The sequence below is a fragment of the Rhamphochromis longiceps genome, linkage group LG7, assembly GCF_057381845.1.
Source record: "Rhamphochromis longiceps isolate RC_006_pf linkage group LG7, R_longiceps_female_GT1.1, whole genome shotgun sequence".
In the NCBI taxonomy this organism is placed as follows: domain Eukaryota; kingdom Metazoa; phylum Chordata; class Actinopteri; order Cichliformes; family Cichlidae; genus Rhamphochromis; species Rhamphochromis longiceps.
The window spans coordinates 64,710,758-64,815,908 of NC_140563.1; the positions used below are offsets into that span (position 1 = coordinate 64,710,758).

Sequence of the window (105,151 nt, forward strand, 5' to 3'; positions counted from 1 at the left end):
AGATAAGAGACTGTTTACCTGGGCGATTTTAGGCCTAGTGAGACTTATTTGGGGGATTTGCAGTGTGACAGATGCTGAGGTTAAAACAGGGTAATTGTTTCAATGCAGGGGAGCTGGCAGACAACCTGGCAGGTGCCTTCATGTCTACAGAGTCGCGCTGTCCAGTGATTCCTGTCTCTCTATGAGTATAAAAACTAATGAACTGACATGTAAATGGTATTTCATTGTTTTAAAAGACGTAAACTTTTGCAAATGCATGCGCCTCGATATTTACTACGCTATTAACTATATGAATGAGGAAATGAAACAGAGTATCAGACAGCTGGTTCAGGTGTTCAAGAGGGGAGGAGTCAGAGTTTATTGAAGAAGCTTGAAGACCTGCCAGGATAGCAAGTTAGGTTCAGAGTCTGTTATCACGGTAACCGGCTCTGGGTTCAAGTTAACCTTCCTATTGGAACAGAAAAGCCAAAGTCTCTTTCATCTGAGAAACATAACAATACATTTTCTGCTCTGGGAAAAAGAAAACAATCCTTACAATTTGTTCATATTATACCCAAAAGTACAGTAGATTGAAAAAACCAAAACTTGTCCTAAAAGAGATACGATAAGCTTTGTATGCTTTGATCACAAAATAAGTTATTTAACAGAACAAATCGAATCTTTTTAAAAAAGGCAGATTGAACTTTTATTAATCTTTAAACCGATGCATTGTATCCACCAGTGTGTGAATGCCAGAGTGAATGAATAGTGGCATTGTAAAGCGCTTTGGGTGCCTTGAAAAGCGCTATATAAATCCAATCCATTATTATTATTATTTTTATTATTATTAATGGTTCTATTTTTCACTCAAATCCTTAAATCTGCACAAAAATATAGAAAATCTAAAGAGTAAAGATAAAAACATCCATCTGTAAATTCAATGGAGCCCAACATAATTCCATCATTCTGTAAAAGCCTTCAAATCACTCGCTGCTTTGAAACACCTTTGGACACTTATTTGTGCAGCTGTTTTCGTGGAGTACCTAAATTAACTGATTTCAATGGTCACCAGGACATAACACCAAACACCGAAATACAAAATCAGCACCACCAGCGGTTTAACCAGCAAAAGATTAAATCTTATTTTCTTTCCTTGTTTTTATGGAAATTCATATATGACTCTTTTAGAAGGAAATCGGGCTACTGTCTGAAGCAAATTTACATTTCCACTGGTCAGCACTAACAGCCGCATAAAACTGTGTGATTTTTACGGTCATTGGTCACAGCTAAGACCTTTGGACTTTATCTGTTGAAAAATGCTATGTATATATATATATATATATATATATATATATATATATATATATATATATATATATACACACACACACACACACAGTGGGGCAAAAAAGTATTTAGTCAGCCACCGATTGTGCAAGTTCCCCCACTTAAAATGATGACAGAGGTCAGTAATTTGCACCAGAGGTACACTTCAACTGTGAGAGACAGAATGTGAAAAAAAAATCCATGAATCCACATGGTAGGATTTGTAAAGAATTTATCCGTAAATCAGGGTGGCAAATAAGTATTTGGTCACCTCAAACAAGGAAAATCTCTGGCTCTCACAGACCTGTAACGTCTTCTGTAAGAAGCTTTTCTGTCCCCCACTCGTTACCTGTATGAATGGCACCTGTTTGAACTCATCATCTGTATAAAAGACACCTGTCCACAGCCTCAAACAGTCAGACTCCAAACTCCGCCATGGCCAAGACCAAAGAGCTTTCGAAGGACACCAGGAAAAGTATTGTAGACCTGCACCAGACTGGGAAGAGTGAATCTACAATAGGCAAGCAGCTTGGTGTGAAAAAATCAACTGTGGGAGCAATCATCAGAAAATGGAAGACATACAAGACCACTGATAATCTCCCTCGATCTGGGGCTCCACGCAAGATCTCATCCCGTGGGGTCAAAATGATCATGAGAACGGTAAGCAAAGATCCCAGAACCACACGGGGGGACCTGGTGAATGACCTGCAGAGAGCTGGGACCAAAGTAACAAAGGTCACCATCAGTAACACACTACAACGGCAGGGAATCAAATCCCGCAGTGCCAGACGTGTTCCGCTGCTGAAGCCAGTGCATGTCCAGGCCCGTCTGAAGTTTGCCAGAGAGCACATGGATGATACAGCAGAGGATTGGGAGAATGTCATGTGGTCAGATGAAACCAAAGTAGAACTTTTTGGTACAAACTCAACTCGTCGTGTTTGGAGGAAGAAGAATACCGAGTTGCATCCCAAGAACACCATACCTACTGTGAAGCATGGGGGTGGAAACATCATGCTATGGGGCTGTTTTTCTGCCAAGGGGACAGGACGACTGATCCGTGTTAAGGACAGAATGAATGGGGCCATGTATCGTGAGATTTTGAGCCAAAACCTCCTTCCATCAGTGAGAACTTTGAAGATGAAACGAGGCTGGGTCTTCCAACATGACAATGATCCAAAACACACCGCCCGGGCAACAAAGGAGTGGCTCCGTAAGAAGCATTTGAAAGTCCTGGAGTGGCCTAGCCAGTCTCCAGACCTCAACCCCATAGAAAATCTGTGGCGGGAGTTGAAAGTCCGTGTTGCTCGGCGACAGCCCCAAAACATCACTGCTCTCGAGAAGATCTGCATGGAGGAATGGGCCAAAATACCAGCTACTGTGTGTGCAAACCTGGTAAAGACCTATAGTAAACGTTTGACCTCTGTTATTGCCAACAAAGGTTATGTTACAAAGTATTGAGTTGTATTTTTGTTATTGACCAAATACTTATTTTCCACCCTGATTTACGAATAAATTCTTTACAAATCCTACCATGTGGATTCATGGATTTTTTTTTCACATTCTGTCTCTCACAGTTGAAGTGTACCTCTGGTGCAAATTACTGACCTCTGTCATCATTTTAGGTGGGGGAACTTGCACAATCGGTGGCTGACTAAATACTTTTTTGCCCCACTGTATACACAGTGTTTTTACATATAAACAAATAAGATGTTCTTATGTAAAGAAGAAAAGTGTGGCACACCACTGGTCAGTGTCTACGGTCAGTGTTACATTTTATTATGATGTTTTTGCAGATGTGTTAGAATATCCAGAATCACAGTGCAATTTTTTCTATAGAGAGCCTCAGATGCAAAGCAGAATATGCATGTATCTGTGCAGGTATAAGAGCACAAGCATGTATATGATCAAAGGGAGAAGGAAGTTGATAATCCTCTTTGCATGTTTTGTGCAGATCTGGAACCGAACCATAAAAACATGTTCACCGATCCTGGTGCACGAGTTGTTGGCTTATTGAATACTAAACCCTATAGCCGTGTTTTCACATCAAAAGCTGTGCTTGCCTGACATTGCACTTATTAGAAGAGGACTTAATCAAGGAGTTTTCTGCTTTTTGTGTTTCCATATGAATTAGGTTGCAAATATTTTTGGAACTTAAATGTGATTAAAGCCCTAACTTTGGCCTTGACATGTTCCCATTACTGAAGCATGCCAATCTGAATGGAGAAGAAATAAAAGTAACACTTGAGTGCAAAAATTAATCAAATGTTCAACTGATGGAATTTATTCTATTGCACTAGATGAGCCTCAAACATAAAAAGATGCATAAAGTGCAGTAGCATTCATTACTATACAGCGACTTTTTCCTGCACTGAACTGCAGCCTTGAGCCTTCAGACTGTCACTCACCTGCACATTAGCAGCTATGATCCAAGGGGAGGGGTGTAGGTTTGGATTCAACCTTCACTAAAGTGTGTGTGCGTGCACTTTACAAGCCTTCTCAGACAAAGACCACGGTGAATACATCCACAGGCTCCAAGGCTTTATAGGATGAGAATTTCTATATGGAATGTCACTACTTTTTACATTTCTTCTGGCAGCATAAAAATTCCACAAATGTCTGAAAAGCAGTTCATTTAAGCTTTTCTTTTTGTTTTTTATGTATGTATTGCTTTTTAAAACGAGTTATTTCATCAGTAACAGCCTTGAAGCAGTCTGACAAGCTAAGACCACAAAGTTATCGCCAATAAATAATAGCGTTTTAAAGCTGCCTCACCGCACAGGCCACGCTGTCCTAAACACTAAGTAAGAGTGTAGATAGTGTTAATGTTGTCAAATTTAGCTGCTGGGTTTCCTGCCATTTCCAGATTTATGTTTTGAAACTTGGTAATCGTGTCGAATAGAATAAAAATGACAATATCAAGGGAGCTGGGACACAATGAGCGCAAACCTGTTTTACCTTAGTGACACTATTTTACTCAACAAGGAAAATCAGCCTAATCAAGCCAGCGGTAATGATCAAATGACGGCCTTGGAAAATGATTAGCTGGTCCTGCCCATTGGCTATCAGAGCTGTTCTCAGTCCACGTATAGATCTGAAGCATATAGATAATGCAATCCTATAAGCCTGCTGTCTACACTTTGAATTTTTAAAAAGTTTTTGTTTAATATGTATAAAAGTCGCTACTAGTCCGTGTAGTGAGTGTGTTGTGTTGATCACACATTTTTCATTTGGTTTACATTAAAATTGTAAACTGCACCTTTCAATCATTTTATATTAATAGCTGTATAACAATGTATAATATGAAAACAGGTGCTCACGTTGTTCTGTCATTTATGAAGCTTCAGAAATATTAAACTTCTTAAACATCTTAAACCAACACAAATAAAGCACATTTTTGTGTTTTTAGCACAACTAATCAGTCCAAATGACTCACAGAAAAACTGTAATGACATGCACTGCATGCCACCCACAACATGCTGATATCCTTCATTTTCCTTTCATTTCCTTCATCCGCCCCTCCCTGAGCCTGGTTCTGCTGGAGGTGTCTTCCTGTTAAAAGGGAGTTTTTCCTTCCCACTGTCGCCACAGTGGTTGCTCATAGGGGGTCATATGATTGTTGGGTTTTTCTCTGTATGTATTATTGTAGGGTCTACCTTACAATATAAAGCACCTTGAGGCGACTGTTGTTGGGATTTGGCGCTGTATAAATAAAATTGAATTGAATCTCAATCTAAATGCTTCTTTTAGTCTGCAGACGGAGACTCTTGTGGTTTAACAATAAAAGTTGAACTGTACAAAACGACCCTACATCTTACTTTGTTCTGTGACCTCAATAAACACTTTTCTAATGATTTTATGGGCTAAATCACTAGTTTAGTGATTATTGATTGATTACTGATTTGATTATTGATTTCAACATGATGGTCATTTAATAAATTATGGTCCACATTAGCTTCACAAAGGAGAATAAACGGGTTTACTCATTAAGTCCTGCTGCAAAATGCAAAAAGCACAGCTTAGGTTCCATCTCAACAAAACAAAAGACTTCTAGAACAATGTCCTTTGTACAGGAAGTCTGTATGACATGAGGTGAAGCTTTCTGTTTTCTCCGCAGGGCTCGGTTTTAATCGGATCTACTTTCTGAGGGCCAAGGTGACTCTTCCTTATGGGAAGCTGGCCAGGCTCCACTTTTTTTTTTTACTTGAACACAATAAATTCACAATGAACCCTCAACAGAGTGTCCTGCAGTAAAAAAGAGAAAATGGCAGATGGATTGTGCCAGTGGAACATTGGGATTCAGGTAGACCGAGCCTCCTCTCCTTTTGTGTTTTTAAACGCTCCTTTTTATACAAAGGGGGTGCAGAGCAGCCTCCTTTTGAATTTTTGACATTTATTTGATGCGTGGATAGCGAGAGCCATGCAGACATGAAAGATAGCAGTTACAGGATCGAGGTTTATGGGGCTCAATTTCCATGATCGGCATTGATCAGGCTGCTCGGAGAGGGACAGAGGATGAATGAACGAGTCAGAGGAGGTCCCAAGCGCCTTTGCTCTTCTGCTGATCTAATCAGTTTACCTTTTGTGTCATTATGTGCATGATAAGTGGTCAGGGACAACATTTCAAATAGAAACCAGCCTGTACTTTCCTGTCCTGGTGGGTTACAGCTGCAGGAGAGATGTTCCAGGGATGAACAACTGATTATTCACGAGATACTAGAAGGTTAACTATGATACAGCATATCTTACTTAGGATTTAATCTTTTAAGATAACAGACTGTCCAGCACGCTCATATCATGGTTATTGCTATCCCAGTCATACAGTGTATATATAGCTTGTTTAAACATCACAATATTGCATTGTTGCTGAAACCTGGACAACCTTATCTTTGCACTGAGGGAGCGAAATATGCTAGTAGGAGTACTTTGTTAGAAACATGGGTACTGTGGCATGTTAATAACGTATCTAGGCTTTTTTTAATTTGCTATTAGTGCGGCTCCATGGCAACACTAGCCTCTCGGCCCACTGTTTCAGAGCAAACTGAAATAGCTCAACAACTACTGGAAGCGTTGCCTTTAAATTTTATAGAGACATTCCTGGTCCTGAGAGGATGAATCCAGCTAGTGCTAGTTTTCAATATGAAGTCTCAACAGTGGGTCCAGAAAGCAGCAGTCAGTCGAGGGGCTTCTTCAGGAAAAATCAACTATGCTGACCAGTCAAGCCAAGAGAAGCTTGCAGTAACGTGTATCAAGAAGGCCATAATACAGATATTATACACTTTATGATGTCATCCATTGGTTTGAGGACCTCTTCTGAAGACATGAGTTTGACAGTTTGGTTGTTTGATCTGTTTTGTTTGGTGCTGGATGTGAATGTATTTGAGTAAAAAGCTTGAGAGGGGAAGTTATCAGTGATATTAAATAGGATGATAATTCTAGTTAGCAAACAACACTTTCCAATACAACCAAATGCTGAACATGACAAAATTGCCCTGACCTAATGGTGATTTTCTAAAAGCCATAGATCATTGACTGGGGCATTGTTTGATTCTCCTTAACATCAACTATACCAGTCCACACAGTCCACACACACCAAAAACTAAAGAAGCTTTTTTGATGGGAGGTGAGACGCTCTGAAGAACCTAAAAAAAAGTTCAGTTGCTATCAACTCGAGTGTATAAGATTAATGACCTGGTTCTCTTGGCAGCCATTAATTCTCTTCTGGTTTTCTTTTTTAGATGTTTTCTGACAAAGTCTAAATTGGAACTTCCTGCTTTTAATTGTAATCACTGGTTTGGTCATTTTTATTGTTGAGGTCCTTTTAGACCTCGACAATAAAAAGCCGACCTTGCCAAGAGTGTTCTTGTCTTGGTTAGATATTGTGTTGTTTTTCAAGGAAATAACTCTTCGATCATCCACTCATAATGTGGATCATAATAATCCACTTTATTCAGTTTACTTGTCTTCTTTTTAAAAATGTATCAGATTCTTGATTTGGCCATTTCTTAATTTGTTGTTATCTTTATAATAAGCTGATGTTGGGTGTTGATTTACTTGCTTAACATCTCCTTGGAGCTCATTATGAGATTTTCACTGAACAGGTTTTAAATCAAGTACAAATCTTTAAGTGGCTTCGTTTGATATGAAATAATGAGGGAATGCCTAGTCAGGTTACTGTCCAGTTACTTTTGACCCTCTGAAAAGGAGAGATTGTGTATAAAAATGGCTTTAATGCATAAATAGTTAATGCAGTTATTTTGTTAAAGTCCCTAAATAAAAGCTGCAAGTCTGCACTTTAATCACATCTTGATTGCATGATTTAAAATCCAGATTTAAAAATTTACAGAGGCAAAATTACCCCCCAAAAAAATATAATTATTCAAATACTTATGGACCTAGTTGTACAATCCCACCTCTCCAGTGCTGCAGTGCTTCATAGGTACTCTGTGTTTTATAACTCTTTGGAAATATAGATAATTTAGAGTGACCTACTTGCATTACATGTTAGTTCCCCATGTATAATAAGCAGCCTTTGTCTGCTGGCCTTTATCATGATATCCAAGAGCTCTTTCTGCGAGAGTACTTCACACTAGTACCAGGAACTGCATATACACACAAACACATAATGGGATATACTGTACTATAGGAGTGTCATCTGATAATCTCTGATCATCTCCTGTTTCTCTGCCTCTTCACTGTGATATTGTCAGACAGCTGCAGCCGACATTCGTCCAGAGGACTGGACGTGAGCCTCGAGGAAATAAGAAGGGAAGCCAAGTCAGGGCATGAACATATAACATCAATACATTTATTACTGATGAGGCAATCCTGCTCTGCTTTGTAACATTACCTAAGCGGTAATGTTTAGTGCCAGCAAAACATCATTGGACTATATGGCTGACCCTTTCATCTAATGTCACATAATATAATAATGTGATACTTTATTGATCCTCGCTAGCAAAATAGGCTCATGTCTTGACCCAGTTCATAAAAAGGTCAGACGTCAATGGCAGCTGCAGAGGATTGTGGTGCCTCACTTGATGACAAAAATATGTCATGGAAAATGTCAAAAACTGATAAGAAAACTGTTTTAAAAGATTTATGACAAGCTTCAATATGAATCATGCCGCTGTGCAGCACCTTGCATTGTGCATTATCAACATTACATGTTATACTCCAGCCAATGCAGAAGAAAAACACTTAACTGATGATATGAAAACGTAACTATGACAGATGTTCACGTATTACTAAAATATGACAACTTAACACCTGAAAAACGAATAAATTGTGACTGAAAGGTGTGGGGTGACTGACAAAGTACAAAAGAACTACAGAACTACAGCAATTCATGTTTGCAGCATTCAAACGTTTGTCAGAGAAACATTTTAAAACATTTGGATCCTTTTCATGGTCACTGTATCCAGACTCCAACATGTCTCAGAGAGAAGATCAAAAAAGGCAAGAAATTGACCTCAGCTCGCTTCCCTGGGATGAACCACAAGACCCTTTCCTCAGGTCTCTTCCTTGGGATGGACAAGTAGAACTAGAGGAGAAACGCTTGAAAGAAATGCAGAATGAGAGCAGAGAGAAGATTATGTTCTTGATGCAAGAAAATGAGAGAAAGAGCGCTGAATTTAAAAAAAATTGTCTGACCAGGTTCAAGAAAAGGAAGGTATTATTGAGGAGAAACAAAGGAATCTCCAAGGCATGGACAAAAAGAACCAGGAGCTCCAAGGAAAGCTTGATGAAGCTCTGGAAAAATCAAGAAATCCAAGAGAAGAAACAACAGGACATAAAACTGAGAGATTCAGGTGTGTCAGTACAAGGATGCATCTAAAAGCTGCAGGACAGTCGCTCACCTTGCTCCAGATCTTACTGTGTGACAGCAAAAAAAAAAAAAAAACAGGTCAAAAAATTAATTCAGGATCACAGAGCAGAATAGTTTAGAAATGTAAAATAAATGAATTAACAAGTTATACAAAGTTAAACTAAAAATGAGCATGTGCCTTTTTTCCTTCACTTGTCTCTTTGGATATTAAAAATTGAAAATAATTCAGGGTAAATTCATCCAACCTCAAAAAGCAAAGTGAAAACTACACACACACAAAGAAAAAGAATAAAACACAAGTCGGTGTAGCCATAGCCTGATATTAAATAAGCTTGCTAGCGAGCAGCCTCCTGATCAAACTGTGTAATAACACAGTTTAATTACATTCATGCTCCAACTCTCGTAACAAATTAAACTTTTTAAACCAACATTCTCATTTCAAGGACTCCCCTATTTCTCCATTACTGCGGTGCCTTCAATCAAAGGAATGCGTCCGTTGTCCCCATGTGACCCCCGCACAGAGCGACAATGTAACGATAATACAATAACAATAATGTAACTAGGTAATAACTAGAGCAGCTGAATTGTTCCCTGGGCGAGGCAGCGGGGAGGAAATGATTCTAACATGCTTTCAGATCCCTCAGGATCTGTTGCAGACAACATGAGAGCATCTGAGAGGGAAAGCATCACCGGATAATGTTACTTGTACCGAACGTCACGTCATGCTCGACGCACAATTACTTTATATGAGTCTGTAGCTTATTTTTCACGTCAATTACCAAAATGCAGAGGTTTTAAAAGCTTTTTGAAGGTGAAATACTATGCTCCATATAAAACAACAAAAACAACACACACATACAAAAAACAACAACATGCTGCTCAGGCTCTGTGTCAGAAGCCTTTTCTTACAAACTCTCAGCTGAGGATTAAATTAGAGCCAGCACAGGGCTCCCTCTAACAGTGTGCAAAAGGATTACTTGCGCAATGTTTTAGGGACTACACACAATCACACAGGAGCTCACAAAATACAGTTTGTGGTCCAAAGTCTACATACAGTATTCATAATAGACACGAATGTCATGGTAATTTTGGGCTTCTAATGATTTCTTTAAGAACAAGATTGGGATGTAGAGTTTGAACTTTCTCTAACCCACTCATACACACAAGCTCAAATATATAAATACACCTCTTAAATCTTTTAATAAGTATGCTGAAGGTTCTACGCTGTCTTTTAACTTGACAAGGCCAAGGCCTATTAACTTCCCGTTAGTGATCATGACTGACTATAACTGTTGCCACCATAAAAAGGATTTGTTATACAGTACACACTGGACAGACCAATACTTACAATGGGATAGTCCAGGGAACTCAGCGAAGGTCTAAAAAGAATTATAGAAGTTGTATATAGAAGTAGCAGTTGTGTAGAATTGGCTCCTGGAGCCATTTCTAAACAACTGCAGATCCCAAGATCATCAGTTCAAGCAGTTGTGCGTGAGTACACATTATTCAGGTGTGTCAACACTTTGCTAAAGTCTGGAAGAAGACCTTGGTAAAAAACTTTCCCCCCTCGGAGGAGAGGAAATTGGTCAGGATGTTCGGGAACAATAAACGAAACACCAAGGCTCAAGCTTGCCATGAACTGGAAATGTCACTGTCGAAATTGAAGCAACATCACCATGAGTCGCAACCAGTGTTCCAGCACTGACACCTTTAAATTCGGCTGAAATTTGCAGCTGAAAAGTTTTATGGTCAGACGAGAAAAGGATTGAGCTTTTTCGCCACAAAGACACGAGCTATGTTTGGTGCAATAAAGGTGAGGCTTTAAAACCTAAGAACTCTGTACCAAGTTTCAAGCATGGTAGTGGTAGCATCATTGCTATAGGGCTGTTTTGCTACCAGTGGTACTGATATGCTGCACAAAGTTAATGTAATAGTAAAAAAGGGTTAGATTAATTACAATTGGGTGTTCCCAGTGATCCCAAGTACATTAGAGGGTGTTGGAATGGATAAAACAGGCTAACTTTAAGCATTAACGAATGAACTGCCCACAGACCCAACCTCGTCTATGCTGCAGCGCCTGTGCCCAGAAACCAACCAGTTTAAATTTGCTCTAGCAATCCTGCCAAGAACAGCGGTTAAATATTCACCCAGAAACTTGCTGACGGCTATCAAGCAGTATTAGTAGGGCTGTGCGTATGTATACTTTTGATCCTGTGTGGATTAGACAAATCCAAACTTGTGCACACAATTCCTCTTTTCTAAAGTCATTAAATATGTAAGCTGTAAATAATTCCACCCTGTAAAAGGAACAGTTCAAAGAAATCAGTAAAAGCCCCAAAATACTGTGACGTTTGTGACCAAAATGAGTGTATTTGGACTTCTGATCACAACATAAACACAGAATAGTGAACCGAGATCGCCAGCAACACGTCTGCATCTACAGGATGAATACTGCAGTGCCTCAGTATTATCAATAATAACGTCAACACATACGTGGCATACACACACCCATCCCCACCCCCTGCCTTTCTTTTTAAAGGCTATTGTGGAATGTGTGAGGGAAAATGAACCTTTTCATCCATTCAGTAACTGTCCTATCTGTTTCAGTCTATGTTGGGGTCAGCCGCAATTCAGAAAGCTTTTACACAGCTTTTCTAACAGTCCATCTCAATTTAGAGGAAAGAAAATTGTTGTGCAGGTTCACTTGTCTTTCTGTGCGGACAAAATTGGAACCAATCTGACCCCAATTTTTGTTTTGTTGGAAAAGCTTTCCTTTTGCTTCCTTTGAGGGACATAAAAAAATGCCATTGCATTTAGGGATTGAAGTATTTATTGAATTTAATGCACTAAAAACATAAACAGATGCATTATAGAGAGCGTGTCTGCACAGATGTGACATTGGCTTGAAAGTAGAATACAACATACATTTAATATATTCAGTCAAATTTAACTGGTCTTATAGAAAGATGTGAAAACTTATAAAAAGTGTGATTAATGCATATGCAATTTATACTAAGATAAATTTAACAATATAAAATACAGTAAAGCGAGCAGCTGCTGAGCAAAACAGAGCTTTGGTCAAAATGTTTTGAAAGGAAATCTGGAGCATTAAGACCACTGCGTAGCTGGTTAGCACAGTATCAACGTATTAAGAGCTGACAGTGTTCGCATGTTTAAATAAAGGCACTTTCCACATTTCATAAAAAGCAATATGAATGAAATAACAAAAGAAAAAACTGGAAAACCAAGTAGTGTATCAAAATGTACAATAAATACAATTAAACATTTTATTTTCTGAATTAAAAACGTACAAATCCGCCTCACAGGATTACCTCTGTGTCGTAGTCAAACACCAACAACGGCTGTTATTTAGTTCAATGTTCAATTCATATTGTAGAGTCAGAAATTTCAAAAATAAACAAGACAGACTTGTGTTTGATTTACTATCCAACAAGCAAAATGTGAAGCATGCACTGAGTTAAAAATAGTTTTTCATAGCAATACAAGGAAAAAGGTATTAAGCTTCAGAACGTGGTCCATGTTATATAGTGTTCCCTGCTGATGCACGTCACGCTCAGTCTACGTTTCTGTACCTGGAGAAGAGGTTATAGAGGACGCGCAGTGTTGATTTGAGGTCACAGTTCACAATATCTGAAGGACAAAGGAAGGAGAGTTACACATGGGTACATATATTCAACAAGGGTTCAACCTTTTAAAAGCAGTCAGCAGTAGTGTGGCTGGATTTCAGTCGAGGTGTATGACTGTCCCTTTTTCTGCACAGCAGCAGCGTAATTAGAAGGAAAAGCAGCACTACGGATGATGGTTTAAGTGAGCTTAAGCCACTGGCACAGTTGGAGATGTTGTGGCACCACAAACTTATAAGTCACTACTTTGCACATGGGCAGCAACAGATACCTGGATGACATGATGATGATTTTCATCATTCTGGTCTGAAAGTATGGTTCAGTTATTGTGATTCATATGCGATTATAGACGAGGCACATACAATCCTTTATGAGGGATGCTCGAACTAACTTGGCTGTGTTTTAGCGACTCCCCTGCCAAACAACCACATCTCAAACAAGTATCATACGTGCACGTTGGGTTTAAGCTCAGTGACAAAAAGATCAAGTTAAGCTCGAGACATTTAATCTCAAAAAAGTCTCAACATTATTACTTTCTTGCCATCACCATCTTTTTCTGCTTTTATGATTTTTTTGGGTACTTTACTTTGTATTCTCATTATGATAATTCTGTGTTTTTGTTGTACTAAACAAATGATAAGACCTAAAAATGAATGACAACTGTTTATACTTTTTTTATAAACCGTTGTCATCCAAAATAAAAAAGCATAACAAATGTCAAGTGGAGGAAAAAATATCAATTAGCATGTTTGGAGCTACTTAGAGCTGTAAATGATATTTTGAGTCATGGGTTTGTGCAAACGAATGAAAAGTGGCCTACTTGAAAAATAAATTTAAAAATAGCAGTTTAGTAGCTTTACAAATGATAAAATATTGTAGAAAATATTTTAAAAATTTAGCAGCGGGTTTAGGATATGATGTACTTGTTTACACATTGTACACTCAGTAATGTAAAGAATTATAAAGACATAATAAATACAATTTAAATAATTAAAATTAAAATAAGACTTGTTCATATTTATTTATTTATTTTGGTCAAAGCCAAAGGAACATGGCAAAGGTTTGTAACCCCAACTCTAAGCTGGAGGGATCTTTATCTGCTTGTATGTCATTATAAGCAATCTGATCCTTGGCTAATAAAAGATGATTGATTACTAGTGGACCCTGGTGTGTCACCACATACAGCAGTGTATAAAGAAGCAAAGGTTCAAAAGCACAAATATGTTGAATGAACATCCTACCCTCAGGTCGGGGCTTTGGTCTCTCCAAACCTCCATCCTGCATCAGCTCAAAGGAGAAGGACACATTGTGAACCTGCAGACAGAGTGAGGAGGCTGCTGAAGGAAACACGTCGCATACACGCAGAAACACAAATCGTACAAACTGCACACAGGTCCTCGTTGATAAGGGAACATCCTCTGTGGGCCGACGCGGCAAACACAGCACGGCTCTGTTCTGTAAGATCATGAGCCTTCAGCAGCTGCACAAACAATCTGCTCCCTCATTTATCAGTGGATACATTACACCAGTGTCACTCAAAAAAACCCTCCTAATGCTGGGAAAGCGATACAGTCACATTCTTCATGCTATCAAAGGTGAATGAGTAACAAAGTATAACGATATATTTCAAATAGCTGCTTGGATTTCTTTCCTGTTTGTTTACTATGATTTTGTTCTTATTAACTCTTCTAGGTGCCCCAAAGGAAACAAAAGAATCTTTAATGGCGGCTTTAAAGTCCTTCAGCTCATCTTTACGCTGCCTTTGTACATTTACCGAGCAATGTATGCCAGTGCAAAGTGGAGACATGGGATTTCTCCAGAAAACTGATAATTATGACGCCGGGAAGCTGAGCTGATATTAATGTGGGTAGGACCGGACTTGTGTCCAGGTAAACTGCTTAAAGGCGGTTAAGATTTTTCACATATAGTGCATTTAGACGAGCAGATGTGCTCTCCTGTTGAGGAAAGACTTCTCAGCCAGTCTGACTCAAAAAAATGGGAATCCAATCACAGGGAAGAGGTTGAAAGAGGTTTTCCATTCCCCGCACATTGTGTCTGTCGGTGTATGCTCTCCCTGCTGTGAAGTACTAAAAGCTTTGCCCAACAAGGGCTTATTGTGTGAAAAGCGTGACCTTAGCCCATCTAATAGAAAAAAGAAAGGAAGAGCGTGGAGTAGAGATCCACTGAGCAGAAGCAGGAGTGCTTTCTTGATGCCTCGTGCTACTTTGCACAGCCCACCCCTGGTGTATCGCCCACAGGCCTCTGGGGCCTACACACACACACACACACACACACACACACACACACACACACACACACACACACACACACACACCGAGTAAGAGCTGAGCCCCTAAGCCACTCCAGTGTTTCCCTGTGCAATAGGAGATTACAGATGCTGTGGGGCTGGTGCCTGTTCTTCCGGGCCAGGAATGTCTGTGTGTGTGTGTGCGCGAACGAGCAGTTGTGTACATTGAAGCACCCGATGCCCATTTTGCTTCGCAGCTTGGCAAGGGCAGCTGGCCAAAACCCAAACAAAAGGCTACTGTGGTGTCTCCGCAGATTGCCTGCTCAGAATACCGTAGTACTACAGAGGCCAATGGAGAGGAGAGATGGCTCTGCAGTGAATGGGCTCCGGGGAAAACGGATGGCATTTATCAAGCTATTGAGAGGAGAGAGTCTTGGCTCCAAGTATGTGAGGCTCCTCAGAAATGGAGTATCGATTTAGGCGTGTTCCCTAAACTATAGGTCAGGACTAAAGATTGGTGTCGGCCATGTTTCTCACAGATCTCTGAAAGAAAAATATTAGACGGCGGAGCTCACAACAACAAGTTTACTATCCTGCTTCAAAAACAAGCTAACAGTGCTGCATTTGTGTATTCTGTGACGTCTGTGCTGTTTTACGGGTGAACGACTCATCAAATGTCACGACAGCCTTTTTATTCAGCAACAAATACAAAATAAGTGTGAACTGACCCCATACAGATATGCACGCACATCTCTAGACACTGCACTACAGGGGGCATCAACCATGCATACCTCTTCTAGTCTGACGCTTAAGCCCCGTACCTCTCTGCCTTATAGCTACAAAGGTAAAGTCCTTGGAAAATAGTGATCATATTGAGGTACTGTGTTTTTGGTGAGACATTTCTTTAACCTCTGTTTACCTTTTGGTCAAAATTCTCTGGTGTGAGAAAAAAGTTGTAGAGCGGCACAAAGTATCCTTCCAGCAGCCCCATCAGCAGCACCAGATAAACACCATCTGCAAACTGAAACAGCAGCACAATAGCGGGGGCGTGTAAGAGAATTGTTCAAACGAGTCGAACTGGTTTATAGACATGTGACATTGAGCACGGTGTTTACAGACTTAACAAAAGAGATGTGACATCATCAAATGGCTATTAAAACCTACAAATATCATTAAACAGTGAGCCTGCGTGTGTGTCAGCGTGACAGCTTTTAATCATCCAAACGGGGTAACAGTTGTCGTTGAAAATATCATCTGTCAACCTGAAAACCGATCACATCGTTTCTGTGTGTATTTAGGTGTGTGACGTACCTGCGTGTCCAGTTCAGACACCTCCAGGTTGAGCTTGTTCAGGTGTTTGTTCACAAATGTGATCAGTGTCTGAGAAGAGACAAAGGAAGGTGTCAGACACACAAAAAAAGTGCTTCAAAGATGAAGAGGAAATAGTCCAAAGAAACAACAAGACCCTGCAGGGTGTTCCAGACGGACTGGCAACAATACGCAAGGTTTTCACAACTGACACTAAAATATCCTCAAGCTTCCTAATTTTACAGCGTCTGAGCAAAAGATAGCTTTAGATATTACTATAGAATTTGTTGTCAAAGGAGCAAAAGCGTCTGGACTTCTTGAAGTTGCTAGAAGACGTTTCACCTCTCATCCGAGAAGCTTCTTCAGTTCTAAGGTCAAATGTCGGAGAGTCCATTTCACAATGAGCTCACCCGAAACCCTGGCTGATTGGGACCCACACCCGTTTTCACACCTTGGCTCATGTGATTAGAGGACTATCAGGGGGTCCTTTTGTCCCTCTTTGGGGGGATACTCCCACTGGGTTTAAATCTGGGACTCTCCGCCATTTGACCTTAGAGCTGAAGAAGCTTCTCGGATGAGAGGTGAAACGTCTTCTAGCAACTTAAAGAAGTCCAGACGCCTTTCTTTCCAAGCTCCTTTGACCACGATGACCTGGATGGTTGTGTCACGGTTTGCAGCTGCATTTCAACCAGCGGTGTTCACATCTGATCAGATTTGAACACAGAAAAGTACCGTCAGATTCTTAACCACCATGCAATACCATCTGGAAAGCATCTGATTGGCAACATCTTCATCGTTCAGCATGACAATGGTCAGAAACACACTGTCAATGCAGTTAAAACAAACAAAACTACCTGGATAGAAAAGCACATAATCATGGATTGGCCTGCCCAGAGGCAGTGTGGGATCACCTTAACATAGAATGTAACAAAAGGACACCGACATCCAAAGAGGAGCTTCGAATGTCCTTCATGAAGCCTTGAGAACTATGAAGACTACCTCAAGAAATTTCTAGAAAGCTTCCTGAGAGAGTTAAGACTGTGTTGAAGAATAAAGGCAGTCACTTTCAAGCTCGTATCTCCCCAGACTCAGTTTTTGCCTCATCTACCGTGTTTCTATCTATGTTTTGCATGTTTAAATAAATGACTGCCCTTTTCACCATTTTGCCAGGAAAACAGAAAAAGTAAAGGGGTGGCTCGAGACTTGCACAGTACTGTATTTAGATTTTTTTGTAAAAATTCAGTCTTCCATAGTCCCACATAGTACAATGCTACTGCAGAGTCTCAGTACCTTCTTCACAACACTCAGCTTATCAGGAGCGTGGTCAAACAGGGTGTCGAAAGCATCACGCTCTGTGGAGAATAAAAATAGATCACCGTGAATAAATCTGGGGAAAAAAGTGTTACATAAGTCACTTCTTTCAAGAAAACCTACCATGTCTGCCAGAGAAGGCCCTGAGAAAGAAAAAAGGGAAACAAAATGTGTCAGGTAAACTGATTTTTACATCATCAATTTTGCAATATTTACACCACACAAGAGGGAAAAAACAAAACGAAACACAAACGCTTCCAGTTCAATCGCAGAGGAATGCAAAAGGATTATGTCACAGACATAACAACACAATAATGTAGCTGCGGTCTCATAATTTGATTAACAATAGGCACATGTATACTTTGGGTATTCAAATAACCTGGGTATCATCAGTGGCATGGTCACACTGAGCACATACTGCAGCACAATACAATAATCTCAATAGGACAACAATGCAGGGAATTAATACAACGAATGAAGATGGTCAGGTTTTCTATGGGAATGGAGGGCCTCTTGTCTGTTATTACAATGTTAGCACTTTGGAGGACGTTGCTGTTGTTGGAAAGGGTCAGGTGGTTTTGGAGGGTAGGGAGCAAGTGCAGCACGAGTGTCCCGGAGGAAGAGATATCGCAGCGGGCAGACCAGCAAGAAATGGCAGACACACACACACACACACACACACACACACACACACACACACACACCCCCAGAAGCACTCCCACACACGTTTATGGTGTAATCTGTGATGGCAAAGGCAAGCAGGTCTGGGCAATGGTCCTGGTGGTGTGGTAATAACTGTATATCCACTGTGACCATGTGAGTGTGTGTAAGCCTCAGTGCATGTGTGAGTGCGTGTGTTTTATTAGCAGCCTCCATCTACCATGACAAAATGTGTGTGTTGGCCTGCCGTTATCACCCTCGTTGCTGCTGTCAGGCTGCAGGACAGCCTCGCAGGGAGACAAACAGTGTGTGTGTGTGACAGAGTGTATGTGTGCGATTTAAATCGTCTAATTCTTCGGCTAAGGGTGCCATCACATCTCTTGTTCAGATACAATGGTTGCCTGCTCACCAGTGCACAATATTTCTTCTGAAAGCCCTCATAAAACACAGGAGGCTACTCAGATTCTGGTTTTTGGGTCTACAGTGCTGTTATCATTGGGACCGGTGTGACAAAGATACACAAATTCATCCATTCGCAGTCTTGTTTACTTCTTTGTAATTATATTCGGACATCCAGTATATCCATGGTTACTAACCTGGCTAGACTATGACAATCGACCAAAAATAAACACGGGAAAGGATTTCTGTCGAGGTCTTTAGTCGGGCAGTGTGCTCCTTTTTATTAATGTGGATAATGTTTTAATGCAAAGAATCATATCGAGCTGGTTCCTTTTTATCACCAGCACTAACATGTGTCAGGCTGAGTGCAGCACATGTGTTGTGAGGTGTAAAAACTGAGTCACACAGTGGAGCATACTTACTCTGTGTTGCCTGTGATTTCCTCTTGAATTTGCCTTGATTGAAGGATGCCCTCTCTTTTCTGGAAAAGATAAAGGGAGGATAGTAAGTTCACGTGCAATACATTGTTTAGCTTGATACAAGTAGAACCTATTTTGAGCCGTTCACAAAGTGACACCACAGCAGGTAGCCCTACATGTTTGACTGATATGCGTCTCCTGCTGGGATCGAACCAGGAATCATTCACTTGTCAGCCTAATGTAAAAACCACAAGGATTACAATATACATCTTATGATGTACCTTTTTTTATTGTTTCTTAATCCAATTAATCTATTTTTATTTTTAATTGTTCTCAAATTTCAGTGGATGTGCCTCAGGGTTAATTTTATTTTAATTACTTTCCTTTGTTTTGTCTTTTTAATTGATTCGAAATTGGTTATTTGTTACTTTTTCTTTTATTACTTTGTGCTCCGTCTTATAATCTGCTTGTCAGTCATCTGTGTACATGAAAGGCGCTATGCAAGCTAGTTTCACTGACTGACTGATTGACAGATATTATGCTAACTAATGCTACCTCAATGCTGGGGATAATTTAAACTAAATAATCTATAAAAACCACTGTAGAGTCACGTATGTAAATGTCTCCATCGTGCAGGCTGTCTGATGCAGCAGGTTTTTAATATACGAGAAAATGCTGACAGCAACTGTTACCTCAGGAAGTCAGTCAATGTTTGTGGAGTTTATATAGTTCGATATAACGATATATATCGGATGACGATATAAAAACGTCTATCGTTTCATTTTACGCTACCGTTTGTTTCGTGGTGTCGCAAAATAAACTATTTACGGCGATATTTTTTCATTGTTTTGATGGTCACCATAGTGGCTATATTAATTTCTTAAAGTTCTCTTATATTTAATATAACCACACTACGGACAGACAAGCGCCTGTGTTTATGTGTTGTCGTTAGCAACAACGACAGTAAAACCATCGCGTGCCCGCTTGTTTATTTTCCACATAAACCTTTCACAATAAAGCTCAAGATCCTGTTGAGACTTTTCAAAATAAACTGAATCACGTGAAAAAGTGTGCAGAGTATTTACAAATGAGAAGCAAAAAAGAGCCGTCAGGTGCTAAAACAAACAAACAAACCTTAGACTCAAACAGAACAGGCTTTTCCCCGCAGCGCGCTGTGTAATAAATACTCACAAAGAAAACGGCGGCCGTTACAACCTATGTCTAAAAATGTGTAGTTTCATGCATCAGTTAAAACACTCGACTCCAGATACACGACACGCAGCTGGAAACACTTCAGCTACCCAAGAGTCACAGAATTTACAGGAAATGTTAAATGTGATTTATATCGTTATCGGGACGATATATGTTTTATATCAGGATATGAGATTTTGGTCATATCGCACAGCCCTATAAGATGCCATCTCTCCTTCTTTCTAATGATTTATTCCAAGTGTTGATTGGTTGTGGAAAGGATTAGTCCAGGAATATAAACCCAAAGGAGGCGGGGCATGTGATCGGGTCTTCGTCCTTCTCTCCTCCTACCTGATCTCCATAAGCACCAGCTTTATTCATTTATTGCTGCTATAGCTTTGTATATTAAGTACAGGCTGAGTGGGAGTTACTGGCAGTGTTGCTTATTTTTATTTTAGTTTTTCTGGACTAGGTTGAGGGAGAAGCTGGAATGTGACGGCCCATTATGTGGCTGGTTCATGGTCTTCTTCCTCTTTTGTTTGTTCTAGCGCCCGTGTTCTTTTGTTTCTTTCTGTCCTTTTGTGAGTAACTATGTTCCTGTTATTAAAAGCTTGATGAATGGCAGCAGCATCTCACATGTTGGGTTCCTTTGAGCCATAGATTTAGGGAGCGTAACATCAACAACCTAATTTCTACATCAATCTATCCTGTCACTGACTCCATCTTCATTGTGGTAAAGCCTTTATTGAAAAATTGTCTTCTACAGACATTTCAATCTTTACTAGATGTCAAATTTTACAGCTAAACTCAGTAAACATTAACGGTGCTGAGACTTTTGTGTGTCCCTGACAATTAATGGTGGAGAAAAAAAAATTGATGTTCAGACCTCGTCTGAACATCATCGAGGTCTGAACCTCGTTGATGTGTGTGCAGAACAAAGCCCAGAAAACACAATCACGTATTTTAAAGTGCTAACTCGCTCGTAAACATGCAGGAGAGACACAATACGCTGTGTCTTGTTAATGTGGCCGTATGCTGCATGCATTCAGACTTATCCAGTGTTTAAAATAATACACAAATACTGCTCAGTAAAACCTGGTGCTCGTGCCGAATTAAGGAGAACATGCCTGATTTTTTTATAAGCAGCAGATTTAAAAAAAAGAACGTTCACCAACCTGGACGACGACTACTTGAATCGAGACGTGATCCGGCAATCTGATCGGTGCTCTGAAGTGTTGTGACAGCGCCACCAGCAGGTGCAAGATGGCAACTATGCTCTTAGCATGAACCGCTAATGTAAGAAAACAGAAATAATAGTCAGAAACAATAACTAGCAGATCTGTGAGATCAGGATTTTGCTTCACACGGGGGTTTCTGATAACGGTGAGGTAAGTCTGTAAGCTGTAGCATAAAATGAGAACAATTAGTGTTTTATTTACATCATTATAGGTACATTATTATTATTTAAATGTTAAATATATCAAAAATCATCCCACAGATCATACTGTGGTGGCCCTGGAAGCAAGCACTCACGTAAAAAAATGTGAACCAGAATTAGCACCTTTATATTTCTATTACAAACTTTCTCTGTCATATCTTCTATTTTTGTGGCATTTGATAGAGTTAAGTATTAGTATTTACAGTACAAAAGAGTTTTGTATTTGTGTTGTGCGCTACCGATTTAGTCAACAATTTCAAATGTCACATAATGTCGTCATTCTTCAACTAATGTCACCGACACACAGCTCTTTCTACACCATTTCTTTCCCCAATCTTTAGCCTTTGTATTTTAACAAGGCACATATTTTCAATGGGTTTTTTTTTAATATCGTTCAAGGAATTTAGAATGAAAAGTTTTACGTGGCAAGGTCGTGTACATACAAACACAAGATGCCAAAAGTTGCCTTGAAGCGATATTATAAAAGCTACAAAATACGAGCTTCAGTGAGGAGGGAGAAAGCACAGAAAAACAGAGTGATAATGGCTGCAGTGATCAGTCAGAAACACTCAAGAGATGTGCAGTTAGCCATCCAAACAAAGATTTACCTTTGGATACATCAATCAATCAGGATCAATTAACTGTCTAAAGCAAGCCTTTGGTTGTTCCAAATGGTATTGGCAAATAAGAGAGGAAGCTAAAAGCATTCATAAAACCTTAGATCCCTGCTGCATGAGGACCTAAATAGGCAGCATCAGGAAGGGTTTTCTACGGCCTCTGGATGTGAGATGAAAGCAGGCACAAACAAAATTGATTAAAAGAAAGCTCCTCAAATAAAAGGACAGCCAAATCAATTACATTCTGTGCTATTAACTGTGCTCTTTAGCATATTTGAAGACATCTCGTACTTAATATCTTTTCAAGGACACAGTTTCTACAAGAGGCGCATTTAGGAAAACCTGATTTTTCAGTTTTAAAAGAACATAACAAAATCAGTTGTGTTCGTTATCCTAAAGATTTTCTCTGTGTGTTATTACATCATTTTTTAATCTTTCTTTTGTATTTTATACCACATAACTGCTTTCGGAGGTTTCTGGGTACTTAAGTACTCACTGGGTAACCCAAGAGCCTGAAACATTTTTACTGCTGCAGTCTCACATTTTTCTTTTAGTCTTGTTACAATTTGTTATAGTTCCTTTGTAGCATACTGGAAAGCCTGGACTCTGTGCGTCCTGTGGTGGACCAATCAATGTACACAGTTCATCTAAAGACTAGAAAGTACTCCATTGGCGACTCCATTGGTTGCAAAAGACACAGCTCTCAGTAATCCTATTCCTGATCATTTTATGGGCTCAATCTCTCGTTTCAGAACATACGAAATGAACCTCATTCAGTAAATTATTGTCATTATTAGGATCAGAAAGAAGTTTTACTCAGGGTATGCTCATGTTCGAACAACTAGCTATTAGCCAATGAGCCTGCGGTGTCCTCAGCTTCACAGTCAGATCCACATCTAGTTTCAAAACACCAAGTCTGATCTCAGTACTAGGGAGCCTCACCGTGCAAGTTCTCCTTGCTGCTTGGGGAAAACACAATCTGCCAAGTACCTTAAAAATCTGTAAGTATTCTTTGTTGCACTCGTGTGTGAAGTTAGCTGATGAACAGACTGTTGATGGCATTATTTCTGGGCTCATTCACACTTCATTGTCAACGTCCAACTTCCAGTACTATATGCTGCAGCTAATGACGAAAGTAAAAAGGCAGTGTGCAGGGAGCTCAACAGTAATTATTGTTACTCACTCTGTCAGATCAAAGAGTGCCATCAAAGGACAGATGGAGAGCTCTCTTAACATGCGCGGCTACACGGTTACATCTCAGCAGGAAGCATATTAATCCAATGGACAGATGAGTACATTCAGACACAAATCCTTCAAATACCGTTTTCCACACAGGAAGGAAACAATGAGGGTCATGACAAGCGCCAGATTTATACAGTTTTTCTGTATAAATAAATAATAATTCACAGAATAACAAAACCACCACTCCACCTTGTCAGTGGAGACAATGCGTGGTAGTGGCTGATCGATGGGTCAGTATTAGTTATCTGCTTATCTATCAACCCCAGCATTTATACTTGATGATGAAAATTTAAAAGTAAAGAAGAGACAGGAGAAACACCTTTCTCCTGCTATACGTGCTGATTTGACATAGTTTATCCAACACAGAGGACTCTGCAACTCGTGTTTGGAAAGTCACAAACACAACAACCAGAGGGGTGTACTACAAAGCCAGATTAACGATTTGTGTCGATGTTAAAGCCCAAACTTATCCTGAACACATGACCTGGTTGATAGCCGGTTATGTTACAGTTTCAGTTCAAAGCTAGAAGATGGAAGCGGCGTGTTTTCGCTGGTTCTTTTATTTGCAGCTTGTTCTAAACTGCAAATAAAACCCCTGGATCGAGTGCAAACTGTCGATGCACTGTAACTGTATTGTGCATGCATTTGTTTGGTGATGCAGAAAATAACAATATACTGTGAAATAACACAGTATATAGTACATTACAGTGCAGTATAGCATAGTAAAAAAATCTGTGTAAACCAGTGTGGTTGTTCTTTAAAAAAATAATAAAAAATTGCGTAATATTAGATTCTAGTAGAGTAACTTTGTATGTCACAGTTCAATATAAGCCTTATTTATCTGATATTGGGTCGTGTTGCAGCCCGTCAATTCAGCCTCTAATTGAAACAAGCTGCTTTAGCCGACCTCCCTTTAATTTGACTTTCTTCTGAAGAAACACGTCATTTTGGATTTGTTGGCAGTAACACGTCTTTTCCTCTTCTTTTAACAACAGTCTGTAAATGTCCATGAACTGAGGAGGACACAAGTCCTGGGACTTTTGGGAGAGAAATGCTGTCCCATTGTTGTCTGATATAAAATTCTATCACTCGACAATCCTGGGAATCTTTCGTCATATTTTACGTTTCATATGTTTTGCAGCCAGACTCTTCTACTGCAAACTCATGCTATTGGAATAGACGCAGTATGCCGTTTATCATTGTCTGCTGAAACTTGCAACACTTTTCCTGAAAAAGACGGCCTCGGGACACTGATGCGGAACTAAATTAGCGCTGATACCAAGCACGGCAGTCGATTTCCTGTTTAGTCTGTTTAGTTTAGTTGTTTTTTTAGACATGTTGCTGCAATCGAAAACAAAAAAGTACTGGCAGCGACCAGTGCTACCCCTCAGCCTCCTAGCAATTGCAGCTATGCTATCAATTTAAAACTGTCGAGTCGCCTCATTCTCAAGTTATCACATTCACAAACTCCGGTGTCCACTTCACCTCATTAAAACTTTGTTTGATATGAGCATTCACTATTATAATGGTATATACATGACAGAAGATAAGAAAAAGCAGAAAAGAGCCACAATCTATTTTTGTTAGTGTTGGGTCACTAGATGATGAATATGAGTGAAAGATTTCTACTATGCTGTATCTGCTGTGTGTGAAAATATTTAGTTTTTTAAATTTTATTTATTTTTTGCCATCTATCCTTCGACTGTTTTCCTCTTGTAGATGCAAACATCATTTTCCCCACAGGGATTCATTAGGTCCTGTCATATCATCGCAAGTGTTACATAACAGCATATTGTGTTTCACAACAGTCGTTCAAATGACTGGAGGACAGATGGCTCACCGTCTTAAAAGAAATTTCAATTTCATCAAATTAAACTAATACATGGAGATAGCGGTGCAAGGACTTCACACAGCACAAATACAAAATGCAGCGCATCTCACTGTAGTGTTTGCACTGCATTCTCAAGGCTAAATAACTGAAAGTGCACGAAAACCAAAAGCTGCCTTTGGCGAGACGACATTACTGTAGGAATTAATAAAGAAATAATGAAACTTTCTTACAGTCAACATTCCAGCGGATGTTTCTGGTGGAGAGTTTGAGAGACTCGTTGATCCGCTCTAAAACCGTCTGCAGCTTCTGTTTCTGGGCGATCTCTGATTGGGTCACCTCTGCCACGTTCAGTTTCTCGCCTTCAAGCTTTTCTAAAAGAAGAATTTACAGTAAATTTTAAACTCAGAATTTCAGCTATCAACTACTAATCTACTACTTATCAGATCGACCATCTGCCACCATCTTACTCTATCCCTAGCATGTTATCTTCATTATATCCAAGAATCTTTTATTTTCTCCTGACTGGCAGCATCGTCTACAACATCCTTTGTCCAGTATATCCCATCCCCTCCTCTGCGCATGTCACCCTTGACTGCTGTCTTCAAACCGCTCAACCTGAGCTGCCCCTCTGATGTACTAATCTTGTCCATTCTGGTCATTCCCAGTGGAAATCTAAGGATCTTCATCTCTGCCACCTCCAGTTTGGCCTCCTGTCCTTTTCTTAGAGGCACCATCTCCAAACCACACATCACAGGAGGAGTCACAACTAGGGCTGGGCCATATCATACCGTTCACAGTAACACCGGTATAATGTCAGGCAATGATAATGAAATATCGCAATAGAATATGGCATCCGCAGTGCCTTTGTTTTCATACGCACATGGCTGAAAAAACATGGCGGCGACGGAGAATGAGTAGGGCGAAAACGGATCGTTGAATGAAACAGATGAACCAGGATTGGTTTGTAAAAATGCTGCAACTTGAGTGGTGTGGAACTGGTTTAGCTTTCGTCCATCAGATACACACCAAAGCACATGCTAGCGGTAGAGCATGCTAGTGGGCCGTCGTTATTACCGTGTTTTTCAGAAAATACGGCACACTTAAAATCAGCCTTTGATTTTCTGAAAATCGACAGTGCCCCTTATTCCCGTGTGCCTTATGTATGAATTCTGGTTGTGTTTACTGACCTCGAAACGATTTTATGTACACGGCGCTCGAAAATCTGTCAAATGTTTCAGTGCGACTTTCGTAAGCTACGAAGCCGCACCGCTTGATGGATTATCGGAGGAGCATTACGGCTATCGTAGGCAGGAGCCTGGCGGAGTGATACGTGCTGTGCTTCAACATAATATTACCGTATTGTGTGTATAACCTCTTTTTAAGTTTTGTGGATATTATACATGGTTATGCTGAGGATATGTCGGCCAGTTTCCACTGGAAATGCCTTTTGGTTAAACTGCCAGCAAGGAATTTGCATTTGCACTTTTATATTTCTATATAACTTTAATGCACATAAAAAAAACAGCTGCTTGTTTAACCTCCTAAGACCCGAACTCTTTCATGACATGCATTTTTAATTTTTCTTTGTTATTTGGGTTGATTGGGACCTAAAGAATGTAAAAACCAGATTTTTTTTCTATCTAATTTTTGTTTTTGAGAAAAATGAGATCCACATAAGAGGACATTTGTTTCAAACAGTGGCAGAATAATGTCCTCGTAAGTGGATATTTGGTGGAGGATTTTTGCACTAATAAAGCTGTGGAGTTGTACAGTATTTTGTCTCGTGTCAGTTATATCGTTATCGCAAATTTTCAAATGTATATCGTGATAAATATTTTTGACCATATTGCCCTGCCCTAGTCACAACCATCATGTAAACCTTCCCCTTCAATCTCGTCACCATCCTTCTGTCACAAATCTCCACCAGCTCCACCCTCCCTGCACTCTCTTCTTCACCTCTCTTGAGCACCGTCCTCTGTTTTGAATGGTTGAGTGACCTACACTACCTTTACTCCCTGCATGTTCACCTTTCACCTGTCTCCCTGTTATTCACACACATGTATTCTTTCTTGTTTCTACTGACTTTCATTCTTCAGCTCTCTAGTTCATACCTCCACCTCTCAAGGTTCTTTTCCCACCTGCTTCCTGCTCTCATCTGCAAACTCCCATCTGCAAACTCTTTGTCAAACCACAACAATGTGCGAAGGTTAAGTTACCAAACAGCTTCTGCAGAACTTGACCATCATACAGATCCTCAGCCAGATCTTTAACAATGATCCTCTCGCCCACCAGAACGTCATTTATCCAGTCGATCAACACCTACGCAGGCAGAAGAAGAAACAGGTGCTTCATTGGGGGCTTACAATGTTATATTTTTTTATGATACAGCTCAGCTACCTTTAAATATACCTCAATATATCCTTTAAAGAAACACAAAAAACAAATAAAACGTAGAAATTATTTTCAAAGCTTTACTCGGGCCCTTAGTCTAAGTTGTTAGGAGATGTAGCAATATAGAAATTCTTAAATGGCAGGTCAAAAAGAAAAACCTTCATGAGCTCCTGCAGTTTGCGGTCATTCTTGGAGTTTGGGTCCACCATGGTGCGCACCTCGTTCTCCTCTGTTGGATGAGAAAAAGTTGGCAAAATAAACCAAACAACAGTACAAAGCAATGGAGCATTAAAGTATCTCAAACTGTAGATCCCAAAATGCTTTGGGTTAGCTAAAAATACGATTATATCCTTCATTTATCCAGGTACGAGTTGGAAAAATCTCTTTTCCAGGAGGCCCAGCCGAGAGGGCAGCAGAAATTACAACAAATATAACACGATTAAAGAAACAAATACAAGTGACATTCAGCACATTGAGTGATTTAAGCTGATTACCGAGCATGGTGTCCTCAGGGTCCAGCTCATAGTGTGAAGGGCTGAGAGGAAGGTTGATGGCATTTATCCCCTCCTCCTGAAGCTCAGACACTAGAACAAATAAGTTACAATCACACCATCAGAGTAAAACAATCACATAAACAATCAAGATATAAGACATGCTGAATTTTTGTTAGCCTGTTCTTTAAAAAACATGTATTTACATCTCATGTGTCAATAAACATCTAAACTATGAGAAGAGTGAAATTTTGTGGGTTTTTAAATGTTAGCCAATTGTAGAAGAATAACCAATAATTCAGAAGTGCTTCAGACTTTCACAAGCAGCTGAGCACTCTCATTTTAACAAATAATTATTTAGTAATAGAAAAATCATTTCCATTAACCATTTCTGCCATGAACAGACATACACGGACACAGATAGGCAGACACATACACACTGGTCTACAAAAAAAAAAGTTTTTGTTTCTAATCACTGACATTTTGACACTTTTGAATATCAATGTATCAACAAAATGTCTGGAATTTCAATTCTTGCCCACCAAAAGTGTTTTAATGTCATTCTAAAAACAGGCCAGAACGCAATATCAGAGACATGCAAAAGATGTGTAGGTCTGTCAATTTAGCTCAAAATAAAGCAAGCCCAGTATGCTCAAAAATCTTTGAGGCACCTGATTTTGTGCTTGTTCTGAACCAAAAACATTTACTCATCGTGCTCGGATTCAATTTTCTTTGATATCAGTTTTTCACTTTTATACCTTGATGAAATCTTGCCCTATGCTCATTGCTGTCATCCAGATTTAGTGGGAATACAATACATGAGGATACAAAAACTGCATCTTCAGTAACACTCTGATACACTTTCAGAAAGTTATCCCAACCCAAAAAAACCCCAAAACAAAACTGTTGACAACCTGCACGAATGCTGCTGATGTAGTTGGCTTCAGTTTTCCTTTGAACCCATCGTCAAGCATCAACGCCTTCCTTAATTTTAGCTCCACTTTTTTCTTAAATGCTGAAACGTGACCTCTTTTCTGTCCAGTCACACTAGCTGTCCAATACTTGGAACACCATAACTAAAAAAACCAGGACGTGCTAGACGAAAATAGTCACCAAGTGAAATTTATTAGAGGTGAAAGAATCCCAGCAGCACTGGCTTGTTGGCCAGTGTTATCAAAAGCACCAGGAGAAGAAATGAAACCAGCTTTACTTCAAAAAATAAACAGTAAAAAGCTGTGTGACACATCTTTGAAATGCCAATCAATCTGATAACTCTACATGCAAGGCACACCAGCTAAGACAAAGACCAGAATTATAATCATTTGAGGTGTTCAGCAGTAGTTCGGACGTCCCCCCGATTCCACGAATAAGTGTTGGGAGCCACTTGACGTCAACCAAACACAGAGCAGTGCTGCTTCCTGCTTCTCAGTGGGCTTTAAAGCAGCCCAGCATGCCCTCCTTCACAGCATGTCAGATACCTGAGGAGGTTTGATCGCTGCTGATCTGTATGTGTGTGTGTGTGTGCACGCAGTGGAGTGAACATCCCGTGCATTACTCTGCCTTCACTGGAAAAACATCCTCTTAATCAACACCATCCACAAGTGCCTGGATGTACACTGTGTCTCCATGAGCAGACATCACATCACACAGAGGTGTATGAGAATATTCCTACAGAGCAACACACACCTCACCCTTTTCAATCCGTAAATTACCACCAATTTACCCACTTTTGTTTCCCCTGGGACAACGTGTGAGTGTTGTGGAAAAACGTCAAGCTTCAATGAGAAGGTACAGTCAGTGATGCAAGTGGTAATACCCTCCACCTAATTCCCCTCAAGAAAGTATTCAAGATTGACAAGTCGTTTGCCAGCGAGCATATCTTGAATCTTATAATGACCAGAAGTCAAAATGACCCCAATTTTCTTTTCAGTATGACCCCAAACAAACGACTGATCCCATAAACACATCAATGTTACCCACAGACTCTTTTTGCAACCTTTGCAACTATATTTTGTAGATAAAAGTGGTTGGAAATCAGGTGACAACGAGCTAGTCACCAAGGCTGGTGAACTTTTTTCCAGTCCTAGAGACTCGGGATGGGATAACCTATAAGTAAGCTTGAAGTTACTTAATTTGAATGCAGTCCAGCTAATATCTGCTGCTTGATTTACAAGGTAACACAAAAGAAAATACCCCCAAACTGAAAAATGTTCTCAGTTTGCTCATCTACAATGATTTAACATGAAGTTATAGCAGGCATACACCGGCCTGTTTTAATAGATAACAAATAGCTGCATTGCTGAGGGGGGCATGCTGTTGCATGTATACACAAGATCTATCAGACAACCCCGTATGTATGCAGTGGTAAGACTACGAGAGAGGCTTTTTAGCCCTTTATCTCAGCCAGAATCATTTAAAATCATTTAAACCTTTGTAACCTGAAGTACACAGCAAGAGTACACTCACAAGGTATGCGTGCTTTCTTGTATTTTTCTGCCCACTGCAGATCTGCTGACAAAGACGCAGAAAGTCGAATGGTCATCAGGCCAATTAGGTCTGATTGTAATCTGGAAAACCCATCAGCTACTCTGCTCGCTAAGTCTCTGTGGAGAAAGGCCAATATTTCCGGGCTCTTGGTATAGCCGGCGGATATCCGGGCAAGTACTTCCTGTACCATGTCCTAATCATTGTTTACAAATATGGCCTTAATTTTAAAAAAGCTAACAAAGAGGAACGTCATTCCCAGATGTACAGCTACACCAGGGAACAGCTAAAGCACCCACCCATTATTGGCCTGAGTAAGTTGATTGTTTAGTGTTTTGTTTGCGTGATTTTTATTTCTTTTTTATGATGGCAGTTATTCTTATTTATATTTTCAATCCTCCAGGAAGAACAATGTTTCACTGTAAACCTATACAAAGAGACACTCATTCAAATTTATTTTAAGTTATCATAAAAGTGCGATATTACAATTTTTGGTCATACTGCCCAGTAGGTCTGCACAATAAATCGAAAATTTATTGTCATCACGATATCAGCCTGCGCGATGGGCCCATCGCAAAAGACGACGTAAACTGCGATAATTGGGTACCTTAAAATGTTTACACACGTGCTTTAAAGAATTTACCAATCAAAGAAACCCCTTTACACATTTGACCAGTCGAATAGAGCCCTTCACGGCATTAACCAATCAAATGGATTAGAGGCCCGCTTCCTACGCAGGTGGGGAGCGAACAACGCTGCAGCAACGAGTCACAGTTGTAAAGGCTGAGAGCGAGACGCATGACGAGAACGCTACTGACTATGAACTCGTGCCTAAAAATAAATAAATAAATAAATAAATAAATAAATAGTACCTCGCTTGTTTGGAGGTACACTTTGGATTTGATAAAGACGACGTTCTCCAAACACAGGTACTCTGCAAAACTTGCCGAACACTCGTGGCAACCACCAGAGGAAACACGACTAATCTCCACCATCATCTTCAATACAACCACAGAGAACTGTTTGAAGAGTTTCAGAAAGATAGGGCTAGCCAAACAAAGGTTGCTAATGTTAAGACAAAGAGCACAGCAGTCCAATAGCTGTCTCTGTATCAGAGTTTTTCAAGTGGAACAACTTATGAGAAAACGTCGAAGCGCTACAAAGAAATAACAGAGGCCATTACACATTTTTTTGACAAAGACATGATGCCTATAAATACAGTTAGCAGAGAGGGCTTCACCAGTCTGATACATAAAGTGGACCGGAGATCCCCTCATGAAACTACTTTTCCCATGTCGCCATTCCACAAATGTACGAAACATGCCGCAAGACCGTCACGTTTGAACTGAGCCAAGCTGAAAACTACGCAAGCACTACAGTAAAGTTTCCTCTCCAGTTTTGACTTGCATCATAAGTACTTGGTGAGTGGTAAAATGATGAACAACTGCATTGAGATAATTTGCAGTATAATTATGTTTATTTAAAACTAATTCTAGAGACCGGGAAGGATGTCTTTCAGAATTCAAGCCTCAGAAATCTTTTTATGGGGGCAATGTTTCAATGTTAAAGTGCACTTTGTTGTTACACTGCTAATACAGCAGCTTTCATTAAATAAAACTGTTGCAGTAAAACGGAAATTATGTATTCATTTTTGGGGGTTGTTTTGCTATTTATTTTATCGCAAGTCATATCGTTATCGCAGTATTGATCACAGTTTTCGCACATCGCAGGTTTTCCTAATATCGTGCAGCCCTACTTCCCAGTCCTACGACAAGCAATGCCTTTGGGACTCACAAATGCAAGATCTCTTTTGCTCTTTACATGGGCTCCTTACCTTTATACATTGAAAGCCTGCTCAAACGCTATTGGTCAGTATTGCTAAGAATACCAACAGATACCAGTACCAAAAAACTTGTCTCATGCCTTTGGGTTCTACATATTTATTAGAATTAGATAATTAGATAATTAGAAGAGATGACCACGTTTTGAATCAGGTTATCAAACCCACCTTCAAACCAGGTTTCTCTCACATTATTATTATTATTTTTTTTTGCAAAACAAAAGTGTATACTGGGTTAGTAACATGCGCCACTAGGCTACTAATCATCGCTGTCATCACTGGTTGGTACCAAATTTACTAGTCGTTTAATCTAATCATTTAACATTTTAACTAACGCTCAATGCCAGTAAATGATTGTGTCCTAAACATTACGCAGCCTTCTGCCACCAGGTGGCGCATTGTTGTTGAGAAACATTAAAAATCTGTTAATCTAGGCCTCGTCTTTTTGCTAACACTATTAGAATGAGATCGCGGATACAAGCAACAGAAATTAGCTTTCTCCAAAAGGCAGATGGGCTCTCGCTTAGCAATAGTGTGAGGAGTTCGGTCTGCCTTCTGAATAAGGCGTTCCAACGACCTCCTACCAGGAGTAGGCCCAGTTTATTCGTTTTTCATATGTTATTATTTCTTTTTGTAATATTTTAGTAATACGTGAACATCTTTTGTAGTAACAGGTCTTCATATAATATTTAACATCAGGTTGTTTTAAGTGTTTTTCTTCTTTGTTGCCTGTTTGGAGTATAACGTGTAACGTGGATAACGCAGGATACGAGGCGCTGCACATTTAAGTGGCATGATTCATTATTGAAGAATGTGATTAATGGTTTCAATTATCTTTATTACTTGTTTTTGACATTTCCTATTAAACAGTTCTTAAATTTAACTTAACACCTGAGTGATTCTTAGTTTTAGATTAGTCGGTTAGTCTAGTTTTATTTTCCTTATTTAGTCGACTGAGAAACTAGTCGCCAGGAACATCCCTAATGGGGCTAGTTCCTCTATTCTTCTATTTCAATCACAGTTCAACAAAGACACATATGGAAAAAGGGAATAATTTTTGCTTTCTGTGGTCTACTCTACATTTTGTAACTTACAAATAACCTGAAGACCTGTGAAAGCCACCCTCAGCGGCTGAAACTTCAGTGTCTCATGTGGGGGTACAGCTGCGGTACAATAACACCATACTAATTAGCACAATGTGATATTACTGTTAACCACCACTTGTGCTATTTAAGGTAGAGCGACTTTGTTTAACCCTGGCTAGGTGCTGAGGAAGTATGGCGGGTAGATTCATCTGAATATGGCATTAATTCACTCCCCTGCTGGGATTCTGCATCGAGCAAGATTTTGCTCACCCCTTTTTGCACAACAGATTTCATTTAGTGACATTACGAGCGCACTGAAAGGGATTAAAAGGCATCCCGAGTCTTCTCACCACACATCACTCCACTCCACCCCCTCCTCAGTCCACTGTCATAAAATGAGGATGCGTATCCATCCGCTTGGTTAAATAAGGGTAACACAATAAATAGCTGCATGCCTCCTGTCCAGTGCTACATATGGGGGAAAGATTGCATGCTGATGTCCTACCTGGAGGGCATAACGCTCCACAGCCCATGTCTGTCTGTCTCCGTCCCCCAGTCACAAGCATCCTCTCCTGGCTAGCAGGACCAGCTCTGTCCCCTGCGTCTCATTCTCCACAGGCTGAGCTCTCTAATAGCTTTAATACACCGACTGACCCCAAGATAAATATTAAAATTGTTTGATTTTTCACAGAGAATATAAAATTACCTCCCCTGATTCATGTATTGTATTTGCTCCATACTCAGTGTACACAGTTCTGCAGAGCCCTCGCTAATGCTCTGAAACCTCCTGACCTTCTCCTCTCTTTTCATACCACCTCGTCCACATCACATAGCTCTCCTTCCCTTCCTTCACATCCCCTCCAACCTGTTCCCTTTCTTCCTCTCATCCAGTCATTACTCCCGTTCCAGTCGGCGGCCCCTCTCTCTCCCCGGCACATGCAGAGACAGCCATAAATGTCACATGGACCTAAATTTATTCACTGATCAGTACGAGAGCGATCAGCCCACGTTTTCCATCAAATCATAGAACACACTGCAGACGTCCTACACACTGCTCTGTGCATATATACTCTGTGTGTGTGTCTGTGTGTGTGTAGGGGACATGAGCCCGTATTGATATAATGAGATTGCATGCATGTCCTATGGGCAAAGCAAACATAAAATGGGGCTCAGCTGTGCAACAGTATCCTGACTGACAGAAAGTAATCATCCGACTGAAGGGGACCTTTCTCATTCCATGATAAAACCTGGCCTTCAACAATGAATGTCATCTGTGGAGCCTGTTGTATTTCCAGTGCAAGCCGGCATGGTAATAAACTGAAATGAGCATTTAAAAGAAGCCTTTTGGAAGACATTTATTTAAAGCACGTTCCTGGTAGTTAAAATAGAGCGGGGTTAAAGAACTATTACAGAGGAAGATGAAGCGGGCAGAGGTGTCCATGAGAAGTCGAGTGAATCGCTATGAGCTCCACAGCTGCTATTCTGTACCTGATCCTGACCTCTGACCATGTGGAGCAAAGCGAGTAAGACCGAGTGCATTACAGATAACTGCTGGTCAACCAAATAATCAGTGTCTTCACCAGCTTTTATGACAAATGTTTCCAGAGATATGCTGATGGTACCGAGACATCATTCATCGCTCACAAGCTGACTGATCTTAGTGTTTTGAAACCAGACGTGCTCTGCTATCTATTAAACCATTGTAGGATTCTACTAGAGCATCTTTAAAGGATTCACAGTTCGAAACAAGCTGTTTTACCTCTCCTTCCTTCAAGCCAACTTTCATCTGTAGCCCCTCACAAACAAAACTTTGGCCAGCAGGAGGGTGGTGCTTCTGTGTAATAACAAGAGCTGAGTTCCTGGACCTTACCATATAAATAAGCTTGAATTCCTTGTACACACTCAATATTTGGAACTTTGCCCATGTTTAATATGATCATCCACAGCTGAAATAGTGCATATATGACAAAAAGGTTCACTTTAAATAAATACAGACTGAGGCAAATTAAAACAAGCAAATGACGCACACTCTGTTAGACTTTTGCAAAGTGTCCTGACATCATAAGGGCTTGCATGGCTCTCCAGTTTTTAGAAGAAGCGGTTTTTGGCAGCACCACTCGCACCACCCCTATAGATCTGGATTCCTTGGCCCAGTATATCAAGCCAACTATCACAAAGCTAGGGGTCAAAGTGGACGCTGACCTCTAGCTTGACGTCAGGGCAGCTGGCTAAAATAAAAGCCAATTCTTTCTAGGCAACACTTTGACACAGTAATCCACACCGTTGTCACCACTCGGCTGGAGTAATGTAATGCACTTTATATGGGCGTTAGTGGTTCCTCCATCGCTCGTCTCCAGATGGTACAAAATGCTACTGCCGGTCTTTTAATTGGCACATGTGAATATGAGCACGTCTCCCTCCATTGGCTGCCCATTCCTTTTAGAATGAATTTATTTGCTAATAAAGCCCTCAGTGGTCTTGCCTCACCCTCCTTCTCTGAGCTACTATGTCCTTATGTCTCTTATCTAGTCTTCTGTACAGCACTTTGGTTCCTTGTGGGTCGTTTTTAAAGTGGTTTACAAATAAAGCTAATATTGTATGGTAGTAAGGCATTACTCAGTCCTCCCTGGAAATAATTCTCCATGTTTTTGGAAATATACTGAAAGGAGAGTGGAGAGCTTGGCCTAATATATCAGACCAGAATGAATGAATGAATGAATGAATGAACTAGGTTGCCAAAGGGTCCACTGGACATGCAGAATTTTTAAAACGGAGGACAAAACTGACATTTTTGAACTTTCAGCACCAGGAAGCTTTAAGCTGCAAGTCATTGATAATGAGCCCATGAGAGTGGTAACACAACAGTTAATAATTTCATCCAAGCCAGAGGTCTGAACTACAGATGTTTCCAAAGTAAGCTGGTTATGCCAAGCAGCTCTGCTGGTCTGTTTCTTTGTAATGACAGTCGACTAACTGAATGTGGAAAAACTAAGATGAAGTGTTGAAACTGACCGTATTTTATATTAACATATCTCAGCCTGTTTATCGTCTATTTAGTAAACAAATGATTCATCAAATGTGAACGTTTTTGGGACATATTAATATTTCCCTTCAGTAAAAGAAAGGGATATATTATTTTTTTAAGTGTTTTCAGGATTCTACCTCTTTGTGACGAACTCAGCTGCCGCGTCCTTTCCACGGGCTATGTGTCTGTTTTCTTTATGAGTAATGCATGCCAACACATCTGTGTTTGTTACATAACAATCATCCTTTCCTCTGCATACCCAAAGACCAGGCGGACACAGACGTGAGGCTGTAAATTCCAATTTACACCAGACAGGTGGCCAATGACCTGCTGGATGTTAAGAGGTTAACACATCTCAATAGTTCAAATCAAAAGTTTTGTAAGTGGACGTTTGATTACATATAACAATAATCCAATAGTTTGGAAAAAAATTTTTTTGTTACTATTTAACTGTTTTTACTGTTCTTGCCCACCTGAGATCAAATTTAGTGTATGTCACCCACAAACTACAATGAGTTTGAACAAGTGGCCCCAATTTGTTACCGATCTGCATCTGTATGTAGCTTGTAATTATGCTGAAATAACTGCAGCCTGTATGTCTGATCCAAAGTAAATTTCTCTGTTGTTAAAGTGAAATGTTTCTTAGCTGCAACACAAAATGTTAAGCTGCTAAAAGCATGATCCATAAAACCAACCTCACATGAACTCTTTATTACCTAAATTAAATTAGTTGACCCGGTGGGAGCACTCTGGAAGGGGAAAAAAAGAGACTAATCCACATATAAATTGTCTCTGTATATGTATACCTCCTTTAACAACTAGTTTAACGCCCAATGTGTCTCCTTATTGCCTTCCAACTAAGTCAAACTAAAAAAATAAAAGCTGTTGTGAAAGCACGATGGGTGCTGCCTCTACAGTGGTTAGCGGGCCTGTGTTCCCTCTTGCCTCATTCCTCACTTATTACAGTAGTAGCGGATTCAATACCTTACATGGGTACAGACCACACAGCCTGCGGCCATGAAAGCACACACAGGACACCACACGTTGTAGTTAAAAAACTTCTTCTAAGCTTAAACATAACCAAGTGCTAAATATGTCGGCTCTCTGAAACTTCAGTGCGTAGTAGTAGTGACTTTTACTTTTTTGGAGGCTGTTCATAGAGTACAACGCTGTGTGCACATACTATAAAATGTGTCTGTAAGAGGGTTTAGTTCAGAAAACAGTGCATTCAGAGGAGCAGAAGAGTTGCTAGACTGTTAACTTTGTTAGCTGTTTACCTTCTTTGGCTTTTTTCCTTCTTACCAAAGTTCCACCAAGTTTCCCAAGGAAAGAGTCATCTTTCTTTCTGGAAGACGGAGATTTGGGCGTCGGAGACTTAGGAGACGAAGGGGACTTCTGAGGCGAAGAAGCCATGGCCGAAACGACAACTAAATCCGGGACAGTTAACTCAAAACTGTCCGAGTTGACGTGGAAATCAAAGTTTGTTAGAAAGTCAAAGTAAAAAAAAAAAAACAACTAAGGGAAAATCGCTGTCCACTCCCTAAAGCGGAAACGGAATTCCAGACATTTTCTCCCGAGGTTGGCTGGAGTGCGTGGCCCCTCCTCTGCGGAGGAGGGCTGGGAGCAGGCGGGAGGCTTCTGACCGCGGGAACAGGGTCCAACTCGGTCTAGAGCTGTCCTGGGAGCAGCAGGAGGTGAAAATAGGAGGCAACAGAAATAGATGCAAAGGACCCTAAAAGTGACCTCGTTATAATTAAAGCCCTTTAATTTTTACTTGGGTTTTTTCTAGCTTCTCAAAGTTACCCAATATTAAACAAACAGGGCCATACCTAGAGGGGTGGACATGGGGTGTTACCAGCCCCTCCTGAAATATGACCCCCTCCCCCACCCCCCATAAGGACCTTTTTCTAAACTCTTTTTGTCTGATTAATTATTTTTTAAAAATCTTTTTATTCCACTCACTTTATTCTTTTGTTCAAGCCTCCAATTAAAGTTTCTTAGCGATGTCAAGTCCACTTTCTTTAAGAGTTGTCCGCTATACTGGATGGGGTACAACCACTGGTTCCTGTGTAGTCTCTTACTGGCTGACAGTGGTTCCTGGAGGTTGCTGCACCAAAAACCACCGTTGCTCATAGTTTTTACTAAATGCTAACAAGAAAACTTCAATTGAGGGGACGTGGTTGACCTTGAAAATAAAAGTTGGGTCTCAGCAGTGCAACCAGTGTGTTCCAAGACTGTGTTGCACTTTTTTATAGTTTCACTACAGCTTGGAGAGTAGCCGGCCAGTGTTTGTAGAACATTTCCATTTAAAGCACAACCACAGCAATATGCTAGCACCCACACCAATCACAAGTATGTTTTGTTAATAATATCAAGTGGCTGCCAGAGGGTCTGTAAGCCTCTGTGACTGGGGCTTTAGCAATTATTTTCCCAGCAACTGCCATCAAGCTCCAGCAACCACTCACAACAGGTAGGGGAATACTAATTTTTCCCTCATGACCGGTTGGGGACCAGTCTCTAAGCCTGTGTGGCTGGGGCCTTAATCACTTGATCCTACATCGTCACATGTTCAAAATGGCAGACAAGTTAACATCATGTGGTTAGTGGTCATGTGTCTGTAAAACCACAACAGCATTCCAGAAAGTTGTAGCATCAATGCCAAAGAAAACTGAGGCCCAACAGCTTTTTAAGACTGTTTATATGTCTTTATGTTGTTAAGCAGTAAGAAATAGGTTGCTTTTATAATCAGAGGAAGACAGAATAAAACAGTACCAAAAATCCAAAAATTCATTTTTATTTAAGATAATTTCATTTAAAAACACTCAAAGCAGCATTAAAATAAAACAAGTTTTTTGCTAAAGAAAACCAAACTTACAGATATTTAATTTGCATTCATTTGTATTATAAACAAAATAACATTTAACGCCCGAGGACCGAGAGAATAGTATGGCAGTTTGCATCAGCATTAAAACTCATGTAAACACATTCATCTTTTCATGAGATGACAATTTGATGGCATTTTGACTCACAGCCCTTTACAGTGAATTGCAGACAGATTCACAGTTAACAAAATGATGAATCCACTTTGGGCACGCTGCTTTCAGGATGTCACAGCTAGTGGTATGCCTTACTGGAGCAAGGCCAGAGATATCTGCAAGTTTCAACAAAAGTACATGAGAACTCCCACTCTGTGGACTTCCAGTTTTCCTACACGGCGGTTCAAAGATAGTCCAGAATGAGTGAAACTTTAGACCAAAAATTAAATTTTGTGGAGTGAAGATTTTTCCTCTTGACATTTTCTTTATGCTTGTGATAAAGGGGATCAAGAAGTGAGTAAATTTTTAGAATAGTCCTGATTTCAAATTGTAATAAATTACCTCTGTGTAACACTTGGGGACAACAAACAACATTCCAGCACTGACATTTGAATTTCACAGATGAAGCGAGCAACAGCAGCCGTTTCTAGCAGCAGTTTTCTGATACCAGTCGTCTTCCTCAACCACGATAACCATTTGATTCTTAAACACACAGAAAGTGAATCCCATGTTAAAATGTACATTTTTACAGCAATAAAAAAACTAAACAAAAATATCCGGTTACAGCCTCCTGTTTTGGTCTTCATAGAAGTTTCTTTAATTTAATACTAGAGAAGGTTGCAGCTGCTTGCATTGCCAGGTGTCCCAACACAGGAAGCTGCCGCCCATCTGTGTTTGCTGGGCTTTACCTTCTTTAGTTTAAGTCTCGGAACTGGACCTCCACAGTGTTTGTGCTGTCGGTGCCTTGCTTACAGGGTGGTGTAGTCTGTCCAAGAAGTTGGTGCTTTAGTTTTGGTGAGTGAAATTCAACCGTTGTATTTGTCTGTTACTTAGCACTAATTAGCTTCAAGTCTGACAATATTAGGCTAATGAATTCCCACTCCAAACAAGATCACGATCATTTTGGTTCCAAAAATTTACACAGTGGTACCAAAATGCTGATTTTGAGAATTCAACACGAGGAGTAAGCGGCCCATCCATTTTTATATACAGTCTATGCTTTTACCATTCACTGTGGACTGTCTTGCTACTGCTGTTTGCTGCTTTTTTAGCTGAGCTCCAGCCAACTGTACAATGAGACAAATAGGAATGGAACAGCTCCCCTAGATATCTGTGGTTTCATTCTGTGCAGCAGCTCCATGGCAGATTCCATTTCTCTGGTGTTAATTAGTGCCTGAGCATACATAAATATATTTTATTTGATCCAAAGAAAAGTGAATAAATTTAAAATATGCACAAGAGTTTACAGTCACATAAAGTGACTCATAGTGAAATACTTAAAGCATTTTTCTGGTTTTATAACAACTCACGCTGTGCAAGAGTCTCCAGAAAAACTTGACTCCTTCCATGTGCTATCCAGTGAAGATACAGTGTTACAGTAATAACCAATCTGTCGCAACAAGTCCACTCTTATGGCTAGCAGCCACAAATAAGGCAGTTTGGTTTGTGATGAGTGCAGGCATTCAAGGCAGTGGCTCACATTATCAGAGGTGGTTAAGCATATCATACATCAAGTTTCAGGTCAGTATCAGCATGGGACATTGCAGTCACACTTCTGAGTGTTGAGAAAAGTTGGCAGAAAAGTTATTAACCCTCGTGGCTATACGGGAAGCCATTATCTAAGGGTCAATTTCTTTCTAACACGATCAAGTCTTACAATCTTCGTCAGTGTTTCAAGATTCCTTCAACATTTTTCAGACTTGTAGCTTTGCAAAAAAAAGCCAAAAGCAAACTATTGTGGGAACCTGTTTTCCTTCTAATCTGTCCTCTTCAGAGTGAGATCCTCGGTTTTCAGCCATCACTCCTGCTTCTCTTGGCCCCAGCTATCATCCATGCGGGCCCAGTGGAACTCATAGCCCTTGGAGAGCACAAGGCTCTCGAGGTCCCTGTCCTCAGCCCTCTCCTTGAGCCTCTGCTCCTCCAGAATAGAGACCAACATGTCTCGTTTCTCCACTGTTCTCATGATCTCTGCGAGGATCACCTGTTCCTCCTGCAGCTCTGAGGCACTCTTCTTTGTATCTAAAAAGAGTAGGAGGAAGACAGAAATAAGAGCAAGCTATATTATATCAGACTGCAGCGCTGTGTGCTCAAGGCCGTACCCTCTACTGCCATTTTGCGTCGCAGATCCTGCTGCAGCCGACTCTGTGTGTCCTCCAGCTCCAGCTCCTGAGCGCTGAACACAGGAGAAAATAGTGAGACCTCTACATGTGAGAAAAGGGAATTGCTTTCATAATGCATTCGCTTACAAGATCATGAGTTCAGACTCATAGCGTGCCAATCTGTTCTTCTCTAGGACGAGCTTAAACCAGGACTGATAGAGCTGGGCCTCGTCACTGTCGTCCGTCTGAGGAGATTCTGTAAAAAGGGAAAGAGGGAACGATGTAGGGAGGAAAAAAGAGGTTTGATAGGGATCAAAAAAGAAGACAGACATTTCAGAATTTATATCAATTATTTAAAAACCACTGCAAGAACTTCAATGACATACACATCATGTCACAGGGTCATATACTATTCACAGGAACACAAACAGAAGCTTGTATTGTAGAAAGATGAAGCAACAATAAAGTCCCTAGTGTCTATTGTGAGCACAGCCATTAACCGTATGTAGAGGCTTTTAACCAGACCAGGATTACAAGGCAGTGCTTTTCTCTAAATGGTCTGAGAAGTATGGGCAGTGCAATTAAACAGAACGAGAAGGAAAAAAAAGAATGAAGCTTTCACTGTGGAATTCCATTGAGCTGTAGAGTAGAGTGAATCAAGGTGTTATGGTACAGACTTCTGTCAAATAAAAGCAGCTACGCAATGCTGAGACTCACAGGTTTGTAAGGCACTGGTCTGAATGTACCTGTTTCTCCTCTTATGATCTTTTCTATGGCCACTCCTCTCTCCTCCAGGTCCCTCTGCTTTTCTCCGACTTCCTCCAACTGTCTCTGGATCACCTGTGCAACGCAACAACGTCGCCGTATGACACATGTAGTTAGATGTGATCAAAGGAGATTAATCAACGGAGAAATCGTTCTTTGAAATTTCTGCTTTCCCCTCCATACAAAGGATCTAAATTGATTTGTGGTGTTCACAAATAAAATTAGCCCTTCTTTCTCTGAAGTGTCCTTGTTATTCTGGGTAATTCTGAGAACTTGTAATGAACAAGTTTAAAGGCCCCATTTCTTTTATAGAAAACACTGACGTTCTTTTTTTTTTTTTTTTTTTTTTTTTTTTTAAAATGCAATTTTTCAATTCTGTGAGCACTACAAACAATGTTCCATTTGCCATCCTTGTAATGGGGTTTTCGAAGAAATCTCAGAGACTGATATCAGCAGGGACCGTCTGCAGGGAAAGGAATATTGTGACATTCTTTGGGAAATAAACAAGGATAACAAACTGAAGGAAAAACCTGAAGCACCGACTCTTACAGTGAGGAGTGCTTCTGTTTGTGAAAGGTCACTGCAAATAAACATTAAGCTGGTCATTTTTATCCTTTGATGAAACATTTCCGTCACGGTGGGAGTAGCCTTTTCCCGGGTGATGATGCCCTCATCCATAGGGCAAACAGACTCCCTGAAAGGTTTGATGGAGAATGGAAATGATGTTTGGGGGGGACGTGTTAGACAGCAGTCTTCCCCACTATAATAATAATAATAATAATAATAATAATAATAATAATAATAATAATAATAATAATAATAATAATGATGGATTGCATTTATGTAGCGCTTTTCTAGAAAAGCGCATCCGTGTGGTAGAGCTCAGGAGACGTGAAGAATCACTGCCAGCAAACATTGACGTCTGGTGTCACATGGTGGCCCACTACCTTATTAACATATGTTATATTGATTTTTTTTCCCCCAATTTGTTCATGCCTGAGTCCTTTTATATAATCAGATGCATATATATAAATACTCAAATAGCATCATTATTAAATTCCTTTAGAGCGGCTCCATTTGTTACTAGTCAAAGCATTTTTCCATAGCCTGCCCTGTTTTATTCCTTTTCATTCTTTATGGCCAAGAACCAGCTGGTGTCATATGTGAAATGAGAAAATCCTAATAAATACCACACCCAACCACCTGAAAACTGGTTGAATGCGAGCTCTAATTATTTCTTCTCATGGTTGGATTGATGGGGATTTTGTCACAACTGATTGGATTGTGAATGCAGAAAAGTGCCATCAAATTTTGATCCACCGTGCAATGCCATCTGAAAACATCTGATTAGCAACAGCTTTGGGTTTCAGCATGACAATGGTCCCAAACACACTGGCAAAGCAGTCAAAGCATGTTGGGACAGAAGAACATACAACAGAACACCACGAGTCATGGATGGGCCTCCCCACAGCCCGGATCTCAACACTATCAGAACCTAACATATTACTTATGTTAGGGGGAAACTGGCACGGGGTATTGCTGTCCTGGGGAAAACAAAGCAAATCTTGGATCAGAAAGCACTGCACATATTATACTGTGCTTTACTACTACCATATATGAGCTATTGTGTAGAGGTCTGGGGAAAACACATACAAAAGTAATACACAACCAATAACCATAACGCAGAAAAGAGTCATTAGATTAATAAATAATGCAGGGTACAGGGACCATACAAATGCACTCTTTATCAAAATGCAAGCCATAGAATTTCAGGACTTGGTGAAGTTTAAAACAGCACAAATAATATATAAAGCAAGAAACAAAATGCTTCCAAAAGAAATGCGTAAATTGTTTATAGAAAGACGAGGGGGGAGGAAATGGAATTTAAAAATACAAAGTGCTAGAACAACTTTAAAAAGTATGTCTATCTCAATAGTGAAGAAAGTAACAACATAAACCAGTTTAAAATAAAATATAAAAAAAAAAAACTCATATTAAACAAATATAAGAATGAAGAAAACGGGGTTGACCCAGGACAGTAACTGAAGTGATGTTTTGGTTTATTGTGAATCTGCTAATTTACATATTCTGTCTTTTATTATATGAAAGAAACTATATTGTGATGATTTGTGTTTTGTTTTTCTTTTGTTTCATTGTTTGTTTGATTTAAGACTAAAAGAAAACTAAATGAATGAGATGAAAAATTTGTGGGGGTAGGGACTAATAAGTGTATACTTCTGTTTACTCCTTTTCAAACAAAAGAATGGAATGATATCACGAAATGATGGTGAATGTACACGTTTGAAATAAAAATGAACTGAACTATTCAAGCAGTTCTAACGGTGAGGTCTGAATCCTCTGGACAGAAATTGGGACTGGGACTATACAATGAAGACTATAGAAAAAGCTGCCAAAGAGATTTAAGACTGTTTTTGATGATACAGGCAGTCATACCAAATATTGATTATCAAGCTCAAAAGAACTGCACAGAATCCGTTTTAGACTTTATATTTCTTTGTATGTTTTCACATGTTTAAATAAAATCAATGCACCTACTTATTATAAAATTAATAAGAAACGAGGGGTGGCTCAACATTTTTGCACAGCACTAAAGATATAAATGTGCTCATAGACATAAATTAACTTTTGACTACAGCAGAAAGTTGAAACATAATAACACCTCTCTGTTAAAGTCATAACTGCTAGATATTCAGTGTCATCAGTGTGGGCATACTCTCAGATAAAAACATCGTGGATCTTTTTGAGCGAGCAGCAAACCTTTGTACTGTAAAAGCATCAGGTAAATGTAAAATGTATAACTATGACTGGTAGCAAAAAGCTCTTCAGTCAGGGGTTTTTACATTTTTGTCAGGTCAGACCAATGCACAGCTTTCCAGCACAAATCTCTCTATTAACCACAGACTGAATTTAAAAGGAAATTACGATACCTGAGCTCTGTGAAGCCTCTTTAGCTGTTCTCGTTTAGCCTGTTGGGCCACTGTCTTTTCCTGCTTCCTCCTCAGTTTCTCTGAATGCAGCTGGGACAGGAAGCGTGGAACATTTCACAAAATGTACACATGGAAAAAACCAAAAAACAAACCCAGTACACGCGGGAATAACTGGAATGTGCCGTGTCTCACTCAACAGGAATGTACAAACCTTCTGACTGGATACCAGGTTTTCATTTTCATCATCACTTGAGGAGGGCTCCTCCAAATTCTGCTGACTGGATGCTGGATATGTAAGAGTGAAAAGTTAAAAAGTGAGGATAATTAGAAACTCTTAGCATTTTAGATTTGCAAGAGGAAAAAAAAGAGCCTTTTTGGATTATACAGATAAACTTTAAAAGTCAGCATGAAATTTTACTATGATAATCCCATGGATGAAAAATTCTTCTAGGTGTTCAGAAGCCTGCACTCCAAAACACAAAAAATTGGCTCCAAAAAGTATGGAAACCACACAAGCATGAAGCAAATAAGCAATAAAGGGGGCCAAAAACCTCTTCCTTCTTTTCAGCAGTGGATACTGAAATTAAACATGGCAAGACTTTTAAATAAGGAGGCTTGAGATTGCTCTAAACCCTCAATTTCAGATGGCTTTCTCTATTGCTGGAGCTGTACAACACAGAGCAGAGGAGCTTAACGTGGTCATCTCAGGCACACAGCTCTGAGTGTGGGCAGTAAACCCCACCCGCCCGCTGTTTGAGCCTTCTGTCTATGAGGGGCAGCCAATTACAAGAAAGCTAGCCTAAATGGAGGGTGGTATTAAAGGAAAAGGTGCTAAAGGCTTGTTTCACACAGTGGATGACCAGATGGGCTACACTAAGGGCTAGGGTGTGCAAATCATGCAAAACTACTTTTATTACACCCAGTAGAGAAATCAGAGACCTAAAAATGAGGAGAATAGATCCCCTTTAAACCTCAAAAACACACGTTTAGTAAAACAAGGTCCTTTGATTCTGTCTGGAGGGTTTTGTTTAGTTCACTTCTCTGATCATCAGACATTATTGCAGTTGCAGCTGCCCACTGACCTGAGTTAAAGTGCGGAACTTGTAAATTGGATCAAGCTAAAGGCAAAAAATCCAGAGGATTTAAAGCACTGTTACAAACAAGCTTCGGAGTCCCTACACTAACCTTTGTTTCTGAGGTTAGAGAGGATGTTTGTGATTTCCTTTTGAACCTCCTGGTCTTTCCCTTCACTCCCAGACAATTCCCTCTTCCTCAGCCTCAAGGAAGAGAACAAGTTGACCCTTTTGCGTGCAAATGGGCCAATGTCATCAGCGAACACCTCTCCAGAGTCTTTACGGCCCTTTAAGGACACCTGCTGCAACAGGGAAGGCAGGTCCTGCCCCACCCCCCATGGATCTGCCCAATGAGCTTCACGCATGCTGGCCTGGTCCTCTCGGGATGACTCTGGCGCTATGGCACTGAAGCGTGAGCTAAAGCTAAACGCTCCCTCGGACATGGGTCGCCGTTTGCGGGGACCGTCGTGTTTAGGTCTCCTGTTAAAGCAGAGGAAAAGTATCAGAATTTAATCTGATTTGAAGCCCATAGAGAGCAGTAGAGAAGACAGCTTGGTTTATATAACAGCAAACTATGAGCCAAGTATTTTATACATTATGACTGCAGTGTTGGAGCTGCTGAGTTGATTGGTCCCGCTAAATGTCCTCCTGAAGGCGTTGGCTATAGCCTGGAAGGCTGAGGGGGATGAAGCTGAAGTTTGGCTCGGGGAAGCCTCCCCGCTCTGGATCGAGTTTCTCCGAGGCTCATCTAGTTGTGCCTCTGCCTGTACCTGATAAAACATGAGAGGAGAGGATAAATGTATTCAATATAATGTAGGATTAATTCCTCTTATATCTCTCACATCACTGTCCGTGAGCCATTCTACATAGCATAGAAGGAAAAGATGAGAAAACTATCTTTCATATCCAGGCTCATCTTCTCTCAGGTTAATAAACAGATCAAATCTCCACCTGGTCCTTATGTTGTGGTGCGTTTTCGGTGGTTGTGCTAACGGGAGTTCCCTCTGGGTTGACCTCCACGTCCCAGTTCAGAAGCTTCTCTTTGGCAGAAAAGGACAAGGCCAAGCGTTTCCTTGGCGTAGATGTTCTGCAGACGGCCGAGCGCTCCTCACTCGTCTCATTTACCTCTGGAGGATTCAGGGTATCCACTGAGGTTTTGGAACTGCTGTCCGAGTGCTGAAAGAAGAGCAGAAAATAGTCTTTTTTGTTCACACTGTGCAACGTCAATAAATTACACAGACACCCTTGCTCTTAGTTATATTCCTTAAAAACAAGACCGTTCTGTATCCAGTGAATGTAAATTAGTCATAACATACAGGTTGTTTTTCTGCTGAAGTGATCTCCTCATAGTCAGAGTCGGCTTCAGGGACGGTATCAGGTCCGTCTTTGTCCAGCTGTGAGCTTTTGGGATAGCGCTTGATGAAAAGCAGAGGGAAGGCTACATAAAGAGACACAACAGGGAACATTTTACAACAAAAAAATATGCAAATACTGCAACCATTTTTCTGTTACCCAGCAACTATTAATTTACCTGAATATAATACAGGCACGAAACACTGTCTTTTTTCTTTTAGGTTCAGCATGCAAATGGAAAATGTGAAACACATCAGACATCAAAACTTCAGCTTCACATTACTTCTTACATCTTTAAAATGTGAATGATGCCACTGAAGTGACTGACACAATTCAACAGGGTTCTTACAGCTTAATGCAAGTTGTATGAATTTTAACACCAACTTTACAATATCCAGAATTAAAGGGAAGAAGTGCACCAGGTGGCAGCTCTGAAATAAAGCCACTGTTAGCATCCACAATAAGCAGATCCGAGGTAGTGTGCTAATCCAAAATGGCTGATGTTTTGGCTTTCTTATCTGAAATGTATGCAAACGTATGTGCATCCTATGGGATTCCACTGCAAAGATTTCCACTGTGCACTTAATACAGCACACCTCTTAAAGAGTGGCTGGTACCACTTCAGTCATGCAGCAAAAACTTGGTTCAAAGCGCAATTTTCTTTCAATCTGTGCAGTCAGTACAATATGATAAATTGACCTGCATTTACACAACGCTTTAATCCTAGTCGCTCACACACTGAAGGGCACACGAGGGGCAGTTTGGGGTTCAGTATCTTTTCTAATGACAATCCTTGGAAAAGATCTTGAATAATCAGACCGCAACTTATCTTAAAGACCTCATATCACCCCAATAGAGCACTTTGCTCTCAGACTGCTCTATTGGGGTGATAAGACTGTTGGCTTACTTGCGGTTCCTAAATTTTTAAAAGTAGAATGGGAGGCAGAACCTTCAGCTTTCAGGCCCCTCTTCTGTGAAACCAGCTCCCAGTTTGGATTGGGGAGACAAACACCCTCTCTACTTGTAAGATTAGCCTTTAATCTTTCTTTTTTGATAAAGCATATAGTTAGAGCTGGACCAGGTGACTCTGAATCCTCCCTTAGTTATGGGCTGCTGGGGGACTTCCATGATGCACTGAGTGTTTCTTCTTCACTCCCTATGTGTTTACATGCCACTCTACATTTAATCATTAGTTATTATTAATCTCTGGCTCTCTTCCACAGTGTCTTTTATCTTGCCTCCCTCGCTCAGCCACAACCGGTTGTGCCAGATGGCCGTCCCTCCCTGAGCCTGGTTCTGCCAGAGGTTTCTTCCTGTTAAAAGAGGTTTTTTTTCCCCCACTGTCGCCAAGGGCTTGCTCATAGGGGGTCATCTGATTGTTGTGGTCTTTACCTTACAATATAAAGCACCTTAGATGACTGCTGTTGTGATTTGGTGCTATATATTATTAAAATTGAATTGAATGGAATAGAGTAATATTTAGCTTTGTCCAACTCACAGCCAGTCAGTAAATCATTTCAAACCAGTTAGTTTTAAATTTTAAAAGTCCAGTGTCTGACAAAAGTATGCTAAGATATCACAATTCAATTGAAAGATTGATTTAAGAGATTTAACACAAAGTAAGCCCCTTGTTTCTGTTAAGACCTTTTCGTAAATGTGACAAATGAAAATACCTGCTGCAAGTTATTTTTAGAAACCTGTATCTTAGGGTTCGCTAACTAACGACAGATTAATGAGTACAAGTGTAGGTGTGTAGTCTTCAAAAGCAGTGTGAGCCAAACCACCTTGAAACAGGTGGCAGATTGAATAATGCTAAAAATATATGTATGAACTGTAAGCAGCCATAACCACAAAACAAAATTATCAACCTGACACATAAAGAAGGAAAACTTTTTGTTTTCTGAGGATTTGTCAGTCATGGCTGCAGTTAGGAGGAGGAATACTGTCTGTCCATCACGTCACAGGAATCAAATCACTCGGCAGAAAACAACAAACAGCCCAGAACACTACAAAGTTGGGAAACAGTGACCTCTAGTGTTGAATACATTGGATGACAGTTTATCAACTACATAAAAACCACAAGCCTACAGTAACTGTAATTGGGCACTTTCCCCACTAACATCTGGTTTGTCACATCACGTTATTTGTGCACAGATATTGTAGAGTGAAATGTTTTATCAGTAACAGCCTGCACTGTAAAAACAACTAAGTAAAGTCTCACAACCAAACTATTAATAGCTGTCAGACAAGAAACAAGTTTTCGGTTCTCATTGAAACGATGACGACAACAACAGGAAGATTGATGATGATGGCAGAGGCAAGACCGGAGTGAAAATCTGAGCTACTCACTTGCTCGAATCTTCCGCTTCCATCTGTTGTGTTTGTGTTTGGGGTTACAGTGATCTGCAAAACAAGGGAAGAATTTCTATAAGTTGCAAAGGTTAACATTAAGCAGAAATGAATTAAACACAGAAAAAAATAAATGAAGGCTGATTAAGTGAATGTGGGGAATGCTGTCAGGTAAGAATTTGGTGTGGAACAGATCAGGTGTGGGTCACATGAAAAAGCTCATCTCACCAGGTAAGAAAAAGAACATTTTAATAATAATGTGCGACATTTTTGAAAAAGTTGGAATATGGTGTGAAATGTAAATCCAAACAGAATGCAATAATGTGAAACTAATTTAAAGGCGTATTTCACAGAAAATAGCACAAAGGTAATATATGACATACCATTTGTAAAATATGTGATATTTTAAATTTGAAGCTAGCAACGTGCTTCTAAAAAGCTGGGAAGAGCTTTTTCATGCATTCCTGCAAGCCTTTGGTTTGCTGTAAAGGAAACACATTTTGCTTCCTTTCTTTATTTTAACAAAGAGCTTCTTAAACAGGTGGAAAAATATCCATTAGAAGTGGTAATAAATGGATTTGAGTGATATCTCAAGCACATCTCATGTTGCAGGTGTTACTTGTCCTATTTAAATAGGGAAGAATAGCGAAATTGAGATGTTCTGTATTCTGCTTTAGAATCTCTTACTGGATAAGAGGAGATACTCTGCGAATACTAAGAACCTCAGCTTTAAGAGTTTGCAATGTTCATGTGGAGAAATCTATGTAGACCAGAGAAGAGAGGTTATATTTCAAAAGGTACAGATTGCTCAGTGACACTTGATGAGCTGCACATTTAAAGATTGCACACAATGTCATCCTTTTTAATCACGTGTTGGATCTGTATATGATGCGTTTTGATAAATTATGTTTTTTCATATTGTGAAATGTCCTGCGAAACAAACTAAGCACACCAACGTTATGTTATTCAAACGTCGCATGAAAGTTCTGGGAAGTTTTGTGCAGGTAAACAGCTTAGTTTGCAGGACTGTGGTGAGTTCGCAGTAAAGCCCTGTGTTGGACTGGTAAGGTCAGAGTGTTGGGTTACATCAAGTGTAGCACAGATTCATTTACATTTAAGTTGATGATGCTTGGATTCATTCACTGAACTCAGGCGTTATAACAACTTAACGTCTGGTGTAAAGACAATAAAATGGAACAGAACTGAAACATCTGCTTACATCTGGTTGAATTCAGTTGTGTAAATCCACAAAGAGTGTCTGCACTCACGTAATAATATTATATTAAAAAAGCAGAAAGCCCAGTTCCTGTGTCCTTTTTCACTTTTACTTGAGCAACAAAGTTGAACCAGTGCTTTAACTTTTACTGGAGTATTTTTCAACACACTTCTACTCACAGTATGTCTGTACTTTTCCACCCCTGATGTGGACAGACTGTTACAGTGGTGTGGGACAAAAACTATAAAATCAGTCACACCCCTGTCTCCCACACATAACCGGAGGAGGGTCTCCAACACAAACAAAGTAAAGTCACGAGTTAGAGTTCAGCCAGTTTGAGATTCTCCCTCAGGGAATATCATGCTATGAATGAAACAACAAACATAAACTTTGGGGATTTAAAAAGCCATCCGAGCAACTGGAAATCGTTGTTTTTCCTCCAGCCTACCATCCTCATTTCTTCAAAAAAAAGAAAATCGCACTGACCTTTGGAAGAGTCCTGGCTTTGACCTTTTGCTGCGGCGGTATCTTGCGTTTTGGATTTTACTAAACAGGAAGCATCGTGAGCTTCCACTGCCACATCCACATCGTCGGGAACTTTTTTATCAAGCGGTTCAGAGAGTGAACTGGAGGCCTCGTCTGCAAGTAACAACAGTATGCAGCCATTACATTCAAGTTCGTGTTAAACTAATCAGCGGTGCAATGTTATTAAACAGCGCGTTTCATGCCTGTGATCTTAAGAACAGACTTAAGAACTTCAGCACAAAAAAGTTGACAGTTACAAGAACTGAACTACTAGTCCTGCATCTCAAAGTAAAGATGCTAGGCGCTAATTAAGCATTGCAAAATTAAACAGAACTATTCTTAAATTCAAGAATTTAATCTGAAGCATATTTTGGCTTCTTAGGGACACAGAAGCTGTTTAAACACACAGAGTGAGACGAGTTCAGTCAGACAACCAGAAATGTGCTGCTTCACGCGCACACGACTGGTTTGTTTAAGCTGCATTTTCCCATCTCTCCCCAATTTCTACATGCAAAATATCTACATGGACTGTTGAGCTCGAAGCTTGAACGACTAACTACACAGTGCTGCTGTAAGAAGTAAAAGGTAAAGGTGAGTGGTCTGACTGAACTGCAACTTCACAGAAAATCTTCATTTCCATACAGGCATAGATAAAATACACAGTCACATATTCATGAGTACTCACAGAGTAACGAAGTCAACATTGTACAGAAGGGGATTCCACTTGGTAACAGCAAAGAAATGAAAAGATGTCGGTATAACCACAGGTATAAATGGGCCCCTAGGTATTTTTCTTATTTTTAACACTGATGGCACCAGTTATCCATTTTTGGTTTGGCTCAAAAAATTTACTTGAAAGGTTTGGGATCAAGTGAAAGTGAAACAATAATAATAATAATTTAAAAAAAAAAAAAAAAAACCTTTAAAGCTAGGATTCAGAGATGTCAAATTTGAAGGAAAGGACAGAGAAGACCCGCTAGCAGAACCCATGAGAAAGCTAACAGAAGATTCACTTCAATTCTGTTTAAGTCTTGAGCTTTTTCCAATTATATGCAAGCTTTTGCATGAACCTTGTTCTTCCTTGTTTGCCTTTACAGTTATTATTGTTATTAATAGCCAGCATTTTTTGTCACCTTCTCAAAAAGCTCAAGTTAATGGTTAACAAAAGCTGTGATCGTGAACATGATTTGTGTGGGTGATGTTAGCATAAAAGAAAAAAAGATTTCCTATAAAAGAAGTTGTTTGTTTTTAATTTAACTGCTCAATTATGAGACAACCCCTGTTCAACTGTAACAACAAATGATGACGCGAGTAATTTATGCAATCAAACTGATTTATTTTGAAATATATTTACAGCTTATAAATATCATAAATTAGCATTTTTACAGGAATTCTCAATGTGGAAAAAATAAGGCTGGAAGGCTGCGTTGAGATAACATAACTGCGTAACACAGACAGTAGCCACAAGAAGGTCTGTGGCAGTGTGCAAAAAAACCAAAAAGCTGCTACTGGGCTGCTTCACTCCTGAGCAAAGACTAGGAGGTACATGAGAGGGACCTGGAGAGGGGCTCTGAGGGGGGGAGGCTTCCTTCTGAAACAGAGGGAACCACAGACAGACCACAGACATGTGGACACGTGTTACCGTCGAACGGGCCTAAGAAGAAGGGAGGCTGCTGCTGTGTTAGAGAACAAATCAATCCAGGGGCATTCACGTCGGTGCTTGGTGTTAGAGGAGTGAGGGACAAGCAGAGCACAACATGAGCATTACGAGGGTTAGCCTGCGCAAACTGGCTAAAAAAAGGTGCTACATATGCATCCGTTAACCATAAGATTATGAAGTTTAATCCAAGGTTTTTAAAAATAGTGGACCTGCAACATTAACCTTTATATGTCCCTTCCCTTAGGTGAACAAATCCAATTAAACCACTAAAAAAATAAAAAGGTTAAATTAGATATTTCTATGTATCCAAAGTTTAAATACTTCAAAGAGCAGGTAGGAGCCTGTGTCAAACTGATACAGTCGGCCAATATCAGCCATTAATCCTGAAGCTCCACCAGTACTGGTGTCTGTTGTGTTGCATTATCATATGAGCTTTGGTATCATCACACAGTGATCTGCTCTCTCTGCACCGTTTGAAATTTCTCTCAACACTTTGTGCAGCACATGTAGCACCACGGCTGAGCAGAGAGTCAATCGCCATGTTTCAGTTCAATTTCTGCCTCATTTGTGAAGTACAGTGGTAGAAAGTTGAACAATGGCCCAGCACATTTAATGGGGACCAAACATCGGACACAAAAATCCACCACTGGTTTAACTCTTATATTTATATTGGTCAATAGAAGGCTACATTAAGTTAGCTTATTTCATCTGTAGGCTCTGTGAAGAGAATCCCTACAAATGTTGTTGGTCAGCTGACGTCAAACCAATAGCGCCATCCCTAGATCCATAGACTGTATATAAATGATGAAAGCATTTTGTAAAGCCTCAAACTGAACATTTTTAGCACCTTTTTAAAACCAGAGTTCACAAGCAGAGGGTGGCACTGCACAGCCTGCTAGTTCTGGACACTAAAATATGCAAGATGATCAAACGTCTTTAGTGAGACTTGAAACTGGTGACAATGACCAAAAAAAAGAAATGTATCAGGAAAGTATTTACGAAGGGATCGATCAACGGAGGACTATTTTCCATATTTCTATACAGCTGGACATGTTTTTGCAACTAGAAGATTGACCCCCTGCTGGTCATTCGAATTAATACTGGTTTATTACCATTTCACATTTGTTTCACTTTGCAAGCTCCATCTTTTATATACAGTCTATGCACGGGCCAAACCGCTAGCATGGCTAAAAAGAAAAGCTAATTTCAGTTTGATGCACAGTTTAGATACCAAAGAACTGAAGATAATGGCAGCTTCATCCTTTCATGTAAGTATTCTTGGCGAGTTGTTTGCATGATACTGTTCATTGCATAATATTTAATATAGTATTTAACATACCACAAAGCTGCACGTAACACCTTTATCAACTATAGCATGCGATACGTGTGGTTCATGCTGGTTACTCTGGGTTACACAGAGACAGTACAGAGCTACGAAAGCAGACAAGCTCTTATGGCCAAAGCCAGCCAATCGTCACCTTCACAGGACTCAGCCAATCAGAGGGTGCAGCATTGGAAACTTGAACGGACTGAACAAAATGAAGTGAATGAGACAGAGGAAATGAATTTGGGAGGGGGAGAAAAAAGGAGACAGATAAGATAAAGGAGAATGAATGGAAAGATGGAAAAAATGCACAATATAGTGAGAATTACAGGAAATGGTACAATCAGCACTGAAATTCTCACGTTACGATATTAAGCACTGAATACACCTTAGGTATCATTAACAAAACAGAATATAACAAATAAGGCTCACATTTCACAAAATAAAAGCGCTACATTGTTGCAAAGCTAAAAACAAAGTGAACATTTTCACTGAGTCAAGAACTTCAGTAGGTTTGGATTCAATGACTTTGGCCAACAGGGAGGCCGAAAGAAAAAAAACAAACAAAAACAAAACAAAACAAAACAAAAAAAAACAGTCTGAAATGATCATTATATAAAGAGTCTTTTTTTGTTCTTGTTTTATTTTTTAAGAAAAAGCAATAATGTGCTTTTGAGTTAATTTTATAACCCAATGCAAGAAAATACTGCAAAAAACCCCAACACAGAGTGGGTGCTCTCGTGACAATTAGAAAACAGAAGTAAAAAATTAGATGAATCGTCACCCAAAGAGAGAAACGTAAATGATTAAATTTTTTTTTAAATAATTTGAATTCCATCCATATTTTTAAAATGATTTTTAACAGAAAACAATACAATAAATAATGAATCCTGAATAAATAAAGGGACATCGGTGAATTACCTTTAAGAAAATACACAAAGTGAAATACTTTGAGATTAAAAAAAAAAAAAAAGATATACAAAAATGAAAAGCACTTCCTGAAAAATGTATTTATTATAAAAAAAAAAAAAAAAAAAAAAAAAAAAAAAGAAAGAAGAAAAGTTTGGTATTACTATTGCACACTCTGGTGTTGCAGCGTTACGGGGCAGCAGGCAGAGTGCAGACACCACAATTACTGGTTTAGTCCACTGAGAAAAACCAACACTCAGTCCCGATGGCTTAAAAAGATTGAAGCAGAGAGCGTGTTCCAGGTCACTCTAGTGCAATTACTATAATACTGACGATATATTAACTAATCAGATTCTTGTTTAGAGTGTCTTGCGGTCTGGGTTGGACATTTCTGTGACAGCCCAGTGGGTAAAAATCTGCCTGGAACAAACCCATGTGAGTCAGAGAAGGTTACAACACCAGGAGAGCCTGATGGTCAACAAGCATGTACCAAAAGAACCCGGGTAGAGCGCTCAACATGGCGTCCTGCTTCATAAATTACTGATGGCTTCAAAAACACAAGACTAAAATGAAATGAAATGATGGAAAGCATTGCACATTTGACGCTTTTTTGGGAAATGCAAAAGAAAAAGAAATCCATCTGGGCTCCTATCTGGCCACCTGGCTCCATGACCCCCCCGTTAGTCTCCCTCCTAAGTGAGCTGGTGGCCGACGAGATGCTGCTGGGCCATCTGGGGCTCCTGGTAGATCTGTCCCAACACCTCATGCATCATGTAGAGCAGAGGACAGCCCAGGCTCAGCAGCTCAAACAGCAACACATAGTCATGCGAGTAGCTCCTTACGTGCGACCCCACAGCTGAGAAAGACTCACACACACTTCCCAACAGCTGTTGAGGCAACACACACACAGCCCGGCTAGCACGCCTCGGCAGGCTCAAGCCTCGCCTAAGCAAGGAAACCAGGGTACCTGGGGGTTGCAGCTGGGTGCTGCCCGTGGTGGCGGTGGTGTAGCTCCCGCCGTCCATGGACGAGGGTGCGACACGACTTTGGGGTTCCTGTACAAAAACAACACACAGAGAAAGAACTCAGAAACGCAACACACTCTTCTAAAACAACAACAGGGAACTTTTCAACAAGAAGATTTAGACAACCACACAAGTTTACTCCACTAAAACTACCGTTTCACACCGATGCTCTAACACTGCTATTCTTTTCATGCTGAATATAGGGTAATCCAGAATTAGAGTATGGAGGACAGATACCCACACTGAAGGTTTGATTGTATCCTTTAAGCAGGGTGGAATGCCATCCCATAATAATAGGTACTCGTTCATATGAATAACAGTGAAGAAAACCGTCTGAAGGTTCTCAGTCATCCAGGTCATCGTACTCTAAAAAGCGTCTGGACTTTTTCCTTGTTTCCTTGAAGAAGCTTCTTCAGTTCTAAGAGTAATTGGTGGAGAGTCTCAGATTTTAAGCCCTATGGGAGTGTCCCCAGGAGGGTCATGAACCCCCTATTGATCCTCTACCTAAAATATCCAAATGTCCAAAATGTGAACATTAGCATCCTCTTTAGAGGAAAGTGTGAAAGAAGCCATCTATGTCCACCGTGAATGACCATCTTTGAACAGAGGCGGTGGCTTACGACACCAAGTGTCTGTCATCTATAATCCAGGTTTGAGATCCTTCCCAGACACCTTAACGCCAACTCACATCCTGGGCCATTTGACCACAGGAAATCACATCATAGGGCGGGGCTAGGCTTCACAATGGGTTCACCTGAAACCTTGGCCGATTGTGACCCACACATGTTTTCACACCTTGGCTCGTGTGATTAGGTAGAGGATCAATAGGGGGTCCATGTCCCTCTTGGGGACACTCCCGTAGAGTTTAAAATGTGGGACTCTCCATTGCTCTTAGAACTTCTCGGATGAGAGGTGAAACTTCTTCAAGGAAACTTGGAAGTCCAGACCCTTTTCTTTCCAAGCTCCTTATAAAAGAGGTTAACATGAAACATTTCCTTTGTGCTATAAAAGAAGATCTTTTCTAAAAGCTAGCTAATAGAACTGAACAGTGATATTACATATGGATATTACATTGTGTAATAAACATTTACTTTGTAATAAGTAAATGTTGGGTGTTGGGTTCCTTACCATTCTCCTCCTAACTCTTCCTGGGTTATTGCTGTACAGGCGCTGTGCATAATGCAGCTTGCAGTAGAATTTAGCTGTACAGAAAGCAGAAAAAAAATATATTTTGAAGTGACGTCTCCTACAGGTTTTAAAGGCAAGTCCAGCAAATGCAACGTACCCTCCTGTGAGTCAAATGTGTGTCCTCCCAGGCGGAGAGTGCAGTTGCAAGCGTCGCAGCGGAAACACTCTCGGTGGAAGAAGTAGCCCTCGGCGCTGAGTCTCTCCATCACGTACACCCGCTTGGAGCAGAAGTGGCAGATGTCGCTGCCGCCCAACCCGGGAGGGAAGTCCTTACGCACCACACACTGAGAGGAAGAAGGCCAGCATAGGGTTAGATTTTTGAAAGATTCTTTCAAGCAAGCTTTTAGGACCGTTTTCTTCCAAGAGACACCTGAGGAGGGGAAGAAAAAGAACCCCCAAACAAAAACACACATATCAGGAGCAAACAGCCAGATTGCAGCATAAAGAAACTGTCAAAGCTGCAAAGCTGGTCACAATCACAGAAAGTGTTGCTCTTGATAGCTGTAAAGTTGCTGAAGCAGTATATGAAAGTTTTTAGGGACACACAGTATAATTTTGTGCAAGAGTCAATAACAAGAATAAAAAATAAAACAACCACTTCCAGTTCACAGGAACAGTCTGGATACTTATTCTCAGGCGATATTACAGGACTGTAAAAAGAGCAGAAGATTCATGGACGTTTAGACCTGCTCCAGGCCTGTGTATGTGTCAAAGCAGGGAAGCAAGTACAGTCATTTTTTGTTAGTTATGAAAGATGCTGTTAAAGAGAACTTCACCAATTTAACATTTTATTATTTGTTTAGTTGTCATAAAGGTTCTAAGTCCTGTACCAGAACCAGAGAAGACATCCTGCCTACATCACCCAAAATGCATCTTACACCCGTGATTATGGCGTACACATTTCCCATCAGTTCATGAATATTAGTATCTGGAGTTGTGTTTGCTTTGATGAAATACTGTTAAATTGAATACAAGCTGCAGTTTTAAATGAACCCCGGCAACACAGACAAAAAAAAGACTCGGGGCTAAAGCCACATGCATCTTACCGGTGGAGCAGTGGGCCTGTGGTCTGTCTCATAGAGGATGGCCAGTATCTGAGCTTTAGCATCTATGGCTGATGATACCTTTCCAACTGTACGCTAACATTAATGACAGGTGAAGAGGACGGGAGGACAAAAAGACGAGAAGGGGAAAAAAAGAAGGAAAAAGGGTGAAAGTTTGGGAATCAGACAGGAATTATCAAGAGGGCAGAAGGAAAAGGCTGAAAATGGATGATTTGTATTAAACGGTATCACACTGTATTCAGACTGAGGCACTGCTTGGTACCTCTTTGCTGTAACGAGGAGCCCCAGTCGGACAACTTATGGAGCGAGCGAGTGACTTTGGAACGATTCTCCTGAGGTCCTCAGGACCAGACCTCTCCGAGTGCTAAATGAGCAGCAGAATGAGCAACAGCTTGATTCATTTCATAAAGAATAAATGTGTTATTGAACACATGCGAATGTGAATACAAGAGGAAAAACAACGAGCAGGACCCCCATGCTATAAACTATAAACCTAATGCCCCCATGGGGTTTATAGTTCCTGGTCATGAAGTCAGTTTATAAAACAAGCTTTTTTTAAATAAATTAATTGGAAGGCAACATTTTTACTTAATAAGCAGGTTTAAGGTTAATAGCCTTAACACTTTAATTTTAACAGAATATTTTTTACATTCTCGTGAAATGTTTCCATTTTATCCATTGGGGAGATAGCTAGTAAATTAGTTTGTTATGAATTAGACTTCCAAAAATAATATTTGTAGGTTCACAATAAACCAAAAAAAAAAAAAAAAAAAAAAAAAAGAGAATTTTTGCAAAAGAATACTGTGAATTTTAATTTTCATTAACATAATGCGATTTCTTGCTGTATACTGAATGTTGAAGTATGTTAGAGCTGTTAGTTTTCTTCCGTGACATTCACAAGTTAACACAACAATGGAAACTCATGCAGGCACAGAAATGGGTTACTTTGCAGAAGGTTTAAAGCTCATGCAGCTCAGGCAGCGTTACATTTATATTTTGTTAGATAAGCAGTACCGACTACCAAGCGGTCTTCATGCAGGCCATCGACGTGCACAATGACTCTGTTACCTTCGTGTGATTATTTTCAGATGCGTTACTATCATCAACTGTCACAGTTTTGTGAACCTTCTCCTGCTCATTTTCCACATCGTTCTGTGAACTCTCACACATATTCTCATAATTCTGCTCGAGGCCTGACGAGCCGCTCTGTTCATGTTCACAGCCAGCGTCCGAGAGCGGAGAGGAGCTCTTTTGGGTCCCAAAGCAAGGCAAGGAAAGAGCAGCAAATGTTTCGCTGTTGGGTGCAGAGGAATCAGGATGAAGTGAACAGATTTCCTGTGTTTTTTCAGAGTCTGTGGAAGAGGGAGTGTGTGTCTTGTCCTTGTGTCCAGGAGTGCAAAGTGGGACAGAGGAGAAACCAGCCTGGGCTGTGGGGTCAGGGACAGGGTGGACCACAGGGTAGACGGTGGAGCTCTTAGGTATAGACAGAACAAGAGGAGGTGTTGACAAGGAAAGAGGAGAGGAAATGGATGATTCCACCTAAAGAAGAGGAGTCAGAAACATTAGGCTGAGTAGAATAAAATGATGAAAGCGCAGAAACAAGATCATTAAAAGGTTATCAAACTCTAAAGTGAAGAGGAGCGGTGTAACATTTACCATCTTAGAATCACTGCTGGGAATTAAACTGAAAGTTGTTGTTTTGCAGGACTTCTAAGTGTCAAAAACAAAAACTGCAAACTGTCTAAACCTCCCAGATGATGTCATTTTGTCAGACAACCAATTAAAGAGCAGAAAAGCAGCCAGCTGTACATCTCAAACGAGCATTAGTCCCAATTTAGCCATCATGAACATGCAGCAGTAAAATGATTAAAGGATGAACATTTTCATGCCAATAGTGTGTATAATACACAACCTGTGGTAGACAAAGAGGAGCTGCTGAGGGTGATCTGCTTGAGCCTGGAAACATGGAGGAGAGGAGGCTAGCTCTCTCTTTTATACTCCTCCTGGAAAAGTCCCTAGCAGACAGTCTCTGGTCTTTACTCTAAAGGAACAGCAGGTGGCGGTCAAAGTTGGAACGGATTCAAAATAAATAAATACTGTAAAGAACTGCTATGACATTCACCTGCCGCATAACCCCCCCTGATCTCTCAGAGGACTGCCCAACACCCAGAGCAGACTGAGGAGAGGGAGAAAGACGAATAGGTGAGAGGTCTGGAGAGGTGCGTTCTGGGTAGTAATGTTCAGGAGTGTCAGGGCTCAGTGAGCGAGGAGGACTCAACGGGCTCTTTGAGCGTGGGGGCGATGGAGACCGACTGCAGGCGCTCCGAGTGTGAGAGAATTTGGGGGAGGAGAGGAAAGTAGCGGGATTCTCAAGCAACTGAAGGTAGATGGAAGGCTGGGTCAAAGGCAAGAGGAAATGGATTATGCACAGATGCGCACAGATGCTACATGACATAATGGAAGAAGTTCAGAGGCGCTCAGAGGCAAGCATACCTGCCACTTGGGGCGAGTGGGAAGCAGACTAGGAGGAGGAGGAGGAGTGTCATCTTTGGGCTTTGCAAAACGGGGATTTTCTCTCTCCACTTCCCCATCTTCCTCATCCTCCTCATCTGATGAAGGAAGTGGGGAAGTTGGAGGAGACTGAGCAGGAGAGTAGGATGGATCTGATGGGTCCTGATCCGACGGAGGCGTGGATAGGAAAATAAAAAGGAAAGTAAAGGGTGAGAAAAGGGTGTGCAGAGCATGAAAGGGTTACTTCGCAAAGAAGCCAGTTTGTGATATGAGGACAGCAAGCAAAAACAAATGCATGCATGAGGAAGATACAGGCATTAAATCAATTCTCCAAAGTAAAAGCAAAAAATAGATTTTTGTCAGACTGTAAATGTAAATGCTCCATCATGAGAAAGGAAGTCTCATAATATCAACATACCACGTTTACCATAAGATAGTATTATTGAATTTAAGTGAAATACACTCACAGAAAATACTTCAAAGATGAAGTATTGAGTCAGACACTTTTTCCTTCTGGTGTACCATCAAATAAACCTGCAAACAGCATTCTTTAACCAGCTTAAAACTGCATCATGTTCTCCGTCAAAGCTAAAAGATTACAGACGGATACAATGACAGCCAACTGTTCTGCAACACATCCGATGCAGGCAGGCAAATCCCAAGTAAATTAACAACCTTTAAGACCCTTTACATAGTCAGAAGGCAGAAACCCCACAGGCGACACAGACTGCTCAGACAGCAGAGGGAGGATGAGGAAATAAATACCAAACTCACCTTTGTTCGAGCCTTTACTGTTGCGGAGTTCTCCTCAAATTTGGCCAGCAGCTGAGTTGCCATGGAGCGGACTTTGTTCTCCCGTTGTTCCCCATCCTCACCAGCAGGGGGAGCACTGTGACACGACAACTGGCATCACACAAAGGAGAAAGAGAAAGTGAGATCAATTTGAAAAGCAAAAAGTGGCATTACCCACATTGCTTGGAAGAATGAAGCTATTTCAAAGAAGAACCTACCTCTGTGAGGTAGTGGTTGCCCTTTCGCCGTTTCTTGTTATCAGAATCTTCCTCCAGTTTCTTGTCATCCTGCAGCATCAGACAACACAAACATATACAAACTGCATCTCACTTTCATCCGTTAAAAAAATAAAATAAAATAAAGACTTTAAAAGAGGCAAACCTGTGGGAAATTTCAAAATAAAAGGCTGTTGTACTCTCAATAAGCCAAAACTTGCAAACCTGCAGGAGTATTAACCACAAAGCAAACCTATTTATCACAACAGATGCTCTACACTAATACGCCTTTTTCCTCCGGCACTCATAAATCCTATGCACACTAACAGCTAAGATTCATGGTTAGATAACACACGCATTACAAACACTACTTTGACCTTTAATGCTACCTGATCTCTAATCTAATTTATATGACTACTGTTGAGCAGCAGAAATGTTCAGATCAAATCAATATCACACAAAAAGCAGCAAAATGCAAGAATCAGCATTTCTCCTTACCCTGGGAATCCTCTTTCTGGGCTGAGGCAGGTTTAGCGCCTTGTGGTTGGTTTTAGATTGATAATCTTCACCATTTTCATCTCCTTCTCTGGAAACTGGAAAATAAGCACAATACAGTTTACATACAAGTTATCCAATCTTTTCAGGAAATTCTGCTAAAACAGTTCAAGAAAATGTAAAATTACTATTAAGATCAAATGTCATTACAAGGCTTGCTGGAAACAGTAAAATTCCTATTTTAGAGGTGGATTTGTTTGCAAGTGCGACACTTGTTGATTTGAGTAATGGAAAAAAACAAAAAAAACAAAAAAAACCCTGTATGCGTCACATACAAGGCAGTGGGAGAGAAGGACACAAAAGCTCCCTTTACATGAACAACCACCACTGACAGGTGGAGTAAAAATCGCTGATCACTTGTTTTCAGAGCAGCTTTAATGGGACTTTCTGGGTCCTGACAACCTAGAGGAAAATTAAATTGATGCAGACACTACCCTGCTGAAACAGCAGTCCCCAGCAACAGCGGTCCTCCCATAATTAGACAACGCACTGGACAACACTGTCAAAAATGGTTTAGGAAAATAGCAACACAGAGGACTCAAAACTACCAATGCCCAAATCGCAAATTCCAAAAAACTAAATCTCAGAAACTACAGGTCAAGTTCATGAAAATAGAGTTTCATTAAAGAAGCATGACTTGTTTGGACAGGTTGCCAGGAGCAAGTTTATTTCTTAACATGGCAGCGCAGCCAAGTGTGCACAGTCGCATCTGAACAAACCACAAGGCTTCTGGAACAGTGTCCTTTGGTCAGACGAGACCAAAGTGGAGATGTTTGGCTATTAATGCACAGAGCCACGTCTGGCAAAACCAAACAGCATGTCAGCAAAAACACCTCACTCTAACTGTCAAGCACGGCGGTGGAGGGATGATGATTTAAGCTCGTTTTAAAGACACGGGACCTGAACATCTTCAACCACAGACTCCTGTGTATGCCAGGACGGCACTGAACACAGAACTGTGCACAGAACTCTGCCCTCCTGCATGATCCAGTCAGCTTGAAAAAAAAAAGAAAAAAAAAGCATAAAAACCATTAAAACCCCAGGAAGTCACACTTTAAGCACCATCTTTGCTATTGTGGAATTGTTTGAGTGCCGTGTAACATTAGCATAGGGGAGGTGGGCGGAGATCCGTATTCAGCAACTTATCAACTCCCTGAAGGCCTTTTCCACAAAGCTGATGCCCAAAGCGCTTGCTTCACATTTAGAGTCTAACACTGCTCTACATGTTTATCTCCCTCACTATTTTTTTCTACTTTTGGTTCTGTTTGATGTCACTAAGTGCAATATTCTTTATAAGGCCATCTCAGGCTTGCTGTGTTGGCTATGAATACAGAAATCCTGCCCACCTACTGCTCAAATCTGCCGTTTGCAGAGCCCACTTAAAAGTCAAAAAATGGGAACAACTTTTTTTTTTTTTTTTTTAAAGCTAAGGGGCAGCAGCATGGCCTAATTTCAGAAAAATGTGAATTATTTTGATATAAGCTATTTTATTTCAGTCCAAGAATAAAAACATGGGACTAGAAACAAGTCCTGTTTAAACTTAGATAAGTCTAAACTTAGATAAGGCCAAGTCTGAGCAGTGGACTTAATTAGACCAGGGTTCATCCTTAGACTCCAAATAAAAAAAGGAACTGGAGTAAAAACCACTAATGCATCTTTCCAAAATAACCCGAGGCTATTCAGCAGCACAAAGGGGCCCAGTGTAAAGACTAAATATAACTCAAGTCATGCACTTAAAGATCCTAAATTCCCACCAAATAAACTGAAAGTCAGTCATTTTTCCATCCTTTGAGTTCAGCAGACAGCAGAAGTCTGCAAACACCAACATTAAAGTGCGTTAGGTAAAACGTGGCTGAGGTTGCAGCTCGCAGTGGTGCTGGACCTGAAGGCGTCCAGAGTTACGCCAAGCGACTGGATATGTCTTCCACAGACATAGCTCACATACCACTCAGGTCTCTGGCAGGGACCAACTCAACCACAGTTGTGTAACATGTAACTTTAGCTCATGTAGAAGACTCAGCTGGGACTATAATTTAGCAGAGGGACTTCTCCACAATTTAAAAAGACAATGAAAATGTGTCCACAGCAGCAGTAAGCAGCATCATTGTCTACCAACCAAAACACTAGAAGGATCTTGATGCGATCCACGTGAGGATATTTTCTCAAGTATCGTTTTGTCCTTTAAGAGAAATAAAGTGGATGGAGAGCCTTGTTTTCACAGCTTTTTTTGGGTTACATACAGCATTTCACATTTTTTGGCAAATGGATAACTGCCTCGACCGCTTCCCCGTCTGTGTGTTCAGGGTTAGATCAATACACACGGTTAAATGTTAAATGATCATTTCCTGTTCCTAAACTGGGGTCAGGAGGTCAGGTTTTAGGGCTACCGTTTCCAGTCCAAGAAATTTACATTTAAAGACACGATGAAGACTAACTTTAAAAAACAAAAAAAACAAAAAACCCAACAACATTGGGTTGTTCATGATTGAATTAAAAAAAAATTCATGTAAGAATCTTTGTGGTTCTGTGAGGAAGAAGCTGACCTTTGTTTGCTGGCGAGTTCCTGAAGGCCTCGTAGAACTTGGAAAGGTACAGGACCATCAGCAGCTTATCAGGTTGAGAATCTGCAGCCATCTCCTTTCCTGTCGTCACCGGTTGGATGCCAAACTCTCGCTCAGCCACATCAAACGCCAGCTGATTGTTCCCCGCCACGTCCTCCTCGTTCAGAGAGTCATAATCACTGAAATGGAAAAGGAGATGAAGGTGAGGTTAGGAGATGTGTGTATACGCTCAGGAGGTTTCTTCATATATATTCCATATACTGAAAACAATCTAGAGATAGAGCCGTTTGTGGAGGATAACTCAAGCCATTTATTTAGCTTCTAGATTTTACAGATGTCCCGTAAATGCTTCACACATTAGAGCAAAGCTGAATAAAAACAACTAAAGGAAAATATGACAAAAATATAAGTCATTAACCAAAATACAGATCTGCACTGTGTTCAGAACAATTTCAATAAGCCAAGATGGTGACAGCTTGAGGCTTCATGACAGCATACATAAAGCAGTCTATGCTTGCTGACTATTTGAGGGCATTCCAGTTACTGCTGACGGCTCCACTACAGCAGGAAATCAAGCAATTATCAAGCAAGCAATTTAAAAATTGAGCATTGCACAAGAAAAGTCAATTAAACTGTGAGGAGAGAGCCAAAGAGACATGGCTCTGAAAGGTTTCTTTTGTTTGTTTTTAATTTGCACAATCATATGACTCAATTACTAAGCTATTCTAAACCAAACATTGCTCTTGAAGCTGTTGACGGAGCATGAGTATGAGAAGCAAAAATCGTCGCCTGAATTATCACGAGCATTAGTGCAAGTGTTTCCTGTTAGCAAGCTTTGGCTCTCCTTACATGAGCTCAGGCTTCTGCCGATGGATGAGAGCACAGAGGGCCAGGCCATTCCTCCAGGAAGATGCGAGGTTGGTGACATCGACTCCCTGGTACCCATGAGTCTGCCTCTGACACCAGTTCAGCAGGCGGCCAGGATGGACCTCAGACTCTACAGAGAGAAACAGTCTGTCAGCATGCAGCATCACAGGAAAGGGCATCTTCATCGTCACCATTATTTCCTCAAGGCTGGAAATGTTCCTCAGACAGTGCTGACACTATGGCACGTTAATAAAGTACGGGTTGGTTTGAACTTGCAAAACCTGAACGACCTCCCAGGCCTGAAGCAACACTGGCAGCAGAGCACATGCAAGGACATGCTTTAAATCATGACCGTAAACTCAAGCAACACAAACAAGAGAAGGAATTAGAGTGTCCAATGGGTCCCAGTACTCTTTCTGCAAAAACACTATAGGTAGCGGGACTGGGAGCAGTGGGGTATCAATGCAATCCCCTGCTTCTGAGAAAACCCCAGTGTCCTCTTCAGTGCATGATTTTAAACAAACTTATGAAATAGCACAGGCTTAGTGAGAATTATTAATGATTTTACATGATAAAAAGCATGTGATACTAATATGTCATGTCATACGTCATGCATCTTCCTTCCTAGCACAAATAACAAGACAGGCCCATGCAGCGACAGCTGCTTGTCAGCCTCGGACAACAACTTAAAAGAAAACAAAAATGCAAGAAAACGGACCGGATTCAACAAACACCGAGTACAATCAGATCACGAATCCTTCATATGATGTTAAGCTAACAACAGCCAGTTCTCCATTCTTGATGCACTAGTTAGTTAAACTCCACACAACAGGAAGAGCAACCTGTGGGAAACCTTTATTGTGCAGCTACTGAAGAGCTGAACTTGACTTAGCTGTTGTTAAACTAAAGTTTTAAGCACTTTTTCTGGGAAAAACGCTACCTTGGCTACGTTTGGGCTTGACTTATGCTGTGTCACTACTATTGCTATATAATATGTTGCTGGTACTCTGTGGCCACAGATTTACAGAAGCTCACTGCTCTTCATTTTGGTGCGGCCTGCAGCACAGCTTTTATTTATTACAGATTCGATCCATTTTTTCCTACATTCTCAAAAGTATTACAAATTTCCTTTGAAATAATACAATATAATTTTGAGGCTCTATTGCAAAACCCTAGTCCTAATTAGTATAATATTCCCAGGATAATCGCAGCTCTTTACCAACTCCATTCTTTTTTTAGCTCTCCAGTTAATCCTGTGCTCCAATACTGCCATCATATTATTACAGGGAGGCCGTCTCAGGGCGCATCGTTTATGGGGGCAGGAGACATGAACACTGTTAAAATTGTTAATATTTACCTTTTTTTTTTTTTTTTTTTATTTACAAATGCAATGTTTGATTACCCCTGCATCCCAGGTTTTAGAACAGATACTTCCATAGTGCCTCTGAAAAGTACGACTTCATGCAACATAACCAAAAGTACTAATATTACTAAATTGAGCAAATTTAAATGCAAAGCCCTACACTGTGTGCATCTGCTCTTCCAGATCATATCAGGTCAGCTCATGCATGAAAGAGGCCTCATGTTGGACCCTCGTGCAGGTGTAATGTTATCCACCTGTATTGTCTGCAATGAGGCGTGTCGAGCCTGTGACTGAGATGGAGCTAAAGTTTCCCCTCAGGAGGGCTGAGCAAGCATTCAGTATGATGTCAGCGGCCTTCCTTCTGTGAACCAATCTGAGGAATTTATTCAGACTCTTTTTTTGGGGTATTAGATGACATTGCCAAACGGTGCTAAGATGTTTTTGGAAACCTCGTATGAGCTTCTCAATTTGATGTTTCAAAGAAAGCTTTCATGCAGTGTTAATGAGGCTGCAGATGCATCCAGGTCTTACTGATGAGTCAGAATGATCAGATTACTATTAAAAGAAGACTGGGAGCTTTTACAGACTAATTAAGTCCCACCTGAGCAGTTGGCAGCAATCCTTTATGCCGCTACATATTAGGCACATCTACAATCTGCTCTTTGTTATAGCTCCGTGAACAAAGTAGATTGGCTGGGACTGTAATCTCCAATTTGTGACTATTAAAGACTCACACAGCAGAAAATGAAGCTGTTCGACATGCTGGGTCTGTCCAGATGCATCAAATGCTCTCAAAGTGCAAAGGTCCAAGAACACGACGAGGAGAGCTCGATTATCATCAACTGTCTTTTTCTGTAATGCACTATAACGTTGAGGTTCTTTGATGTTACCATTGGTTATAACTTGACACGATTATAATTAAATCCATTATTCATGTTTGATGGTTGGAGTGCACTTTGTAGCTTGGAGGAACATCTACCTTTCCTGGACAGGTTGACTGATCGACGTGCTGGTCCTCCTCTTTCTATCTGACCTGGTCCCTGATGACCATCAATGAACAGGTGACGCACCTGGAAGTACAAAAATCAGGAGGCCTAATGACATATAGGTTCTAGGGATGTGCAGATAGAAACTGTAGGCTGTCGACTAAAATTTGTATATTTTTTTTCTTTAAATGTTACATTGGTACATGGCATTTGAACTGCAATATATATATGATACTGACCACAAAGGTTTCTGTTGGAACAAAATGTACTTGGCACTCTTTCATTTCCACATTCAGTGGAAAGCTTACATGATTGTGTTGACTGCCCAAAAAAAACATTTGAGTTTTCAGAGTCTGCAGGCTTCCAGTGTCACGAGAACCAATACTTTGAGAGATGTTTTCTCATTTCCTGTTTTGATCTTTTGAAACTGATTGGCTGTTATTGTCCAATGGCTATGAAGACGAAAAACAAAAGACAAAATTTGGGGGTGGCTGTAGCTCAGGCGGTAGGAGCAGGTCATCTACCGATCGGAAGGTTGGTGGTTCGATTCGCTTCCCCCAGTCTGCATGCCAAATATCCTTGGGCAAGATACTAACCACAAATTGCTCTCCGATGCACAAGTTGTATAAAGTGCTTTGAGTGCTCAGAAGAGTAGAAAAGCGCTGTATAAGAACCAGTCCATTTACCAAATCCAGGAATATTTGTGTGACCACGGGTTTGAAGATGTTTGGTGTTGATGACTACTTATTTTTTTGTTAATGCAATGAAACAGCCACATAAGTTTGTTTATATCAATGTAGGGATGTCAGATTACACCCTTCTTGATTTCACCAGACAGTCCCCATATTTTCATATTCAGAATCATAGCAATTACTCCTTGATGACCCCTCTCAGCTGCACCATAGTGCTGAATCATCAGAATTTGTGATGGCAAATGTGATATATTTGCATAGTTCAAGTGAGCATACTGAGTTTCCCTACTGCCCTTATTTGCAGAGCTGAATATTATCGATGTAAATCTAGAAACGCAGCTCTCACTGAGGGTGTAGTTGGTTGGTGCCAAAACACCAGCAGCAGTAGAGATTTGATCTCACACTGCAGAATTTGTAGAGAATTTGCTCAGAAAAAGTTTGAGCTCGTTGTCGATGCCTTATGGAGAATAACTGAAACATCTAAATCTCTTCAAACGCGGGTTTATTTATGTGACATCTACCATATTAATGTGGAAACGATCCCCTAACATTCTAGTTTATAATGGAGGTAGACAAGTAGAGATTTCAATCCAGTATTTCTGTTAAGTGTAGAAGGCAACTTCTTGCCTTCTTCCTTCACAGGTACCCTGTTGAGCACAGGACTCACCTGATGTGGGCGCACACAGCTGGCGTTGAGGTTGGGGTAGCGGGTAGCAGGGTCAATGGAGTACTGTTCAAAGTTTTTACTGATGTTCTCTGGGGTGGTCTGGGGTAGAAGACGGTAAATGCTCTCCCTGGAGTAGAAAGAAAGATTTAACTATCAGACTTAAGAAAGAACAGCTTTTAAAAGGAACCCAGAGTTCTATGACTTAAAAGTGCATTCATGTGGAAACAAACCAGCTCAGGCATTATTAGAAGACATAATCCGTTTGAATCCATGAACATGCTCACACACCTCTCAGCCAGGATCTCCAGTGGGCTCTTTCCTTTTGCCCAGCCCTTCACCATCCATGCAGTGTCAAAGGCAGCCAAAAAACCCCGAGCGCAACCCGTACCCATCGGCCAGAACGGCTGTAAACAGAAAGCATGACACACACAAGCTGAGCCTGGCACACAATAAGAGCAGTGTCGGACAACTTTCACGACACTGATAAATAAATACATAAGTACATTTTATTCTAGGCACCTGTCAAAAACACTCAAGATCACATTAGAAGACTTAAAAATATACATCTCATTAAGTCAATAAAAGATTCAATAAAACAGTTAATAAAACAAGTTTACAATACATAAAGTCATTATGACCAGAGTAGCAGGTGGGAAACGATCAGACTGTGTGTGGAGTTTAACGATGGTGTTTGGAGATGGGATCTGAAAGCAGAGAGTCGGTGTTATGGATGTCTGGTGGGAGGGAGTTCCACAGGTGATGGACGGACAAGGTGAAGCCTGTCGAGCCCATAGCAGTCAAACGGGTGGATGCCACAATGAAATGGAGAAACGCACCCAGAAGTTCAGGGAGGCACTTAAGGTTAGTGACTGCCTTGAAAGCTGGGAGCAGAATTTTGAACTCAATACAATATTGAACCAGAAGCCAGTGAAGCTGCTGAAGGACAAGCATGATGTGGTTAATGGACGAGCTGGTGATGGTGCGAGCAGCAGAGCTCAGGAACAGCTAAAATTTATGGTTGAACTTGAACACGCAGGCACGGCAGTACTGTTGGGTGAGACGGATGGAAGCGATTAATGTTACGAAGATCAAAGTACGATGTGAGGGTGGAAGGACAGTGCGCCGTCAAGGATGACACGCAGACTCTGAACCTGAGCGGAGGGAGAAACCGAGCGACTGTCAATGAAAAGGGAACGCTACAACTTCTCATACCTCAAGCAAACTATCTCCCACCAGTGCAACCAGCAGCTGGTGTCCATGTTTCTCCCTGATCAAGGCGGCGTTTTCTGAGGCGTACATGCAGGTGAAGTCAAACATGGCTACATCTGGCTGTCCGTAGTGGTTGATGGCGTAGTCCAGGGATGGCAGCTGGTAGTTTGTGCCAAAATCAGCCGCTTCACGAGCATATGAGAGCAACGCTTCCTGATTGACGTTGTCAGGACTCAGAAGCCGTTCAGTTTCCATGTAATCCTGCATTAAGAAGAAGGAGACAGTTAGTTTTAGGCACATTGTATTGACAGTTGCTTTTCCACCATATTTAAAAAGTTAGTGTTATCCCATCATTTTTAATCAAAGCAGCAAGGCTGATGGTCAATGAAGAAATATTAACCGGGATAATTCAGAAATGAGTTTTATATTTCTGCTAAAACTTGATGTTAAAAAAAAAAAAAAAAAAATTTATTAAAAGGCTCAACACTGTCTTTCACTGAACACATGCGTCTTTACCTATATTACTCCCACTGTGGGGGAAAACATCTGCCTTCTTTTACACTGTGGGGACCTCATCGTCACAAATTATCTTAAAAGAAATAATTACATTTTTTAAAAGAAATAGTTGTAACAGGTTTAGGGAGAGTTTCCAGGATCTTAAGAGAAATCCATGTAATGGTCTTGAACTGGTAATAAAGGTATGTGAGAGGGGAGAGAAAGAAAATTAATAAATAGCCCTCATACGTATGCCAATCCATCCCCAATACTCTAATACTCTCGTGTGTGTGTGTGTGTGTGTGTATTTTCAGATAACTGGTTTGGCAGACATTACTGGGTGGTTAGACTGAGGGTCACATGGAGCCTTTCCAATATGATCCAGTTGATGTCCTAATGCAACTGTAATAACCGCATTTATAATGTCTAATCTCTTTAATTGTGTGTGTGTGTGTGTGTGTGTGTGTGTGTGTGTGTGTGTGTGTGTGTGTGTGTGTGTGTGTGTGTGTAGGTGTGTAGGGCAGCGCATGAGCGTTTAATTAGAACCCCATTCATCAACCTCCTCTATGCCGACCCGTCACTCACTGGTCTGGCGAGCACGCACGCATTCCTGTTTGGGAACGGCCTTTGAATCCTGGAACCAGGGTTAACCACAGAGGGAGGGTGTGAACTGTGACCCATTGGAGTCTGGAAGAGTCGAATCTATGTTTGTGTGTCTGATTAAATCAAAGTCAGCTGAGTAAACTTACATTAATGATGACCCCTTTGTCCAGCAGGCTCTGCTTTTTTGCAGTCATGACAAAGTAGTGGGTGTTGTCTTTGTAGTAAACTATGTTCTCCAAGTCGATTCCTGCAAACATGAACATATTTACTTAACAGAGGACGTTTAGCGCAGGAAGGAGCAGCATTTAGAGCGGGAGAAGCTGTCATTTTCCCACTGCAACATTCTTTCCTGACTCACCCGTGTCCTCTTTGAGTTCCAGAAAGAACTTTTGGTTAAAGATGAAGGCCACGCCACTTATTTCTTCTACTTTGGCCTCTGCTGTTGTGTTCCTATTGACAAAGTTAGCCGTTATAGCGATGGCCAGCTTCCCACGAAACTCCTTGCGCCTGAAACCTGCAGAGGTGGGGGAGGAAAAACAAAAAAACAAAAAAAGGGTTCAAACATTTCAAATCATTTATTATTTCCTGAAGTTGGTAAATCAATACAAAAGTATTGAAAATACAATCCACAAAGCTTCACTTTGTTTGTTCCAATAGTGGGAAAACAGTAAGCTTGCTCCTGATGACCTCAGCGATCTGGATGTTTTGTAAGGCAAAGGCTGAATTAAAAATGTAACTCAGTAAGAGTCCATTTAGTGCTTTACACATGAGAATGATTTTAAAAGTTATTCAAAGGGAATGCAGTGATTTATTTTTTACTGAGTAATGTGCTCCACCTTTTTGATGTTTGTTAGATTTCTGCAGAATTATGAATGAGCTGTAGTTTTACTATGACCTGTAAAGACACAGTTACAATAATCCGCTGAAGATGTGATCATTTGAATACTGTGCAAGCAAGATTTTCTGCATCTGCTTCAGACTGAAATCCTTTAATTTTTCCAATATTTTTCCTATGGTACTAGCACGGTAGGGAAATGCACTGTTGCCTCACAGAAATAAGGTCCTGGGTTTGAATCCAGGCTGGATTTACAAGAGATGCCTTTTGTGGAGTCTCCAGGTACTCTGGCTTCCTCCCCAAATACATGCATGGGGTTAAAATAACTGGTGTCTCAAGTGGTTATAGGTGTTTCTGTGAGTGCGTCTCTGTGCCAGCCCTGTGATAGACTGAAGATCTGTCCAGGGTATACCCTGCGTCTTGGCCTATGACAGCTGGGATAGGCTCCAGCACCTCTGATGTAAGGCTGAATTTGTGCATCATGTTTTCTAGATAGGCTGTTTTCTTTGGGGGTGAAAACAACCACCGATTTGCTTAATGCACTTTTTGTTTAAGTGTAGGGGAACTGCAATCATGTGGTGACACTGATGTGTAGAGTTGTGTGTCATCTGCATACTTTTGACAATAAATGTTATAATACTCTGAATGAGAGGGAGCATGTAGATATTATTCCCTCAATACCGCTAATGTACTCTCCAAAATCCAAAAGTACTTATCAAACAGGCTCCAAGTGTACATCACATCCTTTATCCCGGGACAAGACTCAGCGGTCCATCTGCAAGGACAGAGATCACTCTTTCGAAGATGCCAATGTACCCATTTTGGACAGAGAAGACCGACGGTTTGAAAGAGGAGTGAAAGAAGCCATCTATGTCCACTGTGAACTAGGGCTGAACGATTATGGAAAATAATCTAATTGCGATTTTTTGCCCCAATATTGCGATTGCAATGCGATATGCGATTATTTTTGAAGGTCTTTGTCTTCTGTATTATTAAACAAAGACAAGCAATACATCATATAGTATGGCCAATACTATATTACATTAATTTTAAACTGTTCTTTCCTGGAAGACAGACCTCTGTTATGATGACATGAGGTGATGCATGAATTGATGACTGACATTTTTATTTAACTTCTTCAATCACAACAGTATATTTGAACATACACAATAGTTTATTTTTAGCTTACAAACATCTGAGCATAAAGTGCTGACAAGGAACCCTGGTGTAAACATTAAAATGAAAGTCAGTACAATGTGCAGATTGCAGAAATATACATAAACAAAATCAGTGGCTTTACCACACTCAGTTTTTCGACATCTGTGAACTACTAGACAGTCATTCAATTAAAAAATAATATTAAATAAATAAAACTAATAAATAAAAAATACACACATCTTACTGATCTCTGCAGTCAGTAACATTACACATAAAGTGCAAACATAATAGCAATTGTATAAACACACACACAAACACGCCTTTAAAGTTTAAAGGCGTGAAATTGGACGGTCTAGCCTTCTGATTAGCGTCACCGCTGTCTCGGTGGAGTTTAATAAACTCGGCCGTCTGCTTCTTGCTATCTAAAATATAACCAGACACTGGCGTAAATTCTCGACTGTCTCATACTTCTGTTTAATAAGTTTTCTGTTTGACATTTAGTCCTTGAAAACCAAGGAGGAACCCACCCGGGGGATTAATAAAGTTTTATTTTATCTAATCTAATAACTTTAATCTCAGCCAAACCGATTTACTCACGAACAAACAAAACACTGAAAAAAGCCCAACAATAACATTTTTAGGTTGTCTAAGTGACTTATATATTACGTTTAACCCGAGCAGCGAAACTCCGCGGTGATCTGAAAATGATGTGCCGGGAGTTGTGCCGTTCTCGGCCGCATCAGTAACCCTCGAGCTCCCGGCTAGCTGTTGAGCTGGTGGGTAGCAGACGCCTCTGAAAACGTCGAAGCACTTTTGCAAATATGGGATATCTTGATAAACCGAGCAGATATTTGATGTTTACACAACTACTTTCTCGCCTGAAAATATGTTAAAAGTTTTTTTTGTGACCCAGAAAGATTAGTATGAGTAATTTTAAAACTTAGTAGCGGCCGCCATTGCTGGAAACTGGAGTTTGGCTGGGCCGCGCTATGAATTCTGGGATATGGTAGTAATTTGGACAGCCTTCGGCACGTCGCTGTGACGTAATCGGTCTACAAATGCGGCCTCAGGAGGATGCAGCCCATGAATTTGGACATGTCCAGAGTATAATCGCAGCCTTTGCGGTTAGAAAATTGCACTTGATCATGTCGCGATATTATCGCAAATGCGATATATCGTTCAGCCCTACTGTGAACGGCCATCTTTGAACAGAGGCGGTGGTTTACGACACCAGCTGTCTGCCATCCAGTGTTGAGATCCCTTCCCAGATGCCTTAACATCACATCCTGGGCCTTTTGACCTCAGGAAATCACATGATAGGGTGGGGCTAGGTTTCACAATGAGCTCACCCGAAACCTTGGCTGATGGTGACCTACACCCGTTTTCACACCTTGGCTCGTGTGATTAGGTAGAGGATCATTAGGGGGTCCAGTGTCCCTCTCACTCCCACAGGGCTTAAATCTGGGACTCCCCACCATTTGACCCTAGAACTGCAGAAACTTCTTGGATGAGAGATGAAACGTCTTCAAGCAACTTAAAGAAGTCCAGACGCTTTTCTTTCCAAGCTTCTTAGACTCTTTGCCATCCTCATCATGGATATGTGGAATTACTCCAAGTCTGAAGAAAATCCCTGCAGGGCCTAACCATTGGGGAATTTAGTATTTTTAATACAGATGCTGCAATTCTCAAGTTATCTAGTGTAGATGACAGTCAGGAGTTAGTCATAATGTTGTTCTTTCCCTAACAAATAATTTGCACAAACACCCCCCTCCTACTAGTCGACCATTATAATCCTATTTAGAATATTCCTTGGAGGAAAGTCCCGGAGCAACATGCAGTTGAAAGAGTTTCTCTGCAGTCATGGAGACACCAAACCTTCAGGAGGATGATGCTTCCCATCAGTCGTCCTTATGGGAAAGTAAACATGTTCATAACACACATATGCCACACACACTCACACACACGAGCAGAAAATAAACACTGCAACTTGTACGCTTTGACAAAGCCAACAAAGCTCTCCAACAGTTCATGAACCAGAACACCCCTCTGACCCCATACGCACCATTAAGCCTCCAGCTGAAACTATGTCAGCAGGAAATGCTTTACCAAGTGGCCGAAAGCAGCTTTGCGCCACCTCACCTCATTTCCACAAAAAACAAACAAACGGAGCTTTGACTCCTGAAATGTAGGTCCATAACAAAGTATGACCCACAGTACCACTCGCATCTGTAACCTATAATCTTTTCTCACCATCTAATGTGCTTCTGCGTCCGTCAGCTCCAATCACCACGTCAAATTCAAAGTCCGAGACAGGATGGCCAGAGGGTCGGATCTCTGCCCGCCAACCATGACCTGAGGAAGAACACAAGGAACCATATATGATATTCAAGGACAGTGCAAGAAAACACAAGCAGGAAGGCACGCTCAAGTGCTGATTTTAAAGAAAAACACGAAACAGAGCAGATGAGGTTGGATCTCAACTACCCTCTCAGTGTCACATAGTCACATAGTCATGTTCCTTGGAGTGTTAAGAGTGAGAAAGTTTCTGGACATGCTGTGTGGGACATGCTATTTTAAGACATTCAGAAAACACAGCACAGAGTTCAACTAAAATTTAACAGCACACTCAGTTTATCTTTATTCTCCACACAGTTTATTAGAAATACTCTATATACACTTCAAATGTGCGATCATTTTAACATGCACTGTGTGTAGGGAACTTTCCTTATATAGCCAAGATATGCAGGTGGGTCCCAGCATGTCACTGCCACTCGTGACACTTTAACATACAGATAATACCACAAATACACACCCACAGACACACTTGTCTTTCTGTATTTGTGAGGATACTTACTGACTTTGGAACTGAAAATGGCTTCATAGTAGAGCAATGCACTGACTCACACACTGGTGTAATGAATTTGTTCATGAGGACATACTCACCGACATCTGTCTGCTCCTCTGGTGGCTCCAGCAGTTTGATGAACTCAACATTGACGTGAATCTCGACACCAAGGATCAAGCTCACTTTTACCAGCATCAGTTGAAGCTGGCGGATACCTGGAGCAGGGGCAAAGAGACAAGTATGTTCACAGAGCAAACCAAGAAAAGAACCATCTCTACTGGCAAAAAACAGCAATTCTTCATACTTAGTAGTTATTGACACACATCAATTAAATCTCCAGAATAAAACTGGGAAATTTAAAAAAAGCCAACGTCCTCCAAGATCCATGATTATAAAAAAGGCATTCTTCTAACCAAGCAGCAACTTACAGGGATAAAAAGAAATTATGCCAACAGAGAAGTGCCAAAAATGACCCGAGCCCATTCCAGGGTGGATTTTAAAGTTAGAATGAACTTTACAGGCTGTAAACTGTGCTCTAAAGCCTCCATAACAACGCTATGGTGGGTGGATTTTCAACAACTAACCCTTAAACTTTAGGAAGGCTTAAAAACAGGTGGCTTTTCGTTTATTGTCATTTAGCACTAATTAACTAATGACCAAAAATGGTTTAAAACCCCCAAATTCTGGGTGTTGATGAGCAGGGGAACAAATATAACTAAGTTTAATATATACAACCTTTGGTATGGAATGTGGTTTACTGATGCTTTCGTGCTGATGTTTATTTTGCTGAAATTGGACTCAGATGAGTTTTTAATGTTATTTATTCATGAAATAAATAGTTTGGGGGTTTGAACCTTTTTATGCTTCTTAAGTAGGCCATGTCACATAACTCGAAGAACCGCTGACACAAAAAGGTAATCACAAGGATTATAAAAATAGAGCTTTGCTGCTGCTGCGACTGAATGAATCCAAAGCAACAAAGACAAGGACACCGTACTTGTGTGGATCTGTCACATACAAATCTGGTACAACAGAGTACTGCAACCAAACAGACCATAAAACAGACTGACAAGAGTAGATACTTGCAGAGACATGGCAACAGACTCTCAATGAGTCAAAATTTAAAATCAACATAAGCATGATTTTTTTAGTTTTTAGAATAATATAATGCGAGTTGTTTGTACATGTTTCCACTTGTGCTCCAGAATGAATTAAAGTTAGGAGAAGGACATGCAGTGGGTGGGTGTGGCGGAGGAGGATGCTAGGGATAGGATGAGATGGAGGCAGATGATCTGCTGTAGCAGCTGGAAGAAGATTTCCCCCTACACTACTGTAAGAATCTGATATGCCGAAGCATTTACACTGTACTCACATGCATTAGCAAAGAATGCCCGTACAGTACAGATGTGACGAGAAGTGAAGAGAGTCAGCAGACCTCATCTTTGAAATGAGATACATGACAGTTACTAAAGCTGGAGAGCAACAAGTGCGAATGGAACTGAATGGTAAATGGCCTGTATTTGAATAGCACTTTACTTAGTCCCTATGGACCCCAAAGCACTTTACACTACATACAGTCATTCACCCATTCACACACTGGTGATGGCAAGCTACATTATAGCCACAGCCACCCTGGGGCGCACTGACAGAGGCGAGGTTGACCACCACCAGTAGGCAACGGGTGAAGTGTCTTGCCCAAGGACACAACGACTGAGACTGTGGGAGCCGGGGCTCGAACCGGCAGCCTTCCGATTACAAGACGAACTGCCAACTCTTGAGCCACGATCGCCCCGCTACTTGCAAGCTGCAGCAAGTCAGGCTGCAGGAAAAACAATCCTCCTCTCACATGACACAGAGTCACACATCCACTTCTGTGACGTTGGCTTTGGTTTTGTGGCCAGACAACATCGCATTTACTGCACAGTAGTGATTTCTCACACACACAGTGCACTTACTCAGAGGCAGGAACCATTTACATGTTATGGCTTCACAGTACTTTGCATGTTTTCTCTGTTAAAGCACTACTGCGGTGCCACTCTGAGGACTTTACAGCCCATTTTATTTTTACAAATGTGCTTCAAACGCATCACATGCAAGAAATCATAAAGATACCGCTCCAAACAAAAATAACATTAGAAATGAAATTAGATTAGAATTTGAAAAATCTGATTAGAATGAATACATTTAAAAAAAAAAAAAAAAAAAAAAAAAAAAAAAAAAATCAAACCAATATTAGAAAATTTTCAGAGCGATTAAATGTTCTATAACGTAGAACTTTTGCCAGACTTGTTTTATAATCTGACACCTCTTCAGCTGGCATAGGAAATTCACGTTTAGTTAAGACTAAGGGGTAAGAACCCTGGGCATCCACTAATGTCTGTGCCCCACCCCTTACACACAGAGTGGAGAAAGTAGCAACTTCCTCTGGGCTAAAGGATGGTACCAACTTTCAGCCAAAGTACAAGCCCGACATCAAAGCTGGCACTGCACTTCCTCAGATCTCCAGAAATACACTCACAAAAACCACATTAAGAGATAAAAGATGGAAAATTTCCCAAAATATTATTATAGCTTAATAAAATTTCAGACAGGCAGAGCAACTGAATTTTAATTCATTTTTCTTATGTCTCAAATGAGATTGTTTCATGACTATATTATCAAGATACCATGGGACTCGTGTTTTGTTTCCTATTACAACCATTTAGAACCTGGTCAGTAAATAACTTTAAAAGCAGATGAATTATTCAATCATAAATTGGAGCCATTTGAAAAGAATTAGGATGAGTCTTCCTTCCTAGAGCTAAAAATCAAAGAATGTGTGTCACAGTTTAACTTTCAGTCAACTTCAACAAGTCTGCTGCGCTGTTTGTTTGGAAGATTATCATCAAAGCTTAAAAAAAGGAGACAAATGATGTGTGCACGCTCACTGATGTGGTCGATGGAGCCAGCACAGAACTTTCCGTAGAACTTCTTGGCCCCGAGTCCCCTGAGGTCGTGAATGGTGTAGGGCCAGAGGTGGAGCACATTGTTCCTGGAGAAGGTGTCTCTTTTTTCAATCACCACCACCTTGCAGCCCAGCAGAGTCAGCTCGATGGCCGTCCGAAGGCCACATGGACCGCCGCCAATGATCAAACACTGAATGGGAGAAGACTTCAGTTTTAAGAATCTGTACTGCAACACAGGAACAACTCCAGCATGTCGTCTGCCTGTCTGACTCTCACTGTCATTGTACTAGCTTGTTTAACACTAGCTTATAAAACAAGGGAGCTCACAGAGAGGTCTGAAGGCAAATGGCAACAGACAGTAACTGAAATGTTCTCTTGCATGTTATTCAACCCAATCAGGTTGTGAATCACTCAACATACCTAAAATATCAGCATGTAAGCTTAAACATATACTTTACAGATTACTGAATTTCAACCCCTAATGCAAATATGCCATGCATGCAGCTGGAGTGGGAAAGCATCATTCAAATGTCTTGCAGCAGCTAGCGCCCCTCTTTTTAATCACAGTCAGCGCCTCATTTCCAGATTGGCACGCAGCTATTTTACAGCTACACAGGAAATTACGTAGCCAAACAGTTAGCACAGCAATTTGGATAATTTTTGTTAGGGTACATTTCTAACGGCTACCTTATTAAAAAGAACAACGAAAAACCGATATTCACAGAACTCTACAAAGTCCCAAACTGCTAAATCCTCTGCCCTCATTTTGAGAATAGATACAGTTTTAAAAGAGAGATCGCCCACCCAGCCTTAGGCCCACCATTTTTCTCCTGGAAAAAAAAAAAGCCTGAAATAATAGTTTCTGTTATTTTTGGCCAACTCCCAACCCAGCCCTTTTGTGTCAATCTCCCCTCTGTGAGTCTCTGGCCTCATTTCCCTCCAGACTTCTTATCTTCTCCTTCAGAAATGAGCTTTCCAGTGCTGCGTTAAACACAGTGCTCAGAATATCCATTCGTTTATGGCGAGACAAAACTCACGTGACAGAAAATACCAAAGAGGAGATCCTTATTGTATCACATGAAATGCATATGTGAACTTTCATAATGTTTTTGAGCAAATAATACTAAACTCCCAGAGAGCAGCCATTTGGCTTTTCTACCTATAAAACCCGGAGAGCAGCCAAATGGCTGGTAGGCTTTTAGCTAAGCTTTAGCTTCAGCCAAGTGGAAGCTAAATTGGCTAGTCATTCATATGTATATTAGGTTGTTACCTGGGAATTCTGGAGGGAGGGGAGTGGGGGTGTGTGATTGAGGGGGTGGGGGAGCTGCTAAAAGCTGTGCACTTTTGTGTTTCATCTTGATGCATTCTCAATCATCCAGGGAAATAAATCTCCAAAAGTCACCAACTTGGAGTGTTTCAGTTTGCCATCTTAGGGAGAAATCAACACACCGTCTAAGAAGTTTTTGCGCAAGTGAAAGCGATGTGAAAAGATTGTCCGTGGTAACATTTCTGCCCTTGTCTAGGAATGGTTCCATCAGCCTCATTACTACATTTTCAGAAAGTCTCTCCCCAGTGGGACGATTGGGGTCCTTGCCAAGATATGGGAAGACATTGCAAATGTACTTGGATTTTAGGTCGCAAGCCTAAAACTTGATCCCAAACTTGTCAGGTTTACTTGCAATATACTGCAGGAAACAGCACCGAGTCTTTGATGGGAAAAGCTGTTCATCAACGGTGATATGTAGACCAGGGTTGTAGCACGTGATGCAGTTGGTGACAAATGATCCCCACACACTGGAAATTGCAGCGAACATGATTGACATGGCAGCACTGAATGCTCATGTGCTGTATCAAGCATGCACCGGGACGAAGGAAAGACGGGTGGACTTCCTGGTGGAGCTTGCAAGAGAGTTGGCTCACTCTCATGTAGCTGCGAAGAAGGCAAGAAAAGAACAGTTGCTTTGGACACAACCCTCCACACCTAGCCCTGGAAAAAGAGCCATGTGCAAATGCAAGAACAATCATGCCACTGTGCGATGTGTTCACTGCTACAGACACACATGTGGTAAATGCAGACTACAGATACCATGGCAGTGCCAGGATTGTGAGTGATTGCTGAAAATGTTGAAATGTACTCACTCACTTTTTATTATTATTTGTAAATATGTGTACAAATGGTTGGTTTTTTGTACTGTTTTTATCAATAAATCTCAGCAACAAAGGACATACACCCATGTGTGTTGATTTCTCCCTAAGATGGCAAACTGAAACACTCCAAGTTGGTGACTTTTGGAGATTTATTTCCCTGGATGATTGAGAATGCATCAAGATGAAACACAAAAGGAAGTGCACAGCTTTTAGCAGCTCCCCCACCCCCTCAATCACACACCCCCACTCCCCTCCTTCCAGAATTCCCAGGTAACAACCTAATATACATATGAATGACTAGCCAATTTAGCTTCCACTTGGCTGAAGCTAAAGCTTAGCTAAAAGCCTACCAGCCATTTGGCTGCTCTCCGGGTTTTATAGGTAGAAAGGTAAAAGCCTGGGGATGCATGTGTTAAAAACACAGGTTACACTAAGTAAATGTTTCTGCATGCATCTCAGTCATCGATTTATATTAATTCTACTCCTCAGAGTTTGGATCATGTGTTTACTGCTGTTCAACAGCCTTCAACACTATCAGAACAACATCACACAACCACTTCAGAACCTTCAGAGGTCAGTCGTGCTTGGTCTTTCTTACCCTCGTGCCTTGGCAGGCCTTATTCTGGCTGTAGACCTTTTGCTGAGCTCTCTTGTCCAGTTTGGTCCAAAGGGCTTTGACTTTCCAGGTGCTGACTGCCGCCTTCAGTGAGTTATAGAAGTTGCTGTGGTCCAGTGGATCCAGCTCCAACTGCCTGCAGAGGATGCTGAAAGCCTGCAGAGTCCCTTTACAGGTAGATGCCTGGACAAAGTTCTCAAATAGCTGGCTGGCCTGAGCCGTACGCTCATCCTCTTTCTCACCCATCTGCCCAGTTGATGACCGGTGTGTCCACTCTCCTTTAATCATTTTCTTCCACCTTTGCTCTCTCGCTTTTTTTAATCCTCTCCTTCCACACAGTCAGCACGGGACTCCCAGCATTTGTGCAGTGTTCAGCTGAATAAAAGAAAACAGATTTTTAGAAACACACACAGGGGAAGAAGACCAAGAACTTGTTACAGAGTTCACAGAAGTAAATCTGTCAGCGAGGGAAAGGTGAGATTATCATTTGGTGCAAAGTCAGCAAACTAAAGTTTTGTTTTGTTCCCCAGGTTTAGCTGGATATTCTATATAGAGAGTTTTAATGTCCTGGTGATTTCTGAAATTAAAGTCAATTTAGATACAATTTTAAAATAAATGCACAAATAACCGCCAGGAAAGACTTCAATATTTGTCAAAGGTGACGAGATTACTTTGTTATAATAATTACAAAAAGATGAGGTGCTTATGCCCTGCTCCGTTCTGGTCATGTTTGCGACTGCAGTGACATCTTTCAAGTATTCATTTTGCATCGCTGTCTGGAAACACCCTTGTAGTTCCTGCAAGGTCACGTTTCAAACGTAAATTGCAGAGGTCAGCATGTTGTCTCATATAGCCAGAGTGTCATGTCCTGCATTCTGTGTGAGGTATCCGGGGACTAGCACTGCTTTACCAATACATCCCTGTACAGGCCTACACATCCACCTCCAGCCAACGACAAGCCTGTGGAGTTCAAACAGTCTTAATAAGCTGAACATAGTTTTTGTCCACTGTGCAACAAAGATATTTGCCCCGACTACCTGATAGGATTATGACCCCATGTGCATTTGGAGGGTTCAGCTGAGCAGTCATGGGAGCAGCTCAAACCCTGTAGCTGCAGAAATACAGAGAAAACACTTTCACAGTTATAATTATGTGCCAGCAGCAACTCAGGGAGGCTCAAAATGTGGAAAAAGCAAAAGCTAAGGAAGAATACATCACTTCTTCTAAACCGTGCAAACTGATTTATGTTCATAACTAAGAGCTCATGAAGATGACGACCAAATATCAAGATAGCAGCACTTCTCTGCTGAGTATTTATCCTGAGACAGTTCGTTCCATAAGAGATGTTATAAGTATAGTCTGCACATGTCAAGTCTGGACATCCTGTCCCAAATCCATGAGTCTCTATTGTTGAAGTCAACAGTCGCATCATAAAAGCATTGATAGCTGCACTATTCAATTCTTTAAGGATGGATTATGTGAATATTAACAACTTAATCCCAAAGTTTGAAGAACATTCATCCACCCTGTAAAAGCTTATAAACGGCTTTCTGGGAAATGCTTCTCAACTCATTTCTCACAACCTGACCAATTAATCACCACAAAATGTTCCTATTCAGGAAAGTAAACACCCACCTTGTCACTGTCGATGTAAATGCAACGCTGAAAGAAAGCAGCCTCTAAATTTGTCATGTACATGTACTGTTCAGCTGGTGGATGTTCATGTTAAACATGGAGAGTTTCAGATTACTAGGTCAGCGAATGCAAAACTAGTTCCTGTGATCCAAAGGCTCAGGTTTTAAACAGAGCGCTCTGACAGTTTCCCAGTAGTTTCGTTTTTTTAATTTCAGGAGTTCAAGAATTAAAATACGAAGCTTGAAAATAAGATTAATGATATTTTCACTTTAATATCTCAGTCATTAATACTGGACCTTTGTTTTTGATGTCACACTTTTCTTTTCTTTTTTTTAAAATAAATGATTAATAAGTCTAATGTTCAGTGAGACATAGGCTCATACTGCCTTTAGTTAACATGTACTTGCCTTCACTTTTGGCGATTCCAGTGCTTTGAGGGCCAAAAGTCGTCAAATGTCACAACATTTGACAGTTAAATTCTACGCTTCAGCTGATTTCTCTGCATACATAACACTTCCAAGCATGCACACCACATTCACTTCAACTGTTTGACATTTCAAATGACAAGACATCTGGCTGAGAATCCCTACTGCTGACTAGTGCATTCAGCAAAGCACCACGGGAACATCAGCATGAGTATAAATCCTCAAAACAGTACTAGTCACTTGCTTAAGATATGTCATTGACCCTAAATTAAGCTTCCCTCATCTCCACAACTACATCCCTACTATTAGGCAAGTGGCCAGCACCAGTGGATGAAAGCATGAGCAGGACCGACTCACAGGATCCAACAGTACATGCACTCAAGTACTTACAGGTAATGTTTTAATGTACTTGTATTTCTACGTCTACTGAATCATATTTTGCCATGCAAATGTTGTGCTTCGTACTATTTAGATGCCTGGTAACTCTTTATTTTCTTTATTTAACTGTTAAGTAAAGATTCTAAATACTCATTTAACAACTATTCAGTGTTTAACTCTTGTATTACTTGCTGTGTAATTCCATCTGTATGAGGGCACAGGGTTGAAATCAGCTTTTCAGACTTCCTGTGGGCCCCATCGCTTTTCTGTTAGTCCTCCATTGGCCACGCCATGACACCCCCGACTCTGTTATGTTTGTTGGAACGTGCTTTGGAGCTGCTCGGCTGAATAGACCATCTTAAATTACCCCAAACATCTTTTTTTGCACTACTTCCTCCACAACAAACTGTAATACGCAATTATCTCTACTCTTTAAATAAAAGTTTAAACGTTTCAGAATTTTACTTTGCTTAATACCTCCTTGTATATGCTTCGACTCAGTAACTTCCTTAATATTAAAAAGTATTTTTTATTCTATACGTCTCAAACTATCCCCAAAAACAGGCTTGCGTGTTATTTGAAGCCAAAGCCAAACCATTTCCTGGATAACATCTCTGTCAAAGTATCACATCCCAATCGCTGGAAGCCTCTCAGCATCACTGTTACAGTCATGGAATCTGCTTTCCTGGAGGAGCTGCGAGAGGGATCGCATTTCTTTCATCTACAGACGGGAGCCGACGTGCGCGCTTACGCACGCAGCACACGGCATCCAAAAGACCTGAAACAGAATCGCATGAAAATCTGTGTTTGTACAGGAGAGTGTGCGTCACGGCAAGGGATGTGCATGCAACAGAACACCTGGTGGGGCCTTCACTTTGTGCCAGTCACATTCCCCACACTCCGCAAGAAAGACAGACCTTCCCTTTAAATCCTTGAGTGGCCCAAAGGGGGGCTCAGGTCTCTGCTACCGAACAGTTTGGCAGCAGACAGTAGCGTCTCAATTACTATTCCTCCCCCGAAACACTCACACATGCTTACTTTAGACCCTTCGTGCCATTTTAATGGAGAAAGTTTTCTAAAGCTTTGTTGCCGGTTTTCCCATCTAATTGAAATAATACATGAATGCATTTAGCAGTTTGCCTAGCAAAACACCCATACTAGTTTCACATTTAAGCTCCCTTCCATATCAATTCTAAAGGAAACTTGAGACACGGCTCAGAGCAAATAAAATTTAAAAAATAAAAAATATCGAGGAATGTGTTTGGAAACTGCGTCCTGAAAACAGCATGGAAGCCAACTGTTCTACTTGCAGCTCCCACTGACCAGCTGGGTCAGGAGAAAAATATAGTAATGTGTGTGTTGAGATTCACAGAGCTGGAGGGTTATGGGAAAAGTCCTAACCTTGGAAGCTGTACTACTACTGTATATAACCACATCTGGCAGGGTGCATTCTGGGAAGCATGATAGAGGAAGTGGTTTACTTTGTATCGCCTTCCAAGCTCACTTCTGTCTCACAGTATATCCATATCAGCCTGCATTTCAAGGCCTGTTTCAGTCACAAACTAACGCAACAGATGAATGTCTGCAGCTTTTTTAATGCCTTTTCCTCCTACAGCAAGAGGAATAAAGTTTACGGTGCAAGGTCATACTGAAGTATCGTGTTCCTATTTTATGCAGTATGCACTTAAAGTTTACAAATGAATACAATTTGGGCCTCCAAGTCTCACCGCCCTGTAAGTGGAACCTACACCTGACAGCCCCTCCACACACACGTCCAAGTCTATTGACACCAAGCATTCATACACTGTATATTTCTATTCCCGAGTACTTGAATGAGTGACCTTTTAATTAGGTTAGTCATTTTAGTTGTGTCGGGTGTCCACAGTGATGATGTGATATGAAATACAAGAACACTTCAGAAGTAACACAAGGCTAGATCACTTATGGATAGTTATTTATGCACCGTATGCATACATTGTGTGTTTGTGATACCATCCTGATACATGTTAAAGGCATGTGTATGTGCACTTGTGCAAACTACAGAAAGGAAATGTGCGTTTAAAGAGTTTCTTTGAGACAAAAGAACCGGCTGCATCTAAAGGCTCCATGTCAGATTTTGTTTTTTTTATCCTTATCTCTAGATGATGTCAATGACAGTGGTATTCCTATCATAACTATCTAAGGAACACAGCACTGGCTGTGCATAGTACCCCACCCAGCAGGCTCCGTTTACAGGCAGCAGCCAGTTAGAAGACAGGTGGCTTAAAGGGAGCTTAAAACAGCTCGTTTCAGACTCAGGGTGAACTGAGAGACTGCACCAATGACCAAAGTAAGAGAAAGATTATTTTTAAGTTAATTTAGTACAAACTAAGCATACATAGAAAGAAAATACAAATCTAAAATGAATTTAAAAGCCATTTTCTACTTTTCAAACTGGTTTTGTAGGTCAGGGTTGACTCAGCGTGTGAACGTGTGTGTTGGGGGAATCTGTTTAATGTAATACTATCCCTCTTTGAGCCTCTGCTTAGTTAGCAGTTGATATCGGAGAGACGTCACAGTTTATTTTTTTCCACACCATGTGGACAGAACCTAAATAATTTGAGCTGCACTTGTCAAAGTGGGTTAAATGTCTTGATGCATGCTCAATCATCCAGGTAAGGAAACCCCAAAGCGTTGATTCTGTTCATGTGAATGGCAAAGCACAATCAAAGCTAAACAACAATTTGTTTCATTCACAAATAAAAAGACTATTTTGCATGATTACCTTGTTCCAGGCTTTACTATATACTTCAGATAAAAAACTATATGCTTTTACTATAACCATTGTTTCTTAAAGTAATGGAAAAACACTAAATGCATCCTATAAACACTTCATCGTGGCTCTTTGCACTGATTGTTCTGTATGTTAATGAATGCACAAAGTCAATACCTGTGGAGACTATTTCAGGCATAAAATAAATATATATCCAGAGGTTGTCCATTACATTAAATGGGCTGAGATGGCTCTGTAACGACATTTAAAGTGAGCACAGAGAAGGCCTGAGGGAATCTGTGTGGTTAAAAATCAAGGGCTTTCCTTCACTTAGTACTTATCTGAATCTTGTCTTTCAAGAAAAGCTGTTGCAGCATTATACATCTTGACAGCAAGCTATATCAGCTGCTTTCAAAGTGACACACCCAGACAACACCCAGGGTTTGGGATTCCCAAATCCTTCACATCTCCAGGAAGTCAAAGGAGGTCAGAAATCAGAGCAAGTTTAGAGCTACGTCTGTTTACCTGATTGCAAACTGCACAAGATAACAAGTCCCTTAGTTACAAAGAACTGGAGCGTACAGGTGACAAGCAGAGCAGGAGAAATGTGTCCCTGGACTTCAAACAAAGCAACACTTCAGTCACAATGACAACACATCATTACCCATTATAACTCCACTTGCTGACTCTCAGTTTTCCTTTGTATCCTTTGGAAAACGTGTGATCTGTAACACTTCTCAGTTCATTTAAAACAATACAGAGTACACATTGCTCTTTCCCATGTGACTGATACCACGATCTCTGGTACAAATGAGCATCTTCCATACGTCACATACTTCGAAGAACTGGATAGTTTCTGGATTTATAAGATGAAACGCTCCCAAACGTTACAACACTGGTGGTCATTTGTAAATGTAATGCAAAGCTGTATACTACTTTATGTTTCATTACACAGAATCCTACATTCATGTGGAGGAATAACTATAAGGAGCACTGACAGTAGATTAGAGCTTTTAACTTATAGAAATGATTTTTTTTTTTTTTTTTGATTGATCAATCAATGGTCAACTTTCAGTTTGAAGGATTTGTGGACACTGTCACATTTTTTATAAATCTGAAATAATGTTAGAGTTTGAGGACTTGCTCAGTCAAGCAGCTGGCATGGGCACAGTCAATAACTGTATTATAAAAGGGACTGAGCTTTTGCAGCCTAAATAGCCAAGTTTTAGGATACTGACCTCAGCTGCAAGTCATGCTCCTTATAATCATCCTCCAGTCTCTAAATTCAGAGGGCATGATTTTTCTAGTTAATATCAAATTACTGGAACAAGACAAATGTCGAGCAAAGGTGGAAAACTGTGGAAAGAAACGTTTGAGTCAAAAACGGTCACTTGGTGAGTCAGTGAGTTAGCTCAGCAACTGCAGCAGCTCAAACTAGTCCTGCGAGTATAGTTACTAAATTAAAAAGCATCTAGATGCAAATATAAGATCCAGAGAAAGTAAAGCTACCCGTACCTGTGTTTAGAGCAGATTAGCCAACACATCTGATAGATGAATAAAGTCATCTACCATGAAAACTCACCGACTGTGGTCAGGTATTCTGAATGTAACGACTGTCTGCTTTCATTTGTTTTACATTATAAGTTTTGTGCTGCACGCTCAATCTGAAAGGATCATCTACTGAAATTTTGTCGGACACAGACTAAAGGACTAATTAACATCTGTACTTCTGGCGTTACCCATTACAGTTTAGTGGTGTAGTAGTAATGCTGGTGTATGCAACAGATTTTACCTGGGCAGGCAACCCAAGTGGCATATTTGGCAGCTAATCGATTGTGTGGTTTTGTTGTTGTACTCTTTAAAAAAAATCTGTCAGAGAATGAAACTATTTGTGGTCAGTTTACAAAGAGACAACGCTTTTGCTTTTATTTTGAAAGTTTTATTGTCTAGCAGTCCTAAGTATAATTCAAGAGCAGATCTTGTCTTATGTTAAGACTTGAACTAGAACCCAGAACCTGCATCAGGGGGAGAACCGATCCCTGCACCTTATCAAAACTATGGAGCAGAACATGACCGCTGTGGCCGGCTGCAGTCGGGGTTCGTTCTCGTTTCACTGGAGAGGCAGCTAAATATATCGCGCCATTTATTCATCACAAAGTAATTTGCAAATAAAATATTTCCAGGAAGCTTTATTCCCTCCCACCCTTGGGAACAAAGAGTTTGTGTTTTTGTGGAATAGGATATTCACAGAAACCAAAATTAGACGCTTACATTTTATGCTTTTTGAAACTGACCTCTGAATGACAACAAAAGACTAATTGGAAACTCACTGACAGAATGACAAAGATGTATATTGAACCCAGTCTCCAACCCTCAATGACAGATGAGGTGTTTGAGCCTATTTTAATAATCTGCCACAAACAGTGTAAAAGCTTTTCAGTTGTAGGTCACAAGACTTTGTTTGAAAAAAATTAATTACTTGCCACGTAACAGAACTGTAGTTGTGTGAAGTTAATGGCCTGTCCAAGAGTGCTCTGAGAGAGGGATCAAAGCCGAGTCAACACGTTTCTACCCAGACAGACTGGATGCCAAAACAGAGCGAGAAATGACAGGGAAAAATACAAACTGGGGGTGTAGAGTTCAGAGAACTGAAATTTAAGGAATTTGAATCTGATTGGAGTGCAGGACTTGGCCAGGAGACAGCAGCAGGGATTGGTTATGAAAAACAGGAAATATGAACAGCTGGAACGTGTGGAGCTGCTGTCTTCAGAGACGCATCACACAAAAAGTGACTGCATCAGACCCTACACTAGCACAAAATGATCACAAATGAGTGAAAATTAAATAATGAAAGGACAAACACCTCTTAAAAATCTTACAGTTCGAGAGACACACACAAGCTAAAGCCATTAAAATGACCACACTAAACAGTGTCAATAAAACCTCCAGATGAAGATTTGATTTATTGCAGGGTTCCTGGATCCAACTGCATTAGGCTTACATTAGTATCATTTAGTATTAGTATCATTTCTAGCCATTCATTTAGTAAGAACTGAGCCAGTGAACTGAGCTCAACCTTCTGACTACGTAAGACTTGAAGGACAATTTCACAAGGAAAACAATTTCCCTTCTTCCTCCCATAAACCACTCACAGCCTTCTGTATTTCTAGTCCATTGTTAGCCTAAATCGCTGCTGTAAGATCAACAGATTGAATCCATCCGAGTTGGCAGTTCGTCTTGTAATCGGAAGGTTGCCGGTTCGAGCCACGGCTCGGACAGTCTTGGTCATTGTGTCCTTGGGCAAGACACTTCACCTACTGCCTACTGGTGTTGGCCAGAGGGGCCGATGGCGCGATATGGCAGCCTCGCCTCCGTAAGTCTGTTCCAGGGCAGCTGTAGCTACAACTGTAGCTGCCTCCACCAGTGTGTGAATGCGAGAGTGAATGAATAGTGTATTGTAAAAGCGCTTTGAGGGTCTCGAAAAGCGCTATATAAATGCAATCCATTATCATCATCATCATCATCATCTTGCATAATATAATAAGGAAAACAAAATGACAGAGTATAATTTACACATTCATCTGCGTAGCACCCAGTCCCCAACACCTACTTCCTAACTACCTGGTGCGTCATGAAAAGACTGTAAATAAAAGCTGGACATAGCCACTGCAAAAATCACTCATTGTGTTTGGAATCTGCAGTTAGACGTCTCAACATCAGCATTTTCACCATTTTGGAGCCAGAAGGGTCCATATTTAGTTATCAGCTAACGCTAGCAAGATGCATCCATAAATTGTGTAGCTGCAACACAGAGCAGTGCACCAGCTAGTAGAAGGTGAGCTACTATAGCAAAGAGGACGCTAAGATCAAAGGGTTACCATCTTTTGTTGAGTTCTTTTTATTATGTGGCCTCCTATTTCACATAAGCCTAGTTTGTTAGTATAAGAGGAAAAGAGACCCAGAAAGCAGCCTTGGTCCTGCTTTTTCCCCCCTCACATTATTGCCATTAGGACAAAAACAGACAAATTTGCACAAGAGACATGAGACAGCTAACAAGGAGACACAATAATGTGTGTGTGCAGTTCAGACTTGTCCCATAGTAAGAAGTTGTTTTAGATTTTCATTTTATTCTTTACTCTCACTCAGCAGACGCTTTCTGAAGAACTAAAGAAACATACAAAGTCATTGCTGCTCACGCTGCTAAATGCCTTTCACAGGGACAATATCTTATAGGCACATCAGTTAAGCCCACATCTGAAAACGACACACCCATACTTAACCTACAGATAAGGAGCTCAAAGGGGGGCCAAACTCTTCGTCAGCTACATATTTGGTATCCCCTGGGTGGCAGACACAGTGAAGTGGGTCATTATGTAAAAGTACAGGATACAGGCAAAAAGGTATTTGTGCATTTGTGCAAGTAGACCTGCAAGTGTAAAATGAGTTAAATTAAGCAAAAGGTTTATATTGTTAAGCTCCTTAACAAAGACACATGGAGATACTGGAGATTCTGCTGCAACTTGGATCATGTGATCTGCCATTGGGTAAGTCACACATGTCATTTTAAATGTACACCAAGCAACAACTCTGAGGCCTATAAAATTAAGCCAGAAGTGCCAAAAACATTCGATCCTAGAATGGCCACTTGAGGCTTTTCAAGTGCCCACCTCCAAATCTGAAAAATAAAGCAAAAGCTATGATTCTTCTTCACTTTTTTAATTAGACAAAAGCCTAACACTACAACTATTATGCTAGCGTATGTACTTTATTAGACAACTCTTCCTGTTAACCATTTTATCATAGAAAATGGGGGGAAAACTAAAGCAATTAAACAAAGGAATAAAGAACCAAGCAAAAGTTATGATGATGTAACAGATTTACTGATATTCGTGCACACTAATTAAAGGGTTAAAAGGGTTCAATTTAAATCTGTGCTCTCAACAAGCGCTGTCCTACTGTATGCAGAGCTATCAACACACACTTAAAAATTAGTAGCAGTCCATTTACCCTGTGCAACATTAAGTTGTACTGAATCATTTCCCACTGTTTGAGTTTCTGGCAGAAACCCTGTACATCCATCTTTTATGTACAGTCTGTGATTTCTATCTGCAATTTCACAACCTTCCAAGGACAACCACAGGAAGAACAATGAGGTTGACACGTATCCTAGCACACAGTCGACAGCTCTCAGGTTCCAATTGTGATCTTGAGCATGTGCGTTCTGTCAGTCAGACCTATAACTGTACAGGACAACACCTGACCCCTCACTGCCACGTTTGCATTCCTCACCTACATGAAGCCCACAGACGTCAGGGGATACATGATTACACAATCCTGTGTTGCAGCGAGTTTGATTGACAATGAGTAAATTAACAAGAATGTATTCTAAAAGAATATATCAAAACAATTATTGAGCTTGTTCCAACACAGAATAGTTTTACCAGATTTACTAAAAGAGACTCACCTGTAAGAAAAGTGTGTTACATTTTCAGGTTTATAACGGCACATCTGAAACTACTGCTTCCTGTTGCATCTCAGAACTTCTTACGTTCCCCAGTGTCCTCCTTAAGTATTGTATTTTAATACTGTCCAGGCCACACGAGTCAGAGATACCAAGAACTGTGTTTCTTGAGATATCATACACACGCTTATCACAGCTTAAGAATTTCACTTCTATAAGTTACCACAATGAAACCAATAGTGAGCATAAAGCAGAGGGGCCACATGAGGAACTGGGACTACTGTGGAGCGCCATACAAAGAAGCTGAACTCAGTTCTGCTCAATAATAATTGCATCTCTACACATTTATTCATGCATTTTTGGCCCATTTGACAAATTTTGTTGCCCTTCCAGCTCCAAGGATACAGCTGAACCTTTACAGCATAACTTCCATGATGGTAAAGTTCAGTCATATAGCATTTCAAACTGCTGCCGACTGAAACAAATACAGAGTTACAAACTGAAAGCAGGATAACAAAGTGCCACGAAAAAAGTAAAGAATCATATAGGAGTCCAGCAGACTGTTAGGCTCAGAGGATTGTGTCACCATATTGATTGATTTTTCAGGAAGTCTCAGTGAATTTTAAAAGAAAACAAAAAACCCCAGATATACTGACCAAAAGCATTCAGGAAAAAAACATGAATACAATCGGACCCATCATTGTTCCTTCTTCTCCTTACAGATGAAAAAAGGAACTACGTAAGGAAGAAAAAGGAAGTAAGATTTGCATCCAGTCTGGCTCATCACATGTAAATAAGGCAGCTGAAAGCTCCAAATATCCACAATTCAAATGCATGCAAATCCCTCCAGATTCATATGTACAGAAAAAGCAAAGTCACAAACCAAAATCAGATAACACCTGCTCTCAAACTCAGGCCGATGGGTTAGTGCCATCGTCGCACTTTGAAAACTACTAACAGAACAAAACACAGAAAATGTTTTTGCAAAAAACTGTAAAGATTTAGACTTTAAGTCACGAGCGAAAAATCTCTGAAAAACGCAAATAACTATTTTCTAATCTCTTTAAAAAGATGCACAGAGATATTTTATAGGAAATTTTTTTCAAGCCACCTAAAATCTTACAAAGGTAGACTGGGTCTGCATGTGAATGAAGCACTAAGATAATACCCAGCAGCAGTAACCAACTACTACATAATCCACATGATTTACTTGTTTACTTTTACTTCAGTGTTTCAGTACAAAAGAGCCGATTCTTTAGAGCTGATTAAAACTCAAAAGCTGTTATTCAGTGTTAACATGTTACATTTTGTACATACCATGAAGTGAAGAATGACACATGGTCCGAGAACTCTGAATGAGTTCTGCTCTTCAGAATTAACAGGGATATATATCAAGACCAAGATAAAGTCTGTATTCAACAGCCAGTCAATTTTCAGAGTTTAATTTGAAGAGCTGAAATTTCCTTTTAGGGATTTACTATACCACAATGGGTTTGTTTCTGTACATACAATCTACTAATAAAGGCATCGTGTTGTTAGTCCTCTTTGGTACAAAGGTTGCACCGAACAACAGGGGAGTGTTCGAACACTCAGTAAACAGCAATAAAACTAATCTGACTGTAAAAGGAAAGTCTTAGCGACATAAATTGCCTAAATTGGTATTGCTGAGACCAGAAGCATCGCAACATGTTCTGTGACATCAGGTGCTTTATTGACAAGGAACACCACAAAGGTGGCCGAAGGTAGTAGCAGGAAACGGCCCTTTGTTATGGAGTGTTTTCCAGTCTTATGGGACGACTGAAAGCCTTTTTCACCATGCAAACAATTCAGCTTCAGCTAATCTGACTTTTATTTACCTTCTTCTTCCTCCTCCTATCTTCTAAAAGAATGACTGTAAATGAGATCAGCAGCAATTATTCCTCGGTGTGGAATCTTACACAGATACTTGATCAATTTACATGATGGAACATGTCAGAAATATGCCCAGCAGCAGAAGCGCCAACAATAGCAGGGAGTTTACAGTGTGTAAACTGTAGTATTTATACAGCACTTGTCTCAAAAGGGGAAACCCTGTGATGTGATGAGCTAAGTGAGTTCAGCTGGTAAACCTGCATTCACGTGGATGTTGATGATTGCACAAGCTTTGTGTCAGACCAGGTGGCAGTGTAATTCAGCGTGCATCACAACAGCAAAACTTGCTCAAGAACTGCGTGAAAACCAAAAAGATCTCAATCTGATCAACACTGTGAGATGTGCTGGAAAAACAACTCTATGCAAGTCCCACCTCGCAACTGAAGCTGCGCTCAACACTCAACTGCTATCTGAAGAAGACACGACACATCTAATGAATGTTTTCACCGACTGCAGCAGATTGTGCTCTTTGATAGTCACAAGAGCACTAACGACTGATATAGACCACTACAGAAGCACAGAAGGCCTGAAGTGTGAAGCTTACATGGAAGTGCCTCCAAACCTGCAGTCTTTTTAGTGGCCAGCAGGGGGCGACTCCAAAAAAGACTTCAGAAGAAGTCTGAGAAACGGCCGTTTCTCTGGCTCACTTAGTTAATACTTTCCTGATAAGTTTGAGGGCTAAATCAACGGTTTTAAGTAATTAAAGAATCATGAATGCGTGCCATTTTGTAAATTGTGGACACAGAAAGGAAGATTAACCAGCTAACAATGTGTCAGACATATTAGCCAATGTGGGCTGTACTTTGTTTCTCAGGAACCGCCTCAGGCTTGTGCCGTCTTGTTCAAAACACCAAAAACCAACAGCTTAAATCAAGTGGGTGGCTTCAAGTTGGTCATGTCCATCACAACACAACACAAGACAACATAACACTGGAAATTCTGCCGGTGGACAATCCCACAAATAAAAAGCAAATACGTAATGTCACAACATGAATTTACCATGTTGTGAAAAGGTTTCAAAATAATGAGTTTCTTTGCATTGGTCGGGGGAGCATCAAGTAAAGAATTACATAAAGTAATCGCACATGGAGAATTAAAAATCCATTTCCCAACACAAGCCTGCTTCAAGTAAAACTTCAGCTGCTAAAAAATAAACAGAAGCGCTTTCAAGTAAATTAGTACACACAAGTAAGTCAAACGTTTTAGTGTCAAAAGTTGGGAACCAAAGAACACATTTATACATTTACCATAATATTACTTTTGTTATTTGTACACCAAATAATAGTACATTTGTGGAATTTCGTGCCTTCTTATTGGGTTGGAACCATCAGTTGTGTTGTGGAGAAGTCGGGTTGGTACACAGCCAACAGCCCTATTTGACAACTGTTAGAATTCATATTATGGCGAGAACCAATCAGCTAAGTAAAGAGAAACAACAGTCCATCATTACTTTAAGAACTGAAGGTCAGTCAGTCAGAAAATTACTCAAACCTTGTCCCCAAGTGCAGTTGCAAAAACCATCAAGCACTAGGACGAAACTGGCTCACATGAGGACCGATCCAGGAAAGGAAGACCCAGAGTACCCTCTGCTGCTGAGGATAAATTCAGAGTCACCAGCCTCAGAAATCACAAGCTAACAGCACCTCAGATTAGAGCCCAGATAAATGCCACACAGAGCTCCAGTAGCAGACACATCTCTACATCAGCTGTTCAGAGGAGACTTTATGGTCAAATAGCTGCTAAGAAACCAAGACTAAGGAAAAGCACCAAGCAGAGGAGATCTATTTGGGCCAAGAAACACAAGGAATCGACATTAGACCAATGGAAATCTGTGCTTTAGTCTGATGAGTCCAAATTTGAGATCTTTTGTTCCACCTGCTGTGTCTTTGTGTGACACAGAAAAGGTGACCGGATGGTCTCTACATGCATCGTTCCCATCGTGAAGCATGGAGGAGGTGTGATGGCGTAGAGGTGCTTTGCTGGTGACGCTGTTGGGGATTTATTCAAATTTGAAGGCTACCACCACAGCATCCTGCAGTGACATGCAAACCACCCCATCTGGTTTGCGTTTAGTTGGACCATCATTTAACTTTGAGGAGGACAATGACCCGAAACACACCTCCAGGCTGTGTGCGGGCTATTTGACCAAGAAGGAGACTGATGAGGTGCTGAACCAGATAGCCTGGCCTTCACAGTCACCTGACCCAAACCCAGATTATTTGGGATGAGATGGACCACAGAGTGAAGGCGAAAGGGCCAACAAGTGCTCAGCATCTCTGGAAACTCCTTCAAGACTGTTGGAAAACCATTTCAGGTTTTTTAGGACCTCATGAAGCTCATCAAGAGAATGCCAAGAGGGTGCAAAGCAGTAATCAAAGCAAAGGGTGGCAATTTTCAAGAATATAAAGCATGTTTTGAGTTATTTCACACTTTTTTGTTTACTGCATAATTCCATGTGCGTTCATTCATAGTTTTGATGCCTTCAGTGAGAATCTACAGTGTAAATAGTTGTGAAAATAAATAAATAAACCATCAAATGAGAAGGTGTGCCCAAACTTCGGACTGGTAGTGTACATGTTTAGCCTGATCAAAATGTGCAAACACAGAGATTCTGTTCAGTTTACTTCTTACAAACATTTAGCAAAATGTCTTATCCTGTGTTTGTTCATCTTCTCCTGGGCAACACCAACTGCACTGACTCTCAGTTGTAAAGATGTTTTTCAGAAGTCTTAAGAAGAGATGACTTGCTTTGATTGTTCTTAAGAATTAAGACTGGAAGCGCTACACACAGTGCATGACTTTATTTCCCAACTGTTAACACAGACTGGGCTTGATCAGTCGTCACATCCAAATCGCATTCGCAATCGGCCCGACAGTCGTTAAATGTGCGCCCAGCTTTAGAGGACTTAAAGGATCTACTGCTAATGTCTCGGTGCCTGATACCACAGGAGACCATCAGAGAGTTTGCTGAAAGCTGTTATTGCACGAAGGGGACCCACGCAACTTTAAGGAGGTGGTAATATTAAAAGAGTGCTGTACATCACAAATGAATGACAAATGTCATAAACTGAAATGTTGCCTATCCATGCCACTTATCCTTCCAACTATTATTGCACAATTAGCTCACAAGTAGAGCATCACAGATGAGTCGCATCTTAGTGGTGAGTCGAGCCTGATTCAGTCCCAAAGGCTACTGCAAATTGGCTTCAATGCCATATGTTTGTTTGTACTGAGCAAAGCTTTAATTGGTTCGTGTGAGCCCTGAAATCAAACCCTTAATCCTCACGGGATTAACACCGCACACTGTTGAGGTTTAAGGCTTGATTATGTCCACAACTTGCAGGCAGTTGTGACATTAAATGCCAGACAGTATGTCCACACTTAAAAGGAAGTGAATGACAAGCTTTCAGTAAATTATTTGCAAGGGTCCAACATCAAAGCATCTGTAGACATGATAACGCTGCAGTAAATACTAATTTCTACATATTTTAAATGGGTCTAGAGTAAATTTAAGACCACAACTTATGGAAGGATTTAGACCCATATGTCCTGCAGAGGTATAGGATTTTGCAGGCTAAGAATTAGACCTGTGGACTGCTGCTGTACAGTAGCCCTGCCAAACTTAGCTCTGTGTTATAAGGCAACTCAAACCTCAAGAACCACACAGCTCTGAACTTTGACTGGAAATAAGATAAGATGCTTTGGAGCTACAAAAAATAAATAAATAAAGGCATGAAGGTGAAAAAAGTGAAGCAGTTACCACCAATATCAGTCCAAACCTACAAGCTGCAGGCTATATTCTTTAGTAATCTTAAATATCATGCGCTTAACCAATTTAAGTTCTCAGCATAACCTTAGAAAAACCCTCTGACACACTCAAACTAAACTTGGCCTCTCTCATTTGATAGCAGCACCTCTGGTCAGCCAGTGACAGTGACGCCTGGCTCCCTGGTGTATTTTTGTCTCGCTGCCCCCCGTAGCTGATATGTGCAGTGGCACCCCCTTATAAGTCAAATGTTCATTCCAGGAAGTGAACGCTTGTGCAACAGCTTTTTTCCTTTCCCCACTGGCATCAGGGGAAAAAGGAAACACCAGTTTAAAAAGGGCTGAGATTAACATCTGAAGGGTTGGCATCAGGATGTGAAGATGAAAGTCTATGGAAAAAAAACTTCCACAGACTGTTACTGTCACATTTAGGTCAGTTAGGATTTACTGAAAGAAAAGGAATCTCTGCCAAGGCCATAAAAAGGGAATCTAAACAACAAATGACAAATTTCAGTGCCACCAATTAAAGGACAAAAGGTTAAAGGTTTTATTTTTTTTAAATCTCCCAGTAGGCCAAGGGCAAAACCAGCATTCATGTATAATAGTGCTTCACACTATGAAGCCTAATACAGTGGAATTGGACTCCCAGTGTAAGACAAGAGACAGCTGACAACCATAACAGCAACCTGTCCAGCAAACCAACCAGAGGGGCAACACGAGAGGGAAAGGGTGGGGAAAAGAAGCAAGTGGATTGTCCACTAATAATTTAAAAAGGATAAAATGTTAAACCTGGAAACGTGGAGCGTGCTCGTTGGAGCAAAAGGATACACAGAGAATGCATGAGTAACATTAAACGTTCATTTAGTTTGTTGGTAACAGATTTGAGTCAGCTGCTGTGGGTAGTACAGAGTGTGGAAATGCTGAATTTAAAATTTGGTTTCCTTGTTCAGCAGACAAAAACACCAACAACAAATAAAATCTGGAAGATTGAGAACAAAGCAAAATGTGAGATTCAGAACAAATACCAAATAATAATTTGCCTCGTCTATACACAGGTTTGTTTGTTTTGTTTTTTTAACGTTTACCCACCACTTGTGACAGACCCAGCCAACGATATTGGTAAATGCCATCTTATCTGCCGCCAAGCCAATATCAGTCAGCAAAGCCAACAACATGAAAGCACTTCGAGTGTTCAACCGAGTACAAAGACACTATATTAAGTACCAGTCTACCTCACCATCAGCTAATTTATCAGTGCATTTTCCACTTAGTGTTGCCACTGGGATGTCTCTACAACTTTGTGTGGTTGCAGACGGGTCCGTGCTTCCTACTGATGTGACAATCTCAACTCCTGCTGTGGAGTTTGTTTCATTTCACCTGAAATCAACTCTTTTCTGAAGTTCTGCACAGGAGCACAGCCAACAACAAATATTTTCCTCCCTGCAATTACTCGTGTTCAGAACAGTCATTTAGGACTTATCTAATTCCTGCATCTCTGACTTTTTAGGCCTCCATGGTGACCAAGCTGCTTCTGACCAACACTCACATTAAAAGCTGTAAGCTACTTGCAATAGGTGCTACTAACAGCGTACGAAAAGTTGGCTCGCAGCTTTGTTTTTCTCCTCAAGTCCAACAACCGAGAACAGTCTCTTCGCACCATGGCGTGGTTATGTAAAAATGGAGCGCGTAAATCTTTATTGTAATGATACTAATCCAGTTTTTTGTTGTTTTTTTTAGAAGAAGAATAAACTGAGTGTAATTCTGTCCAACTACTGAAATATTAATCCACAACAACTGGGCGGTTCTCAAATGAAACTAGTCATCGGTGCCTGATTGAATTTCACATCTCAGAGGACAGAAGGAAAAACACCTCACTACAAAAGTTTTAATGCACCTACACTTGTTGGAAACTTCAGCAAATTAGTAAACCTCTTTCCTGTATGTCTGATGGGAGAAGGGTCCATATGTTAGTCTCCACTATAGAAACTTCTCTGCTTTCAACAATATAAAGCCTTGCAAAGGCTCTTGCTCAAACTCAGTTGTAAAACCTCAAATTTAATGTCTTTCTGGCTATAAATAATTGCAAGAACAGAGAGAAAAAAGATAAAGATAATAAACGACATAAATATGGCATTTAATTGATGTATGGAAATTGTGTTGATTCATATAAATGCATTCAAATGTTAAAGAGCAGTTCTATAACAGGCCACGCACATTATTTATTTTCTCGACAGATTTCAAAATAAAAGTTTAACTTCTTCCTTTTTTCAGATTCTCGGTGATTTGAGCTTGTTCTTGTCATGCCACCTGTTGCGCGCTTGCGACGTGTTAAGTTGCAGCAAATGCTAAATAATTTACCAACAGCAGCAACAGCAAAGCCTAATAAATGAGGGGGCTCAAGATCCGACTTGTCAGCAAAGTCACCAAAATATAAACCCGTGTTAACCTGCCATCCCCGTATGTGTGTCTGTGGGTGTGTGGTAATAGTGTGGGACTGTTGCTAAATAAATAAATTACCTGCAGTTTCTTACCAGCACCTTTAAGGTATTAAACAGAGTAAGGAAGACTGTGTGCGGTGAAAGTTAAACATACGAGGCGTTTAAAACCAGCATTCGTGATTAGCGCTCAGTGGTGCGTTCGCTGTCAGATACTCACACCGGAGACTCCATGAAGCCCAGCGGCCGGTGAAATGTCAGAGGTCCCGCCGCAGTCCTCCACGGCTAACAACGCTCAGCTTTCGGCCGTGGAGACGCGGCTTTATGTACTCCGTGGGCGGTTAACAGTGCAGCGCGTCCGTGTCTGCAACCTGCTCCTCACAGCACAGTCACCGTATCAGCACCGATCCCCGCGACGAGCGTCTAGTTAAGAGCGAGACTACAGAGCGAGGTTAGCACTTCCGGTTACTGCCCCCCCCCGCCCCGAGGCACACAAAAACCTCAACTAGGCAACTTGGAAAGAGATTCATTACACAGAAGTGTGAAGTTCACTGTTACACTCCGAATTTAAAAGGTTTAAAAATAAACATTCAATACCTTCAACAACTTGTGACGATGTGAGCTCCACTTTATTATAACATAATATGAAAATACTGCAGGGTCCTCCTAATGAAGAAAATACTTTTGTCTTTTTATGCAAATGTACTGTTTATAAGATTGGGGAAACCTGCAGTCAGCTGAGACTGAAGAAGTCACTTGGATGAGTGATAAAAAGTTTCTCCCACTGAAAATGCTACGTCCGGATGAACAGAAATAAACTTTTGGAGACTTTTTTCTTTTGTGTGCAATATCTTCTGCCACAGTCTGTCTGAGCTGGGTTTAAAAACATATATGAAATTACATTCTTGTTTCAATTTGCATCACATATGGAAATAAATGGTTGAATGGGCTGCTATTGGCACGTTTCTACTCAGTTTGACCAAATCAAATACAAATTCAAGTCTCATTTACCCAATAATACACACATTCATACAGGGCTTTTATCTAACATTTCCTCACACTCTGATGGATACACTCTGAGTTGAGTATCTTTGATACATGAACTGGAAAGGCTGAGATCAATCAGCTGTCCTTGTTATTGATGGATGATCCGCTTTACCACCTTACCAACAGCTGGGTCAAATAAAGGCTGGGTTATGGGAGAGATTGGAAATGCTCCACCGAAATGATTTATTGCATTGAATCGTATGACTATGTCTGCAAATGTTCTGAAAAACTCAAAACAATCTCAATTTAAAAATATTAAAAATATATATTTTTTCCATCTTGACTGATATCTTAGAGGAATAGGCTGACTATAATTTAAAATAGTAATTTCTGTTTTTTTTTCTGCAAAAACAATGCATATTTTGTTAATGTTAACAAATCACAACCTTAAATATTTAGCCAATCAAATATCTATTATACAAGTCTATAAACTCAGCTACATAGTTAATATTTTTCATTAATTAAAAAGACAGCTCTACTTGCTGCAGTTTTAGAGTTCTTACATGGAAGCCCCATTTTTGACAAGTAAAAATAATCACCAATGTCAGAAGTTTGGGCAAGAACACTTTATCCAAGGTAATTTAAAGACATTGCTGTCCTTACAGAGTTTATTTACACCAAAAAGTTTTTCCATAAAGCTTTCCTAGATAATGTAAATATTATATGCCAGCAATGTTAACACTTAAATGTAAATTGGGCACATGGCATTAAATCTACAGGTTCAGACTTTTATTTTGAAATTGAATTTGCTTTGTACAGTTTCCTGTATCTCGGCTACCTTGACACAGAAAAAGGCGGGTCTTCCAGCGTCTCCAATCATATCTAATGGGGAACTGAGTGTTAAATTCAAATGTATTTTTCTCACCTTGCATTTAAATCACAGAGGAAACCAAAAGTAACGCAAGTACAACAAAGACTTCTGTAGTACTCGCTATACTTATAGCGCAATACTAAAATAATGTAATCAGCTATTGATTTTAAATAGCAGAAGGAAAATGTAATAATAATAATAATAATAATAATAATAATAATAATAATAATAATAATAATAATAGCAAAAACAACAATGGTCTTTCTTGGCTAACCTACTTTCCTGTGGAAGGGAAACTGAACTTACCAAATAAAGCTCTCCTACACTTGTTCATATTGTGTCATGCAATACATATATCACATATTTTAGCATTGAAGATATCTTACAGGTTGTGTCATCTTACCGAGATGACAACTCACACACTAGAAGCTACCGAACACATTCCTCTTGACATTGTCACCTTTATATTTCCAGCTTTCAGCGGTCAGACTCTCTCCCTGCGATGCTTGGTCCTGCTCTGCCATCAGGTGGTGGAAAACTGCTATATCATCCTGATAGAGCGCAGTGTGTGTGTTATCCTAACAGAGCAAATATTAAATCAAGCGACAGGGACTTCTGGATTACACAAAATGACCACTGTGAAGTTTGGGTGGATGTGTATTAATAAAATAGTCGATTCACTATCACAATTCCATAACAGGTATCTCCTCAGAGACTTTGTATCCAGTTATGCAAACAGGTGAGAGGAACCTTTTGATGCCATTAGATTATCCTCACAATGTCAACACGTGTTCTTTGAAAGAACACAATCATATTGTCAGTTGCTGGATCTCCAAAATCCATTAAACTGACCGCCTCATCAGCTCAGCACCTTGAGTTTTTACAAATGTCAGTGATGATGCCAGTGTGGAGGTTTTTAAACCTTATTGAAATCTCACTCCTCAACTTTAAGCCAGATTTTCTTAACTAACCACCTGATCAGGCTAATGGTGTTTTTACAAGGGCTGCTCTTCTTTAATGATGTTATAGCCAAACAAAACTACACTTTGTACACGTGTGCTCATAAACATATTGGATATTTCTTCCTTTTCTCCTCCATCCTGCCCACGTTTCCCCTCAGATGTGTCAGCAGCCTGTGCACAATTTGCAGGAGGCCCATTAACCACTTCAGGCTCCACAGA

At 40.5% G+C, this 105,151-nt stretch overlaps 2 protein-coding genes across 4 annotated transcripts; both read right to left on the reverse strand.

Annotated features, from left to right (window-relative positions):
- Positions 1–11,942: 11,942 nt before the first annotated feature.
- parvaa (parvin, alpha a) lies at positions 11,943–38,345 on the reverse strand. Its single transcript, XM_085414822.1, has 13 exons — positions 38,032–38,345; positions 28,324–28,413; positions 27,988–28,058; positions 27,655–27,757; positions 25,669–25,809; positions 21,486–21,601; positions 19,123–19,181; positions 17,765–17,784; positions 17,621–17,682; positions 16,334–16,402; positions 15,942–16,043; positions 14,016–14,088; positions 11,943–12,781 (listed from the first exon to the last, which is right to left on the reverse strand). Exons 1-13 carry the CDS (start codon positions 38,165–38,167, stop codon positions 12,705–12,707), a joined length of 1,119 nt encoding a protein of 372 aa, XP_085270948.1. The 5' UTR covers positions 38,168–38,345; the 3' UTR covers positions 11,943–12,704.
- Positions 38,346–39,584: 1,239 nt separating this feature from the next.
- On the reverse strand, positions 39,585–102,563 carry mical2b (microtubule associated monooxygenase, calponin and LIM domain containing 2b). Of its 3 annotated transcripts, XM_085414823.1 has the most exons (37): positions 102,333–102,563; positions 83,333–83,725; positions 80,569–80,776; positions 77,740–77,856; positions 77,047–77,148; positions 73,162–73,317; positions 72,950–73,050; positions 71,709–71,966; positions 70,785–70,900; positions 70,497–70,623; positions 69,131–69,221; positions 66,771–66,918; positions 65,904–66,100; positions 63,304–63,398; positions 62,809–62,877; positions 62,573–62,701; positions 61,781–61,960; positions 61,410–61,682; positions 61,200–61,328; positions 60,356–60,826; positions 59,550–59,651; positions 59,270–59,362; positions 58,321–58,507; positions 58,164–58,237; positions 56,978–57,065; positions 52,079–52,231; positions 50,377–50,430; positions 47,991–48,112; positions 47,626–47,850; positions 47,269–47,444; positions 46,787–47,154; positions 45,813–45,886; positions 45,602–45,691; positions 42,635–42,728; positions 42,036–42,144; positions 41,889–41,962; positions 39,585–41,808 (listed from the first exon to the last, which is right to left on the reverse strand). In XM_085414823.1, exons 2-37 carry the CDS (start codon positions 83,636–83,638, stop codon positions 41,588–41,590), a joined length of 5,577 nt encoding a protein of 1,858 aa, XP_085270949.1. In that variant the 5' UTR covers positions 83,639–83,725; positions 102,333–102,563; the 3' UTR covers positions 39,585–41,587. The 3 variants fall into 3 exon arrangements, with proteins under 3 accessions (XP_085270949.1, XP_085270950.1, XP_085270951.1); XM_085414824.1 differs by lacking the exons at positions 59,270–59,362; positions 59,550–59,651; positions 60,356–60,826; positions 61,200–61,328; positions 61,410–61,682; XM_085414825.1 differs by lacking the exons at positions 59,270–59,362; positions 59,550–59,651; positions 60,356–60,826; ... (1 more) ...; positions 61,410–61,682; positions 61,781–61,960.
- Between the last annotated feature and the right edge of the window lie 2,588 nt (positions 102,564–105,151).

Coding starts and splice junctions, on each gene's coding strand:
- parvaa (XM_085414822.1), bottom strand. CDS start 38,167: ATGGCTTCTTCGCCTCAGAAGTCCCCTTCGTCTCCTAAGTCTCCGACG. Junction 28,059..28,323: donor CCCTGAGGACACCATGCTCG/GTAATCAGCTTA, acceptor CTCATCCAACAG/AGGAGAACGAGGTGCGCACC. Junction 27,758..27,987: donor AACTGCAGGAGCTCATGAAG/GTTTTTCTTTTT, acceptor CTGCCTGCGTAG/GTGTTGATCGACTGGATAAA.
- mical2b (XM_085414823.1), bottom strand. CDS start 83,638: ATGATTAAAGGAGAGTGGACACACCGGTCATCAACTGGGCAGATGGGT. Junction 66,101..66,770: donor CGGCAGAAGCCTGAGCTCAT/GTAAGGAGAGCC, acceptor TTTCCATTTCAG/TGATTATGACTCTCTGAACG. Junction 42,145..42,634: donor GATCATAAGAGGAGAAACAG/GTACATTCAGAC, acceptor CCCTTTTTACAG/AATCTCCTCAGACGGACGAC.